At 40.6% G+C, this 139104-nt stretch overlaps 6 protein-coding genes and 1 long non-coding RNA gene across 9 annotated transcripts; 5 read left to right on the top strand and 2 right to left on the bottom strand.

Moving 5' to 3' along the window:
• The first annotated feature begins 2972 nt into the window (after positions 1-2972).
• LOC136675664 (exocyst complex component 3-like) lies at positions 2973-12944 on the top strand. The gene is made up of 13 exons (XM_066652354.1): positions 2973-3115; positions 4252-4404; positions 4546-4765; positions 4954-5635; positions 7843-7960; positions 8304-8429; positions 9504-9604; positions 9775-9885; positions 10290-10431; positions 10524-10646; positions 10939-11100; positions 11676-11797; positions 11931-12944. Exons 2-13 carry the CDS (start codon positions 4261-4263, stop codon positions 12118-12120), a joined length of 2241 nt encoding a protein of 746 aa, XP_066508451.1. The 5' UTR covers positions 2973-3115; positions 4252-4260; the 3' UTR covers positions 12121-12944.
• An 874-nt stretch (positions 12945-13818) lies between these two features.
• On the bottom strand, positions 13819-36859 carry LOC136675820 (zinc finger CCHC domain-containing protein 2-like). Of its 2 annotated transcripts, XR_010796221.1 has the most exons (16): positions 35935-36859; positions 32067-32178; positions 31438-31508; positions 24272-24343; positions 23558-23655; positions 22447-22541; positions 20823-20906; positions 20346-20412; positions 20130-20247; positions 19736-19827; positions 18399-18493; positions 18119-18208; positions 17094-17616; positions 16182-16747; positions 15127-15783; positions 13819-14903 (listed from the first exon to the last, which is right to left on the bottom strand). XR_010796221.1 is itself a non-coding variant. In XM_066652582.1 (15 exons), exons 1-15 carry the CDS (start codon positions 36649-36651, stop codon positions 15722-15724), a joined length of 2862 nt encoding a protein of 953 aa, XP_066508679.1. In that variant the 5' UTR covers positions 36652-36859; the 3' UTR covers positions 13819-15721. The 2 variants fall into 2 exon arrangements, 1 of the variants encoding a protein (XP_066508679.1); XM_066652582.1 differs by having other exon boundaries at positions 13819-15783.
• A 3306-nt stretch (positions 36860-40165) lies between these two features.
• LOC136675801 (collagen alpha-1(XXI) chain-like) lies at positions 40166-70052 on the top strand. The gene is made up of 30 exons (XM_066652559.1): positions 40166-40260; positions 40630-40737; positions 41355-41918; positions 42710-42875; positions 43089-43314; positions 43788-43961; positions 44538-44615; positions 44738-44749; positions 44860-44943; positions 45240-45293; positions 45398-45451; positions 45745-45798; positions 45985-46038; positions 46408-46455; positions 46545-46598; positions 47477-47530; positions 54375-54428; positions 57183-57227; positions 57999-58052; positions 58926-58979; positions 59287-59340; positions 60403-60474; positions 61496-61531; positions 62390-62434; positions 62828-62860; positions 64514-64660; positions 65702-65756; positions 67395-67586; positions 67753-67830; positions 68108-70052. The coding sequence occupies exons 2-30, from the start codon at positions 40641-40643 to the stop codon at positions 68296-68298; spliced, it is 2883 nt and encodes a 960-aa protein (XP_066508656.1). The 5' UTR covers positions 40166-40260; positions 40630-40640; the 3' UTR covers positions 68299-70052.
• Positions 70053-70348: 296 nt separating this feature from the next.
• LOC136675833 (C-C chemokine receptor type 3-like) lies at positions 70349-71926 on the top strand. The gene has a single exon (XM_066652602.1). The coding sequence runs from the start codon at positions 70476-70478 to the stop codon at positions 71535-71537; it is 1062 nt and encodes a 353-aa protein (XP_066508699.1). The 5' UTR covers positions 70349-70475; the 3' UTR covers positions 71538-71926.
• A 2663-nt stretch (positions 71927-74589) lies between these two features.
• Positions 74590-118413, top strand: LOC136675916 (E3 ubiquitin-protein ligase HECW1-like). The gene is made up of 29 exons (XM_066652725.1): positions 74590-74788; positions 85775-86105; positions 88360-88467; positions 92923-93017; positions 95257-95332; positions 95775-95944; positions 102353-102495; positions 103050-103150; positions 103506-103844; positions 104134-105096; positions 106568-106669; positions 107333-107483; positions 110829-110947; positions 111239-111360; positions 111488-111673; positions 112330-112464; positions 112653-112758; positions 112890-112986; positions 113102-113185; positions 113512-113618; positions 114342-114456; positions 114883-114996; positions 115549-115701; positions 115965-116063; positions 116171-116300; positions 116435-116581; positions 116881-116995; positions 117365-117563; positions 117792-118413. The coding sequence occupies exons 1-29, from the start codon at positions 74759-74761 to the stop codon at positions 117901-117903; spliced, it is 4749 nt and encodes a 1582-aa protein (XP_066508822.1). The 5' UTR covers positions 74590-74758; the 3' UTR covers positions 117904-118413.
• A 4397-nt stretch (positions 118414-122810) lies between these two features.
• LOC136675863 (protein fuzzy homolog) lies at positions 122811-125368 on the top strand. 2 transcript variants are annotated; one of them, XM_066652647.1, is made up of 2 exons: positions 122811-122928; positions 123831-125368. In XM_066652647.1, exon 2 carries the CDS (start codon positions 123900-123902, stop codon positions 125184-125186), a length of 1287 nt encoding a protein of 428 aa, XP_066508744.1. In that variant the 5' UTR covers positions 122811-122928; positions 123831-123899; the 3' UTR covers positions 125187-125368. The 2 variants fall into 2 exon arrangements, with proteins under 2 accessions (XP_066508744.1, XP_066508745.1); XM_066652648.1 differs by lacking the exon at positions 122811-122928 and adding an exon at positions 123497-123619.
• A 6792-nt stretch (positions 125369-132160) lies between these two features.
• Positions 132161-133603, bottom strand: LOC136675436 (uncharacterized). The gene is made up of 3 exons (XR_010796198.1): positions 133495-133603; positions 132537-132609; positions 132161-132375 (listed from the first exon to the last, which is right to left on the bottom strand). It is a non-coding gene; the product is annotated as an uncharacterized lncRNA (long non-coding RNA).
• Positions 133604-139104: the final 5501 nt, after the last annotated feature.

Genomic DNA, 139104 nt, shown 5'->3' with positions numbered 1-139104 from the left:
TTACAAATTATAGCGTGCAGTTCTGCTTACTTTTGATATCTGTAAAGTGTGGTAGTGTTGGGGATGCTGAAGATTGGTCAAGGGGAGTACGTGGTTGACATAAATGTTCACGGACAGCTCAGCCAGTGCCTAATGATTTAATCTGTAAGTTCAGTGTCCTTCTGCAAAATAAGATGAGCGCATTAAACATATTGTCAGTCTAACAGATAGAGAATATGTTGAAAAACGCTGGAACATTCCTTTAAATGCTCAGGTTTACCCCTTTCCAGAGGCAGTGACTATAAAGGGGTAGTTCTACATTCTGGCACTTTTACAATGATGTGTGAATTTGAAATATATGTTTGTGATGTTTTCAAACTTGTGATATGAACCCCTATACTAACCTGCCATGGTTTAAAATGATATATTGAAATGAACCCTCAGTTTTTTTTTTGTTTTTTTTTTGTTTGTTTTTTTAAATTGTCAGACAGAAAAATGACTTTATTAAATGTTATTTGGTGGGTTGTGGCCACATGGGTTTAAAATCTTTTTAAATGTTATTTTATGACCATAGTCATGGTATATTAAATAAAGATGAATTAAAAATAATAATTTAATTTGGGGAATATATTTCATTCCTAGAACAAAAGAGACAAAAAAGGAAATATTAGTAAAGAGTTGGGTGGGTGTTCACGTTCCAGTTTTTGGTTTTAGTTTTTTATGTTAGAGAAGTATGCACTGTGTTCTGGGAATTTAGCTGCCATGGGTTTGACTTTCCGTCTTTTAATACACGCCGTGTTTACACTTCTCTGTGTCAAAGGATCAAAAAGGAAATTTATCAGCAAAAAACAGTATTATGCAGCTATAACGTTTTCATTACACATTATTGGCTTTACAAGCACCATGTTTGTGGTTCATCTGTGTTGTTTTCATATATACTGACTGTTAATAACCTTTTGTCAGTTGTGTAACTTTGTAGGGTAAATTAATTATGTATTTTCTTTAATGACTTCAACAAACTCATTTTGCAGTATATTTTGAATATGGTTCTCACACTCTTTTCTACACAATTTAGCTGCTGAGCAGCAATCACTGAAACGTATTTTTTGTGCTTGTATTTTTGAAAATGTAAGAAATAAAATATTTTATTTCCCCTGGGTGAGTTTCAATTTAGTTATATATTTCATATATTTATTTATTTATTAAATTGTACATATGCATCATTCTTCCACTTCAGTATTCTAGAGTTAAAGATAGGAATGATGATTTCATACAGTGATGTATTTTAAATTTAGACTTTTCATGCAAGGCAGTATTTATAATACAAAAGCATTATCCACCAAAGGGTCAGTCAGCAACGAGGCATTTTGACTCTGCACTTGGCGTCCAGTTCTCAACATAAGAGTGCAAAGTATGTGTTTCACTGCCTACTGTGAAACATAATACTGCAAATGACAATTAAATATTATTGACTTTCAAGCCCCCAGATAGCACTGTCAGAAATTAATTCATTCATTTATTCATTCATTATCTGTAACCGCTTTTCCAATTCAGGGTAGCGGTGGGTCCGGAGCCTACACGATATCACAGGCGCAAGGCAGGAACACACTCTGGAGGGGGCGCCAGTCCTTCACAGGGCAACACACACTCACACCTACGGGCACTTTTTGAGTCGCCAATCCACCTACCAATGTGTGTTTTTGGACTGTGGGAGGAAACCCACGCAGACACAGGGCGAACACACCATGCTCCTTACAGACAGTCACCTGGAGCGGGACTTGAACCCACAACCCCCAGGACCCTGGAGCTGTGTGACTTCGACACTATCTGCTGCACTGTCAGAAATAGTTATGCTAATTTTGAATAAACCAAATGGGCTAATGAATATATCGGGAATCCATTGTCATTAAAAGGCAAAGTTCACAACAGTTCGCCATTTACTAGCTTTCCAGTCCGTTTGTGTGCTCCAAACTGTGTTTACAAAGCCCTTGTGTCTGTAAATTAGCTTTAAAAAAAAAACTAGCTAGAATGCTAGTTTCTCTCTCTCTCTCTCTCTCTCTCTGCTCATGGCAGAGCCATCTAGATTTTTATAGACAATGAAGAGAACTCCAAACCTTGAAATGCATGAAGCAAGATGAGGATATTGCTCTATTTCTGTTCCATAGACGGGTAATATTGATTTATTTTTTGCAGCTTTGGATCACTTATGGTAACAATATCTCCAAACCTGGGAGACTGTGAACTGCATTACCAAATGTGCTACAAAATTATACACCTCGAGTTACAAATGAATTTCTGTGGTAATTCAAACAGTGAATAAAGGCTTAAAGACAAGCTAATCTTCAGCCACGTACAAGTCATTATTTTACCTCAAATCATACCGTTCCACCTTAAAAGATGCAGAGTTTAAACATTTTCCCCACAATCGTCTTTCCCTTTAACACAGTCTGTAGAAAAAAAAGCAAACTGAAACTAATTGCTAAGAGTTCTGTAGGCCAGAGGTCATGTCATAAATGTTCTTTGGTGAAATGAGCCTTTTCATTGTGTTTTCAGAAAAAACTCATCACATTCTCTGTGCCAAAAAGAAAGTGACCATCTAGACTGCTGTCAACAAAAATGCGAAAGCCATCATCTGTCATGGGATAGATTTGCATGAGCATGGGTGACTTGCTTATGTAATAAAACACCAATGGTGTGGAGATGTATACTAGGACTTTAGAGGCACATATTCTGCCATCAGTATCAGAGTCTGTTTTGCTGCAGCTTACGAAACAAAATAACAAATATGGAAGATAAAGATGTGTAAATAGAAGTAAATGTATTTATTAGCAAAAGTTTACTTCAAAGACAAATTGTGTAAAATTAAATGAACTAAATGAAATGTAGCGCTGGCCAAAACCCTGGTCTGCACAAAGCCTGCGCAGCCGTGAGAGCCGTGTTGCGCATATTGTGCGCAGTATTGACGTCGCTGATGCGCACAGAGGCGTTGTTGGGCGGCGCAGCAACCAGGAAGATCCCGAGCAGAGACAGAAATAACACTAACAATATCAGCCATAATATTAATAACAGCAATATTAATATGATATCATCTCAGCGCAGAGCGACACGGAGGTCTTAGGAACACGGCGGAGCCTGGGTAGAGTACTCTTTTGATGGAGTTAGCCGCCATTTCAGGGTTGTTTTTGAGTCCGGCGCTGGGTCTGTAGCTTCAGCCGCGTCCAGAGGGTTTTGGTTTGTGTTTGTGAATATTCATGGATTAAATCAGGGGTTCTTCACAAAGCATGACTTCTCTGTTAGACAGATAACTTAAGCCCATCAGCTCTTAACCGACACGTTTTACTTGAGGCTTAAAGACTCCCTCCAGTGTACATTAACCTTGTTAGCATGACCGTGTGGTGGTGTTTATGTACCAGAAGGCACATCCTGCAGTAAATAAGCAGTCAGTGCTGTGGTCAAACATTTAAGCTTTGAAACTGCTTTGTTAACAACACAAAAACTCTCAAAAACTTGGATTCAGACAGCTAGAGTTTCTGACGTCACACTCCTAAGGAACCAACCCTGTCAACTTTGGGGCAGGGCTTTCAAGCTGCAGGCAAGTTTCTGATTGGACAGTCTTGATTTGGACTTGTTTTATTTGGTCAAATCAAGAAATCCAGTTTTGTAGGGTGCCTCCATTACCTTTCATATAGATAGTGTAAGCCTCGTGTCAAATATTTTCAAAAGAAAAAGAGTTAAAGGACTTTCCAATTTCATGGCCCTCTAGACTTAAATTATCTAGTGAACTCATCAATCTTGCTTCGTAGAACAACCCCCTGCTTTGAGAAGTACCCCACCCCCAGCCCCGATTCTCGTCATAACTGTCCTTCAAGGCTCTATTAAAGTTGTCAGTGCATTTCTAGGAATATAACATTAATGGCATAATGTTATTGTTAACTGACAGTTCTTTTATTCTGGACAAATTACAAGAAGAGCCACTTCACTCCTAAAATAGAAAAGGTTTTCCTGCTGTGAAAACCTTTTCTTAATAAAACGGATGCGTTAAACTACCTAAAATTTGACATATTGTGGATCCCTTCCTTTTTTGTACTCATTATGTGCTCATTAAAAAGCTTGTATTTTAAGAATTCCCTGAAAGAATTTTAACCCAAATAATGTGTAATCTCTGGTATTTTCGTATCACGTTATACACATTTTGAGCCATAGTGGCCACCTTTAACTCTGTCATTGCAACTCCATCCATCATCCCTCTCTTCTGGGTCTTTTTTTGTGCAGGTTGCAGTCATGGAGGAAACAAACAGAGAAGCTGTGGCCACTGCGGTGCAGAGGGTGGCAGGGATGCTACAGCGGTCAGATCAGCTGGACAAAGTTGAGCAGTACAGAAGAAGAGAGGCCAGAAAGAAAGCGTCTGTAGAGGCCAGACTTAAAGTGAGATATTAGTTTGTGTGTTTGCTTGCCTTGACTGCTTTTTGGTATATATATATATATATATATTTATATTATGCCAACACTTCCTACAATAAATATAAGTGTCATTACACTAAATGCTGTCTTCACATCCTCTCACAGGCCGCTATCCAGTCACAGTTGGACGGAGTACGAACAGGTCTCACACAGTTGCACAACGCCTTGTGTGATGTGAAGGACATTCAGAACTCGCTGGGTGATGTCAGTAAAGACTGGAGGCAGAGCATCAACACCATTGAGAACCTGAAGGATGTCAAGGATGCTGTGGTCCAGCATAGTCAGCTGGCCTCTGCAGTGGAAAACCTCAAAAACATCTTCTCAGGTGAAAGCTAGCTCTGGTGTAGTGCATTGAGGAGCTCTGTACTTGTCTGGTTGACACCTACGGCCAGCAACGGTCAAATCTTAACATACATCCTGTTCTGATTTTTAGAAACAGATGTCTCCAAAAACTCATATGATTACGCCTAACAAGGGTACTAATACTTGACTCAATTTCTCTCTCCCAAACAGTGCCAGAAATTGTGCATGACACCCATGACCTGATTGAGCAGGGCGAGCTCCTGCAGGCCCACCGTAAGCTGATAGATCTGGAGTGTTCCCGTGATGACCTGATGTACGAGCAGTACCGCATGGACAGCAAGAACACGCATGACATGAACTTGATCCGAGCGTACTTCGGCCAGGTGCAGGGTCTCTCTGATGAGCTGGCCAAGCAGCTGTGGATGGTTCTGCAGCGAGCTCTGGTCACTGTGCGGCGAGACCCCACCATGCTGGTGTCGGTGGTGCGCATCATCGAGCGCGAGGAGAAGATCGATCGCCGCATGCTGGACCGCAAGAAGCAGACAGGCTTCATCCCGCCAGGCCGACCCAAAGGCTGGAAGAGCAGAATGAACCAGGTCCTGGAAGGCACAGTCAGCGCCCGCATCGAGAGCACCCAGTCGGAGACGCGAAACTCGGACAAGATGTGGCTCGTACGGCTGCTGGAAATCACTCGCAAGTATGTGCTGGATGATCTGATCGTGGTGAAGAACCTCATGGTGCAGTGCTTCCCTCCACACTACAACACCTTCCAGCTGTTCTTCGACCTCTACCACAGAGCACTTTCCGCACGCATTCAGGAGCTGGCCTCCGAGGATCTGGAGGCTAACGAGATCGTGTCTCTTCTCACCTGGGTTCTCAACACATACAAAAGGTTGGTCCGCTCAGAGTGTCATGTTTTGGCAGAGAATTGAGGCTTTTAGAAATAAGTTTACAGCAGTCAGTTGTTCATTATGGCTTGAAATGTACTCCTGTATTACACTGTACACCCAGGTTCTGAGACTTAAAGGCAGAACATGCTCTCTCCAAGTTTCATCTGCTGATAACGTGTTGTCTATAAGGTGCCTGCATGGATGATGAGGAGAGAGCAAGGCCCGTTATGCTCTGCAAGAGATCCACCATAAAAAAGAAATAGCTATTTACACAGATGGAATATTTTTAACCGCATGGAAAAGACAGAAGTTAGTGGAAATATGAGGAAAAGCCACAAATATTTAATTAATCAGTAAATGGGGACCATATTGTACCCCTTTCCACATGTGAGCACAGTTCTGGGTCTTGATGAAATGTCTGTGACCTGATTTGGTCAAAATATCACAAGGATAAAGCACCACAGCAGCTTTCTGTTGTCCCCCTGCCTATACAGCACTATACTGAACAACCCTTTTCAGCACCTGTTCCTTTAAATGATAATGGGCTGCTCACAGTTCACTCCGACCTGGAAAGAAAGAGGAGTAGGTTCTTCAGCACGAACTGTGGCATTGTGTGTGTGCGTGTCAAGGTTCAGTAACTCAAGAATGAGCTCAGAGTTTCACACACAGCGTTATCACCCAGGGGAGCTGGACGGGCTCATTTGTGCTCCATTTGTGTGTGTTTCTGGGGCTGTGTTTGGCTCTGCGTTAGTTTCTTTGTTGTTTACACACACATTATATCTCACAGAGAGAGGAGGGCTACTGAATTTGTCTTATTCACATGAGTGTGTGTCTTTGCCTGAAATATTGTGAAGGGAAGTTGTGGGGAAACATTTTGAGGCGTTTGTGTGTTTATAAAACTCCTTAAAGCTGCGCACAGCCGCCTTAAACTTCACGTGCTTTACTCTAATGTTACATTGAATATATAATCATTTGTGGCCTTCCTGTTTTTGAAATTCCAGAAACACCTCTGTGACAGTGGCTATATGGCTTATGACAGTCCGGCAAATCTAGGCTTGCCTAGTTTTCTTTTTTCTTGTTTCTCAGTGCTTGCTCTGTTTGTTTTGCTCAGATTAACCTTGTCCCTCTGCTTTCATGTAAATGTGGATCCAGTGCTGTGGTTAAAGTGACTCGGACCAGGGGGTGGGCCACTTCTAAAGCATCTGCATTGTATGTGTTGTATGTGTATGTGTATGTGTATACAGTGTGTGTTGGTAGGCTCCAGATCCCCAAATTAATGTGTAATCCGCTGAAAAATTAATTTCCCCTTTAATGAAATGGATATGTCTCTTGCTGTTATCATTCAGTCCAATCTGCTTTTCAACTGGGGAAAATTACTCACTGACCTTTGACACTGAGGGGCATTTTACAGATAGATCTGACTCTCCAAAAAGTGAAATTCAAACTCATGCTCTTATTTTTCCAGACTTTTTAGATTTCCTGAAAAACATTTCGGCTGAACCTCTGTATCTGATGGTGTAATTGAAGAATCATATGTTATGATCCGACATGAAAGGAGCAGATATAAAAAAACAGTCTGGCTGTTGTTGAGTGAAGCACAAAATGGCTTCCCAGCAATGATTCCATTATCACATTAAACATTTCCATTGAGCTTTTGAATACGAAGTGATTTCTGTCATCCTGATTCTATCTGCTGAACTGAAACCCAAGCTCTTAATGGAGGCAGTGTGTTCATGATCCCATCACTGCTCTATTCCTCTCAGAGCCGTATGTAGGAGACCAGAACTGCCTGAGAGCAGCCCACAGCAATTAAGGCAATATTTAAACCACAGGTGTTTAGGACTTTGACACATCTGCAGCTTGGGAGCAGTTACTGAGGCATAGGAGGAGCATAATGTAACTCTGTGTATCACCTGACGTGAAGAGAACATGAGCTCAAAGGCGGTTAATGCACAGCAGTTTTAAAATATCACATTGTGATTATAGTGGTGTTAAATATTGACGTTGCTTTATGGGTCCAGGTGAATTGAAAGCAGCAAAACCTTCATATGATGTGGATAAATGTTCCCTGCATCATTTTCCTCATAGTGCAGGGGATGTCAATGCTGTAATGTGCTCTTAGGAACAGTGCTACTGTTTTCTATATTAAAAAGTGTTTATTGCTCATCAGTTTTCATGTCTGGGAACTCTGCATTTGTGTACGTTTCAGTGTGGAGATGATGGGCCATCCAGACCTGTACCCAGAGTGTGACGTCAAGCAGTTAGAGCCTTTGCTGCCTCAGGAGATGGTGGACGTTCTCCTTGGCAAATATATGCAGACATTCACGGTGAGTACATTCACAGTCACATGCACTTTCACACTATCTCTCCATCGGAGGCAAAAAAGGTCCTCCTCACACCATCTAATGTGCTGCCTGAATTTAAATACGTTCAGATTGAAGCCTCCTAAAGGATGAATCATGCTTCTGAGCTTGTGAATCTGCGAGCACTTGAGTGATTCGTTAAGGGGTAGGGTCCATCCAGAATGCACAGAAAAAACCAAGAAGCATTTTTTTTTCTCTCTCAACAGAAATTAAACCTAATTTTGTTTAGTTCTGATTGGAGTTAGAATGTTGCTTTAGAAATGTTTTGAGGTTGTAACTCTGTTCCTTGCTGTCTGTCTTTCAATAGTCCAACATCACAGGGTGGCTGCGGAAAGCTCTGGAAACCGATAAAAAAGACTGGCAGAAGGAGTCGGAGCCAGAGGCAGATCAGGACGGCTACTACCAGACCACTCTTCCCGCCATTGTCTTCCAGGTACAGTGACTCCGGTCCAGATGCGGGACTCAGCGTTTTTTTCTGTTGTTTATAAAGCTCAGGTCAGATTCAAATTCACATTTAGGTTTCTCAGAACTTCCTTTACACTTTTACATAATCTTTGGCCATTTCCCCTGATTTTATTTTATAATAGAGTCACTTACGTTGTTGCTGGTTCAAATGTCAGTCAGAATAACAGGCACAAAAATGTGAAGTTTATACTAAGAATTTACCAATTAAAATCACTTGATCAGTAGATGTGATTTAAATGTAAATTGAGGAAGTATAAAATGGGTATTTCTTCTGTTTATTTATATGGCTACTTTAATAAACTTTGCTAGGGTGAAGTGACTAAAATCTGATTTATTGCCTTAATGTGACAGATCTGTGTTTTTTTCAGAACTGTGCACCTGACGGACCCAATCTTTCCAAATCAGATTTGACTCACTTTTAAGTGTCCGATTCGTGGGCCCATGACATTAAAGGCTAAGCACCACTTAATGGACCTCCATGAATATTTCACATTATTTTAGTTACTGACACATATAACTATGAATTAAAATGAAAATAGCAGCTTAATTTGCTTTAAAACTGACAATTTTCGTAATTTTGCATTAAATTAAGTGCAACTCCTAGAGTTGTTGTCCACCATCTACGTCACATGCAAGACGCCTATTAGAGTTTCCGAACACCGTTGAGGGTCTTTTAAACCTTATTCCTTGAATTAGTAAGAAATAACATGTTTTCTGACTATCAACAAACACAAGTTAGGAACTCAAATTCCACTGTATTTATTTGTTTGACACTTTCATAGAGCTGGTGCTTAGTCTTTAATATGAATGGAAGGCATGCCATTTCAGGGCCAGATTAATTCACATTACAGACGGATACAGGTCACTTACATTTATTAATGTGAACCGTAAACATACACAAATCCCATCAAAGCAAAAATCAGAATTGATTAATAAGCCTTGTGATATGAACATAGCCTGTGTTCTGAGGATGTGCGGAGAGGAGTGTTTTTCATGGTTGTTGATCTTTTTCTTCCCCTCTCCCTCTTTTTTTTTTATTCAGATGTTTGAGCAGAATCTGCAAGTAGCGGTTCAGATCAATGAGAGTTTTAAAGAGCAGGTGCTGAGACTCTGTCTGAAACAGATGACCTCATTCCTGGTGAGGTAAGAGGGGACCTTTTCACAGCACACAACCAGTTTCTCCGTCTCTTCTGCAGAAAAACCCGCTCAATGCTGGACGCTTTAAATATGGGATTTTCAAAGTCATAAAATATCACAATTTGTACAATTAATTGGGGTTGAATTTACCAATACTCATACTTCTTTTATCCCAGGTACAGGGATGAGGCCATTGCCTACAAGGAGGAGCACCTGAAAGATCGACAGCTTCCACAGTGCTACGTTCAGTACATGATTGCCATTATCAATAACTGTCAGACTTTTAAGTAAGTTTTGTTGAAAGGTTTAGCATTGTGTTGATAGCAAACGGAACCACAGAACAGCACTTCTTTTTATTCACATATTATTATTTAATATGGTCTTGATCCTCGGTTTGAAACCTCCCACAGTCCAAAAACACACGTTGGTAGGTAGATTGGTGACTCAAAAGTGTCCGTAGGTGTGAGTGTGTGTGTGTGTGTTTGTGTTTGTGTTGCCCTGTGAAGGACTGGCGTCCCCTCCAGGGTGTATTCCCGCCTTGCGCCCAATGATTCCAGGTAGGCTCTGGACCCCCCGCGACCCTAAATTGGATAAGCGGTTACAGATAATGGATGGATGGATGGATGGATGGTCTTGATCCTTTGATGTTAAGCTACATATTTGACCCACACTGAGGGATTCTTCCCTTTAGGGAGTCCATAAACAGTCTGAAACGGAAATACTCAACCTCATCAGAGCCCACCCAAAACGACGTGCAGATCGAGAAGACCCTGAACGAGGTGGCTAAGGAGGGTTGCCAGTTCCTGTTAGATGAAGTCTTTCTGGATTTGGAGGTAGGGTCGATTGCAGAGTGAGACTGTGTCTGACTGTGGTTTTCAAGTTTAACCCAAATTACACTCACTGGATTCCCTCGGTGTCTGAACAGCATCATCTCAACGAACTGCTGACCCGCAAGTGGCTGACTGGCTGCCCTGCAGTGGACACCATCTGTGCTACAGTGGAGGACTACTTTAATGATTTTGCCAAGATCAAGAAGCCTTATAATCAGGTAAACGGTTTTTGGTCTTTGATGTGAGAGGAAAAGGAATATTTCATATCTTCATATCCCTACCATAAAAAGCTAAAGGTGGCAATTTGTAGGACATTTTAAAGCAGCAGTTAACTAAACCACAAGGTATTTAGAGGTGGTGATTGTAGATAAAGCTGTTTAAAAATACACCAGAGATGTGCCAGGTTTCTATAAGAGTTTTCCAAAACAAGGCCTGGAAACATGTGCTAGACTGATATCATTTGTATTTGTATTTGTGTGTGTGTGTGTGTGTGTGTGTGTGTGTGTGTAGGAAATGACAGCCGAAGCTCATCGGCGTGTGGTGGTGGAATACCTGAAGGCCGTCATGCAGAAACGCATCACATTTAAAAACGCAGATGAGAGGAAGGAGGGAGCAGACAGGATGATCAAAGAGGCAGAGCAGTTCAGCTTCCTCTTCAAGAAACTCTCCGCTGTGAGTGACATTTAACCTGTCCAAAAACTGACCTGCTGGGTTTTAAAGGAACACTTTGTAGTATTTTTAACCATCATTGTAACAATTCGGTGTTCTCCCAGTGTCCGAGTGGGTTTCCTCCGGGTGCTCCGGTTTCCTCCCACAGTCCAAAAACACACGTTGGTAGGTGGATTGGCGACTCAAAAGTGTCCGTAGGTGTGAGTGAATGTGTGTGTGTGTTGCCCTGTGAAGGACCTGCGCCCCCTCCAGGGTGTATTCCCGCCTTGCGCCCGATGATTCCAGGTAGGCTCTGGACCCACCGTGACCCTGAACTGGATAAGCGGTTACAGATGATGGATGAATGTATTAATTCGTTGTAAAAGTGAGAACAGAGACTCATTGTCATTGCTCCTCCAGGCTCAACACTGCAGAAATTGCACTATGTAACTTTAGGAAGAGGGTAGGAAACCATCACCCACTATCCTCAACCACCTTTGTTTTGAGGACAGTGCTGTAATCTTCCCTAGTGTTCCTTTAAATGGTCATGAAAATGAAACTGATGGCATTTATCAGACACTCCATTTGTGTGTGGTCAGGGAGAGGACACAGACTGGCTGTGCGGCTCAATCACTGCCATCGCAGAGGTCTTTAAACTGACCGATCCCACGCTTCTGTTTCTGGAGGTGTCCACACTCGTCTCCAAGTACCCGGACATCAGGTGAGCTCGTGTTGGGTGTCATCATCAGCGGCTCGTCTCTCTGACCTCCTTCCTTTTCTGCTCTATTGCAAATAAAAGTACTGCATGTGGGTAAATACATCCCTCATTCGCCTTCACTCTGTCTTTACTGTAGGGAGGAGCACGTCGTGGCCTTGCTAGCTGTTCGAGGCGATGCCACTCGTGATATGAGACAGATGATTGTTGAGACTCTGAGTCAGAGTAAACCGTCTGTCTCCACCAACTCTGCGCCGGTCTTCAGAGATATCACCGTCCCAACTATATCTTCAATGACGGCCATGGCTGTGCCCAAATTGCTAAAGTAACCCTCACCAGGACTGACCGTAGACCTCTGGGCAATCAGCAGACTAACAAAGCTAACCTGAGAACATGAGCTCGCAGTATGAGGCACACCCTCTGCAGTGTAAAAGAAAGATGGCTGCACCTGATGTACAGTAAACTTCCAAAACGTCTTTATTTGTTGTATTTGGAACACTAAAGTAATGCGCCGCCTCCTTCCTGCTAATGCTGGGCTGAATGGATTGGAGGATAGTTCCTTTGGCATTTCACTGCTTCTGTGTGATTAAATAATAATAATAATAATAATGTCACAGCCAACTAATGCCCGTTTCTCACACGAACCAGTAATGATCCGGAATTTACCCGGAGGAGCTGTGTGTGTGAACGCGACCACAACATTCATCTCATACCTTACCTGGGCATTATCCTCCTCGAGCCCTAGTAAATTTTCCGGGTAAAGTCAGAGTCATCACATGTGAGTACAGCACGGGAAGTGGTCTGGAGTTTCACCTTTTACAAGAGCTGTGCATGAGCGTGCCTGAGGCTGAAAATCTCCTGCTGTGAGCTGCATGTGTGAACGACCGTTCCAGACCATCTCCGGACCCTATACTTGCACTACAGTTCATGTGTGAAAGGGGCATTACCGTCCTGAATGATTAATGCTTCACTGAATGATATTTTCATTCATCTACAGTTCTCATTCACCGATGGGAAGCACTACTTTGAGGACATTATTCAAGGAAAAATATATATTTTGTGAATGTCAGATTGAGAAGTAGAATGGGAGAAATCTGCTGATTAAGATGATTAAAAGATGATCTATGACGTTACAATCCAGATTTCTGGTTCTTTTAATTAGTGTGAAGCTTATCTCGTATAAAGACAGGCCGATGAAAGACTGAGGTTCTGTCCCATTGTTCACACCTTATTTTGTTTTCACAAACAGCTGAAGGTGTACACTTCCAAGGAAGACACTGGGCTCAGGGAAACATGCCATGGCTGATCTGTAGGCCAAACTACTGCTTTAAAGATCTGAGATGAACAGGCAGAGCACAGTGGCTTTAGGTCTCTTGCCCCTGTGCTGCTGCAGGAAGAGTTAGGTGTGAATGCAGCAGGATGAAGGGGGATGGTGTCAGAGATGAGAGGATGAGATTAGGAGTGTGTGGGGCATCATCTCGCTCTCATAGGTTCACATTTCATGCGTGTGACAGCGAGGCTGTGCTACATGCTGATAGTGGGAACAGGACAGCAGCTGACTTCTGCACGCACACACACACACACGTCAGCGAGTGTAACCCCAGGATTATACACACGCCATGGGGCGGAGTCTCCTCACATACAGCCTGCTTTGTAAAGCTACTGTCCACACAGCACCCACTACAGCCTCCTCGAGAAGAAGTATCTTCTTTTTTTACTTCTACGTTCACTCTTTGTCACTAGACATTTCACTCCACTCACACACCACTTTGGATTGAGCTGGATTTGAGTGTGCTGCTCGGGTCTGTGTTACTTCTCAGTAAGAATGGACTGAAAGATGGCAAAATTTGACGGATGTAAAACCATTCATTTATGCCTTGTTTAAGTGGAAGACAGGGTTTTTTTAGAACATGGAAGTGTAAGTCAGATTTTAGCGCAGTGGACAGACTCGGTTTCAATTAAATTCTTTTTGCTGTTTAGCACCGCCACCCGGCGGCCACTGTCTGAAACAGCAAAGCAACTGAGCGTTGGGTTTTTCAATATTTATTGCTAATAATTTGACAGAGAAAATGCTCAATTTGCTTAAAATGCAAATATGATCAGAGATAAACTGTGACCTCTCCAGGACATTAATTACCATTTACATATGAAATACTATAAACAAATCTGGCCTAAAAAAAAAAAAAAAGTTTACAGTACAGTATCTTTTACAGTTCTAAAAGTTTAACTAGAATAAGTGGCAGGTTTCTGGGTTTCAGCCTATGCACTTCACACAGCTTTGGAGAAGCCATACAGCAATAGAGCCAGAATAACAACAACTCAGCACATGCAAAATATTTAAAGGATTATCAACAGCAATGCCTGGCTTTAAACTCAAACAGACCAAGCATTTGCCGTTTTGCAATTCTGGATGTGCTGTTATAAGGTAAAGGCCTCCGGTTCTTCAATCTGAGCATCAAAATAAAACCATTTAACATTGTTTTTATGAATCAGTACAAAATCCTGCCAAATCTCCACATATAAAAGGGGTTTCTTACGGCTGTGTGGCAATTTTCAATATGTTTTAGAAACAGAAACTCTGACGCTGGCTGGTCTCTTTTACATAAACTAAGACTTAACGATATTCAAAATGTTTGTAAGTGATTTGTGTGGCCATAGGCACAAATATATGCCACTTCTGGAATTAGAAAAGGTTTCAGTAAGCAGTCTCGACATACAGCGTTTGCCCTTAATTCCTTAAACAGAAAAAATTCAACGTTAAATGAAGAAAATCCCTCCAATGACAGAGACTTGTCCCAGTGTCCAGTGTCCTCCTCGAAGTAGCTGTAATGTTTGGATTCGTGTTCAGTAAGGCTTGAGAGAGGCTCTACAGACAAAGGAACTTTCTGAAATGAAAACACTTCCCAAGCGCAGTGTAGTCTGTTTGGATTTGAAGATGTGCACTTGCTTGTTTTTTGTGTTGCACGTTTGTGTGTTTCTTGTCCTCTCCATGCGGCTGATGGTGAAATTCAGCTTAAACTCATGCACAGCAGTGGCATGCAACGGCGTCCTCTAGTGGCCAAAAGCGGCGTAGGTTCCATAAGACTGGAGGCAGTGAGCAGCCGGGAAAACTCTGCTATACATCAGTGCACACACAGACAGGCTTCTTCTGAGAAAAATACTAGTAGTGCATCAAATGTCCAAACCAAAGAAAACAACAGCAAACCAGCAGCTTATAAACAAAATAACCAAAGCATGATTTTCAACTCAAAGATCATTTCACAGTATAGGACTAGTGTAGTTATAGTTTTACATTCAAAACACTCACATTGGGGAGAGAAAAAAATACTTCTTACCAAAAGGAGAAATGTGTTTATTGAGCCTCATCTGACTGTATCCGGAAAGAAAATAATAATGTGAATAATGTTGATGTTTTTAGCTCGTAGTAGCTGCTCAAAGCACGTATAAAAACTTCTGAAACTTTTCCTCAAGCCTCTATAAAACATGTCCATTTCAAAAAGCAGAGGCTACTATCCACTCAAGTTAAGATTCACAACTCCATTCCTCTGATTCTTGGCTGAAAAGGTGAGGATTTCAGTTGAAATAGAAACTAAATGAAAATGTGGAAGCACACAACAAAATCCTCTTGGCATCCGACCCATTCAAACTTTAAAACATTCCAAACTAAATCTTCATACAAAAGCCCAAGCGTCCTTTGGCTTATGTCTACATCAGTGACTGAAACTACACTGGAAAATCCTTTGAGGGGAGGGGGGGAGGGGAAAAAACCCCCACAAACGTTGCCTTACTTAAGGGCAGTTCCCCCCAGTCTCTCTCTAACTCTAGCTTATGGAAATGGCTAAAACAAATAACAAAATATCACATCGCTTTAAAGGAGGGGCCTCTGGAGAAAGTGAAAGAGAGACAGAGTGCTTCCTTGGTCCTCTGCTGTCAATCAGCTTTGTCTAGTGTTTCCGAGGAGTGTGGGGCAACGTATTTAAGCCGGAAGCCACCTGAAACACAGACATACACATACACACAGGAAAACATTCACAAATACAAAACACGAACACACACACACACAGGGAGGGGTAATCAGTGTAACAGAGTGCCTTCAAGAGCACAAATCTGCTGAAGTCTGTTCTGAAATTTCTGGAGGAATGTAAAAGCACATCAGTATAAAAAGGTACTAATTAAACTGCATCAAATCAATTTTAATGAAATTCAATTGAGTTTGCATTGTGTCAAACTCCTGAAACTACTCCTGCGAGGACGGGAAGGATGGTTTAATTAGTTGATTGTTAATAACAGGCAGATTGATAGGCAAAATGACATTATGTGGCTAGACCTGTGTAGCTCCAAAACACTCAAGAACTAAGGTCCTGCCATCACCTCCTGACCCTGCTGTTACCTGACTGCCCGGCGTCCATGGACGGCTGCTTGCAGTCGTGTGCGTAGTGGCCGCTCATGCCGCAGTTATAGCAGGACACAGTCACACCTTTCTTGAGCCCTGGCCCCCCAGAGACCACGCCCACCGGGGGAAAGAGGGGTGGGTAGAGGCGGCTGAACGCTCCGATCTGCTGCAAGCCATAACCCGGCTGAGCAGCCAGCAGGTGGTCCGAGTGGGCATGGACAATGGCAGAGCCAGCAAAGGCAGGGGTCTGCGAGGCATGAGCGTAGAAGGGCATTGGGGGAGTGCCGTTGTTCTGGTGGGCTTGGCTAGGGAAGCCGGCAGTGCTGCACAGCGACGGAGCTAAGTGGAAAAACGCAGGCGGAGGTCCGAACACCTGGCGGGCCGCAGGAGGGTGCAGGAAGAAGTTGGTCGAATGAGTGGTCGACTGGTGGGATCCAGTTCCTCCACAGCTGCCACGGCAACCACAGGCATTGCAGCCCGTTGGTGGCACCTGCTGCTGGACACCGGTTTGTGTCTGCAAGTGTGAGTGTGTCTGAGGAGGCAGGGCTGAACCTGCACAGGTACTGTTAAAACACAAAGACAAAATTAAACAGAAAAACTATTGATACCTCATAGAGAATATAAGGGCTACTGCAGAAATAAACATTGAACAGTAGGGCTATAATGAGTGATTACAGGGCATGCCCAAGTGTATAACTTTTTATACTGATGATACATATGTAGATGAAGTGATCGGGCTCCCCTTAAAATGGAGATTTTTCCAGTGGGCCATAAAACAAGGAAGAAACAGATTTTGAATGATGGTGCCACTGTGATCAGGGATACTAGTTAGAGTACACAATTATTCATAGAAAGCAGTAGATTATTTTCAAATTCATAATAAGCATAATTTTGTATATTTACACATACGTGCTGTTACTGTAAGATGAGGGGGCGTCGCTCTGAACTGTACTGTGCGTTAGAGGGGCTGGTGGAAGTGGTCCGGACAAAGCCATGTGACCGGTGGCTTTGGTCTTCCCCGCAGGTGAAGCGATGGCAGGTGGAGCTTGAGGCTGAGCTGGCTCAGGGCAGGCAGGCTGCAGGGGACTCTGTGAGGGGGAAAGCACACTGAAGGCCCCCATGGGGAGCTGCTGCAACTGCGGGCCCGCAGGAGTCTCGGCAGGGTCTCGAAAGGGAGGAATGGTGATGGTCAGTTTGTTCTTTCCGGGTTTGCCAGCCTCTCTGTGGGCAGGGCTGTACTGAAGGGCATAGGGAAGGCAGGAGCTCAGTGCCAGCTCCACCACAGCTGAGGGACCTGGGACATCCGAACATGGGCGCTCTGACTCTGACACTAGAGGGTTCACCATGGCAACCGCTTTTCTCCCAACACCCATGGGATATCGAGGTTTATCAGTCAGATCCTGGGCGGAGTTATCTGACTGGCTCTCAGTGTCTACAAGGACAGGGAATAAATACATAGACAGATTATAAATAATGTTGAATAATTTTTGCATGCTGCTCTGCTGTTAAACGCTTAGATAAAATATTCCACCAACTAAAACTCTGTAAGCTGCATGTTTAAATCATCATTGCAACATGTCTTGGCTAGGGAATATCGGTTTTTCTTTAGTTTAGCTTTGGAAATATGAAACTAATGAGTCTGGATAAGTCTGTAATGTGAAACCATGTTCACATTACAAACCTCATTAATCATTTCAGATTTTTGCTCAGACTGGATTTGGCCATCTTGAGGGTTCATATTCATAAATGTAAATGACTTGTATCTGTCTGTAATGCGAACGAACCTGACCCTGAAAAGGCACATGCACACATTGTGGCGCCGTCCCAAATGGTTAAATTTACTTCTCAGTTTTCAAATATGTACAAGCTTCACAGCTCTGTTCGTGACAGAAAGCATTTAACAAGAAAAAGTATCGAGGACGTGAAAAATGAACCTTGGGCCTCCAAACTTCGTTGCTGGTGAATGGGGCTGGATGGCACAGAGTTGGAGCTTTCTGAAGATGTTTCTGCATATGTGTCTCTGCCTGTAGATAGAGGGAAGCACAACAATAAACAAAGAGGTACACAGCACATAAACAAACAGCTGTGCAACCAATTATACTCCCCTTTCAGAAATTCCTCAAAAAACATACACAGTTCCTCATTGAGAGACAGCTGCATAATTATATTAACCTACAGATAAACCAATTCATCCATACACACACACACACTCACCCTTACACACAGCCTTCATCGTCTGTACTGTAGGTGCTCTTTGCATTCCATTCGCTACAGAGCTTTTCACAGCTGTGCCTCTCCTGCCACTTGCTCTGCAAAACACACAGACACAAACACACTTAGTTCTTAAAAGCCATGCAGTGGTTATTTGAGACCAAATATCTTCCATTAAATTAACAATTCCCAGTGCACTTTTTCCTTTTCCAACTTCTGACTTTTTGCCACTTCTTGTGAACATTTCTGTATTCTGAAATGACAGGTCCCTAGGTAATGTTTTGCTCTATAGCCCACTTCATCTTTCAGAGGAGCAAATCCTTCATAACAGCTTTAAGCAGCTTAAGTTCCAGATTTAAACTGAGATGGGCTCTTTGCTCTGTCTGCAGAGTAGTAGTACAGAGTGTGGGTCGGTTACGACAAAAATAACACTGTTAAATGTGACAATCTCTACTCAAAGGCCACCTGGGAATATTCACAAACATGGCAGGTTACCAAACACAGTCTTGCTGTGTGAAAATGGGTACCAGTCTGAAATTAACAGTTAGGTTACATTTTCACACAGCTGTAACACAGTTCCAGTACAAGGACTAGTGAAATAACAATAAAATAAACAAGCAACGTTAATGTTATATTAATTTGAATAGAATCTGTCTGAACTGCCCAGCATTCAATTATGTCTCAGTGAGTGGTGGATGTTAACCTAGAATCTTAAGGGAAGTGGGGTTAAAAAGGCAGATAGTGCTGCTCATTAAAAGCCCCACAACATTAAGAGTAGAGTAGTGGAATATCAACCAATATCTCTGGGATGAGCTGGCATCTGTGATCCAAATCTAAGCGCACAACACTGCTGCCTGACCTCACTAAAGCTTTGGTGGCTGTTCATTCAATTCCCTGAGTACAGGGATTCAGTGCTGGTATAGTCAGAGATAAGTGGGATCAGCACATCCCTGGTGATTTGTAATGAAATTACACCATTCATTTTGCTTCAAAACCTGTCCCTTATTTCTCTAGAGAGCAGAATATCAATTCCACTATCGCATTTGAAGTGCTGTAGTGAGAGAGCTCTCTGCAGCTATGTAGCCCAGTTCATACACAAACTCCAATATGTTTCTCCCTCAGGAGGCAGAAAGTGGGACTGAGAGGGAAGATGCTGTTCTGTCGAGACAGCTGTGCTTCATTTCACTCATCTCTCAATAAGCAAAGCAATTACTTTGAAACAGAAGAGAAGTAGAATTTAAAAAAGACAAAACATTAAAACATTCAACTGGATCAAGGAGAAATAGAAGCAACAAGCATTGAAGTGGTGGAGATAAGGTTAGGAGTGTATGAATGTGCACCTTTTGCCTGCTGTTCTGCCTTTGTTCTTCAGTGTATTTCTCTCTTCTGAACAGCTCTGAGTAGACACACAAGCTGCTGGGTTCTCACACTCCTGCAATGTAAACAGAAGTAATGCAGAGAAAACAATGCACCTAAAACACAAATCTGTGACAGATTTTAGGCATCAGTTTTAATAGGCTCAACAACCCTGTAAGAAACCATCAAAGATAAATTCACAGAGACAAAAATTCACACCCAGATTCACTTATTCATCTCTGGCAGGTATATTACTGCAGTAGTTTATTAGACAGCTGAGGCTTATTCAGAGTGCTGCTGCCAGAGTGCTGACTGAAAGAGAGGATTAAACACATTAACACTGGCCTTGTGTACAGCTGAAAAGGCTAGGTGCCTTACCTGCAATGGCTCCGCCCCACAGTGCTGAGAGTTCCGCCTTCTCCCCTTCATTTCCCCATTCATTTCACATTGAACACTCATCCTGCCACACTCCCACAGACCAACATCTGGCTGCTGACTACACAGAGAGAGTGAAAAAAAGAGGTGTGTGGGGGATGGTTCTCATATCTGATATAATTACAGTTCTGTGCAGAATGGCTGTGTTTGTGAACTCACCCATGTCCTGTGTTTCGGAAATTATGTGTAAGGTTCCTTGAGCAGGAACGACCGTAGACATCAGCATCTGGACATAAGTGAGAGCTTAATTACACAAACACAGCACATAGCAGTTTAGAACAGTGTATAACGGTATGCATGCGTTTTGTTTTTATACATTTCAAAGCAGACAAACTGGTATAAATGTAATAGGTTTTTATATTAAAAATAGCATGTTTCATCAAAATTATTTCTTCTTGGTTCTTGACAGTAAGGCTAGATCTAGAAAATCAAATTTACCTATACATTATCCATTTTAAATACACCCTCTGCAATGTGATTACAAATCTATGATCATTTTGTCATCATTTCCAAGGTTTATGATCCGTACCACACCTGAGTGTAGCATGAAATGATGCAGATCATTGAGTCAAACATAATGTCTATCTTTCGTTTGCTTCCTCTCACCCTGTGTGTGTGTGTGTGTGTGTGTCTCACCCTCCTCCAGGCTGGAGGTCTCAGAGTAGTCCTCTGAGAAGCGGGGAGCTGGCTGCCGCATTCTGGCTCCAAGTGTGCTGCTGCCTGTACAGAGAAAAACAGGTATTACACCTCCCAAAGGACGCACATGCACACACAAACCCATTGTACCACACACAGTAGGTGCACATACTGCACAGAATCAGCACCAAAGACAACAGGCACACCAATAAACCCCTGCCAGGCTTTGAAGATACTATTCAAATATAACATTAAAATGCATTTTTATGGTTTGAGCAAAACATTATTTTAAACTGTAATAGCAGAGGGATGCCACTGTTATGCAAAACCTTGTCTAGTTCAAGGCTTGATCTCTTTACACAAGTGTCTTGCTCCTTAGATAAAAAGGACACCTGTTCGTCATTAATTGGTTCCAATAGGATCCCAATTCAATGTATTTAAGAGGTTTATTAGAGCAACTATCAAATGCCATTCTGGATTTCCCATCTGTTGAAATGACATTTCATATAAATTTAAATATAATTACCACAGAACTATTGCTCAAACATTTGCCGCCCATCCTACTAGCGCCTATGTAATAAACAGGATTATGTATACCAGGATTTAATGATGTTTATACACATACAGTATAGTTATACAGATTATATAAAATGCTAATTATGTATCAATAATATTGAGGAAAAAAAAAACTATTTATTCACAACTGGAATTATATACATTATAACAATGTGTTTGGTGAAACTGGACTGTTTTTCAATGTTTACAAATGCTGTCCGGAATCTAAGAAATATGTATAAAGTTGGCTGGCTGCTTCATTTTTTTTTCCCTTTAAAGAAAAACTGCTGAAAATACACAAAAACCTAAAGAAATAGTCAGTTTCTTTTCTGGAAATGTGGTTTTTGTATAATTAATGCATACACTACAGGGTAAGATTCCCTTTGGTAAATATAAAAGAAGAAAACAGATGAAAACAAAACAAGCTGTATCAGGTTTGCAAGAGGGTTTCTTTAAACAGAGCAGAAGCACTCAAGCAGAAAGGCTCATCAACTTTTAATGTAAACTTAAAAAGCATCTGATGTCATGATACAGCTACATGATTTACGCAAAATTATATTACATTTCATAAATACTACCCAAAACAAACTTCCACTCAAAAAAACAACTTTAGTTTCACTCACAATGTAACATTGAGAGAAAAATAATTTTTTTTTTATTTATTGATTTTATTTTCTTTTTATATATATTTATTTAGTTATTTTTCCTCCTCTACATTTCAAGTGAAGATGTCAAAACTAGCAAAATGTGAAATACTGAATGAAACATCTGGGCCTAATTGATATTATTTCAAAATGTAATGTGTGTTTTCATCTGATACATTTTCTTAAAAATTTGTCTATACAATACTGAAGCTAGGTTTAAGTGGAATAAATTTATGTTTCTTTTCTTTCCCAAAGTCAGAAATGTGAATCTGTCTGTATTACTCTATTTTCAAAGCTGGACACACTGTAATTCTCAGAGGAAAAGTACAGGCTCTGGTTGAATGTGTTGGCAGGCTCAGGCTGAGGTTTTATGGTGTAATGATGTGCTTGTTACTGTGCTGAAGTGAATACGAAGGGGGGCTTACAGTGGCTGCAGTGCAGAGAAGACACATCAGGAAGGAAAAAGCCAGAAACCTGGCACATCTGCAGGAACTCCTGCTGCACAGACAGAAACATCTCCCTGCAAAAACACAAACAAGGAACAATATTTTTGTTAAATATTAATCTAGTTGGTTGTTGTCCCAGTTTCTGTATTTAATAAATGTTGGCATTGGCATCAGTATCTTCAGGATCATGTGGCACTGGCACAAATCAGTGCATTATTACCCATTAATGTCTATATATCATTATTAAGACACTCTAAGACAGAGACCATTACAATTCCCATAAAAATATTTGTTATTAAAACTTTTGTGAAAATTAAGCACTGTAATGTATTTGAATTATGATGCACTAAAGAATCCAATAGCGAGACCCGTATTCTCAGTCTATATAACAAAAAGCCGTATGAGGTAATACTGTATCTGCCTGCACTCAGTGTGTGTGAGCTGCTCAGAGGATCCGGAAGGCTTCTCTTCAGTGTTTGTTTTTCTGGCCAGACCAAGTGAAAGCGGTCACATTTCAATCGCGCCACAGGAAGAAGAATCCCCCTCGGTACTGACATCAGGCCTGCTGACCTAAATATTGCAGCTTGCCTTTCAGCTCTGACGGCCTTTCTTTTTCACGTGAGAATAACCGACCCTAAAATGATTCCAAACCATTCACACACAATTTGACAACCACCCACTGCTCCCAGACTGTAATGTTAAGAATCAGAATACAAACATTAAGCTACTGATATATTAAAAACATTTTGAAATCATGTATTCTACCCAATATCTTGTGAAAAAGCAGCCAGTCTATAACCACTGTAGATTATACAGTTGTTTGTTAGGGATTTTCCCTCTATTTTCCACTCTGCGTGTGAAAGAGCTCTAGAGAACCTTCTTAAGCTGCATTAGGATAATCTCCACAGCATAAATATATGCCGGAAGCATCAGTGTTAGAGGACGACATTTGACGATGTCAGAACACTGTTTCTAAAACGCTGGGTAAGCTGTCACCAAGCCCGTAACCCATATGATTTTTTTTAAAATAATACTTGCAGTTCTGAAAAGAGAGTGTGAAGAAGAAAAGATAAGTGAAGATAACACTCACCTGAGCGTTCTCTCTAAGTCCCTGTGTTCACCTTCTACTTGATTCAGTAAACCGACAATGCCCTGCTCCAAGCCAGTGGTGCATTTTTCTTTACTCAGCTGCCGTCAGATTGAGAGAGTTAAATTAGTCTGAGAACAACTCAAAGAGTTAAAGTGATTATTTGGCCAAAAATAAAATTTCCTTCATCCTTCATCATAGTTCAAATATAGTCAATGAGTCAGGGTTTTCTTGCATTTACTTGCTTTTTTATTTCCATATCAGAGTTTGAAAGCCTATTGAAACTTAAAGATTATGGTCACTCACATGGTACTAACTGCAATCCTGATTTGTCACACATTTGCTCCCAATATTTATCTACATTTGCCTTTCAGCTCCAATGCAAAATCGAAGAAGCAATTTTTTTTTTTTTTTTTTTTGTGGTGGTAGGAGCAAATTTTAATTATGATTTTAACTATGGTTTTAAAGCTTGGATTCATTTGACCTTTATCTATAGTAGATAATAGTAGATCTGTTACAGCCATTTAAAATTGCACCTACTGCACAGTGAATGTTTTTAAAATGATGTAACCCTAAGAACATGAAGACCATGACTTTCTCACAAAGACGAAAAAGGAAACTGCTTCTAAAATTAGGACCTTATTGGTTACATTAAAAAGACAACAGATTTATAACTTTAACTCCAAACCAACAAGGGCAATGCTGGTGCAAAATTACCTTCAATAAAAAGTCCTGCAATTCACGGTGACTTTTGGTCACTGCAGTAGTTGAGGAGTCAGACCATTTCACCTAGAAGGAAAGAGACAAGATGACACTTACAGGCTGTTGTTACTATAAACCCTGACATGTTTGAAGAGTACAGTATTCCTCATATGATATTCAACAGAACTTCCCTTTTTACAGTCAGGTCAGCTTGCATAACCCATGACTCCCTGCCATTTACTGCTTGATAAAGCCGTAGTTTGCTTTTCTGAATGCACTAAAAGCATTTCTACCACTACCTCATATCTTAAGTTAAAAATAGCCAATAAAGGCTGTGACATAATATTAGCCCATTTCCTAAAACAATCTAGTCTGGTCAGACTGGAACCCCCAACTCCAGATCCCTGAAGCTGTGTGACAGCAAGACTATACAACAATATATTTACATGCAATTATGCTGTGTATAATGACAATGAAAACAATTCAAAAGCATGATTTTGGACAAAAAGAAGAAGCCGTGTTACAGAATACTAAATAATAACAATATTAAAGTTATATACACTGGTCTAAACCCTGTACTCTCAACAGGGCTGAGTTCTTTCAAGCAATGACCTACAATACGCTACATTTAGAACAAAGGAAACAGCTAATAGGCATGCTGTTCCAGAGACTGGAGGCTCTATCACTAAAAACAGATACAAACTAGATTAGATCTAAGCTAGATTCTGTGAGAGGAAAAGAGTGCCCTTTGGTCGCTAAATATTACACCCTGTCTGAGTTTAAATAAGCAAAGCAGCACTGCAGTTCACTGCAAACAAATTAATAAAAGCAGGGTATGAGTTCACTACAAAACCCCAGCTCATTCTATCAAAGAATGGTGAGTCATCTCAGAAGCGTCCAGAATGTTCCAGACCACATGCTAGAGATTGGACGATGAGGCAAATAACCATTTATGTCTGGAAACATTAACCGCTGACCGTCTGATCTGCAAACAGTAATGAAATTTTGCTGCACTCTGGATCTGTTTGTGGTTTTGTAGTGGGGTCAGGCTGCAGAGTGGGGAACTGTGCCATTTCTGGATAAACCCAATCTATTCATACACTCCTGATCATGAACTAAAACAAACAGGAGGCATTGGGGAGAGGGGGGGGCGGTATTGTGAAATTTACTAGCAGATTGCAGTGTGGAGAGATTTGATAAGAGGAGGACTGTAATTACAGCAATTCATCATTCCCCAGACACCAACGAGAGGGTGTCAAAATGTTTATCTGCGACTCTAAATCGGCCTCTTTAAACAGCGAGGCGGCCCATAGCGCAAAGTAAACATCTCGCTCTTAATAAGGCCCAGCAGGCTGTTTTGTCTGGATCCCCACTTGCCAGCAGACTGTTTGTAAGGCCTCCACTAGCTCTGAGTGAATACTGATGTCTTAATAGCAGGCTTACATGTAGCACAGTGGCCTACACATAGGATGGCAAAGCTGTGTCTGAAATCAACTATTTCCATGGTGTGGCCAAATTTATTGAGTGTTCCTTTTGGGAAATTAGAGGCTGTAGTGTACTGGCATGATGTAAAAGCTGTAATTAGGCATTTTAATTCTAATTCCCTGTTTAGCACTACTGGTTCCATTAAAAAAAAAAAAAAACACTGACAATTTTACCAAGTGCAAAATCCAGCACATTACAATAAAATGTCCCAAACGTCTCAGACAGTAGAGACACAGAGTCTGTGCCACTTCTGGCAGCACTGGCCAAATGTGGTGTGATTCAGACATGGGCCAAATGTGGACTTGTCCCAGATTTGGTCCACAACACGCCTGACATGATGGGTCTCTAGATGAGTTGGGCCAACCAGACTCACCCTGAATAAACACCATCATTCAAGGTGGACCAAAAGAGATGCTGTTTCTGTTAAACCATTTGTATTACTAAATGATTTCAAAATGACAAATATGTCTAACTGATCAACCCTTCTCTTACCAGCGTAAAAGCAGCAACAGCGAAATAAACATTTAAATGAGTGTGAAAGTTATAAAATGCTGTAATTTTTGGCACAGTTAGTATTGGGATTACTCTGTCTTGACAAACTCTGTGATTTAGATAACTTATTACATGACAGTGTGTTTAAAATAAATAAATAAATAAAAAATTTGTCCCTGAATTAAAACGCAGAGCAAGTGTGGTTAGGATGGGAGAGGTTGCAGAATTAGAACCCAACTGGCAGTGATGTATGGGCATCTGCTTGAAATGCAGCTGGGATGTTGGACAAGAAATGTGAGAAAGCCAAAAGTAAGTGAAGACCACTTCTTAAACCAAAAAGTGAGCTATGCTGCCCCCCCCCCACCACACTTCTTATGTAAATATAAATCAAAGAAATTGGATCAAATATATATTTCCTCCAGATAAATGCAGTCAAACAACATGAAGCTTAATAAAAAGAAGCTATTTGAGACTGTTACTGGGATTATATAATAGCAGGCTGTGTGACTGGAATATATTCTGACTAATGCACTCCAATCACACCTATCTGCAAGTGTGTTCTGTTATTTCTCAAGAAATATAGCCAATAAAATGGCATTTTATCAATGAATAAGAGCAAACTTAAAATATTTTAGCAACAGTTGGTTAACAAATATCTATCAGTACCTTGAGGTTCATTGTTGAACTCATGTAAGACACAATTCAGCATGTTGGTGTAGCAGGAGTATGCAATGAAGGGGAAGGGAAAAATTATTTTATATATAATATGCGGGGTCAAATTTTTTTAACTGTCCAATTGCCTTGGCAAGGCAGCTGAATGGCCAAGTTGGGGAAAAATCATGTTAAACACTAATTTGCATCAACAATGGTGTGGATTAGTACTGGCATTCTGACAATGACCATCAATATCAACACAGAAGTTAAATATCAGCAGACGCAGTGCAATGGACCGTGGAGACAGGCTGAACCATATTCATGAGGGAAAAACCTAATCTAGAATGACCTAATTTGAAAGATGATGGTGTATCACAGACTGGTTTTACTAGCATTAAGGCAAAACCGTTCCTGCTCAGTGAGCGAGTGTGCAGCCTATTCTGAACTAAGGAAGATTGATGTTCTGGCAAGACCACACTCCCACAAGCAGATGGTACTTCCCAGCAAGCACTCCCTTTTACAGGCTGCTTGAAATGTGTGAGTTCAGGCAGGAATAGTTACCTTCTTCACACTTAAAAGAACAGTTCAGCAAAAATCTAGTCAGATGTACGCCTACTCCAAATTATTATTTAGAAAAATAATGATTGATACACCTCTCAACCAGCTACAAGGAACCTAAATCTGTGTTTTTTTTTTAATTAGGTTAATCTGGCTACTCAGGACCCATTTCTTATGAATATATTCCCAAAGTCTAATAAACATCTGCCTACATTTTTCACCTCTCTATGTAGAATGGGTGGGCCAATCAATAGGCTAACACGTCTCCGCCCTCTTTTCGTCTCTGAGCAACCTCACACTTGAGCCCAGTCATTCCAAGCTTCACGCAGAGTAAACCCAGAGCTTTGTAAAAACCAGAGTCTTTGCGTGTGCCATTAGGCTGTATATCTATTAATAGCCTGGCAACTCGAATACACATATCAAAACCTCAGTAAACCCTAAAGAACTGTGAAATTACAACCTCAATTCTAAGTAAAAAGCACACAGCTACTCTTTCTCAAGACTGTGAGTGTTGCTATGGTAACGTAAACAACATTTTGTTCGCTGATGATGAAGGGCTGTCAGACGTATATTAATTAGAATATTTCAAATCATGCCAACACTGTCCTCAGAGAGGTCAACAGATAGCCATTTTGATCGGTTATTTCTGCTGAGCGTTTTCTATTGAAGCTTTGCACATAGGCACACCTGCCAAAACACTCATATCAACAGACAAGGTGCAAAAAACAGCGTGAAATCAATTTACTTCTGACAGAATAAATCACATTTTGCTCATAGCATGGGCTGAACTGATTCCCTGCCATTGTACGTAGCTAACAAATTAACCATTAATGACACAGAGTGGCATTCAAGAACACTTCCACTGTAAACAGTGTCAGAGCTACTCCTCATCACTGCTCACTGGTGTTGGGTAAAGCCAGAGGAGGTGGGAGAAAGGCTAGTCACATCCTCACAAGTGTCCTCAATATGTCTCATACACGCCTCCAGCCTCTGAGGAACCATTGCCACAAGGATACACTCCTCCCTCTGAGGAAGAAGAAAAGCCAGTGAGAGATAAATCCTTTTGATGAAAGCTGTGGGCTGGATATATAAGGGCACAACTAATCAAATCCTAACTCTGATATAAAGCTTGTAGCTTCTATTTGCAGGACTTCTAAGAAGCTGAAAACAGCCTTAATCCATCATCAGGAAAAAGAGTTAATGGCCACTAGGGAGAAAAAAAAAATTAATGTTTGGCTGCTGATTGTGTTGAAACAAAGCCTGCCTTAAAGAAATGTGTGTCACTTTAGAATGACCTTTCCCAAGGCCTAATAAAGATTCTGAAAAGCTGGAACCTGTGCCACATAATGTCAGATTATTTTTAATTAAAATATATCCTTAACTATTTTTGCTCTGTGAAATTTGAGTGTGTTTGGAGGGGAAAACGAAAAAAAAAAATAAAAAAGGATGATTATACTTGTCAGCTTTGATTTGATTTTGACTCGAGTAAAATGAACCATGGTGCGACTCTCCTCTTAGTGCAGTGCTTTTCTAAACAAACTCTGGTGCTGTTTGTTTCAAGTATGAGCAAAATATGAACCAAAGTATTCTAGACAAACCAAACACAGAATATGAAGTCACAAGATGTTAAATGCACAGTGAGTGGAGAATGTGCTGAAAACAGCAGTGGACCTTCTTTGGTTTGTGCACAGGAATTTGTGCCGTTTTTACTCTTTATCCATTTTACATTTTTCTAGGGTTATAGAACACCAGCAGCAACTCCAATAAATGAATTAAACCCAGTGTGGTTCATTGTTCAGTCTACTGGCAAAACCTGCGTCTTTTTTTTTTTTTTTAATTTTGAATGTAAATGCCAAGAAAACCAGGATTAAAATGTAACAATGTATCATTTTCCTGTTTGGTCCAGACCAAGTGAACCGAACTGCCAGTATAAACACACCCTATGATCCTATAAACAATTTTTGGCACACTTTTACTGTTGAGTGTAACCAATTACAAAACTACATATATTTACTATTACCTTCAAGTGGATCTGTGAGGTACCATGATTAAACACAAACGTCTCAGTGAATTATTATTCACACAACTTTAATCAGGCATAAATGCCTTTAAAATTGAACACAGGTATATAGCAAGTAACACCCATTATCAAATTAAAACCACCAAGGACCACCTATAAGTCCACCACTAAGCGTTTTAATGAAAGAGCCAAGTCAAGCCATGCAGTGAAAATAACTAGATAAGTGAGCTTTAAATGCAGATTGATCTTTTCATCTCGCTGGCAAGCAACAATGTTATTCACCAATTTTCTATGGCTTACCTGCTACTGCAATCAAGCTAGGGTGGCAATACGTTGGCATTTGTAAACTGAGTTGGCAGTATTCTTCCATTTTATTGTGGACATGCACTGCTTCATATCCTTAAGATGATATTCACTCACAAAGTATTTTAATGCAAAACACAAATTAATTTAACTCTTAACCATTGTGTAATTTAAACATGAAAATTTTGATTTTAAATTAATCACTTTTTCTTTTTTACGCAAAAGTAGTAAATTTTCAGATGTCATCAGGCACACCACCAGTGGTACACATACGTAAGTTTAGTTCATAATCGCCCACTGAACTGAGCTGAACAGAAACCTCATTGTTTATGAATTATGTGTCTTAGTCCCTCAGGACCCACTGTGACAAAACTGAGTGACAAAAACATTCAAATACTGTTTAGAAAAACAAACCTACAAGTTGCAGTCCCCCCTGTAGATTGTAGCAGAGAAAACAGCCTCTCTAAGAATATCTGGGAATCCTTTCCCTTTTAGCAGGAAATGAGCGAGTGTGTGTGTGTGTACATACGGTGGAGCAAGGGGGAGGGGGTCTTCCTGGCTAAACTTACTCACTTTCCCCTTAGACCCATAACAGTCACCCTCAACAATGACAGGAGCCATTAGAGGGCCAAGAGTAAAGCCAAAACACAAAACACTGTTCCTTTCCATTCACTCTCTTCCTACATATGGAGAAGTGGGGGAAATTGGAGAAAGAGCAGTAGGAAGAGAGAGTGTGTGTGCGAGAGAGAGAGTAAGTGTGAGAGTGAGTGTAAGAGAGAGAAAGAGAGAGAGACAGAAAGAGAGAGAGAAAAAGAGTGAGACTGTGTGTGTCAGCAGTCTGGCGCTGGGCCATCTTCTCTCTCTCACTCTCCCTCTCTCTCAGCCAAGCTACAGGCTGTCCACTCTGTCAACAACCGGATGTTTACAGCCCAGGCTGTGCGTCCGTCTTCACCCGGCTGCACGGAGATGCAAAAGCTATTGCATGTTAGTTATTTTCTATTGACCTTAAATTATTGGTTAGTCTACAGTAATGAGAGAAGGATTCGAACACCATTCGTCTGATATCTGTAGGGCTAAAACTGAGTAAAAATGTAAAAGTTTGAAACATTCATGGTTCGCACAGAATACCCTAGAAAACCTAAAAACAAAAAACAAGAACAAGCCAGTGAGCAACATTTCAGTGCAGCCTATTCTATCGTATTGAAAGTAACTTCCAGCTCTAGGACAGAGCTTGACAATATTGGTTTGTTTTAAATAATAATTCATATACTACCAGCAGACCTAAACAATAACCTGATGTAGGCTGAATCTCTGTAAGCCATGTGGAGGTGGTATCTTAGGTTCTGACGTTCTAGTTCAGTCCAGAGACTGTTTAGGCTACAGTTTTGTTTGAGTTCAAAATTTGATGCATTTTATCACATGGGGCCCAGACTCAGGCAGATAATGACCCCAGATTAAAATCTGAGACATGATAAGAGCGGGTACAGCATGTTACGGTATGTTTTTTTTTTTTTATATTAGAAAACATGTCATTTCAGAATTGCACACATTCATTACAATCATCCACCAGTCCTTGTGTTGTTTTGTTGTTTTAGCACAATTGTTGCAAGAAGCCTATGCCCTCCTTCAGCCACAGAGGATGAAAGCTAGCAGACAGAAGTGGACTTACCTCAAAACTGTACTGTCTGCCGTCCCCTCCCATAGAGATCTCCTTCAGTATGATCTTCTCAATGTGCACAACTGAAACATCAAAAACAGGATCATCAGCATTCTGCTAGCGTGAGTCCTACAGATGTTTGTTCAGTTGAAAGAATGGTCATAACTAAAAATCGACAACATTGATGACAAGTATTATTGTTAATGTTACAAATTCTGTTCTCTTACTTTATTCTTACTTAAAAGAACACTGACCAAATGCATAAAAGATTAGTATTAGCCCTGATTAGTTGACTTTAAGTGCAGTGTGTTAAATACAGAGTAAAATTTACTTAATTCATAGTTTTCAATGGCTGCTTTTAAATGAGGCATTACTAGTGCATTATGCCTGGGTGTCATGGAATACATTGTGAAAATGTCTGTTTATATGTCTAAGTATTAAGATATTTTGCCTTATTACCAGGTCAAAACATTTTGTGTGTTATTAAAATGCTTGCATGCATATTGCACCACATTGTGAAATCTGCAAGAGCAGTGAACAATTCATATCTAGCCCTGCGTCTAAGGGATGAAAATGCATCTGACTTGCTTTGGTAGAGGAAGTAACATGGTGAAGGATGCAGGTGTGACAATATACAGTACCTTGCCTCTGGGACATGTTGTTGAAATGCTGGACTGGACTAGTGCATGATGCCCACATTCTGCTCCCCTCAGTGTGTGAACAGAGGTAGTCCGAACACGAAAACTGGTTCTGCTATAGTAATGAGAAGAAGACAATTCTGCACTGAGTATAGAATTACTACACACAGACCATGTACACTGCTTTTCTCTCACTATGAAATTCCAACCATGTCTACAGGTTGCATGCTAAGGTGGAACAGTGTGAGTAAGTAGGATATTTAAGACCTGTGTGAACGCTCAGGACTTTTAAAACGGTTTGCATTTGAAGACATTGTGACAGAAGCTTCGGCGGAGCATCCAGACTCCACAGAGAAATGGCAAAGCAACCCTAAGTATAAGGTTCTTGTAGAACAGTGGGTCCAGACAATCCTATAAAAAAAGATGGGACCTATTCTAATATACAATAAATGTTACCTATAAAAGGGAACATTTAGAAACAGAAAAAAACAAACATGCACATTTTCAAAAATGGTAAGCACCAATACAGACACCCATTAACTGTCGAGGATGATTCTGTTTTCAGGAAACAACACAACAATCACTGGATGGGTGGTTTAGTGTGTGTGTACTAGGATATACAGGCTGACATCCGAAGGCATTTCCTCTCTATGACCTCAGTAGGTTATCCACTGTGTCATAGCAAATTGGGCCTGACAGCCACACCAGCAAAAGGTCAGAGTGAAAATCATGACATCAGTGGGGTTAGTCTGAACTCAAGCCATGAATCAGAGAAGCAGCCCACATGTAAAGTAAGTGACAAGTCCGAAAGCCTTACAGGAACATTGGTACTGTGAAAGGTGTCTACAGGCAGGAATCGAACATCAAATTTAAATGTTTATCCACCAATTTTCCTTAAAGATTATAAGGAATTCTATCCTGTTTTAAGGGAATGGTTCATGCAAAAATATTATACAACTGTCCACCACTTTCCTCAAATCAGTCAGAACATTTTTGTTGTTCCAAAATATTCTAACTACAAGGCTAGCATAGAGTGATTTAGGAACCAATATGACAATAAGACAAGTATGTGGTACAATAACGATAGCCTGGATGTTTGAAAGGAGAGGAGGAAACATTTAATGAGGATGACCATTAAGTCACCAAATATGTCTTGGGTTACTGACTACGATTGAGGCGAGTGTAAATTTGAAATTTGCTGCACTACTCCTTTCAGCATTTGCTTCTGTGTAGCTGAGAATAAGTCCCATCTTCTTTGTTGTACTGGTTGGTTGGATCAGGTCTCATATTTAAGATGTGGCACCCTGATTATTCAGACAGATTTAGTACTGTCGCTTTGAGTCGTGACCTCTTTTTTTCATAGAGTCCAGTGATGTTCGGTGACAGCCGTCTCAATCGCAATTAATCTGCATGACCAGGTTTTCCCTCTGTCATATCACTCACAAATTCAAAAGCTCTCAGATGAGTTACTCTAATGGTGTGCTGAAAATAACATTACATTAGCCCTGTGAATTTCAATCATTACATACACAAATGGCTTCTGGCTAACAGGCAGAACGCCACAGCCATAATAATGGCAGAAATACAGAGCACTCCTAGAGAGACCGAGTCATTTCAGAGGCTGCAGTGAATCTAACAGTTGGGGAAGCCCAGTCGGGCAGGCGGCCTGGCCTATACCAGAGCTGCACACGGCTCCACGACCAAGGCCACACAATACAGAGCCCACAATACAGCCATTCAGCCGAGACGCCTGATGGCTCTGATCAAAAGCATGCAAGGAGAATAGCAGCAGACACAGCCGGCACATCACAGCCTAAATGCTTGCCTAGGGTTGATAAGCAAACCATCACCAAGAGGATGATGGTACACTAATGCATCAAAGTTTGCCTTTCTTTTTTGCGTTTATTTTTGTTTCTAGAATGAAAGCTTTTCAGCAAAATTTCAAAAGACAAGCCAACAGAGAACAGAGGTAATCAGGAGAGTGTAAGTCTTCTCTTCAATTGAACAACAGAAAAGCCACAAAAAATTTCACAGATTCCCTTGTGACTTCATAACTACTCTAAAAATTCAGCATGAGCAAAACATGCCACAGGCAGCATGTTCAGTAATTCCACAAATTCGGGGCATGTTAGTCACAACATAGAAAAAAAAATGATTAGTGTATAATGGAGAGTCCATGGAGTTTAATCTCATGGCTGATCCTGAGTCATCTGCTTTAGCGAGAGAGTAAACAAAACTATTCTTGGCCTTATTAGGGGTCATAAATAAATAAATCATTAGCTAAAAGAAGAGAAGAAATGAAGAGGCCAATGAAAATTTACCTGAATAAAAACTGTATTGAAACCAATTTTTTTTTTCCCCACACCTGCCTATGTTACTAGTGTGGTGAATAAAGTAGCACTACTGAAACTCATTTAAATTATAATTATTTTCAATAAATTAAGTTGTTTGCCGATTTTTTGGGGGATTGTGAATGTGTGGCTGTGCTTGGTTGCATCCAAAATGCCAAATTCATCTGGAAGCATTCTAAAAAATTTAATTATAGTATATTCAATTTTCCCACCCCATAATTCATACATATTTGTAATGTTTAATACGGAAAATCATGTCTAAATACATATTATCAGTTATGCTTGAATAACTGTCTTCAACACATGGATACCGCCAAAGGCCTCCAAACTGCTGACCTGGGGCTCACTCTTCATAAACCCGTGGGATTTCCCCAGGTATTTCCTATTCAACTAATCTAGCCATTAGGAGGCCTCGTGTCGGCTGTGGACCCGCCCACTCGAGAGGGCGTTCTGCTGTTACTGGCTGACCCATGAATGACGGCGCGCTGACCAGCTGTCAGTCACGTGAAACCTCTTTGGGTCAGTCATCTGATAAACGATAGCACGGTTCATTATGAAGGACCTGAAAGAGGGAATGTGTGATTCACATTTAAGCGAGAGGTTATTGGTATTTGGATATTTGTGTCTGTTTAACCCTCAAAATTAAAATAAGCCTGAAAGTGCTTAAACACCATGTTAATTAATCTCCTTTCTGTAGCTGGCAAAGCTTACACATTCTTCAAAAAAGCCAATGCAAAGTCTGGGAGTAAGCGATTAAGCTGACGGATGTGTCACTCGTTGGGTTTATCAACACTCTGCTGGCGATGAGCCGTTCGCGAAGGAATCGACTCTTTAAGCCGAGTCGAACTGAAGAGCGGATTTACAATAGGATTATTCAGATAATGACGACTAACGATTTAGTACATCATTAGAATGTTGCCTGATTTCGAAAATGTAAGGAGATATACACTAATGTCGGTAACTATTACATTTCATTACTCCTCAGAAGTGAGCCGTCTGGGTTCTGAAAGATCGACTCTACTTTGGGACCTGGGCCAATGGATCTGACTCACAAAAACCAATGTGTGCTCATTACTAGATGCTATGTCAGGCTTTCCCAACACTAGTCACACACTTGTGCTTTATGTCAACTAGTTCACCTGCTTCAGTTCATTGTGTTAACCATTTAATAAACTCCTTATGTCAGGGCCTCATCAGAGTAGCTATCATATTTAATAATTATTTAAAAAAAGTATTGTTTGACTACTAACAATGGTGGAACCAATTTTGGTGCTACATAGGGCCCAGCCCTGGCGACTACGCACACACACCTGTTCCAGTTCATTAACTAATGAACAAGCTCCTTGTAATGTGGTGTCGGTGAGAGAAGAACGAACCACGCAACAACTGAGCCCTAAATTGGCCAGGACAAGTGAAGAAATAACTGTTTAACCAAGAAAATACCCATTTCTTTAAGTGTGTCTTGGTTGCTAACTATTCGGAGCCATTTCATGCAGTACAGTGTATTAGTGAGAGGCTACCGGTGTCTGAGTTTTTGGGGCACCGTGTCTCGTCTTCCATTCCTCCATTAACGCCTCCACACTCTCCAGCTGAGCTCGGACCACCTCTCGCTGGTGGAAAGTAAACGCTGGGTGTAATGAGGCCATGGTGAAGAGTAAAGCCAGCTGCTCCAGAGTCACCGGCTCAGTTGCCTCCTCCTCCCCCTCTTCCTCCTCCAGCCCCGAGAAAGGCATCCTATAGCCCGCTAAATGCCCCAAACGCAACACGTCCATATGGCTCAGCGTCCTGTACAGTATCCCCGCACACTCCCGGTTCTTGGAGCCCAGCAGGGACATGCAGACCAGCAGCCGGGACAACACCACAGGGTCGGCCGCGTCTGTCAACAGCGCAAGCTCCGTGGGGCTGTTCGCCCTCGCTTCGAAGTCCCGCAGGACGTGGAAGTCTTTCCGGGCCAGGTCTTCAAGACAGGAGCCCAGGAACCGCAGTTCGAGCGGCTGGCACATATGGAGGAGTCCGCACATGAGCTCCACTCGCTTGGCCGGGCTCAAGCGCAACCCAAACCACTCGAAAACCGCTTCTTTGTCGAGCTGCAGCGGGCGGTTCCGACTGGCGTTGGTAGAGCTAAAGGCGCAGGGAAGCGGACAACCCGAGCCACGGTCCCCACCTTCGCGTCTCTCCCCTTCGGCCGCGTCCTCTCCCTCCGCCGCCACTCTCGCCGGCAGCCTCATCTTCAGCATTATCCACTCCGTACGACGAGCATCAGTGATACAAAGAAGCCTCTTTCACGCCTTTCTGTAGACATCCGAGACGGAACCAGTGCACTATTCGTACGGAATTGGCGATAAAATCCACATTTCTCTCTCGCCAGTATAAAGGCGGTGTGGTTGTGGTCAGTTTGCCAGATTTACTCGCTCCGCCGTGCCTCCAGAAAATCCCGTCAATCATGTAAGACTCCTCCTACTTCCCGCGTCTAATCTGCGGGGTCTTACATTTCCACTTTTTTAGAAACCAAACTGCAACTATCCCACGCATATTCGACGAAAAAATACTAAATAAATACTCCCCAACTACCGGCCATTATTTTAAAAACCGTTACAAGTAACGGCTCTCCTTACAGAATTCAAATATTCACATTCCTTGCTCATGACGCTGTGTTTTCTACTGCCACCTGTCAGTACTTTTTCCCCATAAGATAGCTACTTTTCGCTTTCTATATTTAATTTACCTGCGTAAATTCACTGTAAATATTACACGGTCAAATATAGCAGTCGTTTTTGAATTTGATGTTTTAAACGTTCAAAATGTTTTGAATTCATTTTTGTGACGTTAAAGTGTTTTCCTGCCTTAAAATTAAATGTCTGTTCAACGTTAGAGATGTAGAGAACATTTCCAAGAAATCAAAATCCCCTAAAGTTTAAATGTGGCTTAAACAACATTTCATATTCGCGTTCGTTCACTCCGCCTCACGAAGCCAGGCTTATGGCATTAAAAACCCCACACCTGTCTGAATTTAAATGTTTTCAAACACTGGCGTTAAGTGCTCATTCCGCTCATGTCTTCTGGAGTATACAAACTCTTTACACAGGCACGTTGACAATGTTTATATGTTAAAAAATAAAATCACTGGGAGGGTTCCTGAAAACCAAGCCGTATCAGAATATTAGGTTTACGTCAAGTTTAGCTCCTCCCACTCACAAAGAAATTATACGGAGATCAGAAAATAGGTAATTTGCCTTAGACATAAAGACTGCTCGATTCTATAGAGAGGCTGGAAGACAGTTTTGTTTTACACACACACACACACACACACACACACACACACACACACACACACACACACACATATATATATGAAATCACAGAAATGTTATTAATTCAAACGATAATAATCAACTTTCACTCTAGAAATCTTTTATGATCACGGCCATTTTGCCATGTTCAAATCTAATTCTTTCCACGAGAGGGCGACGTTTCAACACAATTACCTGTAATCCTCTCAATTAAACGTTCCCTGTGTGCATGAGCGAGACTTGTCATTTTCTGCATCAATTCTAATATATTCAGAGCTCAGAGGCTGGTTCCATAGCCTAAACCCAACACGCACACGTGTTACTGCAATTAACTCAAGTATTTAGTGTCTATATGAAAAGGAAATTCACCAGTTTTGCGTATACATTCAGAGTAAGTCAGTTGTGGAGACTTAAACTAAGTCACCCAAGGTGTTTAGAGAAGAGATGGTTGTAGGGGAAAGAGAGGTTACAAAAAATAATAATAATAATAACAGGGAAAGAATTTGTTATATTAAAATGTTTAGATTGCTGAATTGTAATTTTCTGTTAAAAGTGCACTGGGTTAAATCACATTTTCTAGGATTAATAGGATTAATGTGGGTAAAGTTAGTTATTTTAGCAATGTCATTGAAACAAGTGTATTGTGTGTCCGAGTAAACCTGTTTGAAAAGCGTGGCTGTCGGTTTTGAGCTTTGGCAGTTGCTTGGCCGAAGGTCACTTTAATTAATTCACTTGTGATTCCCGCCCTCTGGTGGCTAGGTGGGTAAACTACAATAACACAACAGTCACTTGTTGACATGGCTAGTGCACTTTTGTGTTTTCTGTTGTAGTATTTCCTGATGCTGAACAATGAGTAGATTTTATAGTTTCTGTTATTTCTGGAAGTTTTGAGGCTTTTTTTTTTGTAATTAAAGTTTTGTCTTCAGCTCTTACACATTAATAAGTCCTCTTTTATATGATTTACCAGAGGCACTGTTTCTTCATTGTTGTGTTCTTGATTATTACACTATAAATAGTGTCCTACTCTGATTTTATACCACATATGGACAGAACCCCACCCTTATATATATATATATATATATATATATATATATATATATATATATATATATCTTAGGTTCCACACTGTTAAAGTTGCCAGATCCTCTGTTATGCTACCTGAAGCATTTAGAAATGGGGTACACCTTTGGTAAGCCCACCTTTGATTTTAAATAGCTGTGCTAATATGGTTTGTTTAAACAGAGGATTTGTGTCCGGGTCTGTGGGCATATAAATAAACACAGGGGGTGCTGGGTTAAAAAAAAAGAGCCTCACAAGTTCAGATGGCACCTCCGCCTTGTGGTTCAAGCTGCCGTTTTTATCCAAATCCATCCTGTCTGCCCCTTATCCTGTAAACATACCTTTTCATTCAGAAACTGTGCAGCAGCAGTTATTACATTGAACACCTTGAGTAAATTAAAGAAGCCGCTGACACATCTGTGTTAATGCATTCGGCCTGAACTTTTGAAAATATTTTGATTGAAGCTACCTACATGTCTGGAGAAGAATAAGACCATTGTCTGAATTCTGTCGTGTAACACATCACGCCTTAAACATCAGCCTTAAAGGTGAATTTCACCAATTTTCCACATTTCTGTGTAAATTACATTGTTCATAGTGGAGAATTTAATTATCCAGGGGAACCAGGGGGTCATGTTTACAACACAAACACTGCCTTTTTTCCATTTTGATCTGTCAGCCTACATGTGTCTGAGCTTTTATGGGTATTTAAAGTTTATTCAGGTGAAATATAATATGACATATGCCTCTCTATAATGGTTAGATTAAAAATATGTTAAAGACTATAGACTTATCCCAAAGCAATGTCACTGAGCTGAGAACTTGTAACACATTCACAATAACAGGTTTCTGAGAGGGAGCTTTTAGTAACATTTAGACATCTGGTTCCTATCACTGCCACTGTGAGCAAATATTTCTTGACAGGTTTCTCTGGAATGGAGCTGTATATAAAATAAATCATTTGAATTACTTTGTTTACACTGTAATGCTTTATTTCTGCTGAAAATGCAAAACTTCAGTGGACTACTTCTTTAATGCTAACACACAGTATATTTAGTGAATAACTAAACGCCTGACAGAAGGAGATGTTGGCAGTGTCAGAATCCTAAGTTGCCTCAGTAGTGTGGAGCCGTGTTGGTTTTATTTTTCTTAAAGTCTTTTTTGTGGAGGGGTCAAACCCACACTCCTCCCTTCCTTTCTCTCTCTCTCTCTCTCTCTCTCTCTCTCTCTCTCTCTCTCTCTCTCTCTCTCTCTCTCTCTCTCTCCCTCCCTCTCTCCTCTGCTCTCGCTCTCTCTGACTGTCTCACCCTCTCATTCAGAGAGCTGAGGTTATACGTCACTGTCTGTGGAGCTATAAACACAAGCTGCATCTGTCCATCCAGCTGTACTTCTGCACACAGGCCTGTGTCAGCGATGAGCTGATTCTGTCCAGCTTTTTTAGTTATACAAATATTTCTTTTCAGCACTCAATGCAAATTTGGATCCCCCTTTGAAGAGGTGAGTAATGCATCCATTTCAAATTAAGCTCTTTTTAAATTTCATAATATCATTTTCATAAGCAAACTATGATCATAATTATACTAGCATCAACTGACCTTGGGCCAATAAAATGATTACATCAGTTCAGTTACATTGTTTTACTAATGAAATTTCATTTTCCATTTCATAACCATTTTTAAATGTTTTTGAGATATAAGATGTGATGTTTTGACAGCAATATATTTTGAATATTTCATATCTTTATCAATATATCAAAATATCAGTGGTAATTTTAATAGGAAAATAACCAGGGTGGAAGGTTTTGTACACTTCTGTATATTCCACTGGCTTTGCAGATTTTATAGGAATTATTTTGTTCTTGCACAGTTTTAACATCCATGGGTCCTACGATGAGGAGATGGATGCTGGGTTTGCTGATGGCCTCTCTGATCCCGACCTGCACCAGAGGACAGCAGCAGGAGGATGTCCAAGCTGGTTTGTTGGTCTTATTTACCACTACCTGACCAAATGTAGCACTGTGCTCCTACAATGATGTACAAACTTGTTTTAAATGCTGTAGTGATTTTTCTGATGATTGTTAATTGGTACTTGACAACAAATGATATTTGTTTGATTAGTTTCTCCAGAGCTTTTTAGAAACACATCACACTGGTCAAATAACCTCACTGTCCACTTTATCAGAAAATCCTGTCTTGTACATTCATTGTACATCACTCTTCACTTCTCGTACTCTCACTTTGTGGTACACTAACTTTTTGCAGGCTCACAACACAGCTGTACAATTACAGACTCTAAAACATCTATGGTGCACAATTTACAATGGCAATTACATTGTAGTAATTATTTGCGTGTTTGACAATTCTCATCACACCTGTGATACTGACATGGTAGTGTTTGTGATAATAGTGACACAGATGTGAAACACTTAAGTGTAGTCCTGCTCCAAAAATATCTATTAAAGTGTTACTCTGTGGTCAGAATCCTCAGCAGTAGCGTACACAAAGTACAGATCTACTGCAGCGAAGTGAGGGTTTGTATTAAAGTGGACAGTGAGTATAGACCTGTGGGCAAATGCTTTCCTGGCCTTGCAGGTTGTAGCACCACCTCAAATGACTTGGTGTACATCATCGATGGCTCTTCAAGTCTTGGGGCTTTGGATTTTGACACGGCCAAGCGTTGGCTCATCAACATCACCAGTGGCTTTGACGTGAGCTCCCGGCACACGCAGGTGGCTGTGGTCCAGTACAGTGACACTCCAAGGTTGGAGATACCTCTAGGCAGGCACCAGAACACTCAAGAACTTCTCCGGGACATCTCTGCCATCTCCTACATGGGGGGAAAGACCCAGACTGGTCGTGCCATCAAGTTTGCCACTGACCACGTCTTCTCCACCCCAAACCATACCACCAAGGCCTCCAGGAACCGCATTGCTGTGGTCCTAACTGATGGACGGTCCCAGGACGATGTGGTGGACCCAGCCATGGAGGCCAAAGCCCAGAATATTGTCTTGTTCGCTGTTGGCGTGGGCAATGAGATCACGAACGCCGAGCTGGTGTCCATGGCCAACAAGCCTTCGTCCACTTACGTGCTTCATGTGAAGGACTACACCTCCATTGGGAATATAAGGGACGTGATGGAGCAAAAACTCTGCGAGGGTGAGTTAAGCTCCACATTTTTGGGCAAGGCGCCTCACAATTCTGGGCCTGGAGGGTCACAGAGGCCATTCACCATCTAATCCTGAGGATGATGTCTGATTTGGAAATGATGGTTGCACGTGTTGAACACTGTTTAGTAACTCATTTGAGATGCATGTTTGGATGGGGAGCAGGATGAAAGACTACTGGATGCTCTGCAACTGGGACTAATGATTTAATACAGTGTGCTCTTTCATTGAAACCTATTTTGTAATTTATCCTATTCCTTCGGGATTTCATTCCAAGCCAATTTTTATATGGCCCATTTCATGGAAAACTTATGAATTTCATTTCATATGAGGCTTATTTCCTTTGAATCCATAGTTGTTGTCCATATGCCTGTTAAACCCTCTGCAGTTTAGTCCCTTCAATTCAGTCTGATGTATATGACATGTTTCAGCATTGACTGTTTTTTCAGAGAGGCTATTTCAGACAGCCAAAACATGCAAATGCCATTCATAAACCTCAGAGTAAAAATAAAACCAAAATATGTTGGACATGGACTGTTAAAAACATGTGCAAGCGAGGAGATGCAAGAACTGAAAGAATAGTTCAATCCAAAATGGTTGCATAATGCTAATTAGTGGCTACTAGTTTCCATTCATCATTCTCTAAATTAGAATGTTTGCTATTCCTTCAAGTTTAATACTCTGTCTGTCTGCAAGAAATGTGCCTTCCATTTATTCTAATGTAAATTACATGATGACTTTAGACTACTTGATTGTATGAGCTTGTCACACTCTAATCCTCAGAGTCAGTGTGTCCTTTGAGGATCGCTGGTACGGTGAATGGACAGAAAGGATTTGACCTGATGAATCTAATGGACATTGAGGTGATGGCTAAAAAGGTCCAGGGATCTCTCATATCAGAAGGTGCTTACCTATTGAGCTCTCGTTTGGACCTCACTCGCAGCACCAGGTAACTTTTGTAGTTTCTTTCTTCAGGGCCCTCGTATTGGATTTTTTCCTATCTGTAACACTGTTATGAGAACTAGTATAATGTTTGCTGTCTGTGAAATCTTGTGAATCTGTGTTATGCTTCTAGAAAGCAATGAGGCGTTCCTGATTTGAAAACAGTTTATATCTCCAGTTCATTAACAGTTTTGTAAATGTAAATTGATACATTTTACAGGGATATCTTTCCAGAAGGCCTTCCTCCTTCATATGTGTTTGTGGCCACCCTGCGTGTGAAGAGTCCAGCTCATCGAATGAAGTTTGACCTCTGGAGGGTTCTGTCTGAAGACAGGGTCAAGCAGATTGCTGTGGCCTTAAATGGAGCTGAAAAATCAGTGACCTTTACCAGCACCAGCACAGTGAAGAGGGAGCAGACTGTCATTTTCAATGACAGGGGCATCAAGGTCTGTCAGATCTTTGAAAAAATTATAATTTTTTTGCTCAGATAATTCTTGTTGATGGCGCAAGAAACTTGATGTTCTTGGTGATTCTCCTAAACATTCGTTGGAGAAAGAGCATTAGACAGAAAGCCGAGATGCGTTATCTCCACCAAAACCGAAATACACAGTGTTGAATTAATTTATAGGCTCTTCTGTCATTTCATGTGACCTCAGTACTGTCTAGAAGCAACTACAGAGTTATGTTAAAGAGTTGTCTTATTTGATTCTTCTTTACTATGGGTAGTCCTGCCTTTTTTGAAGGAACCAGTTTGGAATTTCTGTTGACATCAGAGTTTAACACACAGTAAATGTCATATCAACGTATTTGATTGTGTCTAAGTTTCACATGTACTTCACCAAATAATTTTTGGAAGCTAATGTTCTGTTAAAGAAATAATGAAAATACCCAATAATTCCTCTATTCTGTCTCCTCAAAGAGGCTCTTTGACACAGATTGGCACCAGCTGAAGTTGCTGGTGAGGCCCAAACGCATCACTTGTTATCTGGATGACGTCTATGTGGAAGAACAACTCCTAAACCCAGTGGCTCCCATTTACATCAATGGCAAGACACAGGTGGCAAAAAAAGTCAGCATAGAAACCACTGTTCCAGTAAGTGGCTTCAACATTTCATTATTCTGTCCTCAGTTTAATCCCAAAGTGTATTTTATAAACCACTCTGCCCTGTACGCTAACCCAGCTGCTCGTTTAAACTGGGCTAGCTGTGGGATTCCAAAACTGGCATGCCATTTAGCTCTTGTAAACTTTATTTTGATAATTCTTCAAAATGTGATGTGAGAAAGCATTAATTTAACCATCTTCAAGGCTTTGCTTTAATGAGTAACACAGCTGAATATCCTAAGGTTTATAAGCAGAGAATTATAAAACACACACAATATGCATGTGTAACAGAGTTAAAATATATGTGTTCTAACCACCGGTTCTAACCACCGGTTACACATGCATACAACTAACATATGTAATTTTCCCCACATTTGATGCATGCTAATGTGTTTTTAATGTTATTAGATGGATAAATAACTTAAGCAAATATGCTAATGCTGTATGTAAGCTAGTAGAGCCTGCTAACATGAAGGGCAAGGCCTCATGCTAACTTTTTTCATGCTCTCCTTCAATTAATGGTTAGCCTTAAATGAACTTAAGTGATATATTTTGTGTCTTGTTCAGATTGTTCTACAAAAGTTACGGCTTTACTGTGACCCTCTCCAGAGCGAGAGAGAAACTGCTTGTGAGATATACTCTGTGGTAAGATAATGCTAACTGTTTACCTGCATAGGCCACACAATTTCCTCCTACCCAAACAAAAACCAAGAAAAAACAAAAACAACTCCTTCACTTTCTAACGTCTGCTTATGTCTCTATCACAGGTGGATGATAGGGTGAGTCTGCATTCAGTCTCTGGATTTTAAAATCAGTATGTTTCATTAAATATTTAACATCTTAGTAATAGATCATATGTACCTAATGTTTCATTTGTGTTACAATGCAGTGTCCTGTGGATCGTGCTCTTGCTGTGGAGGGCTGCGATTGTCCTAGTGGTAAACCTGGACCACCCGGCCTACCTGGATCTATGGTGAGCAATTATAACACATTAGATTTATTGTTAACTCTGCATTTCTTTACATACATTTTTAGAAACATGGCCAACCTTGACCTAAAGTTAGCTGTAATTAAATCCCACTGGCAACTAAAATTATTGTGAATTCTCTTAAATAAATAAATCAAATATGCATTTTACGGTTCGGGAACAAAATAATGAAGTTAGACCAAAAGAAATTAATTTAAATGCCAGGAAAATAAATGTTGCATGTTCTTGTATAACGGTTAATGATTATTATTAATGTAAACTGACACTGTGTTGATAATTAGGGCTTTAGAGGCGAGAAGGGACGAGAGGGACCCCCAGGGCCCGATGGAAAGCCTGTGAGTATATTGCATTCATTTCTCAATTATCAGCATGCTTATGTTCTCAATATGGAGTAGTACTTTTAAAAATATGAATCTCCTTTTCTTTTTCATTTCATAAGGGGAAGCCTGGAGAAAAGGGGGCACCTGGGGAACATGGAAGGAATGGGGAGAAAGTGAGTGGAAATGTATTTATTTTAATTGACAAAAATACTTTAATTGAATTAGAGAGGTCTAAGAGACTTGTTCATCTAAGAAGGATAAACAGCGTCAATGTTGCGATGGACTATTTGTTAGCATTTTGTTAGATGGTTGAGTGAGTCAGTGAGTTGCCTCACACCTAAAATATCATCATTGCAAAAATAAATGAAAGGTGCCTGTGTCCATCATGCAATTAGGATTATGATATTTGTTGTGGGCCTATTTGCTTTTTCTCTTTATTTACTCAGTCTTCCACCTCCGTTTACAGGGTGAGGCAGGTCAACAAGGACAAAAAGGAGAGAGAGGCCTGACTGGTGCCAAAGTAAGTCATATAATCATACATTAAAGTTAGCATAAACTCTGCCCACATTAGTTATTTTGAGAAGCAGTTACACCTTTACTTTGTGCATATCTATATTTTTCATGTAAAGAAAAGTGAGAATTATTGTGTGCATCTTCATACTTTGCATTACTTTTAATGATTTTGACATATGTCCTACTTTCACAGGGAGATATCGGAATGCAAGGACCACCAGGAATACCTGGCCCACAAGGACCACCAGTAAGACAATCTTAAAATGATTGTTCAGCCAGAAGTTAAATAGAAAGTATCTTATCCTAAATGGTGTCTGGTTTTGAAAATCCATGTCTTAATATTCAATAATTCAAGGCTGTATATTTATCACTGTGTATCCTGCATACCTAAAATCTACTTACGTTTATACTGAAGCTATGATGGTTTCAGAGAATGTATGTTATATATAATTGCTATTATATATAAACATGGACAAAAGTACATAGCATAGCTTAAAATAGTAGTAGCTATTTTCTAAAAGGCTGATTTTTATTTGTATTTTTACTCATTTGTAGATAATTTTACACTCCATTTTACTCCAACTTACGTATGCTTCAAACTTGTTCGGTTCCTTAGGGCCCAGGACTTTCAACATGGGATGATTTGGGAGTAGAAGGAAGCAAGGTAAAACAAAGTAATGTCTATATCACACAGAACACAACAGTGTTGTGCCATTTTTCATTTATCACTGATCTAAATGTGCTATTTTAAAGGGAATCTCAGGGCAACCAGGGGAAATGGGAGCCCCAGGAGAACCTGGACCAGTGGTGAGTTATATGATCTTGCAGAACATCCTTTATAATCAGTAATTTAATATGGGTGAGAGCAGTGCCTGAAAGCAAAGTAGAATTACTACTGCTGGTAAAGAAACATACAAATTGTGTACAAAAAAAGATAACAATACATGGTACAGAAATAGGCAACGTGCTGCTTCTGAAATAATCAGCTCCCAGAAACTTTCCCCCAAGTTTCCATATGTTTATAGTTTAGTTCAATTTTGCTCACATTTTTTCCAAAGAAGCAAATTCAATGAATGAACCCACTTTCAGTGGCTCCTTCCCACAGCTGCAGATATTTGTTACTTCTCCCATTTAATATTTCAGCTTTTCCCTTAAATCTATAATTTTGGTGAGACTGGAGGCTCATAACCATGCCTAAGACCAGTTGAGTCTTGCACTGTCCCTTCCAGGAAAGACCACTGAGCATTCCCATTGCAAATGAACACAGAGTATGTACCAGTTTCAGAGTATAAAGTCCTGATGAATTACACAGTTATATAAGCTTAAAAATATGTACTAGATGGATTGCCCACTGCATGTCAAAGAATATCTTTAAGTTGGCGTTAACCAGCTGCAGATTCTTTACCATTTAGTTTGAATGCTATTCCTTCTTAACATATGCTGTTTATGCACATATATGTAGAACTATCCCTCACAGAAGTTATTATTCAATGCATTGCCATCTCAGGGATTAACCGTCATTCATTTGTAGTTTTCAGAATAAGTTGCAGGCATCATTTTCAGAATGAGAATGAATTTACAACAGTTGATAGGATAAAGTATTAATTATATTTGTACTATTTTTGATGAACTCTTAAGTGTTTTATGGAATTGAGATTTGTAAACTAAACGTATTTTCCATATAGGGGGAGCCTGGGGTGCCTGGAAATGACGGACTCCCAGGGCCAGTTGGGCCAAAGGTACAGTAATACCTATAATTACATCTTGCAAATGGCTTTATTTTCCTCATGGTAATTACTATTCCACACCTATCCCTGCTGCTTTAAACAGGCATGCCATGAAACAGTGCCAGGTGTGCCAGGTTTACACCCAAGAGACATGCTTTGGTGGATGCTTTGATATGACAAGCTACTCGAAGCTAGAAAATGTCAAAAAGTCTAGAGGTCCTGCTAGCTCACATGGGAAAAGTCTCTGCAGGTTTATTTTTAGCCACTCAGGGGCATATTTGTGGTTCTGCTTGCGTCTTTTTCATCCTTAGACGTTTTTTAGTGTTTGCCAACAGGAGGCAGACATCTTCCCCTTTGGGAAGCTAAATAAAGCAGCCTTGACGCCTAGGACACGGTGGGTAGATGACACAGTCTTGTGCTTCAGGGTTAGTTCACTGTCCTTTGGAATGTAAAGCATGGGACTGTTTAGAGTCAAAACACTGACAGGAAGTACTGGCCTAGTTCTTAGGGTCTGGCTAAGATGAGTTTTCATCTGTCAACATTTTTTAAAGTTATGCGTTTGACTTAAAATAACAGCGTAAACCAAACCATCATTTTATCCGTCATAGTAAGTGGTCATTTTGGAAGCAAATGCCATATGAGCATTTTAAAAGAGCACATATTTCAGTTTGTCATTGTTGTTAGTTCGTAAGAGTGAAAAAACATTCTGTTACACTGGGAGAAATTTTTAAAAACTGCAATATATAATGTCGAGTCGGCCTCAGTCTATAACCTAGTGTCAGGACTAGGCCAGTTTTAACAGAAAGTGCTGAATGTCATATCAGAGAAGGGAAAAAAGATCTGTAACAAATCTGTCCTGAAATAACACACATTTGTTGAAAACTGTTCATTGAACAGCTTAGTTGTAAACCAATACTGGGTCATGTTTTTATCCATAACGTTAATCCAGATATATGTACTGCTTTTACATAATTGGTTTTAGACCTCTTGGAATTTAAATTTGAATTGTGTATTTGTGCATTTGTGCATTGATTAAAATGAGCCTTTCTTGCTGCACACTGATATTAGAGTTGAGGGGTTGTATGTTCACCGTATGGTTTTTAACTGAGGCTTTTCTAGCTTCACTAGGAGGAGAAAAGTGGTGTCTTCCACTCAAATCTATTTTCAGCCTCTGCATCTGCCCCAGCATCTGCGTAGACTACTGCCCAGGGGGAGAGTCTCACTCTCTCTCTCTCTCACTCTTGTAACTTGTAACACCATTCTGCTTACTGCCCCATTAAGCTGTGCAAACTTTCCATCTAAGGGCTTTGATAAGTCACTTGGCACGGTTCAATGTTTGTTCATTACTGATGATTGGATACAGGTCTGTTTTTGGAAGATGTGACATTTGGAGATGTAAAATTCACTGATTACTCTAGTAAAGGTTGAGAGATTTTGCCAAGCTTGTAATCCTGTAAGACACAAGGTAAACAGCAGACCACAGGGGGCTGGTCTGCTAGGGTAGGTTTGGTTTTCTGTCCAGATTAGTGTGACTGTAGTTTTCTCCATCATCTCCGAGCACTCCTCCCATTTTGGCCTCCACCCATAGATCAGAGCACAGGTCTCTGCCCTGCTCCCCATCCCCAGAGCGGCGCTGTGGCAGGGATTATTTAACCCAAGCTGGTTTGATGTGGCCCAGTGGATAAAAGCCCGCTTGGGGTGGGTTTGCCAAGGCACAGAGTCCCGCTGGAAGAGCTCTGTAATGATAGGGTTCGGGCGCATGTGCTCCGCAACTGTAAAACCAACCGCCCTGCTGGACCTGCGCCCATAGGCTTCAGCGCCCCTGATCAAATGAAAGATTTGGTAGATTCAGTCAAAATAAGTACATTTTGAAATGCGCTGTATACATAAAAACACATTCAGAAAGTAATGTAAGCTGAAATTACCATATTAGATAAAAGAAAATATAACCTATGGCCTGTGCAAACGTTGTGGTACTATTTATTTATTTATTTCCACCCCAATATTACAAACTCACTACAATTTACAGAAAAAAACATGTTATTTAAAGTTGTTCTTAGGGGTGTTCACACATTTTCATTTGTCAGGATACTACACTAATTTAGCTAAAATAATTCTCCAGCATTTTTCATTCTAACCTCTGCTATAGTACCAGCAAACAAGTTATAAACTATAATGATAAATAAGTTACTTATTACAAGGACAGTAAAAATCCCATTGACTCAAAGCTTACCTATTATAAGTTTGCTTCAATCCTGTGGGTTGATGTCCTTGTCTCACTTTGCTTAAGTGTTGTTAGAGATTAGGTTGAAAAACACTGGAAGTAGAGCGAGGCTGAAGTTTGTACTCACCTGGTCAAGTAAAAAAAAAAAAAAATTAAAAATGATTTCTACTGATTTATTAATTTTTACAGATTGGAAAAACTCATACATAATAAATGAAAATCTATTTATGAATTAATTATATTAAATTCTTCATATAAACAACAAAAGTGCATTTACTGTAGGTTCGGGTGTGTACTTATTTTCTCTTAATAAAATTCATATAAATATATCTTAACTATGAGTGCCAATACTTCAGTATAGCACTGTACAGCAAAATGTAAAGGACTTCCTTCTTTGCTGAAAAAAAAAATTCATTCCCTCAAAATAGTTAAGACTAAAGTAAAGGTGCAGTCTCATAAAAGCAGCATAATTGGCGCCCTGGACTCGGCTCGTGGAAATGATTTTAGAGCGAAGGCTACAGGCTGCAATTATTCTTGTTGTGCTTGAGGAATACTATATGCTTTGTGTGAGGTCTGTGCATATCAAAGGCTTAAGGCCATGATATGCTGCAGCTTTCTTGTGACAATGAAAGGGTGTTGGGTATCATTGTCTGTGGCAGTGATGGGCACAGCCAGTGAGGGATGTTCTGATATAAGAGGCTCGTTATTAAAAGGCAATTCAAACTAGAAAGAAGCCTCTCTTAGCAAAAATGCTTCTATTATAGTCCCCAAAAGCTGCTGTGGTACGCATTTTTAAAACACCTTACCTTTAGTACTCTTTAGAATAATTTTTAACACAGCTGTGTAATGAAATGGTTAAAAGCTATTCATTTTTACAGTTTAAATTGTATGATATCATTTCCTTTACCTGTGATGGTCCTGAGACTTTTATCAGCTATCTTTTAATAAATTCTATTTTCAGTAGGATCTATTCCTATAAAAACCTTGGTAAATAAGAAGCTGTTCTAATGACTTGCCTGTTTAAATTAAATTGGTTAAAAATAAATAAAATAAAATATGGGCCAGGTGTATAACTGAATTTTAGGAGGTATTTGTAGGAATTTGCGTCTAATGTGTTACTGTGACACATTGCATGCACATGTCCCCAGAAATACCATGATTAAAGTCCGTACATGATAGGTGACCACAGACCGCTGAAGGAGGGTCATATACAGAAACCTTCTCCAAGGTTCCAGCTTAAATGTGACCTTTAATTTGGCTTTTGGGAAAGAGCAAAAATGTAGAAACTTCTCTCTCTCTCTCTCTTTCTGCCTCTTTTAGGCGTAGCATATTTTAGATCTTAATAACATGCTACCTCAAAATTCATACTCACTTTCCAATTAGATCGTGTGCATGCTGCCGTTGTACATGTAATTTCTTCAGTGAAATATTTCTTTCATTTACAGAATGTAAAAATGCAGCCTAAGTGGCAACACCCCCATGTTAGCTTTAAGCTAATTATATCCTGCTTAATCCATGTGTGTAACTTTTTTTTTTATAGCTCTGCTATATCCATGTCTTCTGTCTGGAAACATACTGTATTTAAGTGTCCAGATGTGCTGTGAATGTGCTGGGTAAATCAGGAAAAAATGTTAAGGCTGAGGTCTGTACCGTTGCTGTAATTTGGTCTATGAAGTTCATTAGTACTTAGAGGTGGCACGATATAGTTTCTGCCTTTCTGATACGTTATGGCTAGCTTGTTGTCCTTATGTTGTTATGGTGTTACTTTGTTTTATCATATGAAAGGGGATATTCTGAGATATTTCAAGCTGAATTTGCACAGATATTATCAGATATTTTCTCTTTCCCCACCAATATCCAAGCTAACATTTTCTGCTCGTAACTTTAAGTTTAGGAGGCTATGAAACATGACTGTCGGTAAATTACCTATATATATGCAGTATATGCAGTTCCCAGGGCCAAATTTTCCCATGAATCTGTGTTCCCAGGGCCCTATATTTCAATCAAGGAAACTTGAGTGAGGCAAAATAGGGTTGAAGTATTGGGCCCATGGGAACAAAGATTTGAACATCAGGCCCTAAGAGTATAGTAATTTCTTCCAAAATTACAAAGGATGTACATATAGCCTGGGGAACATAGGGCCCTAGAAATATAGGGCTGGCATTTCAATCAACAAATTAAGGGCTCTGGGAGCATAGGGCCTTGGGCACATAGGGACCACAGCCATCAAACAAAGAGTTTGATTCCCAGCAATGGACTAGCCATCCATGGCTGGGAGTCAAAGAGAACATAATTGGCATAATTAGCAGGCAATATACTACACCAAGGGGTCGAACTGTCCTCTAACATCGCTTGAGGAGAGCTTAAAAAACTCATGCTAGCTGTCACCCTCCCAGCTTGGTAGCGTTATGTGACTGAGGAGAACTGGTTAGGGGGTAAAAACCCAGTTGGGTTTTTAACACACATCTATGAACATGTTTAATTTCCATTGTGATATTTGCCTTTTTTACATTATAATTGTCTTCTTGTTTTATTACATACTGATGCTACACCACAGTAAAATATAGTATCCAAATTTATTTTAAAAAATTCTGTAGAAATGCATTGTAAATCATTATCATAAGGGGAGTCTCTGTTTTCAGGATCTCATCTGGTTGAGTTCTCACCCTACGCTTTGGTCAGACTTCTCCAGCTTCTCTTCTTCAATATTTGCCACTATTACTTCACCTTGTGACCACTTTTAAGAGTTCCTACCACCTTCTTATTATCAAAATGACAGGGTTAGATACTCGTGGGGCAGCCAGGTTTGGCGCTTCAAAGGACACACAAGCATGTGGCTAACCTCATAAAGGGGCAATGAAGGTGACATGTAGTGTGTGTGTGTGTGTGGGTTTGTGTGTGTGTGCTTCAATTCTCATATGCTTCTGAGACCACATATACAGGTAGAAATATGGGGCTGTATTCATTAAACCACCAAAGTTCAGCCTTAGAAGTTGGTTATATTTTCAGAGGCTGGTTACAGGTTTAACAATAATTTAGAATATGAGTTTCAATTTGTATAGTTTTTAAATGTTCCTTTATATTAGCCCCTCCCTGTGTAAAGAGCTGGGAAGTTATGTACTCCTGGATTTTACATTTATACTCAGTATATTTCCTACTTTGTTTTAACACTGAAATGTAATTTCATTTTCTCTTTTGCACATCACTGTAAATGCTAATTAATTAGCTACATATTGAGTAATCTGCATGTGTCAGACGTGATGTTAATAAACCTGTGCTTACAATGTGACACAGGATATGGGTGTTACTATTCTGAGCAGATTTTCATAGGTTCTTTAGAGAGAGAGAGAGATGGCCCCTTTACAAAACCACATTTTGAGATAGGAAATAAGAACTTAAAAAAAAAAGCCCCAAGCTGTAATGTTGCTATGTTGCTGTAAAAGTAATGTTAAAAGTAATAGCTTAGTTCAGTTAGCATAATGTAATTTTCAACCACAAGCTTTCATTAACTGTTAGCACCATTAGCGTTTATGACTGAATCATTCCTTAAAGTCATGTATTTTAAAAGAGCATTCTATAATTTGTAGACAATTTCTATTATTATTATTATTATTATTATTATTATTATTATAGACCAACTGCTTCTCTTTACAAGATTGATAAATTGCACCTAGTTTTGCAGTGTCTTCAACACAAATATAAGTATATTGTTTACATCCACAGCCACCAGTGAATCTACATCTTTTTGAAATTCATACCATAGTGATAAACCCCATTACATTTCTCTTTAGGGAGTATTTTGCCATACAAAGTATTTTTATGTGTACGTTTTAGGCCCTATCTCAAAACTATCATAAAACTAGGCCTATATTATTATCATTCCATGTAGGTTTGTCTGTGTAATAACTTTCTGTGAAGGAACTTTCAGAGACATTGGATACTATAGATGTCTGGTTCCCATCACCTTCACTGTGGACAGTTGTTATTCTGTAAATTTATTTAAAACTCATCAAACCGCTCTGAGCAACTGTTTACGTCGTAATGGATTAATTCTGCAGAAACTTTGCAAAATGTGTTAGAAGAAAAAAAACAACTCAGCACTTTCTGTTCCTCCTTAAGTGAGATGAGGAAACTATGTTTTTTAGCTTCTTTATGTTCCTTTTGTCCTTACAATGTCTGACATTACTTCCTGAGTATGATGTTTTCAGGAGAAGGAATGTTAGTTTATGTAACGATATTTGAATCCAGGTGTTCCTACTGGCCCGCTCATTGTGATATTATGCAAAAGTGGAAAATGTTTAAAATTTGGAGATACAAGGTTTGGTTCCAACAGCAGTGATAAGATGGTGAATAAACTGGACATTATTTAAATGTAATTCGGGTGGAGGTTGGTGAGGATAGTGGCTAACACCGCTGCCTTCTACACAGAAGCCTAGGGTTCAGTTCTCTTCTTGGGTGAGTACACCACTCTACCTCAGTAAGAGTCCCTGGGCAAGACTCTTAACAGTACATTCACCTGCATCTGAAGTATGATTCCAATTGTAATTTATTTTGTATAGGAGCATTTGCTAAACACCATGGATATAAAATGCCTTTTTGTTTCTAAAAATTGTGTTTTTTTTTTCTCAATAGGGTGAAAAGGGGGTTACTGGTGAGACTGGAGCGGTGGGCCAGAGCGGCATTCCAGTAAGTTGACGCGTTGGTTATTTTTCTTCACTTTAGCCCTATAATGGTAATCATTATTATCCTCATCATCATCATCATCATCGTTTTCTTTCTATCCTCTTTACTCTGCAGCCTTTATTGCTATTTTCATTTCAACACAACATACATTAGACCAATGGTGGGTTCCAGAAGCCATGTGAGCGTCATTAAAGTGTTTTAACTTGCCAGAGTCACTGTGTTTGACATGATTCCACTCCAAATATGGAGGCTGTGTAGCCACAGTGTTTACTGTCTCCCAGAATGCCCTCAGTTACAACACAGCTCAGCTGTAGATGCTGAAAGAAAACCAAGCTCCTATAGACCTCATGACAAAGCGTCACATGCCATCCATCTGCTATGATTACCACATAAATACGCAAGACTGTCCGCAAACTTTTAAACAGGCTAACGACATTAGCGACGCAGCTGGTTGAGTCGGCCCAAGCCAAAACCAGCAAGCATCAGAGAGCAAGATCCTTCATTTATCATTAGAGGTTTGCAGTTTGGCTAACACTTGATTTGAAGCCTCCCCAATGCCAAGTGTGGGCCAGAGGGGTATAAATCTCTCAGGCATCAGGCTCCACAGCTGCATACCCACCATATGGGCCACCATTCCATACACCTATTCATATGACATAAGCGCCAGACCTCACCAATGCTCTAGACTTTAAACTAGATCGTTGTAAGGATTTGTTTGTATTCAGCCATGAGAACATTAGTGAAGTCAGGTACTGATGTTGGATGATCTAATCTGGATCGCAGACAGCACTCTAACGCATGCTTGAACACTACTAGCCCACACATGGCATTAGTGACCTGAGGTTTAATGAATTCTCTAGAGATATTAAGTTGTATGTGCAGACCGCAAGGTCCACAGTAAGGGCACCTTAAAGCGGCCAAACACACTAATTCCGAGTGATGTCTAGGAACATTCAGTCCTGAGATGTATGTTAAAAGGTCTCTGTGTGGGCGGCTTACAGATCAAGTGTTTATTGCATTGTTTGAATATAACATGGAAACGAGTGTGAAAGGATACTTGACAAACTGTATACCGCGGCACTATTTGCTTTCCATTAGCTATTTTCCAGATCAGGTGAGGTTTCAGTATGAGTATTAAATTTTAACCCCATAAACCACAGGTTTTTGCTGGTTTTTTAGTAATTAATCTTAAGCAAAAAGGGAAAATTTTTTCTCTTCTTACTAGAAGGGTGGTGAGATATCTCCATTTGAAAGAGAGACACTTTGATGTGTTTTAATAGATGCTCAGTTTCAGGTATTATAAGACATTACACATAAAATATATGCTAAAATGTCTGCAAAGTCTACCCCACCCCCCAACAGAAAAAAAAGAAAAAAACCCCAAAATTTAGCATATGACTGTAGTGTAATTTTAATGCTCTATGAATGGTTAAACACTCTCAGCTCAGTCTGACATTTATTCTTTCTGGCAGAAGGTTCTTGTGGAGAAGTGCTGGCTGCAGAGAGAGGGTTTCTTTTTTTCTCTTTGGTTCGTTGTTGAAAGCCAGCGTATGGAATTTTTTTCTGTAGCTGCCTTGATGCCTGCTCTGTGTCGTGAGATGGAGCTCTATTTTAGGTCTTTGTGATTAATCTGGTGGTTAATACAGACCCTGCTGTGGTCAACCTCTGGACGTTCTCTTCTTGTTGCATGTGGAACACTTTGACTAAGCCCAAAACAAACCCCAGCAGGTGGAGATGGATATTTCTAGAATCTAATTCTGAAATGTCAATAAATGTGCTCTACCTCACCCACCTTGGACCACCACGTCTTTCTGTGAGCCCCCTCCTCCTCCTCCTCCTCCTCCTCCTCCACAACCACTGATTCAAACCTCAGCCTAAAGACATTTCTGGCAAAGTATCACTACAAATATATTTCTACATATAGCTCTATGCGTGGCTATATATTAAAAACACATTGGGAATCTCTTGATGTGAGGTGGTTACAAAAACGGCCTGCACAAAATGAGGAACATCTGCGAATCAAGCATCAAAAAACTGAGCTGACCACTCCAGAGCCCAGTCCTCAACATCACAGAATGTACTTGACAACACAAATATGATTGTGATTGCAAGAAAGTGCAACCAACTTCGGGGGGAGGGGGGGAGGGGGGGGTGGCAATAAGTTAGCAATTAAATACTAAGGGTAGTCTCTGACCTTTGCACTGTACATTATACAAATGTCCACACCCTTCCCATTTGAGCACAGCGGCAGTTTACAGAAATAGTGGGCTGAGAAAATTGTCTGCTTGACTGATGAATACGGCACTCGTTCACTCACAGTGTTCTCGGGTGGTGCTTCCTGTTTATGGCAAATGAAGTTGGTTCATTTGAAAGGAAAACCTTCAGCAGTCCAGTGTTCCCAACTCCGGTTGGGTGGGGGAGGCTTTTTTAAAGCTAACACAGCTCGAAAAGCTAATGTGGTCCTTAAAATGCTCTCTTTTTCTACTTCTCTCCCTCCCTCTCTTCCCCAATCTTTAATCATGTGTCCCTCGTGTGCAATTACCGTTAAAATGAGGGAGTGCACCACTTGCCAGTAGATGAAACAAATAACAAGCTGTGAGGAAACACTGAACATACCCAGAAACATTTCCGTGGACAAAAGACGTACAAAGACATGCTGGCTGTGGTTTCAGAGTTTTGTAACTGCTGTATGTAATATTGTTTTGTCCTTGGATTGGTTTCCTGTTTGTGTTTCCCAGCACTGTGTTGGTTTTTCAGGGTGATCGGGGACTTCCGGGAGAAGTAGGCCCTGTTGGACCCAAGGTAAGAACTCAGAATAATCACCAGAACTCTTCTAGTGTGAGTTGTAACCAAATAACAAGCAAGGCATGCGGCTCGCTTGACCCCAAAAGACGTATCCGTTAAAGTCCCATTTAAAACACAGTATTCCAGCTGTGTGTTGTATTAAACATCTGGCAACATTTGAATGAAAACACAGCTTAACCAGATTGCCTGAGAACATTCTGGAAAATCAGTCTACACATAAAGTTCAAGGCACCTCCTAGTTTCTAAACTTTGTTCATTTTATCAGCCCCACTGACCACACAGGAGCACCCTGTAGTTCTACAATTACTGTTGCTCTGCATACTTTTTGTCCCCCTATTCTTCTTCGCTACAATGCTCAGGACTCCCAGGGGACAACATATGATTTGAGTTTTGAATCATTCTCAGCGCTGCATTTACACTGACGTGGCGGTGTCGTGTTAGTGAGTGTTGCACTGGTCCAAGTGGATCAGACACAGCAGTGCTGCTAGAGTTTTTTAACACTCTATCCACCCACTGTCCGCTCTATTAGACACACTTATCTGATATCTTATCTGATATCTGACAGTAATTCATCAGTTGCTGCACTGCTGTGTGTGATTCATTCATTCCAGCCCAACTCACACTACGACACCACTACCATGGCATTGTCACTGCAGCATTGAGAATGATCCACCTGGTGGTCTTGTGGGGCGTGATTAGCCCAATGTGAGCATGGCAAGTACATTAAGTGTAATTTTTGTATTTATATTGTGTTTTTAACTACTACAGGGGGAGAGGGGGTTACCAGGACCACTGGGCCCAATTGGACCACCAGGACCTGAGGTATGCAACCTGAGAATGACACTGAAGTTACTTGCTCTGAGGGTAATAAGCGCAGTTCTGGATCTAGATCTCAACTCCTAGGCCTTGCCTAATTGAACAGTGCTACTCTCTGCTGGGGTGCTGAAGTATTGCATGTCAAATGGTTGCTGGAATGCAGGAGTTTGAGCACTGCCCATGGAAGAACAGCATGTTTTGTTGATTTTGTGAATGAAAATAAGCCACAGCGCATATGTTTAAGGAGAATATCTCTGTATTTCTTAGGAGTTTAAAATACTGGGGAAAAATCCCAAAATATATATTTTCAAAATACCTTTTATTTCCTATTTGTTATATTCAGTAACAGTAACTGTGCATTAAAACATGCCGTGGTGTGCCATCTGTAGAAGAAAGGTTTTAATTTTCACTTTTTGTTTAAACCTATCACAGTAACATTTAAAGGCCACAGTGTGTCAATAGGAAATTGAAACTTACTTGATGATGAAGGAAATGGTTCAAGGTGTGAAAACTATGGGCTTCATTTTTGTTTTCTCTCAGTGGTCTTGTATAACAAAGATAAAAGACCACAACAAATCAAGCTGGAATAGCACATAAGACCACTACGCGAAGACACATGAGATGCTCATAGCTTTCACACGTAACCACCACATCCTTCTTTTTTATCATCGCCTAGTCTCTTTTTGTTATTGAATGCATTCTCAACATCTTTGTTTGTACTTTCTGTGATTTGACCAAAGTAATGACTTTGCAGGCGTTCTCTGTTTTAGATGAGCTACTTTCATGTACGTAGTCTGTAACAAGCTTGTTCCCTTTTGTTGTTATATGATTATTTTATTGAACATGTACTCTATCATCGTATCTCTTTTTTTTTTCCAGGGACCACCAGGCCCTGTTGGACCACCGGGGGCAGAGGGTCCTGTTGGTCCCAAGGTAAATAATAATTAGAACAATTGCAATTGCATGTTTACAGTCTTTGTTTTGCAAGTTTTTAGCACATTGCTTCATGTGAACACCAAGTTGAAACGCCAAGTGTTTACCTAATACTATTAAGTCAGAACCAGATACTATCAAGGGATGAGCAAATACTATTAAATGACTACCATGTTTTCCCCTATTTTTTTTTTTTAATGACACTAGAACTAGGTAAACTCACATCAGACATTTTTTGAAACTGAAATTTACTGCCCTACATTTTGAATGTTGATGTAAAGGTCAGAATTGGTGTTATTTCTTGCAGGGGAACTCTGGAGCTCGAGGCCAGGACGGCCTCCCAGGAGTACCTGGCCTTAAAGTGAGTATCATCCAGCTGTTGACTAAATACTTGGGGTTTTTCCCTTTGCTGGAAGTGTGAAAATGAAAATGCCCTGTTTATCTTTGTTCTTCCTCTTCAAAGCTTAGGTTTGAATAGAGATAATGTCTCTGCCTCACAGAATAAACTTAGTTCCTATAAATAAACTTGTTTCCATTTAAGGTGTTTGTGGCTCGGTGCCAGTGGAACACACACCTAAAACTCTGTGATAAAATCCACTTAATGGAACAAGGGAATTTTTTTAATGTTAATGTCGGAGCTGACAGATTTGCTGCGTCTGCCAGGATGTTATTTTCTGTTACTTTCAAGAATTGTCCTTTTGAGAATCTTGCTGTTGTTCTTTAACAGAAAATTTCCATTTCCCTTTTCTGCTGAATTAAAAAACTCGTAACAAACACCTTTTAATTTATCAAATTGAAAGAAATAATACAATTTGTACCCACTTGTTTGTTCCTAATACTTGTCTACTGTTGTGAGGGGATTTAATGTTGAGGTTTTTATACAGGAAAGACACAGAGGAAACACTGCTCACACAATATTTCACACTTTGCTTAATGAACATTTTAATGCTCAGTATCAATCCTAGGTGTGGAGGCAACTGCTCATGTTTTTTTGCTAACGTATGCAGCGGCGAACCGTGTTTATTACGAAATATGAAAATGACCTTAGCAATCCTATCATATTTGGCTAAAGATAAATTATTATTTTATTTAAGCAGACTAGTCTTTTTGTGTTTTTATCTGCATCCAAGGATTGAAAAGTCAGAAACGCTACATTTGTAAACACTGTGCTTGTGAAGTAATGACATCATGAGCAAAATTGTTGTAGCATTTGCACAGGTTAAACCCTGTAGATGCTCATGGTGCACAGACAGGGGACAGTTGTCCTCGCCTAAAAGGTGAAGGCTGTGGCTGCAGCATCAGATAATAAAGATTAGAGCTTTATTTGAAGATTCTAACAGGAATTAACACATATTTCACCTCATATTAGTTAGAATATGTGCCCTTAAAAACTTAATGAAATGATTTAATGTTTTCTCTTCAGGGATCAGACGGAGAACATGGGATTCAGGGGCCTCCAGGGATTCAGGGCCTACCAGGTGTAAAAGGCGAGAAGGTACGTCCTCGCCAAATAATACAAACCAGGTCAACTTTACCAAAACAACTCTGTAACATATTGATTTTCTTTTCTCGCATAAAGCAGTGGCTTAAAAGTCTGTGTGTAAAAGTCAGATGTATATAATTCTTTAGCCAAAAACACAGTTGGTGTCTGAGGTTTAAAATCTTGCTAGTGTAAATGTAAGTTAGCTAACAAGCAATGAAATGTGATAGCCTGCTGTTTGCACTGTGCATATGGTGTATATCTGAGTCTTCACACAGGTAACTTTGAGATAAATAAACAGCTCACACAAAAATATTTGTGTGGTTTCTTCTACTGCATGAAAGTTGATGTGTAAAAGAGATCAAAATGACAACACAGACCTAAATATAGCAGCAGTAACTTTGCTGAAGCTTGAATTTTGTCGTACTTTTAAATTTAAAGAAAGTATGTTTGTTAGAAACATATTGTTTAGCTCTAAATATGAAATGCAATATGCAATAGGCCACTTAATTATTTTCATTTTGCCCAAATCCCCTACGCTCAGAGCCTCATGCTGTATTTAATCTCTGCTGGTACCTGTACAGTGACCTTATAACTTTTTAACTATAAAAAAGCAACCTAAAATCACAATGCTCCCTCCACCGTACTTCATCTTTGGGATGAGGTTTTGTATGTTAGTATGCTGCCATGTAAACACTGGCATTGTAATAGCAGCTGCTGAAAATATGAAGTTTAAAGAAGACATTTGGTCACTTTTGTTGATTTGGGGTTTGTTAAAACATAAGACGCAAATTTGTAAGACATCAGTGCCATTGAATGTATTCGCCATTGTCAGAGCACAAGATGAATAATATTTCGTAACTTTTAGCATCACACAACAAGCCAGAAACCTGTGAGGGCCTGGTCTCCTCCCCTTAGGTGTCCCATAGCTGGTGCACTCAATAAAGTGTTCAAAGTGTTGCTCTGTGCACACAGAATAATGAAGAGTGGGTACATTTCACAGTTGTTAATCATCTTTGACCTTGTCTGTTTCCAGGGTGAATCTGGAGCGTTTGGTCCTAAAGGAAGTCAGGTATTGCATCTGCATTGTGGAGGGTGGTGGCCTATGGTGTTTATTTTTCTTCCGTTGTGTGTGTGTTTGTTTCTGAGTTCTTGTCGCTGCCAAAATGAACTCAACAGCTTGGTTGGGGGCAAGACATGAACAGGTTTAGAAAGGAGAAGGGAGAGAGAAAGTTACTTCATATAAACTCCAAATTAATGTTGTAAGTGGAATTATCTTTAGTACTAGTTGACAAAACTGTACTTGATTGGCTCTGACTGGCATTAAATGTTTCTCTGAAACAGAGTCTCTCCAAAATAGACGGAAACTTAGTCATCTCTTTTAAAACCACAAGAGCATGTAATAGCATACACACACACACACACACACACTTACTTTAATTCTTTGTTAAAACACAATAAGCTAAAACTGTAAAATGATCTCCTTGATTCTACACTTTTTTCACAAATGACATTTTTAGTTCTGCAATTACAGTCTTTAGTTATTTGCATCCACAGTTAATTCACAGCTAACAGATCAAACAGCTCACACATATACACCACCCCAATGTACGTGTCACTGCAGCACTGAGTAAGACCCCCAGCTGTGTACCTGTTGTGGTGGTCCTGACTGCTGAAGAACAGGGTCTAGGAAGAATGACAAGGTATGCAGAGCAAGAGATGGTCTGTAATTGTAGGAACTGCAAAGTTCACCTACGATCAGTAGAGCTGATAAGAATGATAAAGATTGCAGTAACAAAACAAAGGGTTATTTTAATGTCATGGCTGATTGGTGTACATTTAACTTTCTTCTGCATACAACTGTGCTCATAAAATCTACTTCCTTTATTTATATTTTCTTTAGACATTTCACTTATCTTTCTTTTTTTAGGGAGCAAAAGGCATTGATGGATCACCTGGGGTCCCTGGAACACCAGTATGTAAAATATAATGCTTCTGAAATAAAGTCCAGACTAGAAGAGTCCAGACTATTAACTATACGTGGTTATTATAGCATAATGGATAACACCACTGTCCTCCACTTAGACTGGGGTTCAATTGCCTGTCCAGCTGAGCATACTATGCTATTACTCTATAGTCACTGGTCACGCACTCTAACACTGTATTAAACTTGGATTAATATTTAAAATTGGAATATATAAGTCACATTGGATAAGTGTCTGTTAAATGCTATGAAATGTAAATATGAATTTGCCTTTTTAAGCTAAAGTAATATATAAATGCCATTTTAAATAGATTTTCCATATATTTTAAAAGTCTTATTTTAGTTTATTTATCTAATAAATGAATCTGTCCTGTGTCTGTGCAGGGTGGGCCTGGCCCCAGAGGGACGAAAGGAGAGGTGCGTACTTTTGCTTATGCTAAATACATTTTTGCAGCAGCATTTCCTGCTGATTCACAAATTAAGGCAGCTTTCAGTTTCTGGCAGCTGAAATATCACTGCTGCTGAAGTTAGTAATTCAGTTAAGACCCCATTTTGCATGACTTGGTGTCACGGTTAAAAATGTTTCCTTTTGACATTTATTAGTACAGAAAAGTTCCTGTAAAGTACCTCTTTCTATAGCTGCTGTTAGTTTGTGCATTTTTTTACAAGATTTTAGTAAAAATTCTGTTCTGTACATTTCAAAAATAAATTGTAGTACACTACTTTTCTGTGAAGGTTTTACACTAGATATTAGAACTAGGCTCTGTGGCTTTCTGCCACAAATACAGGTGCAAGTCAATAAATTAAAATATCATCAAAGAGTTAACTTATGTCAGTAATTCAGTTCAAATAGTGAAACTCATATTATATAGATTAATTACAAACAGAGTGATCCATATCAAGCGTTTATTTCTTTTAATGTTAACGATTATGTTAAAATCAAAATGTCATTATACAGCAATGGTGACCTACTGAAAAGTATGTACAATATATGCACTCAATACTTGGTCGGGGCTCCTTTTGCATGAATTACTGCATCAGTGCCATGTGACATGGAGGCAATCAGTCTGTGGCACCGCTGAGGTGTTATGGAAACTTTGATAGAGGCCTTCAGCTCGTGAGCATTATTGTTGGGTCTGGTGTCTCTCAACTTCCTCTTGACAATACCCTATAGATTCTCTATGGGATTTAGGTCATGCGAGTTTGCTGACCTATACATGATTGTACTTCGTCCACCACTGGCAATGGGTATAGTGACCTTAGGCTCATGCGCAGCTGCTCCAGAGTCCCATTTCATTTCATCCGTTTCTATGAAGATTATACAAACTATGTCCACAATTGTGTTTAAAATAGAGTGGGATCTCGAGTTACGAATTTTATTTGTTCCAGAACTGAGTTCTTAACTGGAATTGCTCGTAACTGGAATGAATTTTCCCCATTTAAAATAATGGAAATTGGATTAATCTGTTCCCGCCTCAATTCCTCAAAATGTCCTAAATTATGAAAAAATGCATGTTTTTCAATATGTAAGACTCACACAAAACTTAAAATTACACAACAAAATAAATAGATGAAAGAATATACAGTAAACAACATAGATTAAGAAACGTATAAAATACGGTACAGTAATACACGACAGATGAGCGGCTGAGGAGAGAGGGAGGGAGGGATACTGGCACGGTACAAAACGTAGATAACAGGACTTTCTTACACTTTAAACAAAACTACAATTGCACTTTCTACCAATAAACCACTAAAAACACTTGTTAAACGTTGTAACGAACGACTTGATACTGCGCGGTCACATGTGAGAAGAATGTGATGGCTGGATGTGAGAGGAATCTGTGAGCGAACACCACACCAACTATCGGTCGGACCCCGAAGATCAGCTCTTCGTAACTCGAGAATACATTCATAACTGAATCAGAAATTTTGCTCGCACCTCTACTCGTAACTCGATTTGTACGTATTCTGAACACTTCGTAACTCGAGGTTCCACTGTACTAGGATACAATTGATTCATTATATCATCATACAACCCTCTCTTTCTTTCTCTCTCTCTCTTCTCAGCAAGGTACACCTGGGGATCCAGGGAGCAGAGGGGCTGATGGGAAAATGGGAGAAATGGGACTAATGGGACCAGTAGGACCAAGAGGGTCCCCGGGTCAGGATGGGTTGCCTGGACAACCAGGTGTCCCAGGTTACCCAGGGAAACCAGTGAGTGACCCCCTTTTTTTGGATTTATAATCTTTTAGAGTGTAGCAACAAAACAAATATGAAAAATCTTCCCTACAATCAGTTTCAATAATAATAACACAACAAATACATGGTTATAAGTATGAGTTGCTGGAATGACTTCTTAGATACAAGAATCGAGAACTATTAGTCTTGGTTCTCAGTTCTTGTAACCAACAGTTTACCAAGAATTTAATCAAGGCCAAACTTTATATCTGTTCCTCAGAGAGAGAGAGAGATACTATACGACCAAAAGTGTGCAGATATGTGCTCACCCAGTACTGCCCAAAAAAGGGCATTGTAGAGTATTTGATGCCAGCCACAAGAACATCTGTGAGGTACTGATGTTCGATGATTAGTTCTGGGTAACAAATGCCACTCTAACTCATCTCAAAGGTACTATGACACTCCTGACATATTAAACACAGGTCTGTTGGTCCTGTGGGCCCCATTCTAAGGATAATACCACATTTAAACAGGATGATTAATAAAATCTCAGTTATAAAAAGCAGAATGAAGTAATGGCTAATACAAAGAAAATGAAATGTAAATATGGTGTTCCTGTTTATTACACTGAAATGAAACTGAATCTGGGTTGTGAAAGACAGAAATGATTCTTTATATGGTTTTAGAAGTCTTTATAATTTAGATTTTTGGTGTTATATAGTGTCCTGCTGTATACATTGAAATGTAGCTAGATGTTTGTACTGACCACCTTTTCAAAATAAACACCTACTTAACAGGTATTTTGCCATTTTAGAAGCTGTTTTTTTCACGTATATCAGTGTAATTTAGGAAAATGTCTTATAACTTATTATTTCTTCAGATAGTAATTACTAAGAACACTGATGTTTCCACTACACCCTCACCTGTTCAAGTGACTGAAGCAATACCAAAGAAGTATTGTTTTGATGCAGGAATCAATTTCAAGTTTCTGATATCACTGTCTGTATTGAAAATGAAAAGGTGTCCAGACATTGTGAGAGAGCAAGATTTGATCTGTAGCATTTTTTTTCTTCTCAGGGAAAACCACCTTCTGAGGAACACCTGATGAAGATCTGTGCTTCCGTTCTGCAGAGTATGTGTCTCCATTTGACTCCCCTTACTCATGTACACACTGGTGTTTCCTGTAATATTGAGTTTCTTGGTGTGTCTTTAAGATTATAGATATGAAAAAAAGAAATCATTTTTGATGTTTCCTAATACATATTTCAAACTTTTATCAGGGAGCGTTTTTAAAACTACCATGAGATAATCAGGGCACAGTAATTTGTGTAACATTTCACATTGTGTGTGGCACTGAATCTATAATTGACTAAATCATAGTCTAGATATTCATTCATTCACTTACCCAGTTCAGGGTTGGTTCAGTTCAGTTTGCAGTGGGTCCAGAGCCTACCCAGAATCACTGGGTGCAAGGTGGGAACACACCCTAGAGGGGGCGCCAGTTCTTCGAACCAAAAATTCATTCATTCATTCATTATATGTAACCCTTATCCAGTTCAGGGTCGTGGTGGGTCCAGAGCTTACCTGGAATCATTGGGCGCAAGGCGGGAATACACCCTGGAGGGGGCGCCAGTCCTTCACAGGGCAACACACACACACACACACACACACACACACACATTCACTCACACACTCACACCTACGAACACTTTTGAGTCGCCAATCCACCTACCAACGTGTGTTTTTGGACTGTGGGAGGAAACCGGAGCACCCGGAGGAAACCCACGCGGACACGGGGAGAACACACCAACTCCTCACAGACAGTCACCCGGAGCGGGAATTGAACCCACAACCTCCAGGCCCCTGGAGCTGTGTGACTGCGACACTATGAAATTCACTCACACCTACTACTTTATAGAAAAAAAATTATCTTATATTTCTAATTTGTTTTATATTATAATTTTTTTTATTTACTGTGATTATATATAACTTTATACAAGCACCATGCTCACTGTCAAGGCATTCGTTTAAATACATATAATTATCGTAGGTGCCTAAGACTTCTGCACATTTTGTATTATTTTTTTCTTCCATACCATCCCAAAATGGGCTTCCACTGAAAAGCAGCTCTAGACAAATAACTGCTCCTGACATTGTCTTCAGGAGATCTTATATATAACATATAATGCATGACTGATCTTACATACCTCAAAACACAGACCTGTTGTCTGTTGGCCGAGAGTCATTTTTGTAACTTTATACGTTATAATGATGGCTAACGTCACAGAAGCTAGTGTTGTGCTGTCTGTTAGCAACCCACTGGAAACATCTGGAGAGGTGGGAGAAGCAGCAAAGATTTCGGTTCTTCATTTCAGAAAAAAAAAGAAGAAAACCCACAAATCTGCTTAACTGGCGCAATTGCCCAATTTCTGTATCTCTGCTGCATGGGCTTTTTTTTTTTTTTTTACATCTGTGACGCTTTAGCTAAAATGACCTAAGGTCTACCAGAATCTTTATTCCCAAACAAAGAGGTTTAAAGCTTTGCATCAGCTTCATGTTTTCTTTGTAATGGAATACTTCCCATCACAAATGCTGAGGTGGCGAACTACAAATCAAGGCTAGTCGTGGTCAGTTCGCACTTGCAGAAACCAGAGACAATAAGACACAAGCTTTGCTCAGAACCCAATAATGAAAGATTTCCTTCTGAAAAACATGTATCAAATAATTTCCTTCTGAAAAAATTTATCAATAATTCCACCACCCTCTACAGATCAGCTGCCACAGCTCCTTCAGGTGATGTCACCTAACAATTGCCAACACTGTGAGATGGTTAAGGGACCTCCAGGTGATCCAGGCCCCCCTGGACCCCAGGGCCCAGATGGACCTTCAGGATATCCGGGCAGGCCTGGGGCTCAGGGATACCCTGGGACACCAGGGAGAAGGGGACCAGAGGGCATTAAAGGTAAGACTGAAAAATTGCACAACCTGTATCATATGGTTGGTAATCTTTATAAATTCAGGGCACGTAGAAATGTATTAACTTGCACAATTTTCCTATGTGATGGTTTGCACATAGCAGTATCTTGTGTATGTTCTGTACATAATTTAAAACAACCCTTTTATTACAGGTGATATTGGGCCAATGGGCATGAAGGGTGCCAAAGGACAGGCTGACATTGGGTTGCCAGGTCCACCTGGTCCTCCAGGTACGTTTCCATTTATGACACAGCAATTATGTAAATGTAATAAAGTATTTCCTGTTTTCATTGAAAGTCTGTAACCCCGGTTGTTGGAATGGAATATGTGTTAGCGTTCTCCTTCAAACGTGTTGAACCATTCAATAACGTTGCACAAACCCAGTGATCAACTTTGTGTCACTGAAGAAGCACATGCATTTTTGAAACCATGAGGCTTTGCTATGACAGTGAAGACAACGTCCTTCTGTTATATTCAGTATTATATCTGCACTCTGTACACTCACAGGTATGCAAGGTCCTCGCGGAGATGATGGAGAAGGTTATGCAGGACCCCCAGGCCCCAGTGGGAAGCCTGGCTCACCCGGCATCCCAGGCAAACGAGGCCCTCCAGGAGCCACAGGGATGTGTGACCCGTCCTCCTGTTACACGGCATACGGCCTCCAGGGAAACCCTTTCAGCAAAGGGCCCAACTTTTAACACGCTGCCTCTCTGGCCTCCTTTATTCCATTTTCTGGGACTGAGGATGACTTTGGAGGCCTGCAAACACTTCTGGTGCTCTACATTGACACTGTTGTGACATTCAAGGGCTTCTGTGCTCAACCTCCATGTTTTTGGCCCCAAATAGAGGGCAAATTGTTTGAAAAGAGCAATGTATTTTTTTTTTCAGGGAATAGCTTGTAAGACCTGGTATTAACCCAACTGTCTGAACAGTCTTGTTTATTACTTTTTTATTTAAGTTACATGTTACTACTTCTCGTTCTTATCTAGGATGAAAATGATCACCTAATGTAGCCGATGTTTTTGCTTTTTGGCAGCCTTTAACATCCCATTAGTATGTGCAATGTGCAGTGCAGGACATGAGAGTACGCTTAAAGGTAAATTCCAATGATTATTCAAGATTGCAAAATTTATTTGCTGAAATGTAAAGCCATTAAGAGGGGTCTGTCTTGAAAAGTGCATTGAAAAGTAACGCATTCAACTCCCAAAATGGAGCTTAAGGGTGGGGAAAATGAAGGTTAGGGTGGAGTTCTGGGAGGCTTCAATGTCAGCAGAAGAAAGCAGTCATGGAAGAGTAGGAGGTGATGGGTTTGTGGAGGGAAGCAAACAGGTTTTCACAGAAAACAAGCAATGGAAGAGGATTTTGTAGTTACTAATGTGTAGGAGGATGAGTTTCAGGCGTGGTCCTTCATCCAATTCTAACTTATTTCAGAACACTCAGTGAACCGACCCATGTGATGGTAATTCTCTATCTTCGGGGACTGTATTCACCTACAACACCTTGCATCTCTGCCCTGAATAGTTCTCAATAATATCATTATCCAGAGTATCTGCAACCATTTTGTGTATTTCCTGTAGAGTAGCATTTAGAGGCATCACCTCTGTAAACAATTCTGACTGTATTTCTCTATGGTGAATCTCTTCACATCTAACACCTCTGAATGGCTTTGTTTCACTTTAACTACAAAACTGAAAATTCAGTGGAAGTCCCCTGTACTTTTTTATGTGAAGAAAGAAGTTTCTAGGTTGTAGCAAAGTTTTGCTTAATAATTTGGCAGCAGTTTGTAGTCAGCCTGTCCACAATATACTCACCTTGGTGCTCTCAGAGGAGAGGATGTCTGGATGAATTGCATTTTATTGTAAATAGACATACGTTTGCACTGCCTTTGAAAAGCTACCTCTGTATTAGTAGTGAAGTAGTCTATCATCTAGACTGTCATACTCTGAGTGTTGGTTAACTTCTGAAACTGTTTGTCCTATATCTCTGATTAATGAAAACACATTCAGAATCCTCTTATGTGTGCGATGGATCCACACCTGAGGTTCACTGTGCTTTTAGCCTTGTTTGTGCTTGTGGACTACTACGTATTTTTAATTTTTAAACTTTTTTTTTTTTGATGCTTGAACCGTTCCCTGGAAGCCACTCCCCCTAACCTCAATTGTGTGGTTTTGGCTGCTTCAGTGGCCAGTCTCGATGGTTCCATTTTTATTTATTGTCTCATTTTAATACATGGACTCGTGAGAGCCATGAATGTTTTTTTTAAGTTCTCTTTAAAATGTCTTTCTTGGTTTTCATGTTCTCTTCTGGAGTGCAAGACTCAGACCTCTGGATCTTTTTTTTTTTTTTTTTTTGGTAATTTAAACCTAGAAATTATCAATGGAAAGGTTTAGAGTTTTGAAATATATCTTCTACCCCAAAATGATGAATAATTATTGAAGATTTCTCTCACTGTCTCCGAGTTTGGGACCACAGTGTACATTATGTTGTTTACATCTGAACCATTTAATGTAACATTCATCAAATAAAACTTTTTTATTATTATTATTCCTTTTCCACTTGTTAAGAAATCTTTCCTTTATTCTGGCCTCTCTTTGTCTTTGCACTAAATAAATTTGCAGTGTTAGGCAGAAAGGAAGAGAAAGAGGATTTGAAGAGTTTCCAGTCAAGCTGCTTGCAGTTTTTGGGGCGGAGCATAGAGAGCCATAGATACCGAAGTGTTAAATCTTGGTGGTAGTCTGGTGAAAGCCACTGAGAGTTTCACAGCTTGATATAGTGTTCCAGCACACTTCCTAGAAACTGCCTGCACAGGAGAGTTTACGCTCTGCTGAAGTGAAGGCACTGTGGTTATCACGGGGACATTGCATTTCTTGCAGCCATGGGCACCTACGACGATGGGTATGTGGAAGACTTCTTCTCAAACCTCAATGAAACCTATGGAACTGATTATATCTTCAACGCAGTTGTGCCTCTGTGCATTAAGACTGATGTGAACCACTTTGGTCAGGTGTTTCTCCCAGCCTTCTACTACATGAACTTCTTGTTGAGCATCCTGGGTAACAGCCTGGTACTGTGCATAATCTACAAGTTTGAGAAGCTCAGCACAGTCACCAACATCTTCCTACTCAACCTGGTCATTTCAGACCTGCTGTTTGCGTCCAGCCTGCCTTTCTGGGCTGTCTACCACAGCTCCGAGTGGATATTCGGACGCCCCCTGTGCAAGCTGGTGGGCAGCTTGTATTCGGTGGGCTTCTACAGCTCTATCTTGTTCCTCACTCTTATGACTTTTGATCGCTACCTGGCTGTGGTGCATGCGATCACAGCTGCCCAGAGTCGCCGGAGAGCGTATGCTTTCGCCTCGAGTGGAATGGTCTGGTTTCTCAGCATCCTGGCCAGCATAAAAGAAGCAGTCTTTTTTGATGTGAGACCCAGCAAGGACGAAGGTCTTCTCTGTGAGGAGACTGGCTTTGATCAAAAGACAATGGTCAAATGGCAGCTGTTGGGATACTACCTGCAGTTTAGCTTGTTCTTCCTGCTGCCTCTCTTGATGGTCTTCTACTGTTATGGCCGGATCACGGTCCGCATCATGTCCACACGCATGAGAGAAAAGTGCAGGGCTGTTAAGCTCATCTTTGTTATTATCCTCACCTTTTTTGTCTGCTGGACCCCTTACAATATTGTCATCCTTCTGTATGCGCACAAACTCTCCTCAGATGACCGCTCATGTTCAGACAACCTGGACTACGCCTTGTACATCACCAGGAACATCGCCTATCTGTACTGCTGCATCAGCCCTGTGTTCTACACCTTTGTAGGTAAGAAGTTCCAGAGCCACTTCCGGAGACTTTTGGCCAGGCACATACCATGCTTGAAGATAACCATCCTGTCATCTCAGAGCAGCAGGACTACATCCTTCAAGAGCCCGAATACAGAGTATTAATGACTGGGGAGGTCTCCTCACTAGAAAGAACAATATGGTTTGGGTTTCTCACTGTTTTGTTTCCAAGTGCTGGTAGTGTCAGCTCCATTGAGACACATATATTGCAATAGATTTGGATATTTTCATCATTTAAAAACTGTTTTTTCATTATGTTTCATACACTGTGGAAAAAAAGAAAGAAAGAAAGAAAGTGGCTGGGTTTTCTTCAAGTAGTTACCATCAAATTAATTTTCTTCACCAGTGCAAACAACCTGAGGTGTCTATAGGGGTTTAGGCAGGTTCTTGTCCGTAGATTTAAGGTTTATGTAGATGTCGTGTAGCTGTAGTGTTAAGAACCTTCATTTCCATGTATTTCATAACTGCTAAGAAACTTCATGAGTGGAAACTGAGTCAAAAAGGAAAGAAAATATGAAGAAGTTGAGCAATACGAAGTGTTTAACCAATTTTTATGTTTTGTTTTTTGTGGTTCAATCTGGAAATTGCCACATCAATAAAACTAGTAGCTTACTGCAATGAGGATCTTTGTAGGATATATTCTTATATAATTTACACGTGTTTTTTTTTTTAACTGTAGCATGCGTTTTACACTTGTAGCTTTTGTTAACTGAAAATAAACATAATTCAATGTAATTTCACTTAGCAGTATATATGTTTTTTTTGTGTTTTCTTTAGCCAGAGAGGTTAGATTTAAAAAGTGCACACGTTTGAACCCTGGGGGGGATGTAACTTCTGGGGGGGGGGTGCCCAAAAGGAATCCAAGGCATTAATCCCTATAATGTGCTTTCTCTTGACCTATACAATGTATGGCACACTTGTATCATGGTGGACTGCTTGTAGATATATGTGGTGGTTGTTATTCTGACCTGTAAATTTACACTTCATTTAAAACCTTTAACCGTATCTGCTAAATGTCTTGTTTTTTACTGAAACTGAATGTGGTTTAATGCAGTCACATTAGCTGTGGCTGAACTATGTTAACCACAGTATCCTGAGGAAAAGAAATTCAGTTCTTGTTGTTTTCCTGAAAACTGATAAATAACCTTTATGAAGACTCTCAAATATTATTTTGTACATCTCCTCTTTTACTTTTGTAACATTTTAATCCTTTAATCCATTTGAATCCACTGTATACAGCATTGTTACTGGTCACTTTTCTAAGCTCTTGTCTATTATTTCACACCAAATAAAACGAGAAGACAAGCTGCACATTCTCTTCTGACAGTCTTTTCAGCTCTAGACACTTCACAGAATCTACCCTAGATTCAATTTAATAAAAATGTAACTCATTCCACTTGATTTCACAAGATTAACTTTATTTTTACTCGAGTGAGTGACACGGCTGCCTTACATTTACGCGTCTCTGCGGTTTAATAGATGTTAATGGAGGACCGAGTATGAAAAACTGGGTTCAATCAATGCTTCATTAGCCAATAGAAGTCTGAGCATTAATCGACAGGTGGCGCTGATGAGCGGCTTTGTTTTCATGAGATTGTGTCAAATTGACTATAAAGTATTAAAAAAACAAACAAACAAAAAAAGCTGCGTAAAGTTCATTCGTTTACGCTGTTTTCGGTTGTAGTTCTGGGCGTCTTTGTTAAAACGTACTTCACCAGTCAACAGACTGAGACTCAGCAAACTTCAGTGTTAGGGTTTTATTTGTTTGTTTCTGTATTTTAGTATTATGTTACTATTTTTTTTTCAAGAAGAAACGCAGCATATATAATATTACAGTAAACAATTAAATAAAACAACATGTAATTAATATGCATTTTTCAAATCTAGAACACGTGTTCTAATCTTCATAAAGAGGAAATAGTGTGACATTCAAGATACTCCAGAAATACATGTCGAATATATCCAAGGCAAGCAGGCTGTTTAACTGGAATAGACACCAGGCTGTTTTTTGTGTGTGACAAAACTATAATAAAAAATCCTTTGGAACAACATTTAAAATAATTTGAACACAACACCAGAAATCACTGAATTTATTTTTATTCTATATTTTTCTTCATTTATTCATATCTCCTTGTATAAACGTTGTATTTTTTTTTTTTTTTTTTGTAATTGTTGTACTTTTACGTTGTGCAGTGTGTGCTAATCTTTATTCTGCCTGTATCCTGTTTACATATATAATGTATGTTTAAAAATATATAAAAACAAATATATTTTTTAAAAAAGAGACTATTCAAGGCCTGTGAATATTTTTTTCATCACCTTCTATTGTAATGTTTATGCAACAGACATGTGCAGAAGTGTGGGTACCCTAGGACAAATTAGGACTATGTAGGTACTCATTAATACACTTCTGCACCGTAATGTGCTAAACTATTAGCTGGATATGACACAAAAATAATACTCAATATAATATATAATGTAGCTAATTTTAATTTTTGTGTGTCTAATATCTACTCCCTCTCTGGTATTCAATTAAATCCATACAAACTCTTCTCTATTAATTGGAACTGCAGTTGTAAAGGTTATTTCCATGAAAAAGACACAGCAAATTCACCAGTGTTTGAACCAACACTATTAACTAATAATTTAACACTCAGTGTTAACACTAATAGTGTTGGTTTACCACTGGAGAATTTGCTGTGTACCCAGTTTCTGCAGTGCTAAACCCGGAATACCAGTGACAGAGGCTCTATTCTCCATATCACAGGTCAGAGGAACATCGCAGTGATTTTGAAGCTCTAATTTTAAGCTCTAACTTTAAGGAAATATAAAATATAAAATGGGAATAGAATGTGTAGAAAATGGCATGTTTGTTTCTGCTGAGGATTAAACCTGTCACTTGACGAGCAGGATACTGCTGACAGTTGCACAGGACTCAGCGCTGGTTCTGGGCTAGATTTGGGGATTTGGCTGTACCTAAAGACACCGTGCGTGCGTGTGTGCGTAATGACGCAATCACATTGAGGAGGGGTTGAGGGGGAGGAGTTGGATGGGGATTGATGAAATGACAGCATGCCATTGGTCGCTGGCTGCTGCTGGTAGTTTAGGAGAGAACAGAGGGAGAGAACGAGAGGGGGATGCAGCATCCTTCCATCAGCGAGCGCTGCAAATGATGATGCTGATGCTGATGCTGACGAGAAGGAGTATTTGTCAGTGCGAGTGTATGTGTGCAAATGTGTGTGTGTGTGATGCTGTGAAGTAATTGTGTGTGTGTTCTGTCACGGAGCATGGGAGCGCGCTTTTGAGGGGGATATTGCGTTTGGAGCATGATTCACCGCCAGGTGATACTGACCCAGGTAAGTGCGCGTGCCTGCGCGCGTGCGTTTCTGTGATGGCTCACCTTATCAGAATGCTGCGGATTCGAGCGGGTGGTCGTCCGGTGCATCAAGGCAGGCCCTGGTGGTCTTACGAAGCTCAAGTTGACTCCTTGTTAGCCAGCTCATTCCCATTTTCCGTTCCACCTTAAACGGGGCAACGGTGAATAGAACGGCTTCAACATTTAAGGTGGAACGGCTTATATGAATAAGAAAGAGCTGGAGAACGGGGGGAACAACTTCAGTCGTGCGATTGTCCTTTTGTGCATGCGTTGGGGGAAGCGCGTGCGTGTTTTTGGCTCAGATACGAGGGGGCTTGTGTGTGTGCGTGTGCGTGTGCGTGTATGTATGTGTGGTCCTCTTGGCTGCCCCCATCCTCCCATGGCACTCACACTTTACAGACCCTCACGTTATTATCGATTAATAGAATCACCTGATCATTGCGGCTATTCGTCGAGTAGTCGGTTGTGTTTTTCGTTTGTTTACATTTAAGGGCCATTTCTCAGAAACCGAAGCCTAAACCTACACCAAAGAGAATGTCCAGTGGGATTTAACCATTGTTACCAGAGTTTAGTCCTAGACCATGCCCAGGAAACCAGCCCTGTATTTTACGTCAGTGTTCTAGGGGGCTGTGTTCCCATAAACAAAATTAGTTTATATTGATCTAGGATTTACACTGACCTAATCAATGTAAATACATCATTAAAGCCCCCCTCAAGTCATCAACCCACTAGTAGAATGGATTGGTTACTTATGCTTATGACATCATGAACCTGTGATTTTAAATCTTTGGAACACTGCCGTTTTCAGTCCTGTTCTGGTTTATAAACAACATCACACAAACATGCTAACAATGCTAAATACTTCATCTCTATTATATGGGGTCTTTAAAATTAGTAACAGAAATGGTCTTATAAAGGCTGTGTTTTCAGGCCATGTCTAGTGGTCTTTATTGTCATTTCTAAAAATAAGTTGTATACTTTGCAACACAATATATTTCTTCAGGCCCAGAACAAAACAGCAGTGGATCACAAACACCTACACGTTTGTTTCCATATTTTTAGTGTAAGCTGAATGGGAACAGGCGGCACGGTGGAGCAGCAGGTAGTGTCGCAGTCACACAGCTCCAGGGGCCTGGAGGTTGTGGGTTCGATTCCCGCTCCGGGTGACTGTCTGTGAGGAGTTGGTGTGTTCTCCCCGTGTCCGCGTGGATTTCCTCCAGGTGCTCCGGTTTCCTCCCACAGTCCAAAAACACACGTTGGTAGGTGGATTGACGACTCAAAAGTGAATGTGTGTGTGTCTGCGTTGCCCTGTTAAGGACTTGCGCCCAATGATTCCAGGTAGGCTCTGGACCCACCGTGACCCTAAATTGGATAAGCGATTACAGATAACGAATGAATGAATTGTCTGAAACCACTTACCCAGTTCAGGGTCGCGGTGGGTCCTGGTCCTACCCAGAATCATTGGGCGCAAGGCTGGTTGGGAACATTTTTTTGATTTTTTGATTTTGATTGGCTATAGGCAGGTTCACATACACACTTCCGTGCATTGCTTCCTACTCAATTTGCATTGTACCCTGTTGATCAGAGTACCTCCTTTTATATGTCCTGCCAGATTATCAGGCTTCTGATTGGTCATATTCCATGAGTCAAATGTCCTTGTTCTGTAATAGTAAGTGGTCCTAGACCATGTGAATTGGTGGAAGAAACAAAACTCCCTAGAGAGTCAATGCGAGGCTGCTCTAACCTTAACACATGTCTTTACTTTAAAATGTAATGATTTATGTTGTGGGGACATGATTTCTGGTCCCATGAGGAAGTCACCACAATGTGAGCATGTGATATATACCACACGAACACACATACAAACAAACACACACCACTTCACCACAAAATGAGAGCATTGGACAGCATGTGACAAATATGCAATAAATACACCAGACAATAAAAACACATTACAGTGAACACAGAAGAAATCATTTATATTAATTGGAAAAGACGGTATAACAACATTGAGATTGGAAACATCAAATAAATGTGTTAAAAATAAATATTTGTAACATATATATTACTGTGACAACTCATAAGAACATGGTTAAGAATGAAAGAACTTCAACAGCAGGCCTTTCTTCTGTACATGGAAAATCATGGCTTTTGAGAACCATTTAGCATCAGTAATGATGACCCTATTTTTAAGTCATAGAGTGTTTTGGTGCTATAATGAAGTTGAAATGTCACAATCATTGGGTTGTTTTTCACAGAACCTCATCAAAAACACAAAGGGTCACATCAGAGTTGTTGACGGTAGGAGGATGGAGTGGACACAGGCAGTTTATGTCTAAATTGCACTGGATGGGTAGCAGGGATCGCATGGATTATCATTGATTGCTCTGTGACCCTTCCTGTAAGGAAGGGACTGTGTAGGCCTTCAGACACGCTTTGTATTGATCCGCTCTAAAATCGGAGCTGAGGGAGCGCCAGCTTTAGGAGGAACACAGGCTTTTTTTCTTCTTCTCCATTTCCTGCCAAAAGAGCGTCCACGCCACCGTCCAGGGATGGAGATCGATAGGGCTTCTTTGGGTGTTATTTGCTGTATATTTCCATTTTCACTGAGACTTGGACCACCCAGGGGCTACAAAGCTGGAAGAGGCATCAGGTCAGATTTCTTTACAGGCCAATGAGTGTTTTTTTACCATCATAAAGTAGTAGTGGGCAATGTGTTAGACAATGATTAGTTATTCCTTTCCCATATTACATTAAAGTGTAAGTCACATGATGAATCAAACTGCAGCATAGACACTCAGTGAACTACTTTATGCTCCATAGAGCGGGTCTCCTACATGATGCTGGCCATGTTTAAAACAGGTTTAACACAGAATTTCTGATACATCCAAGCCACTAGGTGTCAGTATCACAGCAGGAAGAAGACAAATAAAGGAAGAAGTACAAAAGCATCTTATTTACTGTTTAAAGTTGTTATAAAATTATTTTAAGACATTTTAATACATAAAACGAAAATGAAATCAGACGAATTCAATTTCAGCCTCAGGATTCAAAGTAGCATCAACCATGAAAATATTTATATCAACGCATTGAATTTGGCCATGTATGTTTTCACATAAAAAAGAGGTATGTTGGGTGGAGTGTGTGCTTGTAGTTGACCCATATTTCTCTCTCTCTCTCTCTCTCTCTCTCTCTCTCTCTCTGTTTTCTTTCTTTGGGCTTAGTTTCCCAGTTTAAAAGGTACAGTGCTCTGTAGGAGTGTTTTATAACAGCTGATTGCTCTCAGGGTCCTACTGCTCAGAAATAAAAGCATCTCAGGCCTTACAGATGATACAGTATATTTAGAAAAATAACCGTCATCTGTGGAAATGCTGTGTTAAAGAATATAATCCTAAACAAAATTCTGTCACAACATACCTGAAATATAAGAGTGACATTCATTATTACTGCCATTACCGCATAAGTACTATCTGAGCTTCTAACATCACTTAAATATCACGTGCTTTCTGGAAAACTATGTGGTGAAAATCAGGCTGCTCAGTGTAATAGAGATAGGCATTTTGTGTTCTCCTCCAAGCGTGTTGAGCTCTATTGATTAGTTTTCTGTAATGATGCAGTGGCTGGTTTCATATTTCTTGAAATAAAAAACATGTTTCCCAGCTTTGTAGCATCATCTGATTGGGCAAGACCTAGCTCTCATTCACTCACTCATTATCTGTAAGCGCTTATGAAGCTCAGGGTCGCAGTGTGTCTAGAGCCTACCTGGAATCATTGGGCGCAAGGCGGGAATACACCCTGGAGGGGGCGACAGTCCTTCACAGGGCAACACACACACACATTCACTCACACACTCACACCTACGGACACTTTTGAGTCACCAATCCACCTACCAACGTGTGTTTTTGGACTGTGGGAGGAAACCGGAGCACCCGGAGGAAACCCACGCCGACACGGGGAGAACACACCAAACTCCTCACAGACAGTCACCCGGAGCGGGAATCGAACCCACGACCTCCAGGTCCCTGGAGCTGTTTGACTGCGACACTACCTGCTGCACCACTGTGCCGCCCCAAAACCTAGCCAATAGATGCAAATGAGAATGGCTAAACTGAGGAGAGTATCAGGAGGAAAACAAGGCTGTAGTTTTCAAGATGCTGGAGCTATTATTTCTTAAGGCCACTCAAAAAAATGGCCAACAACTGACCACTCCATGGTGCATAAAAGCTGGTTGATAGCAACTCAAAATACCTGACTTTCTAAGAATAGCTGTGTGTGTGTGTGTTGAGCTGTGGGCTACTGGGTGTGTTTTGTAGGTCAGGGAAAAGAGTAGAAACATTCTGAGCAGTCTGTCCACTCGCAGTTTAAATATGCATGGAGTCATGAGTCACACACTCATGCTGGGATGAGGAGATGGTGACAAGAGCAGAGCGCTGCTCATTTTGGCTTAGAGAGAGAGAGAGAGACACAGAGAGAGAGAGACAGACAGAGAGAGAGAGAGAGAGAGAGAGAGAGTGAGGATTAGATGACCTGGGGTGAGTCAGCTGTGAACCATGTTTATCAGCGATTAGCTTCTAGAAGTGTCTGGCTCCTCCTGCTTCTAGGATGGGGCACGAAGGGATATAAGATGCTCAGTATATGTCTGATATTTTATAGTCACTTATAGCTCGTCCAATGAAAGGTATCAATCAAATTTGTCCCCTCATTGCTGCAGAGGTGGTATCCTACCCTTTTCCAAAACTTACATAGTGCAGTTTCTGGAGTGCTGAGCCCAGAGTAGCAATGACAGAGGCTCTGTTTTATCTGTTACAAATCAGTGAAGCATCACTGATTTTAAAGGTGTCATTTTAAGTTAAAAATGTTATGAAATGTCCCTTTAACAAGCTCATCTCATCTAGGAAGGCTATACACAACATTTTGGAGCATTGCTGTCAGGACCTTCACATATTCAACCACAAGTGCTGCTCCAGAGCGTCCCATTTTAGTCCAAAATTTTCAATAAAGATTATATTAACTGTGTGAACAACTGTGTAATGAATTGTTTGGGCATTTAAACTGACCAGCCACAAGATTAAAACCAAGAGCAAGTGAAAAATCGTTGGACCACTTTAGGACAACTGGTGGCTCTGTGACATGGTCATGGGCACTCAAGGCTCACTGGGAGCAAAGATGAGCCAGTCTAGTCTGATCCCACAGAAGAGCTAATGTAGCACAAAGTGCTGAAAGAGTTCATTCTGGCTCTGAAAAAAAAAATAACCGACTATTCACTTGCTGCCCAATATATCCTTTCCTATTGACAGGTACCATTTTATCCAGATAATCAATGTTATTAACTAACTTAAAACTTTATTTTGTGTCTGGTTAGTGTATTGTGTACCTTAAAACGGTAGTCAATACTTAAATAGTGTTCTGTTTATATCCTGAGAGGGATGTGCAGAAGGTCTGAATGCAATTATGTAAAACACAATGGAGATTCCCTCAAGCCCAACACACACACACAAACACACAGGCTACCAGCAGTCAGCAGGCATCCAGCCAGGTCCCCTGACCCTACGCATGTCCATGTAACGGATTTCTGTGACATGGTGAGGCAAGAGCAGCTTCTCAGCCAGGCTTAACTCAGCCTTCTCCCATGGGCTTAATGATCATAATTAATTTAGCAGAGGCTGAGATTGCTAAGCATGCTGGAAAAAGCCTCCATTAGTCCAGTCCACACAAACCCGCCCACTGGAGCATCCAGTGGCTTTGTGCATGTCACAGATTAGCGTGTGAATTCTGTATTGGGAAATGGAATAGGGGTTTACACAAAGATTTTCTGGGTGGTCCAGTTTTCTTCCATAGTCCAAAAACATCATTTGGCAGGTGGATTGGTTCTTTGAATTTGTTTATTAGTGAGTAAATTTGTGATGCATTTTCATTTATTAATTTAGCAGATACATTTGTGTGAAGTACAAAACATACAAACCAAAAGACAAACTAATCTCTGAGAATGGAAGAAGGGACCAAAGCTCGATCTAGTTAAATAAATACATACAAGTGTAGATGTATTTAAATTGAGTTCTGCATTATATTCAATAATACTCACGTCTCTTACAAAGTGCTCCACAATTAGATTTATTCCCACACGCTGTTATCTGATTTCAGTCAGTGGAACCCCTGACATGTTTTTCTGCATGTGTTCAGTGTCCTGTTGAATCTGTCCCCTGCTGTGTCCACTGCTCCACTGGCCCTTCAGTAACCTCCTGGCCCTTCATCTCACGTCAACCACTTCCACATCCTTAGTCTCATCCTCAACATTATGCTGATGTTAGCATCTCTCAGTGTCCTGAAAGTGTGCCATAAACAGTGCTCACTGCTTTTATTGACTTCCTTGTCTTTTCTCCATCTGCACCAAGTTTGATTGCATCCAAAACTTAGGGAATTAAACCCATTACATTACAAAAATTACATAACTATAACATAACAATATAGTCTAGACTGTAGCTAGCACTAACGCTAACTTGTTAGCAGCCTGTAAGAGCCACATACCTCAGCAGATGTTTGATGACTAACTAACTGACTAATTACTCCTCTTTTAAACAAGTGCGGATTCATGTATGAGGGAGCGACAGAGAGCCTAAATTGAAAGTGTTCTCTTTGGAGTGGTTAGCTAAGCAAAGAGAGCTTAGTTAGCAAGCTAGTGGTGAGTGTTGTTCAGACTCATTTGCAGCTGCTCCAGAGCATTCTATTTATTAAACAATAATATTTTCAAACCGTCCTGTTCTGTAAATCAGCTCTAAAAAATTGGCAATTTGCATTTGCAATCTGGGTTGTCCGGTTTCTGTTCTTAGTCCAAAAACACATTTTGGCAGGTGGATTGGTTCTTTGAATGTGTCCATGTGTGTTTATTAGTGAGTTAAAGGTTATTAATTTAGTAGATACACTTGTGTGGAGTACAAAACATGCAAACCAAAAGACAAATTTATCCCTGTGATTGGATTTGCTGTGTGTATGGGTTCTGACACTGTATGCCATGTTATTATTAATGAAAACTGACCTGACATAGTTAAACTGCAGTGCTAAGTAGTGAAGTATTGACAAAAACATTTTTAGCAATATTAGCCTCACTGTTTCATTGGCTGACTGATTTCATTTGGGGTGTAGGTTTTCAAATCTACAAGTCCTGATTAAAAATAAAAGATACTTTGGTCCACTGGTGGTGTGGGGTGGTACCAAAGAGCCATATTTGTGCTGTAGATATTGGGACCCCTATTGTATCACACAACAACACAAACAAGTTGAAGCTGAATACTGTTTTTATGCAGTATATTTGAAAAATCTAATTGCATGACTGCTGTATTGCATGAATGCTAATGGGTGTCTGGTGACAGGACAAGTGAAACAGAGGAGAGGAAGAAACTAGTTGCACTGAGTTGCACACTCTTGTAGTGTGTGAAGAGTGTCTCTCTGGATGGTGATTTTATTTTTGAGTCTTTGCTTTGAGAGGTTTATGGTGTCAAGGGCACTTTGAGAGTCTTTTTCTAAATAGTTGAATGGCTTAAATAGAAAATTTGAATATTTATAGAGACTTTTTTTTATAGAGGAGCTGTAGATGGGGAAAGACGTTTCTTCATAATGAGTCATCACTGTCCACTCATACTGAAGCCAGTGTTTACTGAACAATGGAAAGACAGGTCCTCTTCTTCTATCTGCCAGACACCAACAGGAAATCTGGCCCTAATGAGATGTCCAGTTTCGCTCATAAACAAGGCAAACACAAATATATGATTCTAACAGACCACTGATTAGCTAGTGCTGTATTACTGTTTACTGCAGATCATTGCTCATAGGGCTGCATGACCTCTATATAAGGCTTTCATCACAACCTACATAAACATTTGTAAAATTGTTTTCCAACAAGTGTAATTTTTCAACTATTTCTAGAGTCAAGCGGACTAAAGCAGCCTTTGAGGCAGCCGATGCTTTTTGGAATAATCCTTTATATTTGTAAGTGTCTTGTAGCCTTAGGAAGTTTTACCATGCTCACTAGTGCACACTAGCTTTGTTGCTATGTTAGCAATAGGATACAAAGCGGTCTGGAGGTCAAAATATAGAGCAGGTGGTGATCAGTACCCACATGCAAGAGCAGACAGAAAGCTGAAGGATATGAATAGATGAATGGAGGATGGGAAGCTCTTCAGAAAACTACAAACTGCAGTACAAGCAACAGTCTCTCTCTCTCTCTCTCTCTCTCTCTCTCTCTCTCTCTCTCTCTTTCTTTCTCTCTCTCTGTTAGTCATGCTGGCTGTCATCCCCTCATTTCAATGTGTGCATCTCTCAGTGACTGAAATAAAAACAAATTTTATGTGCCTTTAAAAAGAATCAAGTTTTTGTGTCATATCTCTTTGCATGATCCTCCCTCAAATGTATATGCCAGTGGAAGAGTATTTTATATTACATTTTACTATGCTTTTTACTATGAATAAAATGGGCTGTAAGTGACGCCTTTTAGGACTGTGCATTGATTTTGTGCATAATGTAAACTTTTTGCATCTAAACCTGGAAAATGCACAATACCCTCAGTGTATTTCTGGTACAGAGTCATTGTATATTCAGTCTGTTTCTTTTCTGAATGGATGGATAGGATTTAACACTTAAGGGAAACGAGATTAAAGGCTGCAACCAAACGCAAGGTTAAGAAGAATATTGAGCATGTTAGGATAACAGTGGACATTAGTGACAATTAGTGTTCTGTGTGGTCTCATGTGGGCAGTAAGAGATAGAATGAATTTCAAATGGAACTTTGAAGAGACAATATGTCTGTCAGACCTAACATACCATATCTAATGTCCAGGTTGTGTTTGAGAAGGTTTTTCTTTGAACAAGGCACAAAACAGGGCCAAGGGCAACATTTACGAATGTTAGGAGAAGGGTGGTAAAAATGATTTTCAATAGGTAATATTAGTTAAATACATTTTTAATAACAACTGGCATAAATGTATTTCAACTTTTAAGAAGCTTCTTTCCAACAGCAGCTGTCATGAAGGCTGGTAATTTAGCTGTGATCTCAGTGCAGCAGCTGAAACTTGTTGGAATAAACCAACACTATCACTTTATATCAGTCTTCATGAATAGTCATGTGGGTGTTTTCTAAGCTTGTGAAATCTGCCGCTCAGTAAAGTCTTACCAGAATGTCTTATCAGAAAGTGTATAGTGATAACAGTATATCATATATCTCCCACTACTACTACACTACTGATTATCAGCACTTCAGGAACAGAGTTAGTCTCAAAAATATGCAGTGCATGCAGTCCTCAGGCCTGGTACTGTGAGCCTAATCTAAGAAGATGCTATATGCAAAACTCCCTGAAACCACTGAAATTGTGTCATCATCATCATGTAGTCAGCGTTATGTCCATTTTGGGATTTCTGAGTCCAAGCTCAGTTTCTCAAAAGCAGAAATGAATGTGATGTTGAGTGTAAATTCTACATGCAAACAAACACAGCTGCACGTAGATTTGACATTACAAGACTGAAAACCTCACCTATGAACCCCAAACAAACCAGCAAAGTTTTGTCAAATGGACTAGTGACCTTTCACTTCTATCATAGAGAAATCCAGCCTTGACCCAGAGTTCTAGATATGGGCATCAGAGCTCGATTGGCAGGCACACTCTTATCTTAGCGCCTGTAAAAGAGGTCCCTAATGCACCTGACATGTGGCTGTTTCTCTGAAAGGAAAGAATACACTTCCTTTTCTAGCACAGCTGTGGTTTCTTATCCCTTACTCAACTCTGTCCTGGGGGGGGGCACTTCTTCCTGTTTGTGTCTCTCTGACCCTGGTCTTGCAGACTCGACATAATCTGGGCCCCCAGGACATGACTGTACTTTATCTTCATTGGAGGAGCGAATTTGTGGTCAGACCCATGTATAAAAAAAGAAGACGAAAATGTCTTTATTTATATCATGTACCAAACAATGCACATGTATCCATCAGGAAGAGATTCATTTTTAACATTACAGCACTCATTATGATATATAGTTTGATACATCACAATGTTTCTTGGTATTGCAATTGGAATTCTGTTACAATGACATTAAGATAAGGTATGAATTTATTGATCTTGAAACTAATTGCAACATCACAGTACCATATGCAAGAATGTGGTGGGAGTCAGAGGAGTACTAGAGTTACAAGAGCAAAATATAGCTGTATACATGTGCATGGCATGACTACACTGTTACAATTTCATAACCACCAGTAAGAAACAGTACAGAATGTGTGGTTGGTACCTGTTCAATAAAGTCATAAGTAAGTGAGTAGTGGTACTGGTGCTGGTACTGATACAATATATGGACAAAAGTATTAGAACAGGGCACCTAATCATTGAATTCATGATTTTCATTTGCAACAGGTGTTTAAAATCAAGCACTTATTCATGCAGAGAGGTTTAAATACATTTTTGAAAGAATGAGTCATTTCACAACAAGACAGTTTGTGAAATATCTTCCCTCCTATATATTCCATAATCAACTGTGAGTAGTATTATTGGAAAGTGGAAGCATTTAGGAACCACAGCAACTCAGCTACAAAGCGGCAGACCATTTAAACTTATAGAACGGGAGGTCGCAGGGTGGTGAGGATTTTGATTTGGGAGATCATAAAAGCTGTAGGTATAATATGTTTCATGTGTTTTGTGTTTACAGGGTAAATCAGATCAGTGAATCTCTCAGTGTGTGAAACTTCGCAGATAGCATAAAATGTTTGGCCTAAATAAAGCAGTATCCTTATGGCCCACATTTGGCTCTTAATGATGGCATTGATTCAGAGTAAATCAGGCTGCCTCAAGTCAGCCACAGGTCCACCTTATAGGGCCTGGAAATAAGGTCCAAATATGTCTGCTATCTGGGATGGAGTTCCTAACACTGAGATTGAAATCCACTGTAATATACTCTGGACTCATCAATCCTTTGTCTGTGTCTCCATCAGAACTTGTACCAGAACCGGTTTCTCGGGCTGGCAGCCATGGCGTCCCCGTCTCGCTCGTCTCAGCCCCGGCGCCGGAGCAAGGATCCGATACGGCACAGCTTCAACCCAGAGCACTTCCCCAATGTGGACTTCCAGAATGGCGTGGCAGAGGAGCTGACGTCCACTCTGCCACGCTCCACAAGCGACACAGACCTGGTGACCTCACATTGCCGCTCCACACTGACCGCCAGCACCTCGCACTATGCTATCGGCCTGTCACCTGACATCACCCTCACATGGGACATTAAGGAGGAGGTGGATGCTGGAGACTGGATAGGCATGTACCTCATTGGTGAGTAGTAGGAAGGGAATGCCATAAAAATGTACCATTCATTCACATGCCCATATATGGCTGCAAAAATCCATAATTCATTACATTTGTGATGTTACAACCTTGAACACTTTTCCATATGATCATGAGCTTACAGAGTACAGTTAGTGGAGTAATTGCTAAATTTACGTTTAGGAGTTTTGTTCAAAAAAAAAATCTTTTTAATTTTAAGTGATAAAGAAAAATGATCATAAATTGGTGGGAATAATGTGGCCAAACAATTATGTAAACATGCACATAAGACCACACCAGAACTTTAAGTGGAGAGATTTAATTCAGCAAACAAATAAACTATGTATTCTGAGATTTAATACACAGCTATAGAGTCATTAAAGAGCCCATACACTGTTTATATTCTTTTACAACAAAATATCGGAAAAAGGCAAAATATGGGCTCTTTAATGAGTCTCTCTACATTCTGAGTTGCCGAATACATAATTGAGCTGCTTGCTAAAGCGAGATGGAAAGTAGTGCTGAAAGCTGAGGCTGAGTACTCCCTCTTGGCTGCTTATGCAGATGTCAGTGTTGTTTGTTGCTGCCTGCTCTCATTTATTATCTTCTACAGGTATTTATTTATTCATGCGATTTAGTTTGTATCTGTCTCTCTGTGAATTGCCGACTGTGATTGTTTTTATCCTGCGCTGCGTGTGACTTCCCTACTAAGACAAATGCCTCATATTTACAATGATGAATCACTGTACTGTAACTGATTAATAAAGTCATTAGGTTTATTCTGCAGGAGTGCTACAGAGAGAGGAGATGCTCAAATGTGCTCAAATGCAGTGCTTTGCTGCAACTGCTACAGAAGTTTGCTTTACAGAACAGTGCTTTACAGCTTTACATCCTTTTGTATGTTCATCACATTTGTTTATTTATCCTTTTTTTATCATCTTTATTATTTTCTAATTCCACTCTTGGACACATGCAGTGCTACCAAATTGGGAAGGTGAAGGCTAGCCAACATATACTTCCTCTGAGATTTGAGATGTTTACAAACTCCTGTCATTGGGCAGCTACAACACGCTTGGAAGAGAGCACTAAATACCAAGTTTTGTTATGCTAGCTAACAGTTGCTTGTGTTGGCTAGCATTATCCTGAGTGATTGTGGAAGGGGGGCCTTGCTACTCATCACCCACCCAGAGAGACATGCTGACAATCAAAACAGTGTTAGCCTCTGACTGCTAGCGCTGATAAAAGACTCTTTAAACACCATGCTTTTGAGACGCTGTCGCTAATTTCTTCCTTGTTGAAAGAGGGGAAGAAAATTGCCACACAAAATTACCCAGACAACCTTTGGCTAATTCTTAAGGAACTAATAACTGAATGAAATGTGTAATCAGTCAAACTTTCACTGTAATTATAGTGCAAGAAAATAACACTTAATTGTTATTCCTCATACAGTCTTCTTATTATTAATCTTCTCCATAAAGCCTGTACCGCTTAATGTCCAGACTCCATTCACTCTGCGTTTCAAAGGTCTCAGCACCTCCCCAACACCTCCACATACAAACAATTCTTTTTAATGGGAGCTGTTTATGTTGTTCCTTAAGGGAATCCAAATCTTCTTAATTGATCTTCCTTCAAATGTATTAGAAATGCAATTAGGTTTTTTCATGCTCTCTTGGGGAAAAAAATTAATGCTTTGAGCAGTGATATGGAAGAACAGCCTTTTGGTTCCCTACAAAACCATGTTTGGAAAAATAAGTGCAAAGATTATTTTCAACATTTAAAGGGTTTATAAATCTGTAACGGTTCTGTACCAATTTAAAGGTTCTACTTGCAAGTCTGGTCCTGTGAGGGGCTTCACACCCACACTTCTCTTTTACTTTTTTTGGGACCCAGTAATGGTTGTGGCATTGTGTATAGTGTAAAAGTGTAGGTAATGTATGGTGTGTGTGTGTGTGTGTGTGTGTGTGTGTGCGTGTGTCTATGTGAGACTAAGTTTCCATTGAATCTGATATACATTGGCTAATGCCTGAATAGCGAATTGTTTGAGCTCATGTTTTCACTAACGCTCACTGTGCCTGTCACGTTAGTGACTGACAGTTTAATTGCAGGGCACATAAAATGTGCATTTTAGGATTCTACCAGTCACTCAGAAAGGCATTGTTCACCCATCAGATAAGTGCGGGGACAGAAAAAAAAGAAGAAGGGAGAAAAAGAACAAAACAGAACTCCCTCCCATTTACCTGACACTTTTTTCTCTGTTCTACAGACGAAGTGCTGTCAGAGAACTTTCTGGACTATAAGAACCGCGGTGTGAATGGCTCACACAAAGGCCATATCGTGTGGAAGATTGAAGCCAACTCCTACTTTGTTGAGCGTAAGTCAAGCTTTTTTTGTATTTAATTTTATTTAATTGGATAAACACGTTGAGGTTTCTGTTACTTGCATGAGACACCGGAATTCTCTCGCCCACACACACACACTAACATACATTCAGCGTCTATATTACTCACTGTCTTCAGTGAAAGCCCAGTGATATCTGTGAAATAGGAAAACACATCTCTGCAATTTGTAGTACACACACAGGGGTCCTTGGTGAGTTTTCCCTGAGTCTGCTTTGGTTTCCGGGTGATTTTTAGTTTCAAAATAACTTCACTAATATCCAACATTTTTTTGCACATACATTCTTGATGAATGACAACAATGTCTTTTGGCACACACACACACACACACACACACACACACACACACAAGAAAAACACAAACTCCCTCATATAATCAGATCAACTCCCAGATCTTCAGTGTGAGCTTCAGAGCTGCAGGATGATGATAATGCTGCTGGGTGTAGTGAGATGGGTTTGATCTCTGCAAGCATTTACTTCAGCTTTACGAGTGGACATGGACATTAAATACTGCAGGACATCATTACACTGCACATAGCTGCCATGGAAACAATCACTCTGTGTTCATTCACATAATCTGCTGAAGATTTCTGCAGAGAAACTAAGGACCACACCCCAGCGTGGCCGGCTTTTGGCCATTTCTGGTTGCTGTGAGGGGCTCATTGCGTACAACTATGGTAAAAGAGACTGAATGGATTCCTAGGGGAGGCAGTACTGTATTTTGTTTAAATAACTACACTATCCCTTCAAAAGCTTGCGATATTTTGTCTTATCTAATAATGATAATATTACTCAGAAATACAGTTGGCACTGATCCAATGACCAAAGTTGCTATTGAAGAGGAGGAATTATGTGGTTTTTTAAATTATTTGTAGGAGTATAGAAGACCCCTTAAATATCTAGTAGCTGCCACGTGGCCTCCATTCCTCAAAACCGCTGTACACCATTCCTCAAAGCTGCTGTACAAACCTTCTGTTCGGACTGAAAACCCATACAACTGCCATTTAATTTCTCTTAATAACTCTGCTCAAAGCGATAAGCCAATCCTGATAAATTACATAAATTAGAAATCCCAATTAATATCTGTGCTCGAGGCTATAGGTTCTGGTGTGAGATGGTGTAAGTGGTTTTATGTTACTGAAAACTGAGATATCAAAATTTTGAACATCCATTTCATTGAAATTTTATGAGTATGAGCATCATTTTCCAAAATAATATTCTCATGAATAAACAATATCTTTAATACGCTGGTGGTTTGTAGCTGCTAGCTGTTGTGTAGCAGGACCACTATGACTGTGCAGAAAAGCAAGCTGCTACTGGAGTTTTTTTAACCCTGTGATATTGTTTTTTCATTTTCTTATGACACACTGCAGAGGCTACAAATCTCTGTTTGTAGCTCAGTGGTTGTACACAGTGCTGTATTACTGCTAGCCTTCAGCAGTGGTCTGTATCTGTAATGGATTTGTGGATGATGATATATCTGTTGCCATAACACTGCTGAACTGAGCTGCTAAACATCCATATGGTAGGGTGGGATAGTGGAGGTCTGTGGAGTGGAGGTGTGTTTGTACCTCTAAGGTAGTGCTGGGCGGTACGACAAAAATTAAAATGGTAGTAGTTTCCAAATATATTGCAGTATTTAATTACATTTTATACTTTTCTTTGTTATGCACTTCTCCATTCTTAATATGACAAAAAATGCCTTGATCCTGTGGTCCTGTGTACTGTTTACATCTATGGTATCAAGAAATATGACTTTCGAGTCTATCAAGAAAATAGACCCGCAAACTGGGTTGGACTCTCAGGAACAGTCCTGAAGTGGTTCATTTCTTACCTGGAAGGCAGGAACTACTTTGTAGAAATAGAAAATAATATTTCAGAGAACATGCCAGTAACCTGTGGTGTCCCCCAGGGCTCTATTCTTGGTCCACTTTTATTTAATTTATATATGCTTCCTCTTGGCCAGATTCTACAGAACTATGGGCTGTCCTATCACAGCTATGCAGATGATACTCAGATTTACATGGCCCTGTCCCCAAACGACTCTGGCCCAGTTGACTTATTAAGCAAGTGCCTTGAACACATCACAAACTGGATGGGACACAATTTTCTGCAGCTGAATAAAGATAAAACTGAGATTATACTATTTGGGAATAGCACTGAGAGACAAAGATTGGCTACGTATCTGGACTCGAGAGCCCTCAAATCTAAAGAACTGGCTCGCAACCTTGGTGTATCAATGGACTCAGATCTCAGTTTTAGTAGTCATATTAAAGCGGTTACTAGATCAGCATTTTACCATCTTAAGAACATCAGTAAGATTAGAGATTTTCTGACTAAACCAGACCTAGAGAAACTTATCCATGCTTTTATTTCTAGCAGGATTGATTACTGTAATGGTCTCTTAGCTGGACTTCCAAAAAAGACCATTAAACAGCTTCAGCTGATTCAAAATGCAGCTGCCAGAGTTCTCACTCGGAGCAAAAGAAGAGATCATATCACCCCCATCCTCAAATCCTTACACTGGATACCAGTCTGTTATAGAATAGACTTTAAGGTGTTATTACTGGTTTATAAATGTCTCAATGGGGTAGGACCAGCGTATTTATCAGATCTGCTACAGAGATATGAGCCGAGCAGAGATCTCAGATCTTTAGGAACTAGTCAGTTAGTCCTGCCTCGGGTCAAAACTAAACATGGAGAGGCAGCATTTAGCTACTATGCCACTTTTAAATGGAACCAGCTGTCTGAGAATATTAGAAGTGCCCCAACGTTAGACACATTTAAATCAAGACTTAAAACTCTCTTGTTTGAGCAGGCTTACAGCTCAGTTTAAAATATTCTGCACTTTTCTGTAACGGCATTTTATTTATTTTATTTCTTTTCATTTATTGTCATTTTAAATTGTTTTAATCATTTTAATCATTTTACTCTTTTTATGTAATTGTCTTATTGGAATTTATGATTTTACTCTGGCTTTTAATGTAATTTCTTTTTCTGTAAAGCACTTTGAATTGCTTCTGTATGAAAGGTGCTCTATAAATAAACTTGCCTTGCCTTGCCTTGCCTTGCCTTGCCTTGCCTTTTGTTTGTAATATAGGCCTCTGAAATCATAGCCCTCATTCTCTGTAGTCAACATCAAAACATTAGGAACTCCCTGTCAAAGCTTGTTTTCTCTATAACAAACAAACAAATGCTATTTTTTTAAAAGAATGAAATATGATTACTACTGGAATTTCTACACTTTATAAATTCCTACCAGTTATTTGGGTTTGTATTAAATTTATTTATTTATTTATTTATTTATCACACAGAGAGACACACACACTGCTACTAAAGGACAACAGGTTTATCAGTGGGTGGATTTCTCCTGCAGAGGGACAGTGGGGGAGAAAGAGGATGAGAATTCTTGCCAAAGACCGGCAGTCTGAGCCCTGCCCCTTTCCCATCAATCAGCCATATTGCTAACAGGAAGTGCTGCTGCTGGCAGTCTTGAGCAGTGTAGAATTAACGAAGCAGTAAATTAATCCATTTAAAGGTGGAGGGCGTGGAGGTATTTATAGCTAAGTTGTGAATCAAACAGACACTCAGCAGTTTAGGTGGTGATGAATAGCTCTTTGTCTGGAGTAGTGTCCTTTTTTTGGTTAAACATGGATTTGGTGAATCTGTTGGTGCTGGGACTTCTTTGGACTTTTATGGTGAAATTTATATTTTGTCTAACATACACACTAAGTACACTGCTTCTTTTTCACACTGTTACCGCTGGTGAAAAGTAGCTAGCATGCTGCTGTCAAAACTGTGGTTTCTGGATCTTACCAATATCTGTTCCCAGTAAACATTTAGCCGTTGATTCAACGTTGAAATAACGTAATGACTGCTGTTTATCAACGTTTTCTTAATGTTGAAAATGAAAGTTGAAAAGACGTTCAAACACAGACGTTCAAAAGACGGCTATCAGATGTATATACCAATGAGCCAAAATAATAAGACCACCTGCATAGTAAGCTGTTTAAATATGAAGTTGCCTCAACAAGCCTCACCCTCACACCCCCCATTTTATTCTTGTCAGAATTGCCCAGGTTTTCTGCCAATTTCTCAACAATTTTGCAAGAACTAATTGTTGCATTACTTCCTAATATATTCTTTCACATGCACCATTGTTCTGAAACATGTGTGTCATCCATGAGTGATTATAATGTTATGGTTTATTGGTGTGTGTATATATGTATTTGTTCTGGTAGTGACAATATATTTATCATTTTATGTTTATATTTGTACGTATATAAAATTAAAAAAATATGGAGATATGGATGCCAAATATAACCCCCTGTTGATGGTCAGTCAGCTCACTCTCAGTCAAATAAGTCCAGCAGCTCAGAGACTCCCAGTCAGTCTTGACTCTCCCTGACCTTTCTCACTTTCTCCTCCAGCGGAGACGAAAATCTGCTTTAAATACTACCACGGAGTGAGCGGAGCGCTGAGGGCCACTACACCCAGCGTGACTGTGAGGAACCCCTCAGCACCGGTGAGAGTGTGTGTGTGTGTGTGTGTGTGTGGAGTTGCACAATATATTAACCTATAACACATATATATATATAGTCTGTTAAATGTAAGTTATGGTTGCTAAGCAACAAAGCAGTTAAAATTTGTTCCGCTTTCAGTTTAATTTTTTAAATAATGCCTGTGTGTAAAATATGGTCTGCGTGAAAGTTATGCAATAAAATGGTTTATAATTTCTCTTCTTTGTTCTAAAATATATTTTTTTGTAAAATGTCAGTAAAATTGTGCACACTGTTTTACAGGAAGTTAAAATAACAAACATTGCTTTTGGATATAACCTTACAACAGATATCTCAATGCTGTATGAAAACGCTCATGAATATATTGTTGCTGTCCAAAGAAAATAGTTTTTTCTCCATTTTTTGTGGATTTTTAGTTTACTACATCATTTGAACACAGCAGTTGTCTGTCACATTGTGTGAATTTCATGACGAATGGACCAGTAGAAATGCTCCAAATTTATTTGGAATAAGATATTTGTACATTGACTTCCACTGACAGTTTCCTTCTCCTATATTGTTACTATTTTGGAGATACATGTTTTTCTTTGGACAGCAATGATATGTTACTTATTTGTGTGTGTGTGTGTGTGTGTGTGTGTGTGTGTGTGTGTGTGTGTGTGTGTGTGTGTGTGTTAGATGTATGTGAATCCAATTTTCCTAGAGCAGTAGGAATGATGGCCAAACCTTATCTCATGTCTACCATGCCCCTCTGTTAAAGATGGGTTTGGCTTCCTTTAGCCCCAGCATGTGGTGTAATAACCCTTCCTCTGATCTCATGTAATGGCATGACTCTGCAGATGATGGTCCAGCTCCAGGGAATGCTTTCTCTCTCTCTCTCTCTCTCTCTCTCTCTCTCTCTCTCTCTCCCTCTCTCTCTCTCTCTCTCTCTCTCTCTCTCTCTCTCTCTCTCTCTCTCTCTCTCAGATTACTGTACAGATAGCAAGTGTCAATCTACAGCAGAGAGGAAGACAAACCACTTTTATCATCCATCACGTTTCATCACGTTTTTTTTTTTTTGTTCCACCAAAGGCCATCTGTCTCCTTTTGGAGTGAGAGATTAGGCCTCGTCTGGCATAGAGACAGATAATCTTGAGTTTATTAATATCGGCTTAACCTTACACTGCCTCAGTTTATAATTTCTGATGGCTTAAGACTAGCTTAACTCTGATATCTCAATCTCTCTCTCTCTCACTCTCAATTCCCTGTCTGTCTTGATCCAACTAGAGTATAAAAGATAGTCTTGCCTTCTTTCTGTCTCTATCTCTCTTTTTTCTCCCTCTCTCTTTTGTGTGTAATGCTCTTTAATGCTTCCTAGCATATGCTCTGAAGTTGCCTCTCCAGTGATGAAGCTACTTTCTATGATTTTGTGATGGGTTTGATCATTTATCATTTGAAATCCAGAATTAACCACCCAACATCATCACCTCACCATATTCATCTTTATTGGCTGGAAAACATCTAACTCACACAGCAATATTTCAAGAAGAGCTGTCACTGCAGTTACGAGGGGATGCTGAGTTGGTTTTTAGTGGAGTGTATGAACATACACAGAGGGTGTGAGAATGAAGTTGTGAGCCGACCTTGGTTTCAGTGGAGATCTGATGTGGTTTGCTTATTGTAGGTGGACTTTCAGTTTGTGTGGAGTGTGTTACAGGGATGGAGGTGTGAGCGATTTCTGAAGTGTTTTTTTTTTTTCTCTACAGTGAGATCACTTGCAGATGCTGTCTCTCTATGAGTGTGTGATTCACTCTTTCCTTTTTAACAGACAGCTGTGTGTGTGTAACTAAGGCTACGGACAGCGCAAATGTAAACAATACTATAAACAATAAAGTGCAAGCTGTAACAGTAGGTGCAACAGACATGTACAAAAAGCACCGACGTGACACACTTCTGTAGTTCTCTTATGGCTCACATTTGGTCTTGCATGACTCTGGAGTCTGGATGCCTTCCACAAGCCAGATATTATGTGTGTTGTGGATCAAATCTGGGCCAAATCAACAGTTGGTTCATATTTGGCCCACACAGCACTTGCCAGTAAAAGTCAAACACTTCTGTAAATGCCAAATGTGGCCCAGATCAGGCCCAGATTTGCCTGCTATCTTAAAGAAAAGAAATATTGTTTTCTCTCTCTCTCTCTCTCTCTCTCTCTCTCTCTCTCTCTCTCTCTCTCTCTCTCTCTCTCTCTCTCTCTCTCCCCCCCAGGTATTTAAGCCAGTTTCTGCAGATGAGGTGCCTCAAAGCCAGGGCAGCAGAAGACTCATCAGCTTCTCTCTGTCAGGTACGCACCACGCATGTTTGTATGTGTGTGTGTGTGTGTGACCATGTGCATATGTTTGTCACCATAGTAACTGCCATGGCCACTGTCTTCAATTAGCAGATGATAATTAAGCTTGATAAGTTTTCAGTTGGCGTCTAATTTTAGCGTCTCCTGGGGGCCGCTGCTATTGATCACCACTGAACATCTTCAAACGAGCCTATACTTACAAGCTCCAACATGCTGCTGTGCAGCTAGTAAATACACTCACGTAAACACACTCACGTAATACGGTTCACTTTTGGCAGAGTCTTGCTGTCATTGGCAGCATTGAAACAATGGTTGGAGCCAACAGTGAAGTGCTTTTAAAACGGTTTCGCTTTCTTTACCTTAGGCAATTAATTTGTCTGACTTCTGCGTTAAGCTCTTTGCTAAACTTCATCTCCTGCACTGTGTGTGTGGTCAGATTTCCAGGCTACTGGACTAAAGAAGGGCATGTTCTTTAACCCTGACCCCTATCTGAAAATTGCCATCCACCCTGGTAAACACAGCATCTTCCCTGCATTGCCCCACCACGGGCAGGAGAAACGGTCCGGCATTGTCTGCAACACCATCAACCCTGTGTGGCAGAGGGAGGTAAGGCAATCACTATCACTAAATCCTCATTAGAAAAGTCTGTCCCATCTGCTATGCCATACACCTCCTATATCTTTGAATGGAAAAAGACTATAATACTTGGTTGCGACCCTGAATTGGAAAAGCAGTTACAGATAATGAATGAATGAATGTTATCCTTGGGGTGAGCCACTATTAGTGACTTCAGGTTTGAATGTAGAGTCAAGGTTTCATTAGTTTCAGTTCAGTGGTTTCTCTTTAATGAAGTTGTAACAAAGAATGCTTGGAAGCAGGATATATGTGCGAGTGGCTTGGAATATTAATGTGCATGTTGAAACGAATGTTGAAAGACAAGACTAAGAAACAAGATACAAGACTAGATTAGAAAACAAGGACAGTAAAATTCTCACACCCTGGGACTAGTTCACACACGTTACCAAACCTCATGTGCTACACAATGCCAAGCCAAGATCAGGGGAGTATATAAAGAACAACAAGGAGCACCTGAGAATGTTTAGTGACCATGGCAACCCACCACTCCCAGGTGTGTAGCAATGGTGGAGAAGAGAAACAAAAACGTAGTTCATGGAACATGGCAAGCTAAACAAAGGAGCCAAACCAGCAGAGACAGGGTTAAGACGGTATAGGACAGTATAGTAGTGCTCTACTCTATAAGCATCAGCCTAGCTTTATTCACCTCATGTTGGGGAACCAGCTTCTGCTTCGGATGAGGTGTAAACTGTCAGATGAGCTGTCTGTCAGGTGTAAACATGTAGCTGCTGAAAAAATGAAAAACTGATTTAATGGCCAGACTTAGGAATAAATTCAATATACCTAAGCATGTGAGCTCTTTAGTAGGCCAGAAGCTTGAGACCTCCAACCTAGACCTTCTCACCAGCCAAAAACACTGAGATGAAGCAATGCATATAAATAACCAATATACAATACAGGGCATAAACCGTAGCATATCTCAGGGTTTGTTTGATTTATTTATTTTTTCATATTTGCTGTGTGTGTTTATTAACCCGCAGCCCCCAATCTCTCTTTGTTCACGTCATACTCCTGAGTTTGTGCATTATTCAACAACAGCACATTCCTTATGTTTTGATCTATAAAGCGCTGTTGCCCCTGCGGGTAAGAATTTGGGTCTACTTCAAAGACCCTGTATGAAAATATGATTCCCCCCATCAAAATATTCATATAAATGCAAAACACTGTGCAGCTCATGATCTGCAATAGGAACTTAAATGTGTTCTTATTTATCTAACATATTTTGTATTGTATAATTTAACCCCCTTAAACAGCAGATGCATTAGTGAGCTAGTCACTTTAAGATGTGTTATTTATTAACTATATAATTCTGTTATTTTAGGAATGTGTATGTGTTTAGTTATGAGGGACCTTGCAGTTTAAGTGTTTATAGAAATCCATACAGTTTACATGCTCTCTTTAATGAAGCATGTGCTGTCAGTATTGTAATCAGTACGGAAATGTATATAAATGGGTAAAAATGAATTGGATGCAGATACAACCAGAAAACGACTAGGCAATGTCCTGCTAACCTCAAAAACATTAAACAACTGTGTTCTACTAACCTAGAAAATATCTATGAAGACACCAGAATGATTCCCCACCCCCCACTGAGACCGTCACACCCCACCTCGTATATCTCACACACACATCCGACAGGCGCACGTGGGGGGTAAAAATGCAATGATGCTTCACAATGCGGTTAAATCAAGGTGGCAATCCACCTGCATCAATTTTGGAATTTTAAAATCAACACATGCACTCGGCATGGAGCTACTGGTTGGAAGCCAAAATCATAATAGAAAATATGATTTATCACCATGTTCTAACTCAAAGTCTGCACTCATTTTAAGTCTGAGTGCAATTCTCAGCCACAGTTTAAACAGTTGGTTTCTCTAGTAACGTCCATGTATTTGAACAAATATCTTTTGAAATGTACTTCAAATTGTTTCCAAATTATTGTGATGCAGAATGTTTTAATTATTATTATAATTTATTTGCAAATATATACATGATTAAAATCTGATCATGAACCTGATCATGTATATGTGAATTGTAGAGTGAATTCATGGAGTGAATCATTTCATAAGGAATCAGAATCAAATTGTGACGTTTTATCCTCTTAGAGGACCTTTACTGTTTCTATGTTGAGGTGTGATTTGAAAGTGGTGAATGAACAGCATTGATTTTTAGCTGTTGCAAGGCTACGCAATCCTTGTTTAACCAAAATGAAATCAGGGACTATTTTCATTTTCGAGCATGCCTCAGTCCATAAAACCTTACTCCGCACTGTTGTCCAGGGCCAGTGTTCTGTTATTAAATATTTGGGGTTTTTTTGGTCTACTACTTTCGAATTCTTGAAGCTAAAGGTCAATATCATTTTTAACAAACGTTTTGACACCCCCCACCCCACACCCAATAAATAAATAAATAAATACATTTTTAAAATTGCATATTTACATAAAGTTTAATATATTCCTTTTTTATTGGTTTACACTTTTGTATACATTGTTCCTCCAGTTTCTGAAAGAAACTTGAGTGTCCAGTGCTGAGAGATTTACAGCACTGTGGGAATGCCCTCATTTGTCAAAGGGCATTTGTGAAGGCACACTGATATTGGAAGTGTGGTTTTTCCAACAGGAGAGATGACGGGAGGCCTTCACTCAGCCTAGCTGATAGTATTAGATGAGAGAGTCATCACGTGAGCGACAGAATCACCCTGTGGGTGGGGTGTGGGGGGTGGAAAGTAGGTCAAGATGTGGAGAGACACACGGAGAAAGGAAAAGATTGAAAGAGAGAAAGAGATAAGAAGCAACAGTGAAAGCTGAGAGGGTGTGAGTGGGGGTAATTTCCTTCCAAATTTCTGTGGGGAGAAGAATAAAATGGCTTACTGGCATTTGACTTGGAGAGTGACCTCATCCCCAGCTCGACCATTTTCATGCCTTCTACTCTCCATCTGCTGCTCTGGCTGGGTCCAAAACTGAACACAGCTGCCCCTGTGCCTTTCTGCCCATAAGGCAGTGCCTTAGAAAGCATTGCTGTGATAAAATTACTTGCCACAGCACCACATTCAGGATATACACTCAAGGTAGTAAAACACCTAAATTTATTCATTCATTCATTCATTATCTGTAACCGCTTATCCAGTTCAGGGTCGCAGTGGGTCCAGAGCCTACCTGGAATCATTGGGTGCAAGGCAGGAATACACCCTGGAGGGGGCGCCAGTCCTTCACTGGGCAACACACACACACATTCACTCACACACTCACACCTACGGACACTTTAGAGTCACCAGTCCACCTACCAACGTGTGTTTTTGGACTGTGGGAGGAAACCGGAGCCACCTAAATTTAGTCATAGATTAAATAATGCGTCTCAGAAATAAGCTCTATTGCTCAGAAAAGCACAATAGTTTTCTTGGGATTAACAGCTAAGGTTCAGATTAGTTCACCTTTAACGTTAGCTAAGCTAAATGAGCTAAATGAAAACTCAGCATTGCTACGCTACTGTCACTCACTGTTAGCTGTAAAGCTAATCTGTTTTAGCACTAAATTTGTGTTGTGTGTTTTTTTTTTATAAAAACTATATTTCAAAAGGCTATTTTCTGGTTGAAATAGCTTTATGTGAAAGCATTAGACTGAAGATCTAAAAGATCCTTGGTTCAGTCCCAGGTTTCAGATATAGAACTTCATGTTCTATATGGCCATAATGCTGCTGGTTCAATCCAATGGACTGGTAGGAAAAATGGAAACAGGTTTCCTGCCTTAACATTCATGAGTGAAGTGCCCTAGAGCAAGACACCTAACCCCCAACTGTTCCTGGGTGCTGTGGTTGAATTGGCTGCCCACTGCTCAGGGTTTATTAGTATGTTCAGGTTATTGCTCACTAGCTTGTGTGTGTGTGTGTGTTTACATGGTGTGTTTCCTGCCATGGATGGGTCAAATGTGGATTCTCAGTTTCCCCCCAAGGGGATTAACACAATATCTCTTTTTATTTCTACATATTTTATAAAAATAATTAATATTTTTAATGTGGGTTATTGTCAAGTGAGTGCTTAAATCATTGACCTAAATATCAAGTCACGATTCTTCAGAAAAATATTCAGTACATTAATTTGAACTGATCCCTCATTGTAATATGATTCTGAATCATTTTATAGATACATTGAATATGCAAATGTGAATGAAGGAACTGTTCTTTAAAAAAGTACAGTTGGTGTTGAGGTTAAATCTGAAAAGACAGAGAGTTTTGTTTACCTCAAATAATAAACATATACATTATTGAATGCTATTAGAATCAACTACGGTTAAAATGGTGCATTTTACAGTGATATCTGTTAGTGTCTATGGCTAATGAAAGCGATCGATGATGTAATTGAAGCTGCTGTCTTCTGTTATCTGTAAATGCTTGGTCAGGAGTCATGTGACCCTCTCCACAAAGGAGGAGACAGAGGAAGGGTTGCTATGGGAACGTAGCCCTATAGGCTGTAAGTGAAAGGGTGAGGCAGCAGCAGTGTTTATGGCAGACTTTACCCATAAAGAGACCCATGGGAAGACAGAAAAATGGGAGGCAGAGGCATGCTAGGTGGTGTAGTGCCCTTCAGATGTAGTTAGGTGACTCAGGAACCTTGGGCATAGCACTATATGGCCAAAAGTTTGTGAACACTTTCTCATCCTGCGCTTCTTTTGAGGTCAAGTATTTATTGTTTTGGAGAATTGGAGTTTGTTTTTCTTTGCTGCAGCAACAGCCTTTATAATGGAACATCTATGTCAGGATTTTATTGTATGCAGCCATGAGGTATAATGTTGGAATACAACCTATACATGATGTAAATGACATAAATTGCCCATAAATGTACATTTTATATTCATTTTCCATAATAAACCTGTATGTGAATTTGTACAGTGAAGTATGGTGGTGGAAGCATCATTATGTCATGATATTGCTTTTAAAATATATTATTTTCCACAAAAATAAGCAGTATGTCAGTGTTAGTGTGTCGTATAGGGATACAGATTTAACAGATACATGATTCTGAAGCCCCAGTAGTCATCAAAACTCATCTGTATTACACTCATCTGTGATTATGAAACAGTTCACATTTCTATGCTATACCCAGCTACATGCAGCTACCACTGCAATAAATGTGAGACAACCATATTAAATCTAATTGTAGATTGGTTATTGGAATTGTTTAATATTTAAACAGTGTGGTTATCACTGAGTTTTAAATTGTGGCATGTCATTAAATCCCTAAACGCTAGAAGCATGCATATATAATCCTATTAATGACTTTCCAGTCCACTGCACCTAGAAATTACACACATTCAGACACACTTGCAGAGTGGAAGAGTCATACATGGGCTTCATGTTCTATTCTCAGTGTTTCACTTTTCAATAATGTAATTATCTCTCTCCCTACTTTTACCCCACCCCCACCCCTCTCTTTCTCTCTGTAACCTCACTTGTTCTATTTTTCATCTTAGTCCTTTCTCTCTGTTTATTTCTCCTTATAATTTCTCATTCACTCTCATCTTTCATCTCTATCAATATTTTCTCCCTCTCTTTTCTCTCCCTGCCTCTCTCCTCTGTCCATCCCTCCTTCTCTTCCCCTCCCTCTCTCTCTCTCTCTCTCTCCTCCCTATTCCATGTTGTCAAATCTCTCTGAGCGCTGTTGTTCCCGGGGTGACATGGCCAGATGCCAGCGTGTTTGTGTGTGTGTGTTTGTGTATCATGTAGTGTAAAAGAGTCAAGTGCAGTGACGCTGCTGAAGCCTCTCTCTCTCTGTATTCAGAGCCACGCTGAACACATGAAGGGCGTGAGGTTATTTCAACTCGTGTTCAGAGTTGAGATGCTGCAGAACCTTCAGCACCACGGAGAGAGCAGCCGAGGGGGCGGAGCTTATCTCAAATCGAAGCACTAAATTGATTTTACTAGAATCAGTTTATAGCTGCAGGGCTAAAATGAGAGCAGTAGGGTTAACGCCTGCTATAACATGGTCCTCCTGCACTACTGCGAATCACTCTGGAAAGCCTTAAATATTCATTCAAGGGTCAGAGATGTTGAGATATTGATACTGAGCTATACCCCCCACTGTTCATTATGGCGTCAGGATTCCCTGGAGCAGCAAATATTATCACTTAAACATTCCTGCAATGTGGCAGTAAACACTTTTGAAATCTTCTTTTGTCCCAGAAATGTTCCACTAAACTGAATATATTCAATCAGCCAAGACATGTTTGGGGTCTGAATATGCTTCTTTAGGTTTACACTGGAGCTGCAAGTCTAATGCAGCTAACAAGCAATAGAAGCTTACTCTAGGTCTAAAACTTCAAGCCCACAACACACTTTCTCTGTTTCTCACTCTTTATATTTACCTCGATCTCTCTCTCTCTGCAGCGGTTTAATTTTGTCTCTCTGCCTACGGATGTGTTGGAGATTGAGGTGAAAGATAAATTTGCCAAGAGCCGGCCCATCATAAAGCGCTTTCTGGGTAAACTGTCCATGCCTGTGCAGAGATTATTGGAAAAGCACGCGATTGGGTATGTTCATCAAACACATCACACATGTTTTGTGGTCTTAAAGTAAATCTGAGATCAAAATGGAGACATTTTTCACCTTTGTTATTCATGTTCCTGGTCTATTAAGCATGATTCATCATATCACATTACATCATATCATTCATTCATTCGTTGTCTGCAACCGCTTATCCAGTTCAGGGTCGCGGTGGGAATCACAGGGCGTAAGACGGAAACACACCCTGGAGGGAGCACCAGCCCTTCGCAGGGCGACACACACTCACCCATTCACTCACACTCTTTTCCTCGCACCCGGAGGAAACCCACATGGACACGGGGAGAACCCACAACACCAGGACCCTGGAGCAGTGTGGCAGAGACACTACCTGTTGCGCCAACGTGCCGTCATATCATATCATATCATGCATATCATATATATACCATGTAAATGACAAATCGTCGTATATAATCTTCGTATATAATCACAAAACTGAATGTCAGAATGATTACTTGTTACTTATGCATTCTTGCTTTTCTTTCTCTTTCACTCTCTCTCTTTGTGTATGTGCTCTTCACAGTGACAGAGTGGTCAGCTACACCTTGGGTCGAAGGCTTCCCACAGAGCATGTCAGCGGTCAGTTGCAGTTTCGATTCGAGATCACTTCATCCATCCACCCAGGTTTGTGAAAATACTTGTGTACTCACATGACCTGCAGTGTTACACATGCTGCAAATGCACTCATTGTTCCTTCAAATAACATTATTTACAACTGGTGCACCAATTGTTGACACAGACATTCCAACTGTGCACACACTGTGAATAATTTCTGTAGAACAGGATTTAAATTACACACATGAACATAAAGTCACCCAGCTCAATGTCAGACATGGTCTGGAGAGGTATAAAGACTCCCCTGGGAGCAGTTCTCTGGAGTGATGCAGCTCGAATCCAACACATCTGTTTTGTCGGCTGAATGCTTTCAAATCCTATAAAGTGAGTGTAGTTAACGGTCACTTTTCTCCCGGCCCTGCAGATGATGAGGACATGTCCCAAAGCACAGAGGCAGAGTGCTCAGTGGTTCCAGAGGAGCCGGAGCGAGAAGCTCTGGAGACAGAGGAAAGACCTGTTGCAGTCCAGGCAGAGGACACCATGAGCCTGGACCAGGGAGCCCCTGACCTGCCCCTGGATGGAGACGTGGATGCTGCAGCTATGCTCATGGATGTGGAGCCTGGTCCTGAGCCATCAGTGGTGGGGGACAGCAGGACAGGGATCCAGGGAGAGGACGGAGAGGTGGTCCAGGGGATGGAGCCTGTAGCTGAGGAGAGCAATGAGCAGCAGGGGAGTGAACTGGAGGCTCAACAGGAAACAGGAGGTGAAGAAACTATTTCCTAAACTTTTAGTCCAAGAAATTTTTGCAAATGATGGCAACAAGATACTCTTTATGTACAGCTTAGTGAGCATCTCAGGCCTTGCTGGTTGTGTGTATTGCTATCTAGCTGTACAGGGCCCCATCAAATTCCGGACAGTCCTCATTCCAGCCCTTAAAAAGCAGGACTATTCTTTCAGGACTAACTTTTTTTAATGTTTCTGGTGTAATACGATACAATGTATTTGCTACATTATTATCAAGCTTTGTCTCAGCAAACTATTTCTTTCCACAGAGACGGAGATGGAGTTAGGAGAGATCCCTGCAGAAACAGAGGAAGCAACTCAGGGTGAGAATGATGAAGAAGCTGCTAGTGCTTCAGTTGAGGGGGCTGAAAGCACTCTGGCGCCCCCTGCTGCAGTGGAGGACATGGAAGGTGAAAATGAAGTATCTGAACTGCAGCCTGCCTCGTCTGAAGGCAGAATTCAGGCAGAGGGGGCGGAGGAGGAGGCAGAGCTTGACGACGGCTGCCCGCTCCGGGTCCGAACGACACCACGAAGGAAGAATCGTCCCTGCTCCCTGCCTGTTTCAGAGCTGGAGACAGTCATAGCCTCAGCTTGCGGAGAGCCGGAGACACCACGGTCCCACTACATCCGCATCCACCACCTGCTGCACAGTCTACCATCCAATCAGCAAGCTGAGGAGGCTATGGCTCCTGAACCTGACCAGCCACAAGTTGAGGAAGAGGAGGATGAGGATGAAGATGAGGAAGGGGCTGTAATTTTAGAGCCCCATGCCATGACGCCCGATGGATTGTCCCACCCTCGCCGGACGTTGCCCCGCAGCCGCTCCCACCAGCGGCTTTCTGACCTCATCCAGATGTTGGACGGAGAGGGCCAGCCCCCAGGGGCGGAAGGCCAGGCTGGAAGTCAGCAATCGCCAGCCGAGAGCGAGGGTGAGCTCAGTCCAGTGCCCTGTTGCAGTCACATGGTCCAGAGGGGCATTGGACCCATGCGGGCTGCCTCACTGGACAGCGCCCGGCGCTCTGAAAGCACTGTGTTCTCCTCGCAAGAGGAAGAGGACGAGACAGAAGCTGTGAACGGCATCCTGGGATTGGTGGGGGAGCTAGGGCAGGGGGCAGAGAGGAGAGAACCAGGGGATGGTGATGCTAAGTGGGAGGAGGCACCTACTGCCCACGTTCAGAGTCCACACGCTGTCATGGGCAATGGAGAGTCTCCAGTTGCTGGAACGAGCAGGAGTGAGTATGAGCAGCTGTTCACCCCGACACAAACATACAGCAGTGAAGAGCGAGGAGCAGAAACTCTGGTTTTTAGCCATTTTCTCTTTCTTCTCTGCGCTTAACAAGTTCGTTTTTTAATAACATCTCACCTTTAAGGAGTGGCACAGTCACACAACTCCAGGGTAATGGGGTTATGGGTTTAAGTCCTGTTCTGGGAGACTGTCTGTGAGGAGTTGTGTTGTCCCTGTGTCTGCATGGGTTTCCTCCAGATGCTCTGGTTTTTCCTTTCACGATTCAAAAACACACTTTGGAGGGTGGATTGGCGACTCAATAGGTGTGAGTGTGTGAGTGAATGTGTAAATGTGTGTCGCCTTGTGAAGGACTGGCGCCCCCCTCTAGGGTGTGTTCCCGCCTTGTACCCAGTGATCCTGGATAGGCTTCAGAAACACCATGACCCTGAACTGGATAAATGGTTACAGGCAAGCAATCAATGAATAAATGAATTATATTACAATCTGTCCATTCACTGTTAAATGCTCATGGAAAAAAAAATGCTTGATTTTCAAGCATCCAAGTATTTATTTAATGCTTGGTCTCATCCAATCTCTATAAAGATCAGTATAATTTTGGAAGAATCCCAGCAGGAGCAGTGCTGGATTTGAATAGATGAGCTGAACAGTTCTGTGAGGTTGTTTCTCCAGACATGCTTCCAAATACGTCTAGTTGTGGTCTGATTATTGTTTTTGGCCTTAGAGGTGTTATTTGATAAAAGGGACTGAAAAATACACAAACACACACACACACACACACACAGGGGGTCCTCGACTTACGATGTTCCTACGTCGCGTCGTAAACCGATTTTCGGTGTAAGTCGGAACATACGTACATACTGTACGTAAATAACAAACTGTAAGCACCTATCCTATCCCAACACCTATCCTCCTCGGTCCTGAGGTCCGCGTAACCGTGTATTCTTCCGCCACGCACACCAAACACGAAGTTCGCGTTACGATGTTTACGACACAAAACCACTTAAAGCACTTAAGTCGAAACAAGGCTTTATACAGAAAATGGGAGATGTGTCGTAACCACATAACATCGTAACTCGGGACTGACATAACCCTAGGACCTCCTGTATATATATATATATATATATATATATATATATATATATATATATATATATATATATATATATATATATATATATATATTGATATAAATTTGGGTTGTTTACAACATAACACACTGTCCTTGAATCAGAAATGTCAAATGCAATTTAAAGTCTTAGAGTTATAAAATATATGTGACATAGTTTATTTCAGTAACTGTAAGTATTCGTCAGATTTCCACTCCCTAGTGTCAATGATATATTTCTATTATGATTATCAAAATGTAATTTTGAGATGGAATAGTTCAGCCCTGGTTTTTGTGTTGCTTATGTGCGTGTGTGTGTGTGTGTGCGTGTGTGTGTGGTATGTGTTTATAGGAGAGTGTCCACTTCCGTGTAACCATCCCCCAGTGAGTCAGCTTCCTGCTTTGAGGCCAGACCCCCACCACTACCCCACCATCGATGAGCCCCTGCCGCCCAGTGAGTGCCCCCTGCAGGACACTGCCCATCTGTTCCCCGCAGAGGATAGGGCTGTAAATCTGTGACTTCACAACCAATCGATTGCAATTCTTTAAGACATGATTCAGTACTGTGTTCACTTCCAGTTTTCAGCAGGATGTGAGTCAGGATTTCATTATTTTGGAATACGTCAGGATTTGTTGCGTATTCCGTGTATATTTCCCAAGGACACAGCCGCGTTTCCCCAGAGCCTCACTCTAGTGATATTGGATATTTAAATATTTTACTGCATATTTTCAGCCTGATAAAAAACGAGAAAGCGAGTCCAATAAGAGTTGTATAATTAGACGTGAAAAACTTTACATCATGCTCTTAGCATGTTTATTCTCCATAAAGGCCATTTTGAGTTGATGTGAAAGAGTCCTTAAAAGAGTCCAAAAGTATAATTTTATCCAGAATATGCACCTCATTTATTAAATATTATCATTTGAATTAGGTGTATCAGCTCCAATTTTTTTAAAGATTCTGATGTTGTCAGATATTTCTCTCACAGTCTCAAACTCACTCGTGTATCTGTGGCTGAGCTGTGAATATTAGGTCAGTATCACCTCGTCACAGCGCCTGCTTATCTCTGTACCCTGTCTCTCTCTCTCTCTCTCTCTCTCTCTCCCTCTCTCTCTACAGATTGGGAGGCGCGTATAGACAGTCATGGCCGTGTGTTCTATGTTGACCACATTAACCGCACTACGACCTGGCAGAGGCCCACCACAGCGGCCACGCCCGATGGCCTGCGCAGGTCCAGCTCTATCCAGCAGATGGAGCAGCTCAACAGGAGGTGACTTGGGCCCTGGTAGAATAAAAGTTATTGCATGTTGGTGGCACAGGAGACTCGATGATGATCCTTCCAAAGTTCGTAATGTGAAATAGTATTAGACAAATCGGATCTCTACCACCTCTCCATCAATATTCAGTCTTGTCCGGGTGAAGTTACAGAGATAGTAAAGGGGGTATATTATGAAAAATGACACTTGTTTACACATGTACAAGTTAAAGATGAGAATAAATAGAGCAAAACAGACATGACAAGCAGAGAAATAAGAGCACTGAGCAAAAACTGGGGAAAACAAGAAGGAAGAAGAAAGAGAACTGAGCAAAAACAGCTAAAACGCAGAGGTTCTGCTCCTTGCTGCTGTGCACTTAGGTCAGGGTTAACAACAAGTGGCTCATTATCATTATTTAAAGAAACAGGGGCTGTGACAGGAAATTTTGACCAAAGCAGGTCACATATGTTTAATTACTCATTTCTGGGACAGTTGTAGAATATACCCCTTTATTGAGATCTTTAAAGCCCCAGTAACTTGACTGACTGAGGCCATGTGTGGGAGGATGGGACGGCAGGAAACATACCGTGCAAACTCATATGTTGAAATGGCTAAAACTATCTGGAAAAGGTTAAAAGAGCATACTGAAGCAATGTTTAGCAGACTTATGGCTTTATGGCCCACACTCTCACTCTCCTGGTCCAGTTCCACCTACTGATTCATTCAGTTTTGAGGAAGAATCCGTGCCTGTACTTGCGTCAGAACTCTTTAAGGTGGGCAGACTGTGCTGGACAACGGGTCGGTTTGTAATAGCAGCTTGCATTAACACTGCGAAGAGGAACTGAAAGCAGAGCTGTTGCCTGTAGCCTCGGCTGCCCTGTGATTCAGCCTCTGGACTCATATGCTGCTTCCCTTCACCTCTACATTATTCATCCTTCCTGTGTGTGGTTGGCAGGTATTTGCGAAAAAGGCTCGTTTGCACCACCTAGTGGGTATATGTGACATAACAAGTACTTCCGCTCTGCTGAGAGTGTGTCTGTATCTTCCACAAAAGTATTAGACGGAGCACAACAGCTCTGGAGATCACAGTGCTCCAAAGACCTCTGTTTAATGGAGATTATGAACGCTTGAGTACTGACTGATTTGTTAGTATACTTTGGTCTGAAGGCCAGTGATGACATCTGAGAGTAAGAGATCCTAACAAACTGGACATTTGCTTGTGATGATGATTACGACGATGATATCTGGATTGATGCATCAATAAAAAGCTTCGGCCTGAAGTCTAAGCCTCTATTCAGTCCCCGGTTCAGTTCTGTGTGAGGGCAGTGTCGTACAGTGTTTATATTGAGCAATGTACTGTTTTTGTGGCGGAGGTTGAAGCAGAAGAAGCAGCAGTGAGGGCTTATACAACAGCCTAAAGCTCCTAACAGGATCTGAGCTGGAAGACGCGAGGGAGTTTGAATTGAACCTCTTGGTGGGATGGATTTGGATTTGGAGGATTGGAAGCTCCCTTTGTTTAGATGAGTGCATGTAGGATGATTTTCAAGTGGTTTTTTAAAATCTTATTTTCAACTAGATTTGTCCTATCTGTTATTTTTTTACTGTTTACTATGGGGTCTTCGGTGAATGCGTATGATCCACCTAAAGTGAAAGGTTGAACTGAAGGAAATCTGTAGCATAAGCGTTTGTAATAACACTAGGAAGTCTAGAGCTGTCAAGATTACTTAGTTTAACAATTTACAGAGAGAGTTAATATTTCAGATGCTTCCGCTGTTCTCTCATACAATATGAAACACAGACAGATAGAGTTTTGAAGGGTGTATATATTTGTAGATCAGTTAGTTCCCTTGGTCCAAACAAAGCAGAAAATGATATATTGTTTAGATACATTACAGCACTAGTTCACATAGTATTCAACCTAATCTCACTGAACCATCTTACGGGCGATTATGTATGCCTTGTTTTATTTGATATTCTAGAACAGTGGTTCTCAAACTTTTAAGACCAAGTACCACCCATTATCACACTATGAGTCTTACCACAGAATCATTGGGTGATCATTTGTGCCCCTGTTTCTTCCTCTGTTCCGGGGCATAAGGCGAAACCTTGTTTGAATTTTTTTTTTCTTCAGTCTAAAGTAATTATTAAAAATGATTGAGTAAATAAGGGTGGCGCAGCAGGTTAGTGTCGCAGTCACACAGCTCCAGGGACCTGGAGGTTGTGGGTTCAATTCCCACTCCTGGTGACAGTCTGTAAGGAGTTGGTGTGTTCTCCCCGTGTCCACGTGGGTTTCCTCCAGGTGCTCCGGTTTCCTCCCTCAGTCCACCAGGTAGGTGGATTGGCGACTCAAAAGTGTCCCTAGGTGTGAGTGAATGTGTGTGTGTCTGTGTTGCCCTGTGAAGGACTGGCGCCCCCTCCAGGGTGTATTCCCGCCTTGTGCCCAATGATTCCAACAAAAAACAAGAAGAGCTCAATTTAATATCAATTATGTGCTTTAATAACCTATTGGTGAAAACAGCATGGCGCTTGGAGCAGGTCACAGTGGCTCTGTGCTTGTTTGAGTAGGTGAAGGAGGCGCAGGACTGTGTTAAACTGTGTTATAGGACTCTAATGATGCAAAGAACAGCCACATTTTCATTAGCTGAGCATTTTCTTCTATTTTGTCTTCACATGTACAGAGTTCTCGCTTTGCTTCTTTCACGTTTTGCCTCTGGAGTCAGTTCTTCTGGGCTCTAGAATATTCCTCAGGCTTGGTCTCGGATTTTTTTTCTCGTTCCCACTTTGCCCTTTTTGTAATAAAGTTCAAATTGCTAACTTCTGTCTTTAGTCTTTGCTTACGTCCAGTAAGCAACTGAAACTGGGCTTATTTCACATGGATTTCTCAAAAAAATGGGGGATTGCTGTTCCTTTCTGGGAAAAAATAGTGGATGGTATGTGTAGCAGGTTTTATTTTTTTAACACAGATGAATTACATTGGGGCATAATTATGAAAGTTTTTTCAGTTATGAATAAATTCCTTAATTAAGTAGAACATTTGTCAAAGTCATTTGCCGTACCACAAGCATAACACAGTTTGAGAGCCACTGTTCTAGAGTCATACTGTGACTTTAATAACCCAAGGTTATTAAAACAGTGTAACACATAAGCTCTAGTGGCTTACTGCTTTAATAAAACATGGCTCATTAATACATTATACACACTACTTGATGTGCAGGGTCTTATTTATGCATACAGGGTATTTTAACTGACCTTGTGATTTGTTCTGTACCAGCTCTCAGCTCATGAGGAGATAAAATACATTTTCACATTAAAAATAGCAGCAGAAACTGACTGTTGTTCCTGTATAAACTCTATTTCAGGTATCAGACCATCCAGAGAACGAGAGAAGCTCCAGAGAGGAGAGAGGAGGAGGGTGGGGGCAGCCCCAGAGCAGAGAGAACAGCCAACACAGAGACGGACTCTCCACCTCAGGCGAGCGGTCAGTGCTTCACCATTTGAACTGTTCTATGTATCAACATTATTAGCACGATGGTGCCAGCTCAGTATCACTGAGCATCAGAAATGATTTACCTGCTAATGGTAACCCCCTTCTGGAATATGTTCAGCCTACTTAACATGAGTGAATGAGTTACAAGGCCATTCCATAAGATGCTTCCATAAGATTTAAAATATTTATTAGCATTATGGACTTATTTCGAAGCTCCTAACTGTTCTTGCTTGGTTTTCAGTTCATATTTTTGCCTTAATAAACATCTCTTTTTTCTCTCAGAATTGAGGCGAGACAACCCCTGTTCCCCAGGACACTGTCAGAAGATCACTCAGCTGCTTCAGAGTCCTGCCGTCAAGTTTATCACACACCCGGAGTTCTTTACCGTCCTCCATGCTAACTATGTAAGCTCTCCTTAAGTTCTCCACCTAGTAATTTTACATGCGAGTTGCCTGTGTTAGCTTAGAATAAGTGGTAGGTAATTTATATGAATTCTATCTTTCTCTCTCTCTCTCTCTCTCTCTCTGAAAGGGTGCATACCGCATGTTCACAAACAGCTCGTGTCTAAAGCACATGATCCTGAAGATCAGGAGGGACGCGCGAAACTTTGAGCGCTATCAGCACAACCGCGACCTGGTCACCTTCCTCAACCGCTTCGCAGACGCACACATGGAGCTGCCCCGGGGTTGGGAGATCAAAACAGACCCTCAGGGAAAGGTAGAATCATGGCTGTGGTCATCCTATTTAAGGATTCAGGCAATGCCTGAGGTTCCAAAACATAGTGAGCTACCTAAGTAGGCACTGACTACGTAGACAGCTGTTTAAGTCAGCAGCATTGTAACGGACAACTGTCCTTAAGAGGCATATTACTGAGACGTTCTAGTTACAGAGCGGTTTCGTCACAGCTTGCACACCCATGATGTCCTCAGACCACAGATAACACACCCTACAGTTGTGTCTGTTAGTGTCAGTGCTGTGGGAAGAATGGTCCATCTTCCAAATAAGTCCTGATCAGTGGTGGTCCTACAGTGACTCTTTTCCAATACTGGATCATGTCAAGGCCACTGATCAACTGTGCAGCAACAAGTGGGCTTTAGTCTGTATCTTTACAATCTATATGAATACACTCTTCAAAAGTTACACAGTGCAGTTTTTACAGTGTTGAGCCCAGAGTAGCAACAACAGAGGCTTTATTCTCCTTGTTACAGGTCAGTGAAGCATCACAATGATTTTGAAACTGTAATTTTTAAGGTTTTACCTAGTGTTGCTTTAAGGCAAAATTAGAAGCATTCAGGGGTTAAACTGAAACTGAGGAGTCAGGGAGGCCTCCATTCTTTCCATTCTCATTTGTAAGCCACTTTCTGTTTTTGCAGTCCTTCTTTGTGGATCACAACAGTCGAGCCACCACCTTCATTGACCCCCGAATCCCTCTGCAGAACAGCCGTCTGCCCAATCACCTCACGCACCGGCAGCACCTGCAGAGACTGCGCAGCTACAGCGCAGGAGAGGTCAGTAGCAGTCTGACACAGACAGTGTGTGGGGTTTTATCCTTGATGGTGTGCTGCAAACGTCTGTAGCCACTGGAAATTTGTATTTTACATATTGCAGCATTGAAGTAAAATCAACTAAAATAGTGAACTTAACGCTTGTCCATTTTCTGTTCTGTGACCGATGGATTTTGTTGGTTGGTCTGCAGGCGTCTGAGGTGTCCCGCACTCGTGGAGTGTCTCTGTTAGCACGGCCTGGTAACAGTTTAGTAGCAGCCATCAGAAACCAAAGCCAACAGGAGCCAGTGCCATTAGGTATGAAGACCACTATGGGGGGCTGCTGCTCTCCTCATAGGTCCTGCAAATATATTTAATAGAAACATCAGAAAAATCTATTGATCAGACTTGTCGAGTTTAATGATGACGTGTGCTTCTCTCCACACCAGCGTACAATGACAAGATTGTGGTGTTTCTACGGCAACCTAACATCTTTGAGGTGCTTCAGGAGAGGCAGCCGAGCCTGGCCAGGAACCACTCCCTCAAGTACTGACCTCTTTAACTCGGCATGGCCTTACTGCACTGTTCCCAGAGATTACCCGATTATGTATTACCAGTGTAAAAGTGCTGAATATGTGTATGTTTGTGTATGTCTTCTCAGGGAAAAGGTTCACCACATTCGCACAGAGGGCACACCCAGACTGGAGAAGCTGTCCTGTGATGCTGACCTGGTCATGCTGTTGAGGTAAGAGATATTCTGGTGTGTGCTAACTAGTTCTGTTTGTTTATTGATGCCTAGTAATCAATGTTTAATGATGTGTTATATACACATTAGTGAGTTGGCTAATATATGAGGTGGGTAGTTAGTGTTTTTCTCCAATTGTGTTGAGCTCCAGTGGTGTTGTGTTAGCAGCAGTTAGAGAAGAATCAGTGGTCAGCTTCATATGTCTCAAAATATGTGGTAGCCTTCATGCTCTCATTTATTTTCCGTACTGTACTCACACGTGAGCATGCATTGGTTATTGGTTATAAAAATACTTGATTGAATCATATCTGTTATATTTTGTGCAGTTTGTTCGAGGAGGAGATCATGTCCTATGTTCCTCTCTCTGCGTTTCACTCTGGTTTTGGCTTCTCCCCTCGCTGTTCCCCTGGCTCTTCCCCTCAGAACTCCCCAGGTGGGTCCTACAATACGCTTAACACTAATGTACAGATTACTGTCTCTAACACCACAGACCTCCTGTTCTTCAAAATATCTCAGTAATATTAAATAGTTAGGTGCTTATAACTCAGTTAACTCTAAATGGAAATGCTTTCTTATTATTACGTTTAAAGTAACTGACCCCTATTCCCATTCTGAGCTGATGAACAATCTGCTGTGTGCTGTGCTAAGGCATCGCTGAGAGAGCTCCACTGGTTCCAGTGTGCTGTCTCTCTGGTGACAGTTCTCCAGGTCAGATGCTCTCTCAGTCTCTCGATCCCCACTAAACCTTTAGAGTCTCTCTCTCTCTCTCTCTCTCTCTCTCTCCACTCTACCCCACACTGGCTGCCCTCCTCCACCCGCTCTGGTCCACTCTGATCCAGCTCCACTCTTCCACTGACCTCCTCTGACCTGTTGGAACACAAGAACTCTCCCTTTTCAACAATGAGATTCATTGTGTTGTTGTTATTGGATTTCCTTCCAGCAACAACTCCAACATGTTTTTCTCCTTGTCATCCAAAAGAAGGATGAGACAGCAGTCCAGACAGACGTGTTCTGTTTCGGACCTCGATTCGGCAACTGATCAGTCGGAAAGTTTACTGATCATTTGGCTCTTTGATTGATCCTCATCATAGACAGAAAGTTAGTGTTTTCACTGGAGCTTGTTCTGATGTGTTGCTTTATTTGATTGGACACCTAGGAACTCAGAGAGCTCGAGCTCCAGCCCCCTACAGGAGAGACTTTGAGGCCAAACTTCGCAACTTCTACAGGAAACTCGAAGCTAAGGGCTATGGGCAAGGCCCTGGTAAAATCAAGTGAGTCAGCATGGAAGTGAACTGGTATTTATAACTGACTGATAACCTTTGACTGTCTGTGAGGAGTTTGGTGTGTTCTCCCCGTGTCCGCGTGGGTTTCCTCCGGGTGCTCCGGTTTCCTCCCACAGTCCAAAAACACACGTTGGTAGGTGGATTGGTGACTCAAAAGTGTCCGTAGGTGTGAGTGTGTGAGTAAATGTGTGAGTGTGTGTGTTGCCCTGTGAAGGACTGGCGCCCCCTCCAGGGTGTATTCCTGCCTTGTGCCCAATGATTCCAGGTAGGCTCTGGACCCACCGTGACCCTGAATTGGATAAGCGGTTACAGATAATGGATGGATGGATGGATGATAACCTTTGAAAGTTATTAGACATATACTGATGTTGTTGTGAAACGGCCTATTGCTAAACTGTTAGCTCTGTGCTGCAGGTTGATAGTAAGGAGAGATCACCTGCTGGAAGGCACATTTAACCAGGTCATGGCGTACTCAAGGAAAGAGCTCCAAAGGAACAAATTGTACATCACATTTGTTGGGGAGGAAGGGTAAGTCCTACCACTTTTATGCATTGCATTACAATTAAAAAAATGTACAGCTTTACAGTTGTTAACTGATATAGTTTTAGCTTTTTAACATTTTTGTTATGAAATTGAAATATTAGCTACTGTTTATAAATTACAAAGAAAATACATAAAAACTGAAGAAAAGTCTGTTCAACAGTGACAGTGTTTTAGCCCAAAAATTAACATGCCCTAAAATTATTAATATGCTTACATTGAAATCAGCGTTTTTAAAATTCATCTAAACCTAAACTCACATATTTTGGATACAATATTATCGATAAGAACAGAACAAATCAATGCACGTTTTTTTGCAGCACTTTTTACTTGATGGAACTAAAAACTAATGCAATTGTCAGTTTTAATACTAGGCAACAGTTGAATAATTTAATTATGAATTACAATTATACATTACACAAAAATGCTTTAAAACCTATTTTCACACCTAAAATGAAGTCATATAGGAGTTATATTCAAACAACACTGTGTAATCCCAATCTTAACATTTCTCATTATTCTCTTGTCCTCCTCGTCCAGCCTGGATTACAGTGGACCTTCTCGAGAGTTCTTCTTCTTGCTCTCTCAGGAGCTCTTTAACCCGTACTATGGCCTGTTTGAGTACTCTGCTAACGACACCTACACAGTCCAGATCAGCCCCATGTCTGCCTTTGTGGAGAACCATCTGGAATGGTGAGATCCTCCTCTCTGCACTTTCTGTGTACAGAATCCCTATTTGTGATCCATATATGTCAAAGAACTTAATAAAAAGCTGGCTCATAACTCACTCACCCACTCACATTTAGTAGGATGAAAATTGTCCACAAGAGGGAGTCATTCAAACAGCTTTTGGTGCATCATAAGAACAATGCTTCTCATCATTTACAGTGATTGTCATTGTCAACCATAGAAAGACAAGACGAGTACAACTGTACTGTGGATGTTTGTGTTTTCAGGTTCCGTTTCAGTGGCCGTATACTAGGCCTAGCATTGATTCATCAGTACCTGCTGGATGCCTTCTTCACACGGCCCTTTTACAAGGCTCTCCTCAGACTGTAAGAATAAACTGATATTATTTTGTAAACTGTGTGTAATTGGAGATCATATTGTTGATGACAATCAGTGAAGCAGAATAACTTTAACATGCTCTTGTTCTGTTCAGAGCAACTGACCTCAGTGATCTGGAGTATTTGGATGAGGAATTTCACCAGAGTTTACAATGGATGAAGGATAATGATATCACTGATGTTTTGGATCTCACCTTCACAGTCAACGAGGAGGTCTTTGGCCAGGTACTAGTCAAAAATCTATATATATTTGTATAAAATCATTTTTGTAACAGAGATAAATGCTACGCTGTATTGTTAATAAATGCTGTGATGACGACTTTATCCTTGGCTCACAAACTGGCATTGTGTGTCGTCAGGTAACAGAGAGAGAGCTGAAATCAGGAGGAACCAACGTGCAGGTGACGGAGAAGAATAAGAAGGAGTACATTGAGCGGATGGTGAAGTGGAGGGTGGAGAGGGGTGTGGTCCAGCAGACACAAGCTCTCGTCCGGGGTTTTTATGAGGTAAGCTGTCTAATCCTTCCTTTATTTTACATGTCGAGTATAGGGCAGCCAATTAGAACAAAGCTTCAGAGAAACAGCAAACAACACAGACTATGGGATGGGATGGGGAGAGGTTGGAGAATAGTACAAATAAATGGTGACCTGTTGAATAGGCTGTAGACATGAGCTGGCTCTCTCAAACTCTCAGCCAGGTTTATATTTGGTGGCTAAACATACATCGATTTGTCCTGATATACGAGGCACTAGCTACAAAGTAGAAGCTATGAACATTATTGTTTAATCTGTGTGTTTGTGATCAGGTGGTGGACTCTAGGCTGGTGTCTGTGTTTGATGCCCGAGAGCTGGAGCTGGTCATTGCTGGAACAGCTGAGATTGACCTGAATGACTGGAGAACGAACACAGAGTACAGAGGAGGTGGGATCACTTATACACTTCGCAGAACAAAGTTCGATGAGTCTTTCCATAAATTGAGAAATTCTGATGGGGTCACAGTCTGTGAGGAATTTGGTGTGTTCTGACTGTCTCTGAATGAATGAATGAATGAAAAATTCAATGGGTACAACAGATGATTTTGATGTAAACAATGTCAGTCAGAAGGCATAAATATTTTTGTAATTATTTCTTTTTTCTTTTTATTTAAGCAATTTTAAAGACTTAAATTTTTTTGTTTTGTGGAAGTTTTGGAATCTTTGAAAAGTCTATATTTATTCTTTTACATCTTTTTTAGTTAATCTTCAGTTTAATCGATAGACAAATATTATTAATCATCTGTTGTCCTCTCAGGTTACCATGATGGACACATAGTTATTCGGTGGTTCTGGGGGGCTGTGGAGCGCTTTAATAACGAGCAGAGGTTACGGTTGCTGCAGTTTGTGACCGGGACGTCTAGTGTGCCATATGAGGGCTTCACAGCGCTGCGGGGGAGCAACGGCCTGCGGCGCTTCTGCATCGAGAAGTGGGGGAAGATCACCTCTTTGCCCAGGTGAGAAAACTGTGCTCACACCGCTCTTTCACATCTTTTGCCTGAGACACTACCTGACTGAGTTTCATTCAATTGCAGTTTTCTGGTCATATTTTTGGTTGATTCATGTATATGTTCATGTATTCATAGAAATCATGATTTTAGCACGTCTGCTTCTGCTAATCTGCTTCTGTTTTTTTTTTCACCAAAGTGAGCAATAATTGCATTAGTGTCTTTGTGTTCTTCCAGGGCACACACATGCTTTAACCGCCTTGACCTTCCTCCTTATCCGTCCTACACGATGTTGTATGAGAAGCTTCTGATCGCAGTGGAGGAAACCAGCACTTTTGGCCTTGAGTGAGGACCTTGCATATCTCTCCATCGCTCATTCTGTCTCTCTCCTGGCGTACACCCTGTCGTGTATATGATCTGAAGTCGATCCATGGAAAGTGTACTTTTTTTTTTATCCAATCTTTTAATATGTCCTGGAAGGACACTGTTGCATGCATCACTCACCTGTGCACATGGCGTGTGGTGTGTGGAGGAAAAGATGTGCACCATGCAAGCAGTGTATGCAATATGAAAGCCTTCAGCCTCCTTTAACTCTCAGGGCCTTGACCTCTGCTGCAGCACCCCAACTCCCACAAGGCTGGAGCATCCACTGCAACTTCAACCACTGCTGCAGCGACAGTTTCCTTTCTCAGTAATAGACACTGGAAGTAATGTCACTGGAAGGATGTAGACAGCTTCTTCCATTAATTGTTGCACAAACAATATTTTGCGTCACTGATTGAGTGTCGTGGCTTATGTTGTATGCAAACTGTTGGATACCCCTGGTTAAAATTAAAAATAAATTAACTATGAGCATTTATGAGCATTGGAGGAAACAGAAAACATTCAAAATTGTTTACTAAATTACTAGAAAATCAATAAAAATAATATTCATGTTGTTAGTTGACACCTTTATTTCACATGAAACTGATCTAATAAAATGCTAAACCAATCCTACATTGAAGATCTGTGATAAAATACAAATGTAGAGCTTTTAAAGGAGTCATTTGGGACATTTTCCTCCCAAACATTTTCAGTTTCATTTTCATTCATTAAAACATATTGAAATAAAAATGAAATTTTAAAATATACATAAAATGTTGCATCATTTAGCACAGGACACAGGATGCTAAATTCAGTCTGTCAGATAAAACACAACCATGCTCTGAAATGTGCAGATGTGCACCCTCTCTGTAACATCACTTCACCAGGGTTCTCCAAAGTTTTTGCATACAATTATAGATGTGCAGGAAATCAATGTCCCTACACACAAACACACACACATACAAAGAATGAAGAAATCAGCACTTGACACTCTCAAGGATCATAACACCTCTCTTTGCAGGAGCCCAGTGGAAGTGGGCTAGGAGCTCAGTGCTGTGTATTAATGCCACGTCAACATGTTTTTATTGTAGTGGAGACTTGGGAACTTCTCATTTGTTCTGAACAACGCTAAATAACCTTATTTACCCAAGATAACACTAGAGGGCCTGTATGTTATTGCTAATTATGTAATGTATGTAAGGCTAACAATAACACGGCCTTGAGTGTTCTCCTGCTTTTATAACAGTTACAAAGAAAAGAAAAAATTAAGCAAAGAATTAAAGACTGTCATTTTAAATATGCTGTTCAAATTGGCCACTACAACAGTAGCTCCAGCTGCTAACACTAAAGAAATGTGGTGGTGATTTAGAAATGAGTGAGCAGTGAATTGATGCGGGTATAGTTTAAAAAGAAGAAGAAAAAAAACATTCTGTTACCAGAAAAAACAACACGGGTAGAAAGGCTCTCAACCAGTTTGACTGCAGTCAGAAGAAGGATTACTGTTTGATTTGTTAAAGGATTTAAATTATAGATTTATATTTACGTGTATTTTTTATTGTTTTTTTTTTCATACTATCCTGCATTGTGTATTGATAATCTAACAGAAAACATTATCCCTGTGAGTACAGAGGCTCTCACCAAGTTACATTCCCATCAAAATAGTCTGTACGTACATTTATTTTAGGAAATCAGTTAACGACTTGCGTAAAGAAAGGCAAGAATAAGTAAAAAAATATACATGTGCCTCAAAAAAATGTTCAACAAAAAAAAAAAAAGAAAATTAATAGAAAAAAAATTGTCAACAAAATGAAGCTGCTGGTGTTCACAGAAAATTTAACCAAAGCCTGAGATTGGCAGATGTGGAGTCTCTGCAGGTTTGTTATTATTGCTAAAAGCAAGTCTTCCAAATAGTATGGAAGATATAGTAAATGCAACTGAATATATGTTTTATAAACGTATCCTGCTATTGAAAAATTAATAATTTGTAATTAATGGCCATTTTGAAATAACGGAAGAGTGGTCTCTGATTTTGAACAGTACTGTATAGTGAACTGAGTAAAGATGCAAGTAATGGTCCAGTTTAAACACTGAAACATGGCATTTACACACCACATAGTGCACAATGCATTTCAAATTACCAGATTTTTTTTTATTTTTAAATCTGTCTGTAGAGATCACTACCAGGCAGTAGCGTTGTTTTATTTTATTAAAAAAGAAGAAACAGATTAGGCTACAATGTGTTTTATGTAATATACCAGGAGGGTAGGCCGATAAAGGGAAGGGGTCAGTGTGTATTGCTAATGATGCTAATAATGAATGAATGTAAACTATCTTTGATTAGCACTGTTCATGCTAATTGAAGGCTAGCTTGCAGTCATTATTAGCATAATTAACAGGTTTGGTTTTACTTTTTTGTTAGGTTGTTTGGTTTTACGTTTTGGGTATCAATGAGGTTAAATGTCTTGTATATTGTTTAGAGATTATAAATGTTTAATTTATTTTTATTTATAGTGAGTGGTAAAGCTTACAGCTTGGTTCAGTGGTTCTGGCTTGGGTATGTGATGGTCTAAAGTTCTGTGATTGGATTTCCACCTTTTTCATAATTAAATATCACCTAATTTCATTCTAAAATAATCATAGCACAAGCAGTGATACACAATGGTGTGCTGCATATTTAATTACAGTACTCCATTTGTAACCTGCAAGACATGATTCTGACAAAAAAAAAAAAAGGTTTAATGAACATGCTATCCTTTGAATTGTACATATTCAGAATTCTGATCTTTGTGAAAATAAAATAAAATATTGGGATTATATTTAAAAGCAGTATATGGAAAGTACTGGGAAATTATTGCAAATCTGATATGAAAATATATGCTTCTCATCCCTATTACAGTCAACATTGGATCTAGGAGACATTAGATATAAAAGTGCATTTGTATTTAATATTTTAATTTAGATGTTATATAATTGGATGTACTGTATATTGAATGTGTATATAATTATTGATACAGTATGTGTAACTTACATATCTCAATTTTGAAATGCAATGTATGTAGTAGATGATATTTCTTTTTTCCAGTTTTTTCCCATTTTTTTAAAGAAAACTTCATATTCTTAACTACTTTTTCTTGGAATCTGGTTGTATAACTGCCTCATGCTATGCACCTTTTAGTCTGAACTACAAAGCAATGCAAGTTTGCATAATTTGTGGAGGCCTTCTGTTTAATTTTTTCAAAGTCCTTCATTTCTAGTTCTCGGAGACAAAATGTGGCTCAAATGGACAGAAATCCTGGAACTAACTGCCTCAAATGCTTGCCCCAAACAGTCTAGGTTTTTTGGGAGGTGTTGAAAAGGCTCGGGCTCCTGCCTCGTCTTTGTTTTTCCACACAGTTCGGCTCTAATGGCGTTATGTTGCACTGTGTTACGTCTCCATATCAGTTTTGTATTCAGAAACAAAATGGTTCACAGCTTCTTTCTCAGGCCGAGCTCTGTATAAAGCATATCACTGTTAAAGAATGTCAATAAACAATCACTTTGTAATGCACTATTTTGTCATAGTTCTTGTTCATCAATCTATTATAATGGGTCTGAGGCCTGAGGTGTGCTGTAAGTCAATTGCTGCTTCAAAATACCAAGATACAGACAGATATACAATTCTTAGCCTTTTTCCACATCTGTGAGCAGTCACCAAATACATAAACTCTACTGTATTTTTAAAATTGGATTTTCTTAATAGTTTGTGATCATTGGTTAATTATTAACATGCATGGACCTACTACTAGGTACAATCATATGGAGAAAATGTGTTTTGTTTAATTTTATGTGAAAACATTGTAATAGTAAAGACACAAATCAATGAATTTCATGAGTCACATGCTCAAGAGGTTGCACAAAAATGACCAAGGACTTTTACACAAGCCATTGTTAATGTTTTAGATTATAATTCAGAATTTTGAATTAATTATTTTTTCATTCCTTCATTTTCCATAATCATTTTAATATGTTCAGGGTCATATCAGGCCAGGAGACCACATGCAGTCACTGGTATGATGACAGGAACACACCCTGGGCACAAGGCATCACACGCTCTCACACTTATAATGCTCTACCTTCATTTCCTCCTTTGCAGGGAGGACCTTGGTTACTGTAACCAGGCTGGAATTTGGAATTTGGCAGGAATGTCACTTACATTTAGGAGAACTGTGATTTCAACTCATGTCATGGGGCATCCTTGATATATTGTCTAGCTCCGCTCCATTTCTGGTCAGTAGACATCAGAGCTCTGGAGAAGACAGTCACACAAAATGGGTGTATTCAGGGTGTACACACTGACGTTCACAATGACTATTATGAGAAACTGATAGTCGATAAGAAAGAAAAGAAGGAAGAAAGGAGATGGATGACATTCTGGAGGAGTTTATTTAAAAGTAAGTAAGTATTTATTTATAAAGCACATTTAAAAGGACAATATAAAACAACATTATCTAATACAAGGAAAGTACAAGGGGGAAAAAAAGCAAGGGAAGTCCGTAGAGAATAAGAGAGAAATTATTATTCCAGTTGACATCTATGAGTTGAAGACAGGAGATTTCTTTAGTGTGGAACTCAAGGTTGAGTGCATTTTCTGAACAGAGGATGTAGTACAGTGTAAGTGTGAAAAGCTTGACTTTAAGTCAAAGATTTAAGCCATATACTGACTTTTATATCTATAATCAATTGGTGGAAATGTGTTATTATTTTGTAGCATTGCCCTTTATGAAGCAGATAGCATAATTTAGCTGTGCCCAAATACAGTTCGATTTATCTTAAACAATTTAAAATACAAATTTCATATTTTTAATATAATAAAAGTCTGTTAATCAAGCAACCAATCGTAAAGCTGGATGAATGGTCACAGACGCAGTTGTGTCCAATCAATGCTCGCTTTAAGGGATCGCGGAGGGATTGGAACAGAAACAGGAGTCGCAATGGAGCACGAGAGAAAAACGTTAGGGCTCACTTAAGGACGGTAATAAATAATTTTACTTATCGTTTAGCTCTTGAAAAAACGTTAATGTTATCTTTGAGATATATCAGATATGTCCACATCTGCACGTAACATTGAGGTCCGAGTTTAAACTCCATTCAGCAACACTATAAATGTGCGTGTGGTTTTAGACGTTGGAAAACAGTTCTGTTGTGTTTCTTAAACGATTGCCGGTGCACTGCTATATTTTAAAAAGCTGGATCCTGCACACAAAAAGTGCACGTGTCCGGTAATTGTGCACTATTTCAGTGTGATAACCAGCTTTAATTAATTCCGTTAGAAGTGTTTAAAAACTAAATCCAGTTTAAGACTTAGGAGGCTGTATCTCAAACAACTGCTTTCTTACTATGTGGTGCACTATATAGGTCTTAATAAACGTTTTGCCCTCGATTACAGCACTGTCTATCGGAAATTATACACACCTCCTTGTATCATAAATTATTACTCACAGTTGTAGATATTTTTACCTCTACTGGGGTTTAAAAGTGACTATTTAGTCCACTAGGTAGGGAGCAGGGAGCCATTTGAGACAGCGTGTTGCTATGGTGACGCGGCAGCTAAACTCAACTAACATAAAATATTTAGCATCAAAACAGCTTAATAATAAGGGGCTTACACTCGATTACAGCTCGGAATGTCCATCGGAACATATGTACGCGTCGTTATATCACAAGTGAGTAATTTTAGAGTTTAGAAATAACTATTTAAATTCTTACGAAGTGCACTAGTTGGAGAGTTAGAAGCCATTGGCGACAGCGTGTTGCTGAAGAGACGCGGTATTAACATCAAGCTTAAAACATGTAGCTAGCATCAAAACAGCTTGAAACATTGTTTGTCTGTTTTATTTAATAAAGTAAATTTTCTCTTTTAATTTTTTCTTTCAGGCTTGAGGACACCTCTCGGTCTGAGACCTATGTTCAGAGCCCTGTCCCTTCTCTATTTGCACTGTCAGGATGCTTCAGGCTGAGACGGTCCAGCTGCTGTGCCTCACCGCAGCTAGTGGGGTCCCCCTGTTTTCCCGGGGCTCTTCCAAGCACCTCCCTTTCTCTGTCATCGGGTCTCTGAATGGGGTGCACATGTTCGGGGCCGGGCAGGGTGCTCTGCTGTCCAGCTGTGAGACAGAGAAAGGCAGCCGGGTGGTCTGGAGGGTCTTCCAGGACAGTCTCATGCTCATAGCTGTGAGTGGCAGTGGGGAAAATGCAGTCAGTGAGCTACATCTCCGTCACCTACTGGAGAACACCTGGAATTGCATGGTGCTGGTGCTGGGCCAAGATGAGCTGGCTAACATACGTAATGTGGAGCGGTTAAAGAGGGATCTGCGCTCATGCTACCAGCTGATTGACAGGCTTTTGGAGCGTAAGGGTGAGGACCAGGGCTTCATGGGACATTTGACCCGTTGTGCCGACTGCCTACTGCCCTCTCAGCCTGGCATACTGCAGCAGGCTCTGGACGCCTTCACCCAGGCATCAGACAGTGAATTCGGCTGTTTGATTATTAGGGGACGCTTAGCTGTAGCAACTGATAAGTGGTGGCGCCTCGCTCCTCAAGAGGTTGTTCTCCTGTCCACTCTTGTGAATTTGCTCTCAGGGGTCACTTCTTGTGACTATCCGGTCTTTCTGCCTCAGGGAAGTCCCACAGTTGCCCACAGACTGCTCTCTTTCCAGCTGCTGCCTGGCGTATTTGTGTGTGTCCTTTGTGGCCCCAGCCCATCTTTGCATCGTGTGGAAAGTGAGCTAGTGGGCTCTTTCTGGACCCCTGTTGTGGAGACTCTCCGTAGTTGCCTGGACCAAGCAGAACGTTCTCCTCTGCCTCCAACAGTGAATCTTCGCTGGGATGTCCAAGCCCTGCTGCTCATCAACCGTGAAAACCGCCGTTCAGTAACGGCCTGCTCACACTCCCGAAGCTCTTCTGAGTCTTCGCCTCTTGCTTCTCCGGCTCAGCGCTGGGAGATGTTGCTGCACTTCTACACTTTTGCTGCGACTCGATACTTCACAACAGAAGAGGCACCCACTACAAATACCTCAGGGGCCGCCCATGAGACACTCCATGAGGAATTTAGTGGCAGGTTCACCCACCAGCCTGTGCAGTGTTACCTGGTGACGGATGAGTGCAAGTGTTATGGCCTTCAGACTCCTCAACACCAGCTCTACCTCCTCACTGATCTGTCTGTGCCCACTTTTTCACTGCGCTCTGTCGCCACACAAACCCTCAGCACCATTACTGCAGCCACTGGCTTCTAGGACACTGCAAGAGGTTCAGTTTCCTTCAGGCAAATAGTGTGTTTATTCTCCTGTTTGTTTCACCAGTAAGTCAGACTGACTCCAAATACTGATTTAAATATTACTTGGCAATTCTAAATAATGACTCAGCTAGTGTAATAAATAAATAATAATGAGTAATTTCATGCATTGGCTCTCTTTGTTAATACAGTGACTAATTTTCTACTTTACTGAAATTGAATTAATTTTTAATGAATGAATGAAGTAAATATCCCAGTTTTGAAAACAAATTTCATTACTCAGATACAATAGATAGTGTTTTAGATGCTAAATGTAATGTTTTAAGAATTAATCACTGTTAATTTAAAAAAGGTTATTACAAAAAATGTAATACATTATTTTAAAAATATTTTGCTGCCACAGACAGAAGAATATTTTGTTCACTGCCTGACAGGAATGGCCTCCTCTGGGCCACAAGAAGTAGCAAGTGATTACAGGAATTATTTGCTTCCTGGTTTGTTGGATAACGGATTAATCCCAACACACACAAATTGGCCCCATGGGTCTTAAGAGTGAACAATATGTTTCTTAATCATTCTCATGATATCGGTCTTTGACTGTGATATGCAAATGAGCCTCCTAACGAGTCCCAATGTATTTTACTGTAACAATGTGTGGATCTTGACCCAGATGAGTTTCTGTGGGTGTTTTCATGTAAAACAAAATGGTTTGGTTTGATTCATTCAAGCCACATTGCTGAGTCAGTACATTGGAAGGCATGTCTTCAGTACAATGTGATGATGCAGTACGCAGATATTCACTGGACTATGACCTGTGAAAGAAATGTCCTACTGATCTTATTGTTAAAGCTCATCATAGATTAATATTCTTTTTTTTTTTTTCTTTTGCCCAACGTTATAAAACACATTTTTGCAGCTGTGTAAGAATTTTAAAGAGGAGTTATGTTTTTCCATAAAATAATTTCAAAAGGTTTAAGCAATTAAGCGTCTGAGATGAGAAAATATTAGGGAACATTTTAGACCTCTTCAGACGTCTGGTTCCTATCACCACCACTGTCAACAGTTCAGAGTCTGTACGTTTCTCAAGAACTGAAGATTGGTTTGGCTAGGCATGAAATCTAAATGACTTTGTGTACATCTCCATGGTTTTATTATGCACCAATTTATAGAAAGCAGTAAAAATCCAAATAGAGGTCCATTAATACAGCTGCGGCTAGCCCTTAAACCACACACTTTTGTGCCATGTACCTACTGACTGTGGTCAATTTCGGGTATATAAGACTACTGTAGGATTCACTGTATCTTTTTGAAGTACTCTGCATCGGTCTTGCAGCAGTGTCCCTTAACTGTAAATATAATTGTGATTTTCTGTTGTGTCACTTTGTCATTACATTTTTCACAATAAAGGAACTATGTTTTGTATCTTTAATTGTGGGTCATCATTTGATCACTTTAGAATTTAAAGGTTTTGGTTCAAGGTCATTTTAAATAGAAAAAAAAATCACTTCTAATTTATAAACTGTCCTGTATCCTAAACCAAGTCGAAGTACTAGCAATTAGTTAAAATAATGGTTCAATTGGAACAGAGTAGAAAAACATGAGGAAAAATTGTTATAAGCAACAAGAAAGTCCAAAAACACGTAGTGTGTTCACAACCATAGTTGTGAGTGAATGGCGCCCCCTCCATGACGTGTGTTTTCCTGCCTTGCGCCCCGTGATTCCGGATAGGCTCCAGAATGTATAACTATTTACAGACATGATGAATTAATGTGTTTTGGCATTAAAAATCAAAAACAACATGTATTTCCAGTATGCAGTGGCTAGCACCTAGCTGAAGTGTCCTGAAGAAGGATAACGGGTGAAAAAGCCACAGAGTGATTTGGGCCCAAGGCTCACTGTTTGAGGGGAGTGCCTGTCTGCTCCAAACTACTGTGGCACCAAATGTTACAAGAGAAAAATGTCAGATCACTGTGCATCACAGATTGATGTTTATAGTGCTGAGCATCAGCAAACCTGCTTTCATGTACTTTCATATTAGCACATTTAAGCACAGTCCTCATCAAGTACAGATCTCTATATTCATTCTACTATTACAATAGTTATTATTGCATGCAAAATACACATGAATAAGTTAAAATCTAAATATTTACATTTAAACAGCCAATTAGAGCCACTGGGAGTGCCATACAAATGCATTACATTTACATTTACATTTATCCCAAGCAACTTACAAAAGAGGATCTAACATTCAAACTACAGCACAAATGATACAATTATACAATTATACCTTACATGAAGTGCAATATGCCAGGAAGTAATAAGTGCATTAAAGAAAGCCTTTCAGTGCAAAAGATACTCTCGGAAGAGCTGGGTTTTCAAGGATTTCTTGAATGCGTAGAGGGTTCCTGTTGCTCTGATAGTGCTTGGAAGCTCGTTCCACCAGCGTGGTACCAGAGATGAGAATAGCCTCGACTGACCTGTACGGGGGGTTGGTCGTGTTAGTTGGCGCTCCTTTGAGGAACGGATGGTTTTAAGTGTCTATTGAGGTGTAGATGGGAGCAGAACCAGTGAATACTCTGAAGGCCATCATTACCCTCCAGGCCCCTGGAGCTATGTAACTGCGACACTAACCTGCTGTGCCACCCAGTATGCATCCAAAGGTGTTTTATTTAACGTTACGCTTATATAGCGCCTTTCTAGAAAACCAAGGACGCTTTACAATCTACACTCATCATTCAATCCACACACACACACTGGCGAGAAGTGGCAGCCAAATGCCACCCATTCATTCACATACACACTGTTTCACCCACACACCAGGAGAGTTATGAGAGAAGCCAATTCACCTACCCTCCATGTTTTTGAACTGTGGGAGCAAACCAGAGACCCGGGAGGATTAGTCATTCATTCATTATCTGTAACCCTTATCCAATTCAGGGTCGTGGTGGGTCCGGAGCCTACCCAGTAATCCACCTACCAACATGTGTTTTTGGACCTTGGGAGGAAACCGGCGCACCCGGAGGAAACCCACACGGACACAGGGAGAACACACCACACTCCTCACAGCCAGTCACCCAGGAGCGGGACTTGAACCCACAACCTCCAGGTCTCTGGAGCTGTGTGACTGTGATACTACCTGCTGCTCCACAGTGCTGCCCCAATATCAGAATCATTAAAAGATAGTCTTCAACTTCAGACACATCCTCCTCTATTTCACTGTCATGATCAATGATGACTTCCAGAGTCTCCTGGACTGTCATCCTTTTGCTTCGGCTGCTAATTTTGTAAAGGTCTGTTTGACACAATGTAATGTTGGTAGGACTCCCATGCAGTTCCATCAAATTGACCTGAACAGTATCTATGTGATATAGACATGCAGGGGGTTGTTACAAATATGTGAGAGGAACCATTTTCATATGATATGTTGATTACACTAATTAAGGCAAGCAGAAGAAATTTCATACTGAAAAAATACTTTTAATTACTTTTCTAGATCTTCAAACTTCAAAACGGAACATAACAGGAGTGTTAAATAAAGCAGTTTAAGTTTAAATAAATGTTCACAATAAGAATCTAATAATATAATATGGGATTTTTAAATTCAAGTTCTCAGAGGCCAGGAAACACGTAGAAAATAAGAATAAAGAAAGATGTTCTAAATTTTAAAGAGATGGCATTGGTTTATAACCCAAAATGGAGGCGTATTTTTTTCTTTCAAGACCCTGAAGACTGAGGGAATCGAATGCATGATTCCTGGCTACACAGTGAGGCTTTCACCTACTGTCACATCAAAAGTAGGTGGTGCTTGTTCGATTGAGGATATGCCCATCAAAGTGCCACCCTCTCTGTAAATACAAGCTAAAAATAAAATATGCTTAGCTGCACAAACCCTAGAATGTTCTGGAATGCACCTGAAGGTTCCTGAGGCCTGTGTTGGGTCAGAGTTCCGAGGTGATGTCGAACGGGTGTGATGTCACTGAGGCTATAAAAGCGGGAGGGTCGGTGATCTAACTTCAGATTTGCTTTGACTATCGTCTGTTGTGTACTCATCGTGTTTGTAGTTTGTTGTTGGTGTCAGGATGGCAGGAGTATTGGCTCTCATCTTTAGGTCCTGTTGGCCCAAAAAGAAAAAAGCCAAAAAATCTCTCCGTAAACAGCTGCAGGAGGAGCTGCAGAGAGAGAGGGAGGCCCGGGAACGCCTGGAGGAAGAGAAAAGGAAGCAGAAAAAGTATTGGGTCAAGAAGGTAAAAGAGCTGGAGGAAGTGAGGGAGAAGGAGAAGGAGGTGTACCAGGCGTTCCTTAAACAAAATGCTGACCACGCTCAGAAGGAGAAACAGCTCCAGAAAGATCTGCTGGACGCTGTCAGGGAGGAGAAGACCCAGCTGGAGGAGAAGCTCCAGGAGGTTAAAGAGAACTCCGTGCTGGAGCTGGAGAGGGAGAGACAGCGTCAGGCTGAGGCGGAAAGTGTGTGGGCCAGACAGAAGGAGACCTGGGCTCGGCGGTTCAAAAAAACACAAAGCACCATCGAAGCCACAAGGGCAGAAAAGGAGGAGACAGAGAGGAAGGTGTGCCGACTGGAGAAGGAGCTGGAGGCATTAAAGAAGGTGGAGGAAGAGCAGGGCTCAAAAATGGAGGTGCTCAGGACTGAGCTTAAGAATGCGGAGGCTAAGAAGCAAGTTGCTCGTACCTGCTTTAATCAACTGCAGAAACGACGCGAGCAACTGGATGCTCAAAAGCAGTTCCAGATGGACCAGTTGGAGGAGGCCTGGGCCCAGGTGTCTGTGGAGAAGGAGAAGATCCAAGCCGAGAGAAAGAGACTCCAGCACCTGCTGAAGGAGGAGCAGTAGAAGAGGTGGAGCAGAGACGGAGGCTCGGCTGATGGAAGAGGCTGCACTGCAGAGATCGCAGAAGCCTTTTAGAGAAGTGCACTGTAGGAACGTAGAGGGGCTACATCAGGAAGAGAGTTCCCACAAGTGCTCCTCATATAAATAATTAAATAAAATACATTGAAATGCATTTCTGTCTTTGTTGACTTTGTTATTGGATGTTGATTCCTGCCACATTATTAACAGCAGTTTAAATTTCAAATAAAAGTTAAACTTGATTGATTTTCAAAAATTCTACATTTTAATGTTACAGAATTATATATTTAAAATATAAAAAATCAGCCAGACTGTTTTAATGTGAGAGAAATGTGTAGATTGATATAGTTTTTAAGTCAAGACACATATTACACATTTTTCAAAACTGCAGACTATTCTCATATTTAAGGTTGCTCTGAATAGAGATGTTTTAATGCAAAATTGACAATAAAAATGTCATTAGATCAGGGGTGTCCAGTATAACAGAATATGACTGTGAAGAGTGCCATGTGACTGACTGTATTAAACCTGACAGAGTAACACATCTGTACCTCGACCACGTTTCCCCTCCTCTCTGTTTCTCTGGCGTTTCTTTAACTGAAATCTACATTCATATTTTACCATTTCTGTCTCTAACAAAATCCACAATCAACACCTCCATTTTATACTAAATTAGTTACATTTGTCACTCTCAACTGAACTCTTATCTGCAGACACACACACACATTTACTGGTTTCCATGGTTGATGGGGACCAGCTTTTTGAACATCACTTTTGGGGACCACCCTTTCTAAAGGTCCTTGGGGTATGAAAAAAATCAGGTACACTAACTATAGCTTTGTGAGCATATACACGACTTCAAACTTCAGAAAAGTTGAAGTATCTATTCTGATCATGCTAAATGTGGACCTCAAAAATATCAAGTCAACATAACTGATGGGGACCTCATATACATATTATTTGCATAATTCACACAGATTTGCATTTGATTTGTGGGGACCTTGTAACAAAATGTTCATTCATTCATTCATTCATTATCTGTAACCGATTATCCAGTTCAGGGTCGCGGTGGGTCCAGAACCTACCTGGAATCACAAGGCAGGAATACACCCTGGAGGTGCATTCACTCACACACTCACACCTACGGACACTTTTGAGTCGCCAATCCACCTACCAACGTGTGTTTTTGGACTGTGGGAGGAAACCGGAGCACACGGAGGAAACCCACGCGGACACGGGGAGAACACACCAACTCCTCACAGACAGTCACCGGGAGTGGGAATCGAACCCACAACCTCCAGGAGCTGTGTGACTGCGACACTACCTGCTGCGTCACCATGCCGCCCTAACAAAATGTTATTAATGAAAAATGAATTGTTTTAAGATAGCAAATGCTAAGAATTATGCATTGCTCAAATATCAAATGCATCAGAAAGCATTTTTGTAAAATATTTAATATTAATTGTAAATTGAAAGAAAATTTGCAATATTTGCAACAATAGTTACATGTCTTTTAAGTTTATTGTTGCTTAGTTGGTCATTGGTAGAAATGTAGCATGAAGTCAGCAAATGGTGCTAATGATAGAATGCATCACTCATGTAATCATCTTCATCACATTGCAGAATTTGCTTTGATTGATATTGATTTAATAGGAATTTATGTGTTAAAGAGATTATTAAAAGATAAATCAGTGAAAGGATCTCTATTCAAGTATAAACGATTGAAAGAGTAGTGAATTACTGTCTAAATTGATTCCACCATGTGCAAACCTTTTATTTTCTACTGCGAGAATAATACTTTCTGAAATGTAATATTTTTAACCAGATTTAACAACCCCACCATTAGTTAACCATTACTCACATGACACTTAACACTAGAATAAAACTACTAACTCATTTAACTTCAGCACATTAAATTCACATTTAAATAGCAGAATTCACCTTTTAATTTTCAAATTTTCAATTCAAATTTGGAAGCATAAGGATATTCTTCTTACAACAAACAGCAAAATAGTGCTGCATTTAAATGCATGGTATTTTAATTATTTGAAGTAAAATCCAAATGCTTTTTAAAAGTTAGGAAATGAAGAACTACATTCAGTAGACTTTTCAGCCATGTGCAGTGTGCTTTCCTGCGACATGTATGTAAACAAATAAATGCCATTCCAGATACTTTGTGATCTTTTTAAAGAGCGTCACGTTCAGCCCATAAACACTTCTCACAGTTTGATGGTACAATACAAGATGAGATGAATAGATTGTCCTTTCCGCTATCTGTACATCTGTCTGTTGCCAAAGTGTTTTCTTCTTCCAAGAGGCTTTCAGTACCTGAATGAGGTCAGATCAGAATTGTAATTGCAAGTAGTTGTAGAGGTATGCCTAAATAGAGCTGTAGACTGGTGGCTGGATATTATGGTTGAATAAGAGATGGTAAAAAATATGGAGTATCAATGTTGATCAAATGCACAGAGAAATATGGATCAGTGTACCTGTGAATTAACACATGGAAGACTGCAGGTGAGCACAGCTGACATTTAGGCACAGGAGTGCATGTCCGTATGCCTGTGGATTAGAAACAGAGAAATATGGGTCAGAATGGTCAGTAAGGTCACAGTATTGTGGTGTCTGTAGTTTGGCTTACTGCTTCGTATTAGGTGGCCAAGTGGCTAGGGATGCAGCAGTGTTTAAGTAGTGTGGCATGGTATGGGAGAGGGGTGCTGGAGCTACCACTCAAGTTTAGTTGAACAATTTAAATGTGCTAAGGTGAGTCATGAGATTATTTTGTCGGGATTGAAAGATGCAGTGGTAAAAGCAGCAGCGCAAATCATAAAAGCAGGAAGGAAGTGGAATCCAAAAGTGGCCGTGCAGGTAGCCAGGAGCTTATTAGATCTAAGTGATGTGATTGGCCAAGTACAATGCGGAAGACCAGGCCTTGGGTCAGGTGATTCATGGAAAGCTTTAAGTAAGGCCACATAACCAGAGAGAAGGCAAAGGATGACTAGTTTTATTTGCAAGCAGGAGGAGGCAGGGTGTGCAACAGTAGCGTCACTGCCTGCATTCACACTTCAAGAAAAAAACAGGCCTTGTGGGGACCTTCATCACACATCAATACGATACCTTAAGGGGGCCGATTTTGTGTTATAGCTCTCACAGATTCTACTCACACACGGATTGAAAGAAAGTGTGTTGTGGGGACGACGTGAGTGTCCAGAATAGAGTGACAATTTACCAAGAAAATAGCCTCAGTGGTAGATAAAATCTGCCCTCCTCATCCCTCTATCTTTACCCATCCAGGTGCAATACCTTAAACTGCCTAGTGTAATAATTCACACAAAAAATCAACACAAAAGCTTCTTAAATTTTATATCTGCCTTACAAAAAAAAAAAAAAAAAAAAAACGACAAAGACAGACAGTAGAATCATCAGAAGTGATTAACGTCTTTGTACCGGTGAAGAAGTGCTGTTTGGACGAGTAGCATCATGAATCTGGGTCTCTGAGTGGAGGGAAGGACAGGAGTCATCCTCTGCCATGTTATTAGCTGCAGTGCTGGTCAACTAGAAACACAGATTAATGACAAATTTCAAAGATTTATTATATTAAGGTGTTTACAGCAAATTTGCAAATGAAATTAGATTTGAGTACAACTTTTACTGATTACGAATAGCTCCTGGTTGGACACTGGTACCTGCTGGTTAGTTTTCATGTTGTGCTCATCAGTCTGAGCCTTTAAATGTACAGGCTGGTTGGAGCTCTTAACATCTCCGGTGGTAGTTGTTTCTTCAGTTACCCGTGAACACATTGTTCATAAATAGTTTGCCTTCTGATTTTATAGGGATTGTATTTACTTAATTCTATGCAATATGATGCAGTGTTTATTGTGTAATTTAGTCTGTAAACACTCACTTTAAGACTTTTCCACCATAATTTTAACATGTACATTTATTATAAAGATATTAAATAAATATAGGTCATTGTTACTGCTGTGTTCTTTAACATTTAACCAAACCCTCAGTAGCTTCTGAAAACATATGTGACTTTGATTTCCTGTTTAATAATAATAATACATTTTATTTTATAGGTGCCTTTCTGTCACTCAAGGACACCTTACAAAGAGTAAACAATAAACATAAATAATACCGAAAAACACACACGTATACAGTACTGGATAAAAAAAACAATGCAACTGAGTCATTTTAAAGAAAAGGCAATCTTAAACAGGTGGGTTTTGAGTGAAGTCTTGAATTGTGGGAGTGAGTTTATGTTCCGTATGTCGGGGGGTAAAGTGTTCCAAAGCTGGGGAGCAGAGCGGCTAAAAGCTCTAATTCCCATGGAAGTGAGACGGGCAGGGGGTACAGTCAAGTGAATGGAGGAGGAGGAGGATCTGGGGGTGCGAGAGGGAGTTACAACATGGAGGAGATTGGAAAGATAACAGGAGTGATGTGGTGGATGGAGGGGGTTCTAGTGATGATACGGGCAACTGAGATCTGGACCCGTTGAAGCTTATGGAGAGATTTGTGGGTAATACCCAAAAGGAGGGAGTTGCAGTAATCAAGGCGGGAGGTGACAAGACTGTGGACAAGGATGGCAGTGGTATGAAGAGTAAGGGAGGGGTGGAGACGGTTGATGTTATGGAGATGAAAATAGGCAGACCGGGTAATGTTATTGATATGAGATTGAAAAGAAAGAGTACTGTCGAGGATGACACCCAGACTCTTTACTTGTGGGGTGGGGAGAACAGAACAATTGTCAATGTTAAGGGAAAAGCTGTCAGTTTTGGATAATGTTGATTTAGTACCAATGAGAAAAACCTCAGTTTTATCGCTGTTGAGATTAAGTAAATTTGAGGAAAGCCAAGATTTTATTTCCATTAAGCAGTCAGTAAGGGAGGGGGGAGGGAGGTTGGAAGTGGGCTTACAGGCAAGGTAGAGCTGGGTGTCATCCATGTAACAGTGGAAATTGATGTTGTACTTACGAAAAATATGGCCAAGGGGAAGAAGATAAATGATGAAGAGGAGGGGCCCCAGGATGGAGCTCTGGGGCACACCTGGGTCCAGAGCCTACCTGGAATCATTGGGCGCAAGGCAGGAATACACCCTGGAGGGGGCGCCAGTCCTTCACAGGGCAACACAGACACACATTCCCTCACACCTACGGACATTTTTGAGTCGCCAATCCACCTACCTACGTGTGCTTTTGGACTGTGGGAGGAAACCGTAGCACCCAGAGGAAACCCACGCGGACAACTCCTGACAGACAGTCACCCGGAGCGGAAATCGAACCCACAACCTCCAGGACCCTGGAGCTGTGTGACTGCGACACTACCTGCTGCGCCACCGTGCCGCCCACTCAGTCAATGGTGTTGGGTAAATCATTGATCTTGAAAGACGATGGTTGATACTGTCTGATAAGAACAATCGAAAAGTCCTTTAGTCCGCTGAGCTAGACAACTACAAGTTTTACATAACTGCACCTTAATTTATATTTAACAGAAAAAATCGAACAAAAAGTGAGTTAACAGGGCGCCATTTTCAGCCTCGAGCTCGGAGCAGGACTGGCCTTTAAATCCATGAGGCGTCATGAATACCGTTCTAAACAGCGCCTAAATAATCCACTGGTTTTTATGTGGTATATTTACACCTTCAGCACCTCACAGCCTCGCTGTGCTCTGACGGAGGTTTAGAAATCTAACTAGCTCCCTGTTTAATTGTCAAGGTACAGTCACCGTCTGTGTTTATATAGTGTTTCATATTTTAGTGTTAGTTTAAATTTAAACACATTTACACTTTTGATTTAAGTATTTACCAAGAAAAAAAATTATATATATATATATATCTATATATATGATGTTTGTTTTTGTTTATTTAATCCCAGTCCACTCCCTCCCTCCTCACTTTCTTCTCTTTTTTCACTCCCTCACTTAAACCATATACCAAGGGCAATGTTGTAGGGTAAATATATTGCAGTTGGCTTTTTAATTTACATAAACCCCTTCACATTGATTTGTGTGCTACTATATAGTATTAGTCATAATATTACTAAAGCTAGCTAGTTGGAAAATGTCATAAAACATAGCTAACTATTCATTCATTATTCATTCATTCATTATCCAGTTCAGGGTTGCGGTGGATCCAGAGCCTACCTGATCTTGAAAATTAATTAGAGCTAACTAACCAAATCTGAGTGCTGAAAACTGGTTATAATGGTTATGTGCTTACCTTGTGCTTTACTTTCGTTCCTCTGCACTTGCTCTCAGCTCCTTAGATGGCATCCCCTGCAAATAATTTTCTTTCTTGTCCACCAAATTAAATGCCATGTTTTACACTGAAAATGTCTTTTGGCCGGATGAAATCATTCCTAATGGGGACCAGGAAGTGGGTGGTACCCAACCATATGTGGCGGGGCGCACGCTTCAGGGGCTACTACTATGCACCCTCTATAAAATAAAAGAGCTTACCGCCACATACAATAACCACGACTACGCCACCCCAATTGTCTAAAGGGTATGGGGACCCCTGTCAGGTTTCTCAAATAAATGAGTGATAAGGCTGCTTAACAAAAGGCGCTTTATTCAGTCAACACAGTAAAAAAAAATCAATTCACATTAACACGAGTCTTGAATTCAATAGTGAACACCAGGAACACTCCCATTCAGCCCAATACCTCGGACAACACCTAAAAAGTTAATAGTAAGATGCCCACAGAGTAATGAAGGAGTTCCAGTTAATTACCCCAAGGAAACAAAACAAAGAAAACACCTCTAAACATAAACCACTCACAAAAAGAAAGAAACCAAAAGTACTCAAACTTAAGCCTTGGGGCAGAACACTAATAATTACTCTAGGGCCATCACAATTAAGACTTATTCAAACGTGTTAAACACTAAATGGGCATAAAGGGCAACCCCTAGTAACACTGAGTAAAAGTAGTGGGCGTATGGTCCACTAAGAGAAGAAAATTAAAAGACAACAGTACAGATAGCTCAATAAATCAATACAATACTGCTAAAAAATTTGGCATGAGAGGCAAGCAAGTAATATAAAAAGAAGGGAGAGGAAAAAAAGAAAAGAAACAAAAGAAAACAGTGGCCTACAGGCAACCAGGCCTGGCGCCACTAGAAACATAAAACACAGGATCAGTCTACATTTCGGTACACTCCTGTCCTTAAAACATAACAATCAAAATGCTAAGATGAGATACACTAATAAAAAAATAAACACCCACCTAGAGGCTGCAAAGCACGATCAACTGGCACAGGAAGTGTGACATTCAGGCCACCGCGGTCAATTACTATATTGAAGTTAAAACATAAATCGCCATTAACCGCATTGCTCCCCATATCACAATTCCTAACCCACCAAGATAAGATGCACTAATATAAAAAAAGAGAAACACCAACCTAGCTGCTGCAAAGTGCGATCAACCAGCACCGGAACAATGACGTTCAGGCAACTGCAATCAAGTGTAAGCCTTAACGGCGAAGTCAGTTATCCGTGGCCTCGAACCACTGTCTACCCTATAGATCGCTGGGTAGTCAAGCAAGGCTAGAAACCTGCTTAAACCTCGGACACTTGGCTTCCGATTCAGCCAGAGAAATACGACTCAGCTTCCACCGCCGCGACGACGCTGCACGCCCACACACACCACCTTGGTTGATCGAAAGCGGAAGTGAAAATTATTGGTGATCCTGGGGCTTTTATCGTCCTATCCAACCCACCAGGTGGCGACAATAATACCCTCTTTAGCGCTCCCTGTCAACCATACCACATTCACCCCCTCTTTCAAAGTTCACCGTCCCGGTGAACAAGTTACCCCACCAGAACACTACTGCCATGGCCGAAAAATGGTAAGAACGGGGCCAGATGTGACTAAACCAGTAACACCATTTGCTGTAGCTGCACGAGGGAGGTGGAAAGGGTTTGGATGCTGGCCTGCAGTGCTACGAGCCGAACGCCGCAACATAGGAACAGGTAAAAACTCCGGCCCTTGATGTTCAGGTATCAACGGCACCTGAGGAGCTAAGGGGATAGCAGGTGCGCTAACTGTACACCCCTGCTGCTCTTGGATAGGTTCCACTACCTGACCTAAACGAGGCTCAGTCACCCTCCCAACCACATCAACTACTGGGGGCCCTACACCCACCAATACCTCTCCCGATACACTCTCTTCTTCTAAATCATCTAAACCTACCTCCTGATGACAAGCTAACCCGGGTTCTACAATAACCTTTTCGGCTGGTGTTAATGAATTTGTTGCCGTGGTCACAACCTTTAATTCTGACCGATGCACTGTTTTGCAACCTTCCTCAGTCCCTGTTGGCCTAATCTTATACAGAGTCCCCACATGATCTAAGCACTCCACTATATCAAAAACAGTAGAACTCCAGAGATCCTGTACCTTATGCCTACCTTGAAAATGATTCCTACAACGAACCCGTGTGCCTGGAGAAAGTAGGGGTGCTGGTGCATTATAATTACGCCTCCGATATGCTGCTGCCTCCTCTAAATGTTCTTTTGCTCTAACGTACACCTCAGCCAAATGCTCCCTATGTTGAGCTACCCAATCAGAAAGATCAATGTTCCCCTCCCCTTCCTCACAACCATTCCCCAACAACCTATCAATGGGCAGCTGTGGTTTCTGCCCAAACATTAATTCATATGGGGAGTAATGGGTAGACTGGTGCACCGTGGTGTTATAAGCAAACACTAACTGTGGTAACAGTTGCGGCCACTTTCTTTTCTTTTCAGGAGGCAAAGTTCTAAGCAAATCATGCAGAGTTCTATTAAAACGCTCGCATTGCCCATTGCCTTCCGGATGGTAAGGTGTAGTCCGACTCTTCTCTATGCCGTAGAGCTCACAAAGGCGTCGCAACAACTCCCCCTCAAAGCTACGACCCTGATCTGAATGGATCCTTTGAGGTACCCCATACACATAGAACCACCTTTCGGTTAACACCCTCACCACCGTACTGGCTTTTTGGTCAGGCACTGGATATGCTTGGGTAAATTTTGAAAATACATCTGTAATTACTAACACATTCTCTTGTCCGCTACTAGCCC

Source organism: Hoplias malabaricus, chromosome X1 (genome assembly GCF_029633855.1).
Source record: "Hoplias malabaricus isolate fHopMal1 chromosome X1, fHopMal1.hap1, whole genome shotgun sequence".
Lineage (NCBI taxonomy): Eukaryota > Metazoa > Chordata > Actinopteri > Characiformes > Erythrinidae > Hoplias > Hoplias malabaricus.
The sequence above is the reverse complement of the archived record's forward strand: the minus strand, read 5'-3'. Positions and strand labels throughout refer to the sequence as shown.

Excerpts from the sequence above, each read along its gene's own strand:
- LOC136675916 (XM_066652725.1), top strand. The coding sequence starts at position 74,759 with ATGATTCACCGCCAGGTGATACTGACCCAG. Across the intron at positions 112,465-112,652 it reads GCAGCTACAGCGCAGGAGAG|GCGTCTGAGGTGTCCCGCAC; the intron begins GTCAGTAGCAGT and ends GTTGGTCTGCAG. Across the intron at positions 116,582-116,880 it reads TCGTCCGGGGTTTTTATGAG|GTGGTGGACTCTAGGCTGGT; the intron begins GTAAGCTGTCTA and ends GTTTGTGATCAG.
- LOC136675664 (XM_066652354.1), top strand. The coding sequence starts at position 4,261 with ATGGAGGAAACAAACAGAGAAGCTGTGGCCACTGCGGTGCAGAGGGTG. Across the intron at positions 9,886-10,289 it reads AATAACTGTCAGACTTTTAA|GGAGTCCATAAACAGTCTGA; the intron begins GTAAGTTTTGTT and ends TCTTCCCTTTAG. Across the intron at positions 10,647-10,938 it reads TCAAGAAGCCTTATAATCAG|GAAATGACAGCCGAAGCTCA; the intron begins GTAAACGGTTTT and ends GTGTGTGTGTAG.
- LOC136675863 (XM_066652647.1), top strand. The coding sequence starts at position 123,900 with ATGCTTCAGGCTGAGACGGTCCAGCTGCTGTGCCTCACCGCAGCTAGT.
- LOC136675820 (XM_066652582.1), bottom strand. The coding sequence starts at position 36,651 with ATGCTGAAGATGAGGCTGCCGGCGAGAGTGGCGGCGGAGGGAGAGGAC. Across the intron at positions 32,179-35,934 it reads CCCCAAAAACTCAGACACCG|CAGAACCAGTTTTCGTGTTC; the intron begins GTAGCCTCTCAC and ends TCATTACTATAG. Across the intron at positions 15,784-16,181 it reads CATGGACGCCGGGCAGTCAG|GTGGCTTCCGGCTTAAATAC; the intron begins GTAACAGCAGGG and ends TCTGTGTTTCAG.
- LOC136675801 (XM_066652559.1), top strand. The coding sequence starts at position 40,641 with ATGGGTCCTACGATGAGGAGATGGATGCTGGGTTTGCTGATGGCCTCT. Across the intron at positions 40,738-41,354 it reads GCAGGAGGATGTCCAAGCTG|GTTGTAGCACCACCTCAAAT; the intron begins GTTTGTTGGTCT and ends CTGGCCTTGCAG. Across the intron at positions 45,799-45,984 it reads GAGGCCTGACTGGTGCCAAA|GGAGATATCGGAATGCAAGG; the intron begins GTAAGTCATATA and ends CTACTTTCACAG.
- LOC136675833 (XM_066652602.1), top strand. The coding sequence starts at position 70,476 with ATGGGCACCTACGACGATGGGTATGTGGAAGACTTCTTCTCAAACCTC.